Here is a 142,781-nt window from a genome sequence, read left to right as displayed (position 1 = left end):
TATCCAGACTTTTGTATCTGTTTTCACTGTCTAATAGATGACTTTATCCCCATTTGAACGTATATTTCTCCGTCATGGAAAGGCAGTTTTGCAATGGAAAAAATTTACCTATTTAAGGTAACATAGCGTAATCATATCTCTGGTCTGGTCCAAAATATACTGTTTCTTTTATTGGAATTATGAACCAACTATTGAAGTTCAGGACAAAAAAGAATGAAGGTAAAAAAAAATCAACGTACTTCTGGATACAAGTTTAAAATATTTCCGAAATCCTAAAAGAGAAGACTTTTCCCGGGAAAAAATTTTGCAAGGCCCAATTTGGTTGGAACAAATCCAACTTTCTCCAGTTTGTCTTGGAAGTAACAATTGAAAATCCTTACAAAAATTAAAACTTAAAACGTCAAGAATCATTACTTCACTCATTTTTCAAGATAAATCCATAAAACTAGCTTAAATAAATGGACTCGTAGTATTTTCTAGTATTTGCATAATCCAAAAACTAGCGCCTAAAAACACACAAAACAAATCCCCCGAAATATTCTCCTATGGGCAGGACAATCCATAAATAGTTTGCAGAAAATAAAAGACTAACTTCCAAGGCTCTTAATAGTCTTTCACAGGCCATGATATTGTAATTTTTTCAAACAATTATGGTTCTCTAAAAAACTCAAGCAACCTCAGCTTTCAGTAGAGCGCTAATTGTTAAGAATTCTAAAGATACTGGAAATATCACACGTTAATTTATTTGAGCTAGTTTTGTAGGTCATAGTTGGTGAAGCATGTTCGTTTTAACTTTCAACTTCGCTCTTTATTACTATAAGAAAGATTTTTGATTACTGGCTTAAAATTTCACACAGACAAAATTAGACCTTAGATATTAGTTTCTCTAGAGGCAGTGGCGCCATTTCGGAAATGCCTTTAGGCATCGTAATACCTTTGGGGTTCACATTTTAAAGCTTATTTAGAGACCAAAAAAAATATCAAAAATGGAACATTTACTGTATAAGTCAGAAACTTACGTACACTTACTTCAGCAATAGATATCTCCTTTGCTTCATTTTTTCAAAAGCGAGCTCCTTCACTCCAGCTTTCCCAGAGAATATAAGCAGCAAATACGAAAGCCGCTCGTTTTCCATCGTTGTCGGGAGTTAGTCCTTCACAAACGTCAACACAGAGAAAAAACTTTCATTTGAGCACGTTCTGAGCGGGAGTGTGAGGACTATCCTGACAACCTTTAAGAAGCTCAGGATAAGCTTATTTCAATCCTACGAGGCTTTCGAAGACATCTAAAGCATTTGCCGGTTTCTGTGGAAGCTGCGACAGAAATGCACGAGCAATTAAAGCTTGACACTTCAGTTGCATAGTGTCGATTCCTACCTGATCGAAGTATGTCATGCTCACAGGATGTAAATCCGAGTCAATAAAATCTTTGGATTTGGGGTTAAGGCAACGTGTGGCTTCTAGCACTGGCAGCTGGATAGAAAAATGCTCTTCAAACTCATTTAACACTCTGTCAAAAACCTCGTAGAACTCTCTCCGCATATTGTCTTCCGTTGTTGTGCTTTCGGAGTCAATGTTGTGCTTTCCAATTGTTGTTGTCGTCAAGTAGTCTCTTAGTCTTCCGTATTATTTTCTAGGCCCATTATCTTGATACAATCACCCCTAAAAAAAGAAACAAACACCCATGTGTGATCTTTCTTTTGACAAAAAATGCAGAATATATAGGAGGATGAACTTTCTACAATAGGCTTTTCTGATTTGCTAAATTTTATGGTTTTTGAGGGGACTTTTAGGTGGTGTTTCACCCCTATTTGAAAAATCAGGCCAGTTTTCTCAGGCTCGTAACTTTTGTTGGATAACACTAAACTCCATAAATTTCATGAATTTCGAATCAGCATAATATTTTGATTCTTTTGATGTATCTATCGATGTCAATATTCCGTTTTCTAGTTTCGGTTACTATTGAGCCGATTCACTCCTTACTTACAGTTCGTTACCACGAAATGTTTGGTTGTGTTTACTGAGCACAAGGGAGGGGGCAGTGGAAAAATAGAAAAACATAAATAAGTGAAATAAATTGTCATTGAAAATCAAATTTGAAAGTGTGTTTTCCTGTTCATTTTCAATTTATCTATGTTTAAAGAATATACAGGGCTGGGGATAACTAACCGAAGGCTAGAAGTAAATAAACGACCAAAATAAAAGAAAATTCAGGTAATTTTGAAGAAAATCCGACACGGGTCTTACTTAAATAGGAAAATTTGAATGCCAAAGACATCTAACTTCCAGTTAACTACTAGCAGCTATTGAGCCTTTGTCTTCTTTAGGATCCCTTCGTTACCATACCTACAATTTTTCAAAAGAATTACTTATATAGATCTAGAAAGAGAGCAATACAAACCTCCCCATAAATTGATGCTTATCAAATGAGGCGATAACTTTCCTTTTTTCAAGGGCATAAAACACCCCTCCCTCTTCCAAACAGAACCATTAGGATTGTATAAACTAGCATCTATTTTTCAACTGAACAATAGGGGAACATCATCCAACAACCATTTTCTTATTTACCCCCATCTGGCTACTTAGCGGTTTATAATTTGGCTTACAAGCTTACATCTCAATGCTAATAGGGGGGAAGCTTCTGTGATAGCAATCTTATGAATACGAGCTATGCTTTAAAATGTCGCTTTGTCCATAATCGCTGGGGAGGATTAGATCCACACGCGTTGGCAAAACGACCATTTGAAGAGTGCGATAAATCGGGTGTTTCGGTTTTTCTCTGATTATCGACCAGATGGAGATTTATAATCTGACAATTTCCAATTGTATATTAATGCCCGAGCAGCACTGTAAGTCCGATTCGCTTATGTCGATGCAATCAAATGTTAGTGAAACGAATAAATTTTTCGGAGTTTGTGAGGGCTTGGGATGAAAGAATTGGTATGAAATTAGTGCTAAGGAGACTCACTCACTTAGACTAGGGATAAATAGTGATGAAGAGGTATTAGGTAACAAGAAAATCGGTCAAGGGGATAGCTTTACCTACATTTGTGGCATCATGGTTGTAGCAATAGCAGCAACCTAGTAAAGAGCGAACCAGAACCCATAGTAAACACAAGTTTAAAAGCCGTTTTGAAAAAATATTGTCTCAGGGAAAAGATTCATTTGCAACTGATTCAGGAACTCTTGAATCGATTAATCTTACCAGTTCAAGCTTATTCCGAAAGTATATTTCTAACAATTTAAAAAAAAAACCTTGAGCCCCTCAAAATGGTGTCAAATTGAAATTAAAAGTGTGCTATTGGATTTGCCATGACCAAAATCTGGCCTAGGAGAATTACAGCCCCTCACCTTGAACAAGGAAAATCCCTTTTTTTTGTATGGGAAGCTCCGATGTATTCTATTTTTTTTTAGTGGGGTGATCGTATCGAATCAGTCTTCTTAAAAATATCCGAACAAACCTCTTTTGAAAGAAAATCGCCTGATATATTAACCTTTTTGGGTGACAAGAGAGTTCGCGCCACAGCAAATTGGTGTTTCGTGCCACCAAACCTCAAATCCAAGAGAATTGAAATTCTAAGTATGTAATCGCCTTATATAGGAGGTTCTTGGCACCCCATTTTGGCAACTCATAGCCAAGTATCGTTTTCTGCAATTTCTGTGACGAAACATCGATTTCTTCCCTTAAAAAAATCAGGTTGTTTTGGTCTCACTGCTCAAGTCAAATAAAAATCTTTTTGTTATGTGTGCTGCGTATGTTAAAAAAAACGACCTAAAATTAATTTTAGAAAGTAAAACTTTTTTACGGAGGTAAAGAGTGACATTGAAACTTAAAACAAACAAAAATTACTGCTTCGCCAATTTTATAAGATATGTCTACAAAACTAGTCCAAATAAATTGACTCGTGATATTTTTCAACAAATTGACTCGTGATGAGCTAAAATTAATTTTAGAAAGCAAAACTTTTTTTTTACTGAGGTAAAAAGTGATGTTGAAACTTAAAACGAACAAAATTACTGCTTCACCAGTTATATAAGATGTATCTACAAAGCTAGCCCAAACAAATTGACTGGTAATATTTTTCAACAAATTGTATGGTGACGAGCTAAAATTGATTTTAGAAAGCAAAACTTTTTTACGGAGGTAAAAAGTGAAGTTGAAACTTAAGATGAACGAAAATTAAATAACACAACAGGATGTTCTGCTTATGAGGTTTTTTTTTCGGGGAGGGCTCACAAATAAAACTTAAAAAAGCCATCAGAAGTTTGTCTATATTCATTTCTGTTACGTTTTTACGTTATAAAACTATTAAAATTCTTAAGTGCAAATTCCTAAAGACATTCCTCTAAAACTGTTTATTTACGTAACAAAAAAAAATATATTTTGTGCAAAAATTTAAGGGATCTCAAAAGTAAAACCTATTTTTTATCCTTAAAAAGATTAGGTTGTTTTGGTTTCAATGCTCAAGTCAAATAAAAACATTTTTGTTATGTGTGTTGTGTATGTTAAAAAAACACCTAAAATTAATTCTCAGAAAGTAAACCTTTTTTACGGAGGTAAAAAGTGATGTTGAAACTTAAAACCAACAAAAATTACAACTTAGTCAACTTTATAAGATACTAGCTGTTGGGGTGGCGCTTCGCGCCACCCCAACACCTAGTTGGTGGGGGCGCTTCGCGCCCCCCCCAAGCCCCCCGGCGCGCGTAAGTTGTTACGCGCCATAATAGTTACGCGCCATTGTAGTTGTGTCCCTATGTCCCACCTGTGAATATAGATATATATATATATATATATATATATATATATATATATATATATATATATATATATATATATATATATATATATATATATATATATATATATATATATATATATATATATATATATATATATATATATATATATATATATATGGTTTTAACTACGTAAAACTTGCGAATATACAACATTCTTTGCTGTCCCATTGTCTTTGCATATAAATAGATTGTCAGGTTTACCGACTCTTGAACATGCAACATATAATGGTCCATGGGAAAACAATCTGTATTCAGATCTATACCTCATGATTCTAATGATTGCCCTTGAGCTTTGTTGATGGTGATTGCTAATCGACCATTCCCTGTCCCGGTGTCCCGGTCGTCATTTATATCCCCCTGTTTCCCCCGGTGTCCCCGTTGTAGTTGTGTCCCTGTGTCCCGGTCGTCATTTATATTCCCTGTGTCCCGGTCGTCATTTGTATCCCGGTGTCCCGGTCTGTATATACATTCGTTTTTTAGTTTTGTTTTTCTCCTTTATTTTTTTCCTTTTTTTTTCTTTTTTAGTTTATTTAGATTTTTAGATTTTTTAGTTTTTTTATTAGTTTTTAGTTTTTTTTTCTTTTTAGTTTTTTTGTAGTTTTTACCTTCTTTTTAGTTTTGTTAGTTTTTTTTTACTTATGTCCTGGTCGTCATTTATACTCCCTGTGTCCCGGTGCTTTGTTGATTGCTAATCGAACATTCCTTTTGTCCTGGTCGCTTTCTCTTTGAGTGTCGTCATTTATTTTTTTCTTTTTTAGTTCTTTTAGTTTTTACCTTTTTTAGTTTTTTTTAGTTTTTTAGATGAAAATTTTTTTTAGTTTTTTCTTTTTTCTTTTTAGTTTTTTATTGGTTTTTACCTTTATTCTAGCTTATTTTTCAGTTTTTTCCTTTTTTTTATTTTTTTTTTATTTTTTATTTTTTTTAGTTTTTTACCTTTTTTTAGTTTTTTTAGTTTTTTTAGTTTTTTAGCTTTTTTACTTTTTTTTATTAGTTTTTAGTTTTTTTTGTAGTTTTTGCCTTTTTTTAGTTTTTTCAGTTTTTTTTTTAGTTTTTTATTGGTTTTTACCTTTATTTTAGCTTATTTTTCAGTTTTTTCCTTTTTTTTAGTTTTTTTTTTAGTTTTTAGTTTTTTTAGTTTTTTACCTTTTTTTAGTTTTTTTAGTTTTTTTAGTTTTTTAGCTTTTTTATTTTTTTTATTAGTTTTTAGTTTTTTTGTAGTTTTTGCCTTTTTTTAGTTTTTTTAGTTTTTTAGCTTTTTTATTAGTTTTTAGTTTTTTTTGTAGTTTTTGCCTTTTTTTAGTTTTTTTAGTTTTTTAGCTTTTTTATTTTTTTTATTAGTTTTTAGTTTTTTTTTGTAGTTTTTGCCTTTTTTTAGTTTTTTCAGTTTTGACGTCACCTGATCCAGTTTTTTCAAGTGACGTCACCTGATCCATCCACAGACAGACAGACAACTTATTTTTATATATATAGATATGTACAAAACTAGCTCAAATATGTTCTGAGACCATACTGGCTAAGCATGACGTATGAAAACAAAGAAAGGAAATAATAAATTGAAGGAGAAAAATCAAATAGGTGAAAACCGAGGATTTTATCAGCCAGTAGCAAAATATGAAAAACAAGCAAATAATTCGACAAGGACCTCCGCCAAGTCCTCCTTAGCGCTCGGAGTTCTTTTTGAAGAGGCAACTTTAATATCTACCGTAAATGGCCTATCGCAATCTTTTAAAAGGCAATTGAGATAAAAAAAAAAGATATAAATAGAAATTTGGCTATAAATAGAGACACGGGAGATATTTCCTTAAGCCCAAATTAAAATACTTTAATATTAAAAGACTCTATGAATATTTTCGCCCAGTCTAATTTAAGACAACCTGTCCGCATATCTAATGATTCCGAAATTGTAGACAGGCGAAATCTGTTGCAAGGCAAAGGATACTTATTCAATCTAATTGGTAACTTCTCTTTCATTGATTTCAAGTTGGTTTTTGTTGTTTGATTCAGTGTCTTTTTTCCTCTCGTACAGTTCACTTAAAAAGGTTAGATTTTGTTGTTGTTTCTTCTTTGTTTCTTTTTTCTTTTTCCTCTTTCTTATTTTTTTTTTTAGCACTGAGGACGACTTGGTGGAGGTCCTTGTCGAAATATTTGCTTGTTTTTCATATTTTGCAACTGGCTCATAAAATTCTCGTTTTTCACCTATTTCATTTTCCTCTTTTCATTTATTATTTTCTTTCTTTGATTTTATACCACTACCTCAAACAAATTGACTCGTAATATTTTTTTCACAAATTGACTCGTGACAAGCTAAAATTAATTTTTAGAAAGCAAAACTTTCTTCTACAGAGGTGGCAAGTGACGTTGAACTTAAAACGGACAAAAATTACTGCTTCATCAATTATATAAGATATATCTACAAAACTGACCCCAACAAATTGACTCGTGATATTTTTCAATAAACCGACAGGTAAAAAGTGATTCTGAAACTTGAAACGAACAAATAAAATTAATTTTAAAAAGCAAAACTTTATTACGTTGGAAAAAAGTGACGTTGAAACTAAAAACGAACAAAAATTACTGCTTCGTCGATTAGATAAGAAATATCGATAAGATATATCTACAAAACTAGCCCAAACAAATTGACTCGTGACAAGCTAAAATTAATTTTAGAAAGCAAAAGTTCTTTTACAGCGGTAAAAAGTGACGTTGAAACTTAAAAAAAATAAATAAAATAACTGCTTCGCCAATTATATAAGATATATCTACAAAACTAGCCCAAACAAAATGACTCGGGATATTTTTCAACAAATTGAATCTTGACAAGCTAAAATTGATTTTAGAAAGCAAAACTTTTTTTTAAGGTGGTAAAAAGTGACTCTAAAGCTTAAAACGAACAAAAATTAAACAGTACAACAGGATATTCTACTCGTGAGATTGTTTTTTGGGAGAGCTCAAAAATAAAAATTAACAAATTATTAATCAGAAACTTGTCTATATTCATTTCTATTACTTTGTTTTTAGTCGTACAAACATTTCATGAGGGGGGTTGTAAACCCCCTAACCCGTCCCCCCCTCCGATACGGCCTTAATAAAAATGTTTGACGCATCTAGGCAAAATACTTCAAAAACATTTGAAACCCTCACCCCCCAAAAACATACACAACAGGATGTTCTTCTTATGAAAAGAAAATACTGACAAGCTTGCACAAAACAAGGACTAATTTATGTGTCTCTAATAACTTTTAGTGTGCAATTATAATTGTCTACAAAATTCAAACAAGCTCAGTTTTCAGTGACCATCTTACCAGGATATACCAGTCGTGACACAGTGGAGTGATTCTCTGCTTGGCAATACGGAGTACCAGGGTTCGATCCCCACTGTAGCAAGTTTTAGAGACAAGCCGGCTAGTTGTCTCTGTAAAAAGTCCCAGCAACTGAAACGTCGATTCGACACCCTATTCGCCAACAATAGCTCTGGAGGATCCCTATCATCTTACAAAAGATGGTAATCTTTGAATTCCAGGTGTTAGGGCTCTATCCAGGTTGAAGATTAAGCGCTAGGGTTCTAAAATTCAACCCGGGTTCTAGAGTCAGAATTTAGGCATTATAACCACAGAAATCGGACAGTGAATTTCTGAGGGGACATACCTAGACTTGATTAAGTATTTTAAAATTGTTACTCATCCTTACTCCTTTATTTCTATCCGAGAATGCGGGATCTGAGTTCCAATTACCCACATCTACTAATTTTCTAAATCAACAATTAAATTTAGATGCGTTATCACTATTTCTACTTATCGGAAATTTGATATATTCAGTCAGATATCCTGCCGACCGAAATTGTGAGAAGAAATTTGTGCAGACAATAAAGTCAACATAGGACATATCTAGTACAATTACTACTGCTAACAAATTTTTGCAGAATCGAGCTGTTTAAGGCCAATACAGTGCAATGCTATGCTAGTTATGTGGGTATATTTTCCTCAAGGATTTCTTCTCTTTAAGGCAGTGGCAAAACTGTTGCGACGAAAACGCAGGTGGATCATAAACCCACAGAGATTTAATCTATAAGAGACTAAAAAGTACAATTAATTGATACGGAACAAAAAATTGGTTAAACAAAAAACAGGTTTAATATCTATAAAGCAGTGAACAAATATAAAATATATAAACTACGCTTTAACTAAAATAATAAAAATACGGAAAAAAAATTAAAAAAATTATAAATCGACAATTTAAGACTTTTTTAAGATATCATAATGAAAATACCGTGACGAATAAAACACCACAAAAAAATATCCCCTCCCGGTCAGCTCCCGGACCTAAAATATCACCTCAAATATCAGCTCCCGGACGTGGGGCCGAAATATTCGGAGTATTTTTATTTTTTTAGTTAAAGTGTAGTTTATAAATTTTATTTTCGTTCACTGACTTATAGAAATTAAACCCGTTCTTTCTTTAATCAATTTTCCGTAAATGGAAAAGCAGTTTGATCCAAGAAACTATTTAAATTAATTGATACCAAAGTTAACAGTTAAAAGTTAACAGTTATTTTTAACAAGTTTAAAAATAAGTTGCAAGTATTTCCATAACTGATACTCATTTTCCTCATTATGAAATTTCTAAATTACTTTATTTGCTTCGGGTATTGATAATTTTCGGCCTGAGTGTTATTATTTGACAACAATGAATAAATCATTTCCCTATGTCTATTAGCCTTTTCCCCATCAGCGCTTTTAAGCGAGAATTCTAGAAGCTAAATTGCCTTTCTCCTTTCTAATAAAGTGCCAATAAGAAAAATTTCCAGTTCATAAAACAGCTCTTTTATTCATAAGCCCTAGCCACTGAATAGCTTATTAAATCAATGAATAAAGTTTGTTTGCCTGGGTGTTAGCATCATTCTATTCAAGCACTGGGCTGTAATGCCAATCTGAATGATGGCGGATGATACGATTAGTCGAGTTCCTGGCGCAAGGCTTTCTAAACTTTGAAAGCAAATGAGGTGAAAATATAACAAAAAACAAATTTATCTACTCTTTAATAATTGGCTTTTGAATGATTGTTTGTGAAGTGATGAACAAGCAAAATGAATAGACTGAAACACCATTCACACCTTACTGAGTAATATAAGCACTTTATGACAAAAATGGGTGCGTTCCAAAAGGCAATTGTCACTAAGTAAAATAAATTGTTTGTATTTATTTACTACTACTACTAGCAGCTCATTGCAGCACCAAGCTGTCTAAGGGGAACAGCTACGCATGCCCCTCCTCAATCTCAATTTATTCCAAGCCTACCTCTTTTTCCTCCTGAGAAATTTTCATTTTCCTTGAATCTTTCCTTACGACATCCCGCAACCCCATTCGGGGACAACCTGATTTTTGTTTCGCCATAGAATGTTTCTCAATAAGGACGATCTTGGGCTTTAATACTTCATCCAGCTGACATGTTTAAGCCATTTCGATATTTCTCTTATTATAGCTCTAGAAGGCGGGATTGACCAACACTTTTTGTTCAGAATACTGTTTGAGATACAGTTAGTCAGTCGGGTACCCAAAACAATTAGTAGGCAATTTTCCTGGAAAACATCTAGTAAATCCTAGTCCGTTTTATGGAGCACCCGCACTTCAGAATTATACTTAGTCCCAGTCATCACCGTAGATTCCAATGTTCTAATGTTGATGCGTAGACTTATCATCCCACTCCTGGGCCTTGACTATTGTACTCTTCACTTCCAAGGTAAATGAATTTGTCCACTTTATCGATCCTCTCGTTACCCAAAATAACCTCTTCATCTTCACTTATTCATAGTCTTAGCTACTTAGTCTTCTTAACATTGATTTTCAAGCCCATTTTTGCACCCCGATTCATATAAATGGAAAAAGGACACAACCCTACTTAACTGCTGATTTAATGCTAGCCCAGTTATAAACCTCATTTCCTACAATAACCGAAACATTGGTGCTCTATTTTTTAATCATTTTAATGTGTTTATCCGGTATACCATTAGAGGATAAGACCTTTACTAAAGCTCTTCTATCGCCTGAATCGGACGGTTGTTGATAATATATAAAACTAGAGACTAAAGGGGCTTGGTAATTCAGGCATGGGGTTGCTAACTGGATACATTTTATGTCAAAAGGACAAAATCCCATGTACTGGGACATAATGACATATAAGGGCACATTAATCACACACTTTAGAAATTTGGGATATAGAAAGGACACATTTTGTAAATTTATGGAATAGAATGAAACATTTTGGATGTATAATTTGGTGAAAAATATCCATTTTCACCAAAGAGGTGTTTTTTCCTCATCATTTTTTTTCTTTTTTAGCATCCATGTATTGCCAGAGATTTCATAAGTAAAAGATTTACATTTTTATATGAGTTCTGTTTCGTGCCTTCATGCTTAGTCATTTTGTATGAACAGTCTTATGTTTTTTTTACAAGTACATTAGATGTTAACAGAAAGTGACATACAAAGCGTCTTTGGTCAGTAGTACAACTGGTAAAAAGTTACCTCTGGTTTTTGATATTTCAAGACTGACACGTTTCAGCTAAAAAAAAGCACATTTTTGGGTGCTCAGGGGACACATTCATCGACCAAAAAGTTGGCAACCCAGATTTTGTCAGCCTCAAGGTAGTGATTATCTCAAGGCAATGATAGATATTCATGTTAACATACTCTTATAAATTTTTCAAAACCAGCACCAGCAGAGGAGGCTAACTGGGCAAAGGATAAGATCCCAGAAGATAGTAGAGTCGCAATATGTTTTGTTTTTGTTTTGTCACAGGAACTGAACTTTTCAAACTTAATGAAATGACCCAGCTGTAAATTATTTATATTACAGAGAAGCGAATGAACCAGTTCAGGGGCAAATATTTCAAGGATGATATTGGGTATCATGTCAGGTCCTGAAGTGTAGTGATATCCAGCTAATTGAGCGTTATAAATATGTTTTTGCTAGACATGGATACACTGGTAATTGTCTTATCTAATTGCTGCAGAGAGAGGGGAGGGGCGACTCCAGCGTCATCAAGCTTAGAGACGTTTACAAACGATTTTAAAAACGCATCTTTCATTTCCTGACCAGAATGCTTTATCACACCTTCAACAAGAACTTATGGCATTGAGGTGGGTTTAGAGCAATGTAGAGCTTCCTTGTGACCAGTCTTACTTTAATAGACTCGTTTCCAGTTCTATTAGTTTGACTCTTTCTCTTAACTCTACTTTTTAAAACAGTAAGAAACTTTAGTGTAAAGATCAGGGCGTTGAGGAGGAAAAGCCCCTTTCATATACGGAGTAATTTCTGTTCGTTTTAAGTTTTAATGTTGCTCCTTACTTTAATTTAAAAAAACTTGTTTTTTTTTCTATTTAATTTCTGGCCATTTTTGAATTAATGCATGTTTTGATCTTGGCTCTCCTCATATAAATAATTAAAACAAAATTTTCATATTAATTAATTGCAATTATTGGAAGATTTTGAGAAAAAAGAAGTGAAGGAGGAGGCCTAGTTTCCCTCCAATTTTTTGATTACTTAAAAAGGCAAGTAGAACTTTTTTTTACAAAAGTTTTCATTGGCAAAAATTATGCGTAACTCACGAATTAACTAACGTAACGAACTTATATATTCGTATGTTTTATTGCGTATATGAGGGGGTCAACCCTCGTCGATACCTCGCTGTTTACGCTAAAGCTTAAATGTCCCAATTCCTTAAGAATAAACTCTGAATCAAAAAGGCCGTAGAATAAATAGTTGAAATTACTAAAAATACTTTTAGTGTGAAGAGTGAGGTATAACGAGGAGGTAAACCCCTCATATTTGTAATAATTTTTGTTCGTTTTAAGTTTTAATGCTGCTCCTTACTTTCAGTAGAAAAACTTTTCATATTTATTTTTTCATTGTTTTTTTTTCAAATGATGCTAGAAAATCCCGCACCCCCTTCATTGAAATTTACTTCCCCCATGAAAAGTTCCTCCATGGAAATATCCTCCCACGTAACCCCCCCTCAAATCTCCCCCCTAAAACAAAAACGTCCCCCCGAAAACGTCTGTACACTTCCCAGTAACCATTACTATATGTAAACACAGGTCAAAGTTTGTAACTTGCAGCCCCTCCCACGGGGACTGCGGAAGAGTAAGGCGTCCCTAAAGACATAGTTATTAGGTTTTTATGATGAATAAAATTGCTAAAATTGCGATCTGGTGACTTTTGGGAAAAATGAGCGTGGGAGGGGGCCTAGGTGCCCTCCAATTTTTTGGTCACTTAAAAAGGGCTCTAGAACTTTTCATTTCCATTAGAATGAGCCCTCTCGCGACAATATATGACCCCTCAGTCGATACGATCACCCCTGAGAAAAAAAACGCCAAAAAAAACAACAAAAAAACAAATAAACACGCATCCGTGATCTGTCTTGTGGCAAAAAAATGCGAAATTCCTCATTTTTGTAGACAGGAGCTTGAAAATTCTATAATAAGGTTCTATGATACACTGAATCTGATGATGTGATTTTCGTTAAGATTGTATGACTTTTAGGGGGTGTTTCCCCCTATTTTCTAAAATGGGGCAAATATTCTCAGGCTCGTAACTTTCGATGGGTATAACTGATTTTGATGAAACTTATATATTTAAAATCAGCATTAAAATGTGATCCTTTTGATGTAACTATTGGTATCAAAATTCTCTTTTTTTAGAGTTTCGGTTACTATTGAGCCGGGTCGCTCCTTACTACAGTTCGTCACCACGAACTGTTTGAAAATTTCATCGTTTGTTGAAAGGGATGCTGAAAAAAAGATACTGTTTGCATACTGCTACTAATGCTACTGCTGCTACTACGGCTATTGTTAAGCATAACTACTGAACCTTTCAACAATATTAAAAAAAAAGTTCATGTCTCAATACTTTGTTTGGATGTTTGTTATGGGAAATGCTGGGCATGAGGGTGGGTCTCTCAAATCACTTTAACTCTTAAAAAGGGCAATATAACTTCAAATATAAAGTCAAACGAGACCCATCTGAATTTAGTACAACCAACCATCCCATATGAACCATATATAACCCCGGGCCAAGACTAAAAACCCTCGGCCCAGGGTACTGGGGGAATTGTGTCTACCCTAGAGGCATTGTTTTCGCTGTTTGGACGATTTTGAACCAAATTGCTACCTCACAATTTTACAAAGATTCGCCAGGAAAAGAGGGGCTGTCGGTAGGGGAGATGTTAGCTACCCTCCATCACTCCATTGACTCTTAATACAGAACTAAAAATTCCAATTTTTAAGCAAATGACCCTCTTCTAAAGTTTATACAACCATCCCTTTCATAAAAAAAAAACTTAAAAAACCCTGGGCATAACTAACAACCCTTGCCCATAGGCCCTGGCATTTGTTTCAACCCAACAGCCCATTATATATAGACTGTTTTGAAAATAGTTGTTATCTCAAAATTGCCATTACATGCATTTCAAAACAATACGACGTGTGTATGTAGGGGGGAGGGGGGGGGCTAGCTGTCGTCCGATCACTTTGACTCTTGAAAAAATGCTATAAATTCTGATTACCAATCCAATGAGCCCCCTTCAAAGTTTATATGATCACGCTTTCTATGAAAACCTTAAATACTCCAGGGCATAACTTACAACCTTTGCCCTGAGGGCAGAGCGGATGTGTTATCCTCAAGAAGATAATTTTCCACATCATTCAAATACGTTGAACAAAATAGCTATTTAAAAATTTTGATTGCAAGTGTTATGAAAATTTGAGATATAAGGGTTCTAAACCTCTCAATTTCCAATCAAATGAGCCCTTTTCGAAGTTTCTACGACAGCACTTTCTATAAAAAAAACCTTATATGCCCACAGGGCATAAATTAAAACCTTTTTCCTTGAGTACTGTGAGGAGGGATATGTCATCCTCAAAGACATAATTTTCGGCCCTTTCAACTACGTTTAACAAAATGGCAGTCTCGAAATTTTGATTGGATGTGTTTGGGAAAAGATGGGCGTGGGAAGGGGACTAGTTGCTCTCCAGTCGCTTTCGACTATTGAAAAGGGCACTAGCCCTTTCAATTTCCAATCGAATGAGTCCTTTTTGAAATTTCTACAAGAACACTTTCTATAACAGCCTTATATGCCCTAAGGGTATAACTTATAACGCTTGTCCTGAGGTCTGTGGGGTAATTTCATCCTCAAAGGACATAATTTCCGGATCTTTCAATTATGTTGAATAAAATGGCTATTTCAAAATTTAGATTAAATGTATTTGGGGAAATGGTGGGCGTGGGAGGGGGACTAGTTGCCCTCCAATCACTTCTGACTATAAAAAAGGCACTAGTCCTCTAAGTTTCACATCGAGTGAACCCTTTTGAAGTTTCTACGACAACACCTTCTATAAAAACCTTATAGGCCCCTAGGGCATAACTTACAATCTTTGCCCTCAGGGCAGTGGGGGAAGAGGGGTTGTCATCCTCAAAGACGTAATTTCCGGAACTTTCAACCATGTTGAACAAAATGGCTATCTCAAAATTTTGATTGAATGGGTTTGGGGAGATGGTGGGTGTGGTAGGGGGATTATTCACCCTCAAATCACTCTTGACTATTAAAAAGGTGACTAGCCCCTTAAATTTCCAATCGAATGGTTCCTTTTTGAAGTTTTTATGATAATTCCCTCAATATGAAGTGATTGTCAAAAAACAAAAATAAAAAGATAGCGTCGCTTATGATATCCGTCCTAGCTAAACTGTGATTTTACGTACACGTTTTGATACGTCTTGAACTATTTTGAATCATTTTAATTTTACTGAAAAAGATTCTTTTAAATGTTTTCACTTTTATATCTTTAAGAAACCAAAAATTAATTAAGATTTACGGAATAAATATCAGCATATGCATATTAAACTAACAATAAACATTCATTTGAATTTTGTTCAGTGAAGTGCAAATTATGTTCTAGCGTTTAGAAAGCATAGAGGTTTTGAACCCTACTCTTGCTAATTTCTGTTCGTTTTGAGTTTGACCCAGTTATTTATTGTAGTTTCTGTTCGTTTTGGGTTTCAATTATTTATTGATGCTAATTTGTGGTAGCTCTATGCTTGCTAGATTATTTGATTATTTTTTGTTAATTTTTGGTTTAATGGAATTCTTAACTTTTTTTTAAAAACTTATTTTGTGAACAAGTTATTTCATTAATTGTCTTTAGGATTAAAAAAGAATCTGAAGAAATATATGAATAAATAAATCACAAGAAAAAAAAAGCAAAATAGGATGCCACGAACTAGTCCGGTAAGAGATCAAAAAAGCCCGGAAATATGATATAGAATTCGAATTAAACCAGTTAACAAAGGTGTCAGATAAAAATAAAGGGAAACGCGCATTAAGAAAATTAAAAAGCATTTATTTCGAAAACAATAACTTAAAAAAATTCAAAATCATTGTTTAAGCAAGTTCGAGTGACGTTAAAGCTAAAAAATCATGGGGCATTAAAAACTGCAATTACTTTAGGAATTTGAAATTTTCCTATTAAACTTTCTCATTCTCAGTTGAGGTGTTCTTTGAAGTCAACAGACAAAAATGGATAGGCTAGAATACTTCAAAAAACTATATTGGAAGGTTATAAGATAGGTCCAATCTCAACAGACATGATTAACAGCATACCTAGCAACATTTTTAGTAAAAATCTTCTCTTTTCAAACTAGATTATTTTTTTCGAATGCAAATGTACGGGATAAAGGGTGGATTTAGCTAGGTACAAATTTTAGAGGAAATTAACTATATATTTCCCCTCAATGTCGCTATGCATTAAACCAGAACTAATCAAACTTTAAAACAAATAGCAAAATATTTTGTTATAAAGTTTACCAGAATTGTAAATCTCATGATACTTCTGAGTTACTCAGCTGTTTCAAAACTAGTTCAACTTCAATTAAAAACCAGCATCACCTCATGGAATGGCCAAGTCTGATTCATTCCGTTACCAAACACTTTTAATCTGACCTTTACAGAGTGTACTGGCTATAGTGAAGTTTGTCCTACTAATAAGTACATTATTTTTAATGTTTATAATAACTGTACTATAATGTATGCTCTGCAGTAAGTTATGCTACCAGTAAGGGTATCAGTGTACAATTAGGCATATTAAAAAGGAATGATGTTACAAATAATGATTCTTACTTCATGATATGCGGGAAAGTTTTAGTCTATTACTCCTAAGGGTGTTTATGGGTTTTTGGGTCTGTAATGTAATATATGCTCTGTATTAAGTCATGCTACCAGCTAGGGAATTAGTGTACAATGACTGATAAATTTTTCGCAGTTCATATACGAATATAATAGTCCCTTGTACCGCAAATTCAAATTTAAGCACTTTTTGAACTAACTTAACCTTACCTACCCAAACCTAACCTAACTTTATTATAGATTAAATAAAAAAAAACAAGTTTTTTTAACGGGAAGCAAGGAGCGACATTAAAACTTAAAACAAATAGAAAGGGCTGCTTCCTCATCAACACCTCGCTCTTTACGCTAAAGTTTGACTCTTTCTCTTAATTCTACTTTTTAAAACAGTAAAAAACTTTAGAATAAAGAGCGGGGCGTTGATGAGGAAGCAGCCCTTTCATATACGAAGTAACTTCTGTTCGTTTTAAGATTTAATGTCGCTCCTTACTTCCCGCTAAAATAACTTGTTTTTTTATTTAATTTCTGAACGTTTTTGAATCAATGCATGTTTTGATTTTGGCTCTCCGCAGAGGAATAATTAAAACGAAATTTGCATTGTTTTTTTGGCTAAATGGCTTTCTCATAATTTTGATCAAATGATTTTGAGAAAAAGAGCGGGGGAGGAAGCCTAGTTGCCCTCCGATTGTTTCGTTACTTAAGGAGGCAGCTAGAACTTTTATTTTTTTACGAATCTTTTTATTAGTAAAAGATATACGTAACTTTTAAATTAGCTTACGTAAAGAACTTTTGTATTCTCATGTTTTTATTACATATATGAGAAGGTTCGCCCCCTCGTCAGTATTTTGCTCTTTACACCAAAGCTTAAATTTTGTCCCAATTCATTAAGAATGACCCCTGAATCACAAAAGCCGTAGAATAAATAGTTGAAATTACTAAACATACTTTAGCGTAAAGAGTGAGGTATTAGGAGGAGGTGAGCCCCTCATATCGGTAATAATTTCTGTTTGTTTTAAGTTTTAATGCTGCTCCTTACTTCCCGCTGAAAAATTTTTTTCATGTTTATTTTTTCATTGTTTTTTTTTTTTAAATAATGCTAGTAAATCTTGGGCTCCCTTCATGGAAATTTTCTTCCCCCATGACAAATTCCTCGATGAAAAGTTTCCGCAGCATATACCCCTCTTTTCAACTCCTCCCCCAACCAAAAAGTCCTCCTGAAAACACCTGTACACTTCCCAATAACCATTACTATATGTAAGCACTGGTCAAAGTTTGTAACTTGTTGCCCCTCCCACGGGGACTGTGGGGGAGTAAGTCGTCCCCAAAGACATAGTTATAAGGTTTTTCGACTACGCTGAATAAAATGGCTATCTCAGAATTTTGATCCGTTGACTTTGGGAAAATAATTAGCATTGGAGGGGGCCTAGGTGCCCTCCAATTGTTTTGGTCACTTAAAAAGGGCACTAGAACTATTCATTTCTGTTAGAATGAGCCCTCTCGCAACACCCCTGGGAAAAAAACAAAAAAAAAACAAAACAAACAAACAAATAAACACGCATCCGTGATCTGCCTTCTGGCAAAAAATATGAAATTCCACATTTTTGTAGATAGAAGCTTGAAACTTGGTGTTTTCCCTATTTTCTAAAATAACGCAAATTTTCTCAGGCTCGTAACTTTTGATGGGTAAGACTAAACTTGATAAAACTTATATATTTAACGCAGCATTAAAATTTGATTCTTTTGACGTAGCTATTGGTAACAAAATTCCATTTTTTAGAGTTTTGGTTACTATTGAGCCGGGTGGCTCCTTACTACAGTTTGTTACCACGAACTGCTTGATATATATTTTAAGCGATTTCAAAGCCTGGGAGAAATAAAAACTCAAGACAATGCCCAGGTTAAATTGATTACCTGGCTGTGGCTTATTCCCTTCCCCCTCACCTGAAAGTTAAATTCTACTCGTAAAAAGCTACAAAAATACAAATAAACTAATGTTGATGCATTTTGTTAAGTTTCTTTTTGTGAGCCCGCTTGAACAAAACGCCAAAAACAATTCATCTGGAGTGACGAGTGTTATCGTGTTTCAACGCCCCTCCCCCATCCCCTCACTCAAAAGTTCAGTTTTACTCATAAAATAAAATGCATCCACAATGCATGTAAATAAATTTTGATACGTTTTTATTAACATACCCATCTAAGTACCCATCTAAATACCCATCTTTTTATTAACATACCAATATAAGTTATTTTTTTAACATACCCATCTAAAAATCATAGCCTCTCCCCCAAAAATAATCCAAGATATAGCCATACAAAAACTAAACTGTCCACAATACCTATTGTTTTCATTGACATACAGTTTAGATTCTGTAAAACGAAAGAGAAACGAAAGAAACCACCATTTATCTGTAAAAATTGATTCGTCCTGGGACGTCATTTTTTTTTTTGTTGCATCGTGGTTAATGTTATAACAAATTAAAACTAAATTCATTTCATATTTTCTTTTTAATTAAAAATATAATAATTGAAAGCAAAAATTCCAATAGCAATCAAGACCAGATCAAAAAAAAATTTCAAGTCAAAATAACAGCTTTATGTTAATATTCTTCTTTTAGTTTTATTTCTTTTAAAGATATAGAGCAGTGGTGCCCAAATTACCTTTAGGAAATGAATAGTTAAATTTTTTGAAGAAATCCATTTTGTGATGTTTCTTATTTCATTTTATGATGAAGTTTTGCAAGAACATATTTATTCGGCTCTTTTATGTATTTTAAAGAAATATGTTGGGAATAAAGAATTATTAATGGAACTTCAGTGCATATCCGTCTGATGGAACTAGATTGATATTAGAAAATGTAATTGTAACAAATTCAAGAATTTTCGCTACTCTACTTACTTTTTAATTTTATAATAATAAACGACAAATTACTTAAGTATGTATTGTTTTCAGTAAAGCGTGTATAACAATCGCCGTATGATTTGAGTGAAAGGGGGAAAATTTCTTACTTCATATATCTAGTAATTTCTGTTTGTTATGAGTTTAAGATTAGAATATCAATTTTATTTTGGGGTACATTCCAAGTTCATTATGGGTTATATCCGTTTCTTTTAACTGTTTGATCTCTTATGCTGTTTTAACTCTTATACTAACTGTTTAAAAAAGTTATAATTGGGGTACAAGACAGACAACTTCGTTCAATTATTGAATTATTTCTGTTTGTTTTGAGTTTGAGTTGAATATTAGCTTTATTTTTTGTAACTTATAAGTTCATTATTGGTTTCATTTTTATTAAGCTGTTTCTTTTAACTTTTAGTTGATTGATTATTATAGTGTCATTTTTTTTACTCTGCTGAAGACATATTTACGCTCTTTATTTTTGTTAAGAAAAACTTTTTTATTTACTTAATTCTTTAAGAGCGACTTTTGAGACACAAAGACCGTTGAGTTTGAACGAGAAGCATATTTTGAAGAAATCTAAGAGTTTAGCGTAAAGAGCGAGGGTTGAGAAAGGGGCAGCCCCCATCCTCATATACAGAATGATTTTTCTTCGTTTTAAGTTTTAATGCTGTCCCTTACTTTCATATAAAAAAATTGTTTTTTTTTGTAATTATGTGAAGGAATTCATGTTTTGACTATGAATCGGGCTTAGATAAGTTTCTCCGGTATCTATATTATTCTCGGTATATTTTTAGAAATTGTTCTACTATCACTACTGCTACTGTTACTACTATAACTACCACTACTACTACTGATGCTAAGACAAAATGAAAGATGTGCATAATACTATAAATACTACTACGACTGGTACTATTACTACTGCGACTAGAGTTACTACTACAACTGCTACTACTACTTACTACTACTGCTATGGCTATTTTTACTACAACTACTATTAGGACGGCTTCAACTAGTACTTCTGAAGCTAAGGGTATTACGGAAAAACCTTCCGAAAATGTTGAAGAGGATAGTAAACTATGCTAAATCGATGAATGAACCGCATAACTCATGAACCGCTTAGAATATTCATTTGAAACTTTCATTGCAAGTTGAGGGGGATATTGAACGAACCCAAAGGTACTGCATAATGCAACTGCAAAGACTAAGGATATTAGTAAGGAATTTGAAAGAAATGCTGAGGGGAATCTTGAATGAAATTTAAACACGCTATTTGTGTGCAGGCTGTCAAAAGGCTGTTTCAGCAGTATTTTAAAAACGGCTTAGATTATTAGGTTAAAACTTTCAGGACATGTTAAGGGGTGTGTTGTAGTAATAACATGCCTTTTATGCATTCTAATACTACCACTAACAGTAGTACTGCTACTGCTGTTATTACTAATATTATTAAGACTAATTGTATCAATTTTTAACTTTCAGGGACTGTTGAGGGTAATGTTGGGCTAAGCCAAAACACATTGTGCATATGAAGGTTATTAACAGCACGTATCAGCGGTATCTCCGAAACGACTTAAAGCATTATGTTGAAATTATCAGGGCATGAGGAGGGGCTGTTGAAGTAGACATAAAAGGTATAATGTTATTACCATTATATTGCTTGCGACTAATGCTACTACTGCTATTCCAAATTCTGCTCCTATTACCCTTACTAATACTTCTGCTACTCTCACGAAAGGGATTTTGGGTGAAGTGGGCAATGGAAGAAATATAGTGGGCAATTAAAGTTATTTTTTAGCAAATAGTTTAAAGTATGGCTAAATAATTTCTTAAAATTTGCAACTAGAAAAATTTCTGTGATCGCTGAGAGCTCATACATACTATGGTGAAGGGCGTATACAAGATTTTTGTTCAGAGGGGGTGGGAGGGAGGTTACACAAAAGAAAATGAAAAATGTGTTTATCATCATCATTGTCATTTTATTTATAAGTCATCACAAAAAAACTGGGCAGAAAGCCCAGAAAAAGACAATACAAATAAAAAAAAACAAAAAGAGAGAACAGAAATAAAAACATACTTTGATAACTACAAACAAGGGACAAACAGAAATGACCAAAGATGGGAAGACTTCTAGCTTTTGGTAGACAAATCGCAAATACACTTCTCAATAACCCCAGCTAGATTTACCAATTGATACTTTCTTTGCAGAAAAGAGTTACTTGTCCAAGTTGCAAATTACATTAAACACTTTGCAAATTTAAAGTAAAGGAGATGAATTTGCTTTCTTTTGCCACAATTAAGGAGAGACTAAACAGGTGCAAGGGCAAGTAAGTGAGGAACTGTTAGGCTATCATATAAGTGAGAACGATGAACTCTACTTAGATACGAAACAGTTGATGCCAGGGAGGCATACGCAGCCCGGATCTTACTGGCATAGTTTTTAATTGCCAGGTTTACAGTTTCTTTCAGGTCTGCTCCAATAGGCATGCCCAGGTAAGTAAGGCTGCTAGCAAAAGGAACCCCAGAGCCGAAAAGACGTATTGAATTTCTATTCCATTTATAGTTGAATGGTAGAACAACTGTTTTATCAGTATTAAAGCTCAAACCAATGTGTTCGTACTCTTCTTGGAGAAACTCAAAGGATGAAGAGCATCCTTGAAAAGTGTAGGAAAGGTTTAGCAGGTCATCCGTAAACGTAACTAACGAAAGATCAACTCCTTTCAAGATAAATGTACAGTTCAACTTTTCCTGGGCACCGCTAACACAATTATTAAACAAAACTGGAGAAGTCAATAAATTCTTGGCGTTCAGCTTTTAGAATCAGAAATAGTTGACTACCATCTTTAATTCTAGCCTTCAGACTTCTATACATGTATCTTAAACAAGTAATTACCGCAAGGTTAGTACCTTTCAAAAGGGCCTCAAGCAACACCAGAGAAAATATACACGAGTCAAAAGCTCTTGCAACATCAAGTGCACATAAAACCAAGGAATCACCTCTTTCTCCAATATCCTTCAGCACTTTTATAAGCAGAAAGAGAGCATGCTCTCTACCTAATCCATGATGGTACCCAAACTGACGAGGAGGGGCGGAACAATTTTCTTCAATATCTCTTGTCAAAAAAGACTCACATAGCTTAAAAGTAGTACATGAGATGGTAATTGGGGTGATAAGAACTGCACAGAGAAGCGTCTTTTTTTGCCCTTTTTAAGGATGGGAGTTGTTTGTCCGATATAAAATTGCAAAGGGACTACACCACAAACAATCATCATCTGAAACAGTAGTGCCAAATGTTGTTACACCACTACTACTACTACTACTACTAATAACAAGGGCATTAGTTAAACTTTTTGTAATCGTTAAAGGCAGTGTTGAATTGGATCGAGACACTATGGGAGCACTGGTTAACAATTTTACATGTTGAGAGAATTGTCCAAGGTAATGGGTCTGGGGACATTTTCAGCGTGAAGGGAATCGTCTGGATTGATTTTATTGTCCCAAAATGTGTACATTTTCCATAAGCGCATTGCAGGGTGATGTCTCACTTTTTATTAGAAATTAATTAAAATTAATTCCACGAGACAAGTTTTTCAACAAAGGTAAAGAACTACGTTAAACCAAAACTGAGTAGAAATAAAGTCAAACAATTTTTCAAGCATAAAACTAACAAAAATTGACATCAATAAACAAATGAAGCCCAAAAAGAACAGAAATTATAATAAATAACCGAGTCAAACTCAAAACTAGTAGGGACTAGGCTGAGTAGGGACAATACCCTCGTGCCTTCTAGGAAACAGTGCATTAACTATTGAGCCGAGTCACTCCTTACTTACAGTTCGTCACCATGAACTGTTTTTGTTTTATTCACGAACTGCTATTTCACAAGCGATATCTGATAAAACGATACCGGGTAAATGATAAGCGTTCCAAAATCCTTGCATATACTCATTTCTCATGTTTGAATAGCCGTCTGATGCCTTTATTTTGTTACCCTTCCACCGTTACTTTCAAAGGGCACCTTTTAATTTAGTATTTGTTTTTAGTTTTCCCTGAGGACTTTTATTTGTGTTATTTACTCATTTTTACAGTGAAAACAGTTGAGCGGAGGCCTGAACTAAAATCTCGGCATTCTGTTTTGTTCTTCACTGGCTAAAATAATCTTCGCTTTTCTTTTCTTTACAATTTTGTCTTCAGTTTGTCTCCTCCTGTGAGAATGCTCACTGCTTGGTAATAGACTGTAATTAAATTCAGGGGTGTTGTTGTTGGGGGGGGGGGCAGTTGCTCCCAAATAATTTGGAGAAAAAATTATCATATAACCCATGTCCCTTGACTATCCGGATATGGACCCCTTTTGCCCCCTCCCAATAAAAAAAATGCTCGATATTCCCCCCTAATTAACTTGCTGAGTAACATTTATGTTCTCTAAAAGATGATCTAGTCAGAAAAAACTAGTACTGTGCCTTAAAGCCCCTAACTATGTTGGATCTAGAATCAAAAATTGCCATGTATCTTTTAAAAATTTGTTTGCCAAAATTACCAAAATTCCAGATAATATGGGTAATCAAATGGTTTGCAAGGGAACTGTTCCCTTTCAAAGGATATAGATCAGGGGCGTAATTTCGTCAGAATTATGGGGGGGGGGCGCAAATTTGGAGCTGACTTTCTCAAGTCAAGTGAAAATGACCAAGGAAAAAGTGAAAATAAGCCATTTAGTACCATAAAGGCTAAGATATACAAAAGAAAACTGATCTGTTTCTATGGAGACTAGAATAAAGTAGGCCTATCTACTTTTGACAAGAACTTTAAAGATGCTAGATGCCTGTTGGGGGCGGGGGGCAAAGACGAGTCTGAGAATCAAAATATCGTTGCAAAAATGACGTAATTTCAGGCTGCGCTAATTTGAATTTACTAACACTACAATATATTCCAATAATGCAGCTGAACTCCATTGGAAGTCAAAATTACTCAAACAAAGCAACAAAGTAATTGAGGCAGGGTTGTATTTAAGAAAAACAAATATAATTTATATACAATAAAACTAGTTTTGGCTGTACCGAGTCAATACGTCGGAAAATAGGCCATATTTTTATTTCGTCTCTGATGTACTTGAAACTTTCTAAGCATGTAGACAGGGTCGTTCTTAGGGTTGATGGTACCCAGGGTAAAATTAATTACACCCCTCTCGGCTCAAAGATAAAAAATAACCAGAAGTTCCAGTAGCACCCCCCGCCGCGGCACCCCCAGCCACCACGCTCTGGGAAGCTTGCCTTGGTCATCCCCTTTTGAACGGCCCTGAATGTAGAAAGGTTCTTGAAAACCTCAATGAAGGCATTTTGAAGTTTGCTTTTATTCATAAGTGACATATAAAACTGAGCAACCAACAGTATTTTCTCATGGCCAAGCTTTGTTTTTCTCCGATCGGCATGACATTATCATTGTAAGTCGACTGGACAAAAAATATTTTAATGAGGAAAACAAATATCCGAAGACAAATTTGATTGTGTCAGTTCGTAGCGCTACTTTATGAATTTATTTATTTTTTGTTGCTGATGTGTTTGAAAGTTTCAGGACATCTAAACAGGGCCATAGGAGCCTCTACTAAAATAATAAATTAAGGGAACGGATCTGTTCTTTTTGATTGTAGGCGTTCATTTTCTTTTTTCAACAACAAAATGGAACTCTTTTATGAGTGATTTTGACTTTTATGAGTGAATTTTTATATATTTATATTTATTATATTTTAGATAAAAATATTTATATTTTTATACATATTAAATGTGTTTTAGAAATATTGCTATACAAAATTATTATTGACCTAGAATTTTGACTGAAAAGACTGCCTCCTGTTTAAATTTCAATCCATCAGTTAAAGTCTTAAGTAGAAAAAAATTCCTACAATTGACCATTAATAGAACTGTATCCACAAAAAAGCGGACAGATCTCAAATAAAAAGGCTTTCCTGGCAATATCTAAATCTATAACGCGCATAACCTAATAATTGTAACTTAAAATGAACATTAAATCCTACGAGTGAATAAATGAAACCCCAAACGAAAGGAAATTAAAATGAGTAATCAAGCATGAGGATAACAGACACTGCAATGGATGAATCACTAAATAAAAAAAAGTATTTTAAATTTGAAAAATAAAATAATAATCATGTCCAACTCAAAACGAACAAAAGGTTCTACAAACAAATAAAACAAACTAAAACGAATGAAAACGAATAAAAACGAAATGTGTTAAGTTTCTCTTTTATAATAGTAACATTAAAAACCTTAGCACTTTTTAAATAAGCATCCTACTTTCATTAGTTTTTTCTTCTATAACCTTGATTTTCTCTTTTTATGTGTTTATTTTTAGAAAAAAATACAGAATATACACAATATAGGCTTGTTCACTTAAAAATTACTCATTTTAATTCACCTAAAAGTAAATTACATTCTATCCATTTGTAGGGCTTGAAAGGGGAGGGGGGGTGTAAACCCACTCTTATTTGTAAACCTTGCTAATTTTTGTCATGGCTTTCACTGTTTTTGACAAATACGACACTTCTCGAAGTACAAATTACATTCAGTAAAGCGCAAATCAAATTCTGGCCTAGGGAGGGTTTAGGGGGGACACTAACCCCAATCTTATTTATTTTAGTTTTTGTTCCTTATAAGTTTGATTATATTATATGTTTTCGGTATTTTCGAAGACCACACTGCCCTTCCGGTGATGATAAGCAACAGTTCAAATAGGGATAGGCTAATTCATTTAATTAGATAATAAAAAAATACATGATATTTCGATCACATATACTATGACCGTCATTAGCAGATTCAGCAGTATATCTGCTGATGATGTTCAGTATATGTGTGATCGAAATACCCAGTATTTTTGATTATTTTTTAATCATTATCTGTTTAATTTCTGTTAGTTTTTACGTTCATTCCTTGCAATCATTTCGCCTTGAAACATTTGGTATCTTCTGCCAAGGCTTTGCCAAACAATATGTTTTTATTATCAATATGTTTTTACCACAATATGTTTTTATTATCAATACGTTTTAATCATCTCTCATCATGGAGTCAAGTAAGGCCTCTCAAACCTGTTCCGTGTCTAATTACAAAATCATCTAAGCAAAGAAGTTAATTGTTGACAAGAAAGTTCGAGCATTCTAGTTAAACTACAGAAGTTGACACAAAAATTACTGAATAGCGTGTATCAGCCATGTTTCTGTCAAAATGGGACATTTTTCTTCTTCACTTGTATCTTAACAACGCACGCAATCGTAGACGGGGTGTAGAAAAGCTATTTCCGGTACTTGATATGCGTAATGATATACCCTGTGATTCCACATGGAATATCCGATGAGCATACGCCCTATTATATCACTGTCTTTTAACCAAATCTTGGACTTAATCGGAAACCGGAAAAACATCCCGGAAATACGTAAATCCTGGCTAGTTACGGAAGAGTTGATCACATTATATTAAGCTTCTTCATTATTGTAAAAAATGCACTGTTATCCATTTATGGTGACTGGCCACAAAAAGCATACCATTTCATAACACGGTCATACGACATCTTTAGGGAAGTTGAATCAACATCTGGAGCAGAATTTCTCTTAAATTCAAATATGCCAACTATTTATGTACGTTTGTGGTTACAGTCAAAACAATTTGGGATAAAGCAAGAACTGGCACTAGTGGCGTATAAAAATCACAAACGCCATCTAGCTTTAGGTGTATTTTGTGTGAAAAAAAAGGACTTGAAAGCACACTCCAGGGCAGAATTTTGAATCTAGAGAAGTTTCACTTCCTAACTCAGCCACTTTCCAAAATCATAAAAAGATTGTAATCTATTATTTTGTGCAGACTGGGGTATATAGACTGAATTTTTATTTAAAGTCATTCTTGAAGACAAATACATTATGGTTAATTATTATTTATAAGAAAATTCCAGTGTTGCGCCCATGAAAAAGATTATTACTTAGACTATAAAATTCTCTGAAATTTTCTATTTCTCAAATGAAGCCATTAGGCACTGCAGTTAAAGTGGCCCTGCTGTCTTATACTTTATCTTTCCATGTTAAATCACCAAAGATGGGTTTTCCGATCGTTGAATACATCGGTTTCCTGATCGATTCCCCCACTCTTTGAATACAATCATAGGAGGACAGTCTACCTGTATTTAGGAGTTGTCCTTGGACGTGTAAAGTAAAAGGAGCAGGATACAGTACATACGGTCTCAAGTCCGTATCCAAGATCTTTGTTCGGTGTTGTTTTTTCTTTTTTTTGGGGGGGGACAAATAAACTTTAAAAAACGCGTCAAAAATTTGTTGTTACGTATTTTTGTTACGTTTTTATGAGTCAGGCAAACATTTTGGGGAGGGGATTCAGACCCCCAACCCCTCCTGGATACGGCCCTGTTAGTCCTACATGTGTCTATTCCGTGACTTATTCCATTTTATTATTTCATGCTTAAGCTTTCATGCTTATTGTTTCATTCATTTCATTTTACAATTTCACGCTCGAGCTTTCATGCTATAGGACATGTTCAACGGATGAAGGATGACATATTGCCATAGATTGTCCTTTTTCGCCAACCCTCTAGGGTCAAACTGAAAACAGGTTTCCCCTGAAGTGGGTGGGAGAAGGTGGAGGCAGCTGAAATTTCTTTGGAGGGTGCAAAGAAAGGGGCTTTAAACAGAGTAAGATGGGAAGGGGCGTGCGTAGGTGTATTAGCCTCAGGTGGTTTGGTTCTGCAGTGAGTTTTTAGTAATAGTAATAGATATAATGGTAGTAAGCTTTCATCGACGTGGGGATCGTTTCTTATGCCACTTGGTATAAAAAAATACCTAATTTTTTCTCTGAAAAATTAGAAAAAATTAGGTATTTTTAACTTACGAACGGGTGATCGGATCTCAATGAAATTTGATTTTTAGAAGGATATCGTGTCTTAGAGCTCTTATTTCAAATCCCGACCGGATCTGGTGACATTGGGGGGGGGGGAGTTGGGAGGGGGAAACCTAAAACTTGGAAAACACTTAGAGTGGAGGGATCGGGATGAAACTTGGTGGGAAAAATAAACACAAGTCCTAGATAGATGATTGACATAAACGGAACGGCTCCGCTCTCTTTGGGGTAGTTGGGGGAGGGGTTAATTCTTAAAAATTAAGAAAAATGAGGTATTTGTAACTTGCGAACGGGTGATAGGATCTTAATGAAATTTGATATTTAGAAGGATATCGTGTCTCAAACTCTTATTTTAAATCCTGACCGGATCTGGTGACATTGGGGGAAGTTTGGAGTGGGTGAACCTAAAATCATGGAAAACGCTTAGATTGGAGGGATCGGGATGAAACTTGGCTGGAAAAATAAGCAGAAGTCTTACATACATGATTTACATACTTGGAACGGATCCACTCTATTGGGGGGGGGGGGGGTTAATTGTGAAAAATAAGAAAAAATGACGTATTTTTAACTTACGAAGGAGTGATCGGATCTTCATGAAACTTCATATTTAAAAGGACGTCGTAACTCAGATCTCTTATTTTAAATCTCAACCGAATCAAGCGTAATTGGGGGGGGGGGAGCAGTTGGGGGGACCGGAAATCTTAGAAAATATTTAAAGCGGTGAGATCAGGATGAAACTTGATGGGAAGAATAAAAACCTGTCCAAGACACGTGACTGACATAACCGAACCGGATCTGCTCTCTTTGGTTGAGTTGGGGGGGGGGGGGTAATTTTGAAAATTGATGTATTTGTAACTTACGAAAGGGTGACCAGATCTTAATAAAATTTGATATTTAGAAGGATCTTGTGCTTTAAAGTTCTAATTTTAAATTCCGACCAGATCCTGTGACATTGGGGGGAGTTGGAGGGGGAAATCGGAATTCTTGGAAAACGTGAAAATTGGGGTATTTTTATCTTACGAATAGATGATCGGATCTTAATGAAATTTGATTTTAAGAAGGAATTCATGTCTCAGAGCTCTTATTTCAAATCCTGACCAGATCTTTTGACATTGGGGGTAGTTGGAGGGGGAAATCTTGGAAAAACACTCGGAGTGGAGGAATCGGGATGAAGCTTGGTGGATAGAATAAACAAATGTCCTTGATACGTGATTGACAGAATCGTACTGGATTCGCTCACTTTGGGGGAGTTCGGGGGAGGGGTTCAGTGATTTGGTGAGTTTGGTGCTTCTGGACGTGCTAGGACGATGAAAATTGGTAGGTGTGTCAGGGAGCTGCACAATTTGACTTGATAAACCTGTTTTCCCAGATTCGACCATCTGGGGGGCTAAAGGGAGAGGAAAAATTAGAAAAAATTAGGTATTTATAACTTACGAGTGGGTGATCGGATCTTATGGAATTTTGATATTTAGAAGGACATCGTGACTCAGAGCTCTTATTTTAAATCATGACCGACATTAAGCCTCTTATCTTCCTTTTAAATCAATCTATTGACTCTTAGAATTTTGTTAGAGCTCATACCATATGATCTCTTGGCTCTTAGCTCTTCTCGCCTCGTCACAAGTGCCATATGAGCTCTTAGCTGTTGTTATAAAGAGGAATGGGCAACATCTATCAATATTCTTAGGAGCTTCTCCTTGTCATATTGTGAACTTTAAACGTAAAAAGCGGAGGATTAGGGGTTGGTAGAACCACTTACATTCAGGATAAGACTGGATATACGGTATTAAAAAAAAACTACTCCATCAATACCCCCTTTTTTACACTACGGTTAGGTATTTGTACTTTAAAATGAATGCCCTAACGCAATAGCAACTTTATAAAAAGTTTAATTGTTTAACTTTGTTTACTGTTTAGCACGGTGTTTTAAGTAACTTATTTGACTATGTTTAGCTATCAACATTTAAGTTGACACATGTGGTACGGTTGTGCAGTCAGTCAGTATAAGCTAGAAATAAATAGATATTGCTAGAAGTAATATCTAACGTATCTGTTTCACATTTTATCCCAGGAGACTATATTTTGAATTGTCCGTCTTTTTCTGCTTCTATGTCAAGCATTCCATTTTGAAATCCACATCACAGTTTTCGCCCATTACAAGAAGGCGAAGAAAAACCAACGAAGCAGAGATTCAACTTTCTAAAGCTCTTCCCGACGGATCTTTTTTCCCGTAATTGAACTGGCTTTTAGGAAACAGTCATCTTTTAAGAGTAGTCCATTTCTAAAGAAAAAGAAAATGGCTCTTGTTGGATAACTTGATAACATTCTACTTTCAAAAAGTGGAAATAAAGCTGACAAGATTTGAAATGACTTTCGAAACAAGACTATGTTTGGCTTTCAAAACAAGACTACTATTATGCCAGTATTTAATCGAGTACCACATTTCTATTTATACAAGACGTTTAGTATAAGGTAGTATAAATATTTTCACTGAGTTTAGTGAGTTTACAGAACACTTAAACAAAAATTGCTTACCCCGGATGGGAAGTAGCTCCATAAGTTGTTCACAATATAGTCATAGCAGGACAAAAGTAGTCTCAGCGTCCTTGTGTCCTAGCGTAGGAACTAATGTTGATCAATTATTTCAATTTGTAAGAATCTTTTTTATTGCTTTAGCAAATCTTTCAAGTAAGTATTACGGTAAAATTAAAGGCAAACATTTGTACTTTGTTGCCTAAACTTGAACAGTTTCACCACGCTTCTTTAATAAGGGACCACCCTTTCTCAGGGAGGCCAAATGGGTGGAGCGGCGGTGAAACTGTACTCCTTATATTTGTAAGTTTTTGGTATTTTCACATAAAACAGTAAAAAGACCTGCCACCGAGACAGCATTCACGAGGGGAGGAGGGTGTGTGTGCCAGGTTTACCCCCCCCCCAATTTTTTTCCAACTCGTAAAAAGTACCAAATGCATATAAGCAAATTTGATGCATTTTATAAAGTTATCTTGCCCTCCCCCCCCAAAATATACGCACCCTTCAACAAAAATACTGGATATGCACTTGGCCCCACCCATATATTTCCAAAAACATGCCTCGAAAAACGAGAAAAATCCTTGACCCCCTCCTATGTTCTTGTGAATTGGCATCCCTGAATCTCCTTTGCCTAAATAAGACAGAGAATATTATCAATAGAATATTTCGCGTATGGGCACAGGATCAGAATGAACACATGTGGGAACCGATTGGATTTTTTTGTGGGGCCCTCTATATATTAAATATTTAAATAAAATATAGTTGCACAGTGAATGAATGAATGTTCTTTATTGTCTATCTATAAACAAAAAAAAAGAAAACGATGGAGTACAATAACGGAAGGAGAAAAGAAAAGAAAGCAACATGTCAAAAAGATATATAAAATTACCAGTAAAAGCACAACTAAAATAGTGCGCCCTTCCACGGGTGAGAAGTGACGGGCGATTAAATTGAGAAACCCCAATTAAATTCAATAAATTTGACATTAGCTTTTACGGGTAACAGTTTTATATATTATATAGCATATATTATATAATAATAAATAGGTTAATAAATCTCATCCAGGAGGGGCGTAGCTCCAACATTTTTACTGAGAGGGAAAGAGGGGTCCTTATCCGAACAGTCAAGGGGCAAGGGCTATATAATATTATTTCATTTATTTGGGGGGCCACTGACCCCCTTTCCCCTTTACACCCCTTCCTGAAACGACGCTCCTGTCATCCAGCAATGCAAACTTACAAAAAATATATGTTTAATTTGAATAACTCATAATTTATCCCTTATCGTCAAAAACACCATGCTCTAAATTTTAAATTTTTTTTCATTTTGAAAAAAAGATTTTTTTCATTTTTTCAAATTTTAATTTCATTTTTTTCGTTTTTCATTTTTTTTATCATTTATCATTTTTTTTTCATTTTAATGCAGGTCCCTTTCAACTGCAGAGACTGATTGATCCCAATCGCTCCAATTGCCCTTTATCTTGCCGTGTATGGGCAATCAAGATAATTTTAAAAAGGTTGATATGAGAATTGTCAATAGCTACTTTTATACCCTTGCTCGTAAGAACAGAGCTTACAATATTTGAATCTACTTTGTTATTTAATATTTTTATAGTACATTTGTTACCCAAATGCTTTAAATACAAACCGTAACCCTATCCCTGCGGCCAAAAGACAAATGGCAATATCTGAGCCCAGGGGATTTATTTTTTTAAGTGAGTATCATATAGTAAAAATATATATTTGCTTCTTTTTCAGCGTACCCTCCCATTCAACACAATTTTTATCCTTATAAGCTCAGAAAAACAAATCAAAATTTATTTTGACCATAATAAGGAATATCTTAACAACTTACACCCCCCCCCGTAAAAATAAGATTTATTCATACCCTTTCCCCTGAACATCAAACTTTACAGTATCACTTGCAAGGTTATATCCGTGATTGTATTGGAGGAGCGAGGGGAAGGTTTTTTTCTTTGGGACTTACAAAAAAAACATTAAATTTAGTTTAAATGTATTTTTGCTACTTTTTTACGGGTTGGACGAAAATTTCGGGTGAGGGGGTCAAAGCTGGAAGCCCCCACCTGGATAGGGCCATGATCATTTAAGTAATATTTATTCGCTCACATGCACATTCGAGTAATTCTTTATCAAGTTACTATGAAACGCGTTTTCTTCAAATTTGCTAAGTTTCTGTTGCTAGTTCCTCCGTGGACCCGTAACTTCCTATTTGATGAAAAAATATAGCTTGTCTGACCCGTGTGCAAAGTTAGCTGAGCTGAATGTACACATGTGCAATAAGCAAACCGGCCATGAATGTCAAAATGTTGTTTTTTGACGTGGAATTATTTTTGTTTGTATTTTAGAATGTAATTATGATATGTTGTTTCTTTCTTCTTTTTTTTCCTTTTTTTTGATGTACTCCATCACTTCATTATTTTGTATGATGGGTTATAAATAAATACATGCATACATACATACATTAACGGATATGTTATATCCTTCTCAAATTCCCTTTTGAGAGAGATATCACTCCCAGATCAAAGAAAGTGATTAAATACAAAATGTAATCGATTATTTCAACCTAACCGTGCTAATATTTAGCAAGGCCGTATAAAGTATTTTTTTTTGGGGGGGGGGGGCTGTTTTACATATAGATTTTTTTTTGATGGGAGGTACACAAAAAAACAAGAAAAATTATATCCATTTTTATTACGCTTTTACGGGTCAGACAAACATTTCGGGGCGGGGGGGGGGGGGTAAAACTCCCTAACCCCTCTCCTGGATACGGCCTTCTTATTTAGGTTACCACGAACTTTATGCACTTCACTGAATTGAAAGTGTTTAAAACCCTCAGTTGGCATCTAAGAACATTGTCTTAATGGTAAAGGCATGACCGAATGGTGGCGACAACTGCTTAAACTCTACTTAGTAAGTAAATAGCTTTGTTTTGATGAAGACACTGAGATAAAGTGAAAAGAAAACTTTTTAAAATCCTAAACTGGCAGCTAAATAGCTCCATTTGTGATAATAAAGCAAAAGACAGACGAAGACTAAACTACTTGAAACATTCTTCCAGCGATCACGCAGTGCTTTCATTATTTCTAAAAATTCGGGGATAACCCGGATGTGTTTGAATGAAAATTGGGGTCTCCGAAATTTCCGATAATTAACGTCAACAGAAATTAACGATTTGTATTTCACGTTAACGTTCATGTATTGGCAAACTTAAATCTTCAGGGAGATTTCAGAGAGCCCAATTTTCTTTTGTGGAATTTTGGGAAACTGCTAGAAATTTAGTGATAATTGAAAACTGTTCCCAAGTAATTCCCAAGTTTGAAGGAAGAAAAAGTAAGAAACTTATATGACAAAAGGTAAGTTTTTCGCAATGATAAAAACAGCAATAAATAATACAAATAAAATAATCAAAATAAAAAAAAATAAGTACTTATGTCTTATACCCACCACACTCAGGTTCTCATTATTAAATGGTTATATTCCTTATTATGTCAAATGTTATATCATTACATCATTGTTACATCGGTTATATCAAATGATTATATTAACTTGAGACCATTATTAAAGGGTTTCTGACTGAACCTAACCAAAGTACCAACTAAAATATTTAATTAAAATATAACTACATTTTATTTTATCTCTCTCACGCTAAGCTGATTATCACCGAGTACATACCGAAATCCAAAAAGAAACCGGTTCTACATAGACCAAGAACTTGAATGAGGTGGCTATAAGAGATAAATACCAAAAATTAAAATGTTTAAAACTCTTATTTGTATCAAGATATAAGTGACAATTCCTCAAGGAACATGTAATTATTTTTCTGACTAAATCTAAGCTTCATTACTCAGTTAGCTCATAACCCCTGAAAAATAAACGTTACGGTATCATTTGATTGACTTGAGCAGTAATTATTCGCTCCTTGTGTCACGGAAACCTTCAATACTTACAAATAAAAAGTAGCTCTTTAACGGATATACGATATCATTGCAAAAGAGATATTATAGCAGAGAGTTCAGTTTAATTTAGTGTCCAAAGTCACGCAAACACAAAGCGTCGGAAATAACAGGAAAAGATTATCGAATTGCCTGTTCAGGGTGCGTTTCTAAAATGGAGTGGGATTTCCGATTTATTGTTGGGGGAGGAGTGTAATAAAAAAAGTTTATATGAACAGGAAATAGAAATAAAATGGCTAAACCTCACGTAATAGCAGTTAAGCAGTAAAATCAAATCTAAATTATTCACAGTGAGGGAAAGGGAATTTAGATTACGAATGCAGAGTAAAATTAAACGAGATTTCCAAACGATAATACCTGAAAAGGATATCTCAAATCTTTTTTTAATTACAAAATTTTATATTTGATTTTCCTATGGATAAAGTTTTGCAATACAGTAAGAATCTTGGATGAGATCATCAAAATCATAAGAATATATGAATATTAACATAGAATACTCTCTGTTAGAAGACATTTTATACGCTTCTTCAAAAAGATTTATTTTCAGAATTTCAACAATTACAATTACTTAGCCAATGTTCATTAAAGAGCAATGAGAAGAGAGGGACATATTTGGTATTGAGTGGTCTTTTCACTCTAAATCATTAAAAGGTACAAAGTATTGCTTTTGTATTTTGATTTGGTTTTGAATTTTAATATATTTTGCTTAATAAAACACATTTACATCACCTAACCGTAAGTCCTTTCTTCGTGGTTGTTGAGGGTGTATTACTCAAGTTGAAGAGGCATAATGCATAATTTAAAACCGCTTTATTTTCTGTTTTGCACTTCTTTCACTTTTTAAAGTTGCACTACCACCCTCCTGCTACCCTATGTAGTAATATATCTCTTATTTCTCAGTAAAAAACCAATATTATATATCAACGACCTCTTAGACGAATCCTTGACAGCTTCAGCATCCTCCAGGGATTTATCTTCTTTCCACTCTTGTCAAACCTATTATAAAAGGCTAATCTTTTCCTTATACCCTCCAAGTATGAGCCAAAATTTTTTTGACCCTAATTGTCTTACTAGCATATAATGATGCGCACAAGGTCATCATTTTGTGCGCACTGAAATCTCTTTATTTTCTGTTTTGTGCTTCCTTCACCTTTTATAGTTGCAAGGCCTGCTTCCTGTTACCCTATGTAGTAATACATCTCTTATTTCTCAGCAATCGACTTATCAATTCAACACTTCCAACTTGATTTCTTATACTCTATCAAAGCGGTCTGACTTCAGTCCTCTGATAGCTTGCAACATGATGCGGAACACGCTCCAAAAGTTTGCTCGGAGCTTCTACTCATTTGAAATCTTCCAAAAGTATGTTAGAAAATGTCCAGTTAATAGTTAAGTCTTCCCCTGTTTTCCTTGGAGTTCATATCTCTGGATTGGGTTCAATGTTTAATTGAGTTGGTTGAATCGTGCGCTACTCCCCTGCCCAGCTTGTGATTTGGGGTATTTTTAAGGTGGTCAACCGGATTATGGATACTGTTTATGTTTTTTTTTGTATTTTCTCCCCTATTCCTTTGTAATTACAGAGTGGGGGCAGAATTTCGTCAAAATCCTGGCGGGGGGTTGGAAGTTAGAGCCAATTTTCCCAAGTCTACTGAAAGTTATCAAGTGAAAAGTAAAGAATGAGCCTTATAATACACTACAGGCACGCTAAACAGGTACACTAAAGAAAACTGATCTGTTCCAGTGGATGCTACAATTATGTCGGCCTATCTTAGCTTTGACAAGATTTTTGAGGACGCTAAATTTCAGATGGAAGGCAAAATGGGGCCTGGGGGTAATTGTCCCCTTGCACTGTAGCAAATTATGTCTATGCTATGGACCCTTGGTGAGAAGATTATGTTGCAGTTTATTTTGTTGTATGTTTATTGATAAATAAAAGAACTCAGATCTCTAATTTGTCAATAATTTCAGAACTTTCATTCGTCAACCTTACGGGCAACGATTAGCCACTTCTGTCAATTATTATTTTTCTTTGGTTAAAAAACATGCAAATTTTTTCCACGGTCTTGTTTGAGGTTTTTTCTTTTGTTGCGTTTTGTCTACTCAGAACTCAACCGAAAAAGGGTCGTCCCAGGTGGGGGTCAGCCATTGCTGTCTTATACGCTACTAGGCATCGGAGGTTTTAGGTTTAAGTAGCATGTCGACGCGAGGTGCGCGTAGACTTACATTTCTGATTTTTGCGAGCCTTTGAAGTATTGAGTAGGGTTTATCTCGCAAGCCAACGTCACAAGTGTAGGGCCTTCAGAGAAGCGTTGGGGGTATCGAACTTGACTGGTTGTTCATTGTCAAAAGTTTGTTTACGGAAAAAGTGTGTCCTATATGATAAATGTCCTTGTCTTGTTTCTTTTTTCTTTTTTTTGTATGTGCTTGTATTTTTGTTGTGTTTTTTTTTTGTATGTGATTTATAAGTATTTTATTTTTGTTTTGTTGGCTCATTACAAGCTAAGCTTCTTGGGCTTCGTAATTACTTTACATTTTGTAATTGTTTTTTTTTAGTATTAATAAATTGATTGATTGATTGGTAACTGATTTCAGTTTGGTAAAAAAAGGAGGTTTGAAAAGAATAATGTCATAAAAAAGGATTTAGAAGCAGAAGAATGGAAAATAAACTTATATAATGTTGAAAACCGACCGTTAGAAAATTTTCAAACTGAAGTGTCTCATAGTCTCATTCAGAAGGAAATTGTGGTCAAGATTTATAACTGATCTTAGTAAGATCTGATGCAATCAATATGTATTTACTACCACAAAATTCCCTTCTCACAAGTAATATGATTTCTTAAATGTCTTTGAAGGGTTTCTTTAAGTGAGGGTAGATTTCAATGGGTTGGATAACAGAAGCTGTGATTTTCTTTGATTATGATTATTACTTGTGAAATGATACGTTTCACAGGGGTCTGGCATTGTGGTATCGGTTTTATAATCTCCTACTAATATTTAACAAAAATTTGAAAGCTTTTTATATTCCTGGGAAGCCCTTCAGTCTACTAAACTAGGTGAATGACAAACAGTACTTATGAAATTGTGTTACAAGGTCGTATCCGGGATTTTTGTTCGGGGAGAGGGTCTTTTTTTTCAGGGGGGAACTTAAGAAAACATCTGAAATTTTCTTATGTGTATTTTTGTTACGTCTTTACAACTCGAACAAACATTTTGGGAGGGATTGAAACCCCTTAACCCCCCTCTTGGATACGGCGTTGTATAGAAATTTCCTTCAATATACTAGAAGTTCTTTTGGAATCTAGGAAAGATATTCCGAGAAACTATGCCTGTGCACCCTCTTGGGAACCCAAAATTCACCCTCCTCCTACCCTGGAATACTAAAAAATGTATTATTTTATACAATGTGATCAGAAAATTACTCTTAACAGAAGAATAAATTCCAACCCTTGGCCGCTTTCCTTCAAAAGATATTTTTTGGACAGCTTGGCCACTCCTCCTGAGAAATTTCTTCAGTGTCTACGATACAATATACTGAAGTGAGTAGACTCAGTGTCTATGATGCGACACGATGCTATGATGAGTCTCTATGACGAATCAGTGCACATGATGCTATGGTACGATTCTTCAGTGTCTATGATGCAATGTGCTCAAGTGAGTAGACTCTCCTTTTAAGTTTACAGGCATATATGCTGGTTGAAAGGGGTGTCTTCAGACTTGTACAACTCCTTGAAATTGCAAGATTATTATGATTGAGCCTATAATTTCTTAGTTTGTCCCAACAACTCGCTAGCTCTTGATATTTTTTTCAAAGCATAGTTGGAAATATCCCCCGACCTTCGAAACAAAATCTTCTGTACGTGCCTGATTAACCCTACCAAAATATTGGGGCTTGACAGTGATGTTTTTTTGAGTGATTTTATTTCATTTATTTTTTTTTTTACAGGAGTCGAAGACGGTTGACTAGAATCTTTATGACTTTTATATTGCCCGACAAATTCGTATGCCAATCTCAGCTGAGTTGTTGGAAGCCAAGATTGGGTCTCGGTGACATGATTGTTCACAACCCCTTTTTTACCTTATGAGCAAAAATACGGTTGTTTCAGTTATAAAGTATCAATGCAAATAAACTTGACAGATCATAGCGGTGGTTCTGTTTCAAGGGGTTACCGGGGTTTACCGGGGTCAAGGGGTTTAGGGGTTACTAACGTCTCAAGGTATACACGGTGATTTTTGTCCAACTATACATCCGTGTCTTCTTACTTTCAGTTAAGATACTTAAAATTTATGGAAGAAAGGTAGTAACCATTCTATCTATAAAATTGATAGATTCTACTCTTTCACATTTTTTTTTTTACAGTTTCTCTGGTTTATTGGTCTACCATTAGTTTTAGTTTTTTGGTCTACCATGTTGAATTGCTCCTAAAGTTTACATTCCCCGTGTAAGCTTTCGGTGAGCTATTTTTCTACGTCTTTAATATTTTTCTACGTTAGACGAAGAAATAGTTATAACTCAATAGCTGTGATTTATATTACATTCATCTACTGAATTAGCTTCTTTTTTTTTATTCCACTTTGCGATTTTATAGGTTGGAAAAAGGGTCAAAATTTGGTTGAAGACGGTTGAAAAAAAACAAACAATTTTTTAAACTTAAAGAGGTTTAGACAATTTCTGAAGAAAATGTTTAAGTAATATCATGACGCGTGGCTTGGAGAATGGATGGATGGATTTGAACCTTAAACTTTTTTTTTGGGGGGGGGGCTGCTTAAACCAAAATATATATTCCCAGGGAACAAATTTATTGTAATTATTAATTAACGAGCGTTTTGCAATAACAGTCTTTCTTCTTGAACTTTGAAGTTCTATTGAATAAACAAATTGCACTAAACACTAATTTTAGCTTTAATGCTAAAAACACTAAGGAGTAAACACTAATGCTAAAAACTTAAAGGAGTGGAACTCAATACGTTTCTTTTATCATATTTATATCGCATTTTATCGCATTTATATCGCAAAAGAAAAAACAATTCTCATATCTCAGAGTGGGACAAAAAACAAAGAATAAAAAAAAGCAACTGGAGTGAATCACCAAATAATTTATAATCTGTTCAAATAACCCGAAGCAGTAGGCCGAAAGAAATAAATATATATATGTATGTATATATATATATATATATATATATATATATATATATATATATATATATATATATATATATATATATATATATATATATATATATATATATACATGAGAGCCAGAATTAAGGTAGGATAAGCTTGTTCTGGTGTTACTTGGTTGTTCTACATTTGCTTGTTTTTTCATAGGCATATATTTTGGGGGTGATATCTCACGCGGGAATACCATAGGGAATTTATGGTAGGCACGCCACTTGCCTGGGTAGAGAATTTAAAGTGCCGAAACCCTACAGGCAAGTGTGTATTCTCCTGATGAGCCCTTGTGTTAGGTTGTTGCCTCTGAATTATTTGTCTTTGCTGTTTTTATTGTTTGGTAAATGACGACTTATACCTATTGACGACACGACTGCCTGTCCATGGATTACTCTTTATGGTCGATTGTGTATGTTTATGCTGTTTGACCTATGTGATTGTATGGATGAGTAGGGTTAAGGCCTCATTCAAGTGCTGGTCTATATTAATCACTAATGTAGGAAAACAGTCTCCCTTTTCTCCTTCTGTCTTCCTTTTTTCTTTTTTTTTTTTTTTTTTTTAATGTGTTTGTGCTGTTGCATTGGTGATTTCTCTTTTCATATATATATATATATATATATATATATATATATATATATATATATATATATATATATATATATATATATATATATATATATATATATATATATATATATATATATATATATTTAATTTGTTTTTATTTGTATATAATAGTTCATTTGCGTATTCACATAACTTGTACTTATTCGCAAAAAAAAAGTATCAGTAGGTATTTCCTTTTTTACAAAAATCATATTCATGACCTTTAGCAAATTATTTTTAACGCCACAACCCCTATATTTCAAAAACCTATTTAATTCACTATCAGAACCTGAGAACTTACATAAAACGAACATAGAAATAGAGAAAATAGAGGACATATCAGTACTATCCATGCAAAAAAATGACTTGCCTTGACGTTCAAGGAGGGGAGGGCTGTAACTTTCCTGCATGGGATTTTCGAGAATTGAAATATCAATGATGCAACTTGGTAATGACCAAGTGACATATAGCGATCGCAAATTCTGTCGGTCTGTCGGCCTGTCTGTTGGTCTGTCCCGGTTTTGCTAGTTTAGGCACTTCCAGATAAGCTAGGACAATGAAGTTTGGCAGGCGTGTCAGGGACCAGACCAAATTAAATTAAAATTAGTCGTTTCCCCGATTCAACCATCTGGGAGGGAGTGAGGGACGGTTAATTAGGAAAAAATAGAAAAAATAAGGTATTTTTAACTTACAAACAGGCGATCAGATCTTAATGAAATTTTATATTTAGAAGGATATCATGTCTCAGAGCTCTTATTTTAAATTCCGACCGGATCTGCTGACATTGAGGGAGTTGGAGGAGTAAACCTAAAATCTAGGAGAACGCTTTGAGTGGAGGGATCGGGATGAAACTAGTTGGGAAAAATAAGCACAAATCCTAGATGCGTAATTGACATAACCAGAACGGATCCGCTCTCTTTGGGAGAGGGGGGATGGTTAATTCTGAAAAATTAGAAAAAAGAAGGTATTTTTAACATACGAAGGAGTGATCGGATCTTTATGAAATTTAATATTTAGAAGGACCTTATAAATCAGATCTCCGACCGGATCTAGTGTCATTGGGTGATCTGGGAGGGGGAACTGGATATCTTGGAAAACGCTTAGAGTGGAGAAATCAGGATGAAACTTGGCGGGAAGAATAAGCACAAGTCCAAGATACGTGACTGACATAACCAGACCGGATCCGCTCTCTTTGGGGGAGTTCGTGGGGAGGGGTTGGTAATTTTGAAAAGTTAGAAAAAATGAGGTATTTGTAACTTACAGACGGGTGATCATATCTTAATGAAATTTGATATTTAAAGGATCTTGTGCTTCAGAGCTCTTATTTTATATCTCGACCAGATCTGGTCACATTGGGGCAGGGGGGTTGGAGGGGGAAACCGGAAATCTTGGACAGGAAAACGTGAGGGGGAAAACGCGAAAATTGAGATATTCTTATCTTACGAATGGGTGATCAGATCTTAATGAAACCTGATATATAGAAAGATCTTATGTCTCAAATGCTCCATTTTCAGTTCGAATCGGGTCCGGGGACATTGGGGGTTGGAGGGGGGAAACAGAAATCTTGGAAACCGGAAATATTGGAAAACGCTTAGAGTGGGGATATCGGGATGAAACTTGATCGGGAAGACATGTCATGGACCTACAAAAATTGACTTGATAACAGTCGTTTCCCCGATTCGACCATCTGGGGAGCTGGAGGGAGAGGAAAATTAAAAAGGTGAGGCATTTTTAACTTACGAATAGTGATCGGATCTTAATGGAATTTGATATTTAGAAGGTACTAGTGTCTCAGAGCACTTATTTTAAATCCTGACCGTATCCGGTGATATTTGGGGATTTGAAGGGGGAAAAGGAAAATCTTGGAAAACACTTAGAGTGGAGATATCGGGGTGGAGATTGATCGGGAAGACCTGTCATGGACCTACAAAAATTGACTTGATAACAGTCGTATCCCCGATTCGACCATCTGGGGGGCTGGAGGGAGAGGAAAATTAAAAAAGTGAGGTAAAATTAGCGGTGATATTGGGGAAGTTGGAGGGAGAAAAGAGAAAAGATGAAACTTGGTGGGAAGAACAAGCACAATTCCTAGATACGTGATTGAAATAACCGGACTGAATTCACTTTCTTTGGGGGAGTTGGGGGTGTTAATTCCGAAAAATTAGAAAAATTGAGGTGTTTTTAACTTAAGAACGGGAAACCAGATCTTAATGAAATTTGATATTTAGAAAGATCTCATGTCTCAGAGCTCTAATTTTAAATTCCGACCTGATTTTATGAGATTGGTGGGAGTTGGAGGGGGAAACCGGAAATCTTGGAAAACGATTAGAGTGGAGAGATCGGGATTAAACGTTGTGGGTAAAATAAGCAAATGTCGTAAATAGGTGATTGATGTAACCGGAATGGGTCTGCTCTCTTTAGGGGAGTTAGGGGGGTCCAGTACTTTGGTGAGTTCGGTGCTTCTGGACGTGCTAGGACGATGAAAATTGGTAGGCGTTTCAGGGACCTGAACAGATTGACTTGATAAGGTCGTTTTCCCCGATTCGACCATCTGGGGGGCTGAAGGGAGAGGAAAAATCAGAAGAAATGAGGAATTTATAACTTACGAGTGGGTAATCGGATCTTAATTAATTTTAATTTTTAGAAGAGCCTCGTGTTTCAGAGCTCTTGTTTTAAATCCCGACCGGCATTAAGCCTCTGATTTTCCTTTTAAATCAATCTATTGATTCTTAGAATTTTACTAGAGCTCATACCATATGAGCTATTGTCTTTTGGCTCTTCCGACCTCGTCACAAGTGCCATATGAGCTCTTAACTCTTGTTTCTTCTAATGTGTACAAAATGCCAAAAATTTGTTTATTAAATTTATTAAATGAGTTCATGCCATATGAGCTCTTGGCTCTTCCGAACTCGTCACAAGTCCCATATGAGCTCTTAGCTCTTGTTTTTTTGGTCCGACACCATTTCTGAGGGTTTAAGGGCTATTTTTCGGAATTCCTATAAAGTTAGTAAAACAGTTCAAAACAGTGATGATATCTTTTTATTGATTAAATAAAAAAAACTAGTTTTTTTAACTGAAAGTAAGGAGCGACATTAAAACTTAAAACGAACAGAAATTACTCCGTATATGAAATGGGTTGTCCCCTCCGCAGCCCCTCGCTCTTTACGCTAAAGTTTGACTCTTTGCCACAATTCTACTTTTTAAAACAATTACAAACTTTAGCGTAAAGAGCGTGGGACTGCGGAGGGGACAACCCATTTCATATACGGAGTAATTTCTGTTCGTTTTAAGCTTTAATGTCGCTCCTTACTTTCAGTTAAAAAATCTAGTTTTTTTTATTTAATTTCTGAACGTTTTTGAGTTAATGCATGTTTTATTTTGGCTCTCCGCACATAAATTTGTTGAAATGAAATTAGTATATTAATTTTTTTTTGGCTAAATGGCTTTCTCTTAGTTTTGATCAGACAATTTTGAGAAATAAGAGGTGGGGAAGGAGGCCTAGCTTCCCTCCAATTTTTCGGTTACTTAAAAAGGCTACTAGAACTTTTAATATTCAACGAACGTTTTTATTAGTAAAAAATATACGTAACTTAAGAATTAACTTACGTAACAAGCTTTTATATTCTTATATTTTTATTATGTGTACGAGGGGGTTTGTACCCTCGTTAATACCTCGCTCTTTACACTAAATCGTAAGTTTTGTCCCAATTCTTTAAGAATGACCCCTGAATCAAAAAGGCCGTAGAATAAATAGTTGAAATCACTAAAAATATTCTAGCATAAAGAGCGAGGTATTTATCTCCTCCTAAATACCTTGCTCTTTATGCTAAAGTATTTTTAGAACCCCTCATATGCGTAATAATCTCTGTTCGTTTTAAATTTCAATGCTATTCCTTACTTTCATTTGAAAAAACGTTTTCATGTTTATTTTTTCATTGTTTTTTTTTTATAGTAATGCCTGTTGACTTTTGGAAAAAAATGAGCATGGGAGGGGGCCTATATGCCCTCCAATTTTTTTGGTCACTTAAAAAGGGCACTAGAACTTTTCATTTCCGTTAGAATGAGCCCTCTCGCGACATTCTAGGACCACTTGGTCGATAAGATGACCCCTGGGAAAAAAAACAACAAAAAAACAAACAAATAAACACGCACCCGTGATTTGTCTTCTGGCAAAAAATACAAAATTCCACATTTTTTAGATAGGAGCTTGAAATTTTTGCTAGAGTTCTCTGATATACCGAATGCGATGGTGTGATTTTCGTTAAGATTCTATGACTTTTATGGGATGTTTCCCCCTTTTTTCCAAAATAGGGCAAATTTTCTCAGGCTCGTAACTTTTGATGACAAAGACTAAATTAATTGAAACTTATATATTTAGAATCAGCGTAAAAAATCCGTTTTTTAGAGTTTCGTTTACTATTGACCCGGGTCGCCCCTTACTACAGTTCCTTACCACGAACTGTTTAAAAAGAAAATAATTCGGTATTTTGGGGCTTCTGACATTATTACTCCTTTGCGGAAGTTAAGCTCAAAATTGAAAAAGGATTATATTTTTTCTCTGGGCCCCTTCCACATCTTAGTTTGTTTATTTTCCCGTTAGTTTTCACCTGTTTTCGCTTTATAGTTGTGTTATCTCTTAGCAGTTCTTTCGTTATTTGAGTTATGGTTGTGGTATATATGTTTTATCGCTCGTATAGTTGTGTTATTTTCAAATTATACTCCATAATAGAGAGGCTCCGAACACCCAGCATTGTATATTAAGCTCTTAATTTGACGTTTTTTTCTAACGTGACCAGATTCGTCCTGCGCCCTTTTCATTGAATTTTTTTCCCCCATGACATATTTCTCCAAGGAAAGATCCTCCCACATAGCCCCCTCTCTCAACCCTATCCCCAAAACCAAAAAATCCCCCTGAAAACGTCTGTACACTTCCCAATAAGCATTATTATATGTAAACACTGGTTGAAGTTTGTAACTTGCAACCCCTCCCCCAGGGACTGTGGGGGAGTAAGTCATCCCCAAAAACATAGTTATTATGATTTTCGACTATGCTAAACAAAATGGCTATCTCAAAATTTTGATCCGTTGACTTTGGGAAAAAAATGAGCGTGGGAGGGGGCCTAGATGCCCTCCAATTTTTTGGTCACTCAAAAAGGGCACTAGAACTTTTCATTTCCGTTAGAATAAGCCCTCTTGCGACATTCTAGGACAACTGGGTCGATACGATCACCCCTGGGAAAAAGAAAAAAAAAAAACAAAAAAACAAATAAACACGCATCCGTGATCTGCCTTCTGGCAAAAAATACAAAATTCCACATTTTTGTAGATAGGAGCTTGAAACTTCTACAGTAGGGTTCTCTGATAGGCCTACGGTGAATCTGATGGTGTGATTTTCGTAAAGATTCTATGACTTATAGGGGGCGTTTCCCCCTATTTTCTAAAATAACGCAAATTTTCTCAGGCTCGTAACTTTTGATGGGTAAGACTAAACTTGATGAAACTTATATATTTAAAATCAGCATTAAAATGCGATTCTTTTGATGTATGTATTGGCATCAAAATTCTATCTTTTAGAGTTTTGGTTACTATTGAGCCGGGTCGCTCCTTACAGTTCGTTACCACGAACTGTTTGACAGTGAATAGATATAAAATTATTTAACTGGATATTTCGAACACATATATAGTATGCATCATCATTTTATGTATAAAGTTCATATCTTTTCCTATAAAGTTGTTTTTGCAATGAACTTTCATCATTGAGATTAATCCGAATAATAGGGATTATTCCTGGATAAGCTTTAAATGGCAATTTTTTTCTCATTTAGTAGTTTTTTCTCAAAAAGCGTTTGGGAGATTCTGCTTATCATAAGCTGTGGTTCGTTCTTTACTGTGTTGCACCGAAAAGGGCAGCCGTGATATCATCGTGCCAGATTAAATCAAATCTGCATCAAACGTTGTTACGTTTTTCAGGTCAGGCAAAAATTTTGGGGGGTGTTGAGCCTTATACCCCCTCCCTCAATACGGCCTTGCATGTGATTAATTTTCAAAAGTCCTATTCTACATAACTTAATAATCAACAAACTCAGTCTTCTTGCAAATTTGCCCAAAGATTATTTTGGTTTCCATCAAAATTTACTTTCCTAGCTCAAACAATACGCTAGCAATCTATTTGCTTATTTTTAATTAAATAAAAAACAAGTTCTTTAAATGAAAGTAAGGAGCGACATTAAAACTTAACGAACAGAAATTACTCCGTATATGAAAGGGGCTGTTCCCTCCTCAACTCCCCGCTCTTTACGCTAAAGCTTGACTCTTTCTGTCAACTTTACTTTTCAAAACAGTGAAAAACTTTAGCGTTAATTTCTTTTCGTTTTAAGTTTTTAATGCTGCACCTTACTTTCTGTTGAAAAAACTTTTTCATATTTATTTTTTCATTGTTTTGTATTTAAATAATGCTAAGAAATCCTGCGCCCCCTTTATGGAAATTATCTTCCCTTATGAAACTTTCCTCCATGGAAACATCCTCCCATGTAATCCCCTCCCCTCAACCCTCCTCCCCAACGAAAAAGTCCCCCTAATAACGTCTGTACACTTACCAATAAGAATTACTATATGTAAACACTGGTCAAAGTTTGTAACTTGTAGCCCCTCCCCCGGGGACTGTGAAGAAGTAAGTCGCCCCCACATAGTTATTAGGGTTTTCGACCATGTTGAAAAAAATAGCGATCTCAAAATTTTGACCCTTTGACTGTGGGGAAAAAAGAGCGTGGCAGGTGGCCTAGGTGCCCTCCAATTTTTCGTCACTTAAAAAGGGCACCAGAACTTTTAATTTCTGTTAGAATGATCCCTCTTGGGACATTCTAGGACTACTAGGTCGATACGATCACCCATGGGGAAAAATAACAAATAAACACGCACCCGTGATCGGTCTTCTAACAAAAAATACGAAATTCCACATTTTTGTGGATAGGAGCTTGAGATTATTACAGTGGGGTTCTCTGACACGCTGAATGCAATGGACTTTTATGATATGACTTTTAGGGGGTGTTTTCTCTTATTTTCCAAAATAAAACAAATTATCTAAGGCTCGTAACTTTTGATGGGTAAGACTAAATTAGAGTTTCGTTTACTATTGAGTCGGGTCGCTCCTTACTACAGTTCCATGCCGAGAACTACTTGACCACAGTCGCTGTTTTGACATATCATATTTGTTTCTTTTTTTTCTGAGGACGACACTGTGAAGTAAAAATATTATCTTAAATAATCTCATCTTTCAGATATGTCATATCTTTTCATGACTCGCTATGACCTTTTGCTTTAGTCGGGTCCACCCGGACACGATACTGATTTTAAAAAACAGACAGAGAAAAAAGCTTTCCTAAGAAAAGTAAAAAGCCATGCTAAAACTTGAGGTGAGCAGAAGTAAAATCCTATAATAATTCAAAAGATCAGAAATTACCATTAAAAATAATAGAAGCCCGAAACGAACAAATATTAAAATAAATTGTTTAATCGAAAACAAAAATAACTGATACTGATACTGATACACATAAACCTTAAAACACAAATTAACTCCAATAAATGCTCAAGTCGAACTTACAACGGACGGAAATCACTACAAACAGGAGTTAGGATAAGGCTCCCCCCCCCTACATAAACTTTCTAATGTTTATTGTGTCATTTTATATTTTATTAAAAAATTATATTTGTTTTGAACAATGGGGTTTAATTTTCCAACATATCAAAGAAAATAAAAATGAATCACTGTTATAATTAATACTACTACTAATAATAACTCACTGCAGCACCAAGTCGCCTGAGGCCAACACAGCTACGCCCGCTCCTCCTCCGACCTAATCTATTCAAGGCCTCACTCTTTACACCCTCCCAGGAAGTTCCCATTTCCTTTAAATCTTTATTTATGACATCCTCCCAACCTAGACGAGTACGACCTTCTTTCCGTGTAGCCCCAGACGGTTGGCCAAAAAGAACAATCTTACCTTTCTTTTATTATAGCCCTTGAAAGTGGGATTGAAGCACATTTTTCGTACAACCTACTGTTTGAAATACGGTCAGTCAGCCGGATACCCAGAACAATCCGTAGGCAATTTCTCTGGAAAACATCTAGCAAATCTTCATCCACTTTTCGGAGCGCCCATATTTCTGATCCATGTTTGACCACTATCATCACTGTACCTTCCAATATTCTAATCTTGGTGTGCAGACTTATCTTTCTATTCTTCCAAACTTCTTTAACCGTGAAAAGATACCCTAAGCCTTGGCTATTCTACTTTTAACATCTTCACTACTCCCACCATCTTTACTAATAATGAAACCAAGGTAAGTGAAGCTGCCCACTAGATCAATCTTTTCGTTATCCAACGTGGTCTTTTCATCTTCACTTATTTCTAGCCTTAGTGACTTAGTCTTCTTGACACTAACTTTCAAGCCTATTCTAGCACTCTGAACTCGCAAAACCTCTAAAAATTCATTCATTTTGCTCACTTTCATCTAATATGCTTAAATCATCAGTATAATCTAAGTCCAGGAGCGTTCCCCCCCCCATTTCATTCCGTAGTCTCCAATTGCCTTTCCTGTGCTCCTTAAGAAGAAGTCCTTCAAAACGATCCATATAAAGGGGGATAGAATCATCCTTTCAATTCCTGGGAGTCTCTGTAATTCAAGATTCAAGATCTTATTGAACAGAATCTTTCTATGTTTTGATGTTATAATTATAATAAAAGATTGAATTATATTTATTTTTTAGTAAAGTGCAAATTACGCAATAACCAATTACCCAATATTTTAGTATCCTTAAATGTCCCGGGGATATTGAAGACACACCATTTTAACAACCTGGACGCGCATAGTGTATCTGGATTTAGTTCATTATTCCTTTTATTATTTCACGGAAGTTCCAACTCTATACACTTATCTATTCCTATGATATAGCAGCGTGGCATATTGATAACCTGAATCTACAGACTCTCTTTATATGCAGTTCAACATCATCCTCAATATTCTCCAGAAACTTCAGCTTCTTACCATTAGCCGTTCTTGAGACATTGTAGATACGTCTTTATGACAATCTGGATGTATACAGTATCTTTTGATTTAGTTGATTTCTCCATCACAATTTTCTGAAAATTTCAACTTATATGGTGGTAGCAAGAGCAGCAGCAGCCGCAGCAGCAGTAGTAGTAGTAGTAGTAGTAGTAGTAGTAGTAGTAGTAGTAGTAGTAGTAGTAGTAGTAGCAGTAGTAGTAGTAGTACTGGTGGTGGTACTAATGGTGGTTTTTATCGAATGAAACCTGAATTCTTCCATTGATTCTACTTTATTGATATTAGTCAATAAAACTAAGCAATAAAATCAATAAAGCAAAAATGAGAAAAAATGAATGGGACTGTTTTGAAAAAAAAAAAATTCAGTTTAGTTTTATTGATTCTATCCTGTCTTAAGTTTTTTTCTTCTTATATATCTCTGTGTGGCTGAGGAAGGCCCTTGGACATGGGCCGAAATATTCATTCTAATTTGTTTCTCACTGTCTTGAGAAATTCGATATTGTTCTTTTTGTTTTTCGCCCGATCATGGTATGCTTTATACACCAGTTTTATCAACAAAACTTTATTTGCTTTTATTGATAAAACATTTCAAAATTCACAGATCCAGGAGCCCATTTAGACCTTGTAATTTTTTCCTAAAACTTCCCGATCAAAATACAAATGTAAAATATAGGGGGGGGGGGGGGACAAAACTCCAGAAATTAATTTGCCCTCCACCCCATCGGCTCGCTTGCCAACAAGAGAGATGAACAGAAATTGCTCAGGCCTTTGCTAAAAAGGGATTTTGGTTGGACTTTGTTTTTAAGAAATCAACGCCTGTCTTCGTCTTTACCTTAATTATAGTACATTTTTTTTATATTTACCGGTTTAGCTTATTTGTCTTCATTTGATTTCCCTGACAATACCCAGTGCTACCAAAAATATAAAAATTTTATATTAATATTGTTTACTCGCTAATTACCACACTTTGGCAGTGGATAGTACGGGTTCAGCGAAAAGAGGGGCCAAGGGATGATCTGTTCACTGGCGAACAAAAAGGTATTGAAAATGTTTCAAAAGATGAAAATAAGATACACCTCATTTAAATCACGTAAAAAATAAAACATTACTTATCTGTTAGCCAGTACACACTCAAAAAATTTGATCTATAAAATCTGACAATCACGGTTTATTGCTGTCTGTATACAGAGACAATTAGCTTAGGCTTAGTGAAAAACTGCATATAGCAATATTTTAATAAACATTTAGTTGGTATTTTTTGTTAGGTGAGGTTAAACTGGTTACATTTTGCATGTAGCCCGTTATAATTACCCCCCTCCCCCCTAATGTATAAATACACAGCCCAGATTACATATATCCTATCTACCTCCCAAGCTTCTCAGCTGTTTCAACCTCGTACCCGTAGATCCAAATTGTCGAGTGTGTAGGGGTCGCTTGATAGACAGGTAACAGGCCTAGTCTTATACAACTTTGAAACTGTTAACCCAAACAAGTACACAACCTACAATAAACTGTTGTGATGAAGCTGTAGAAAAGTTAAAGGATTATATGCTGCAGAAACGTTCCATATCAGAAACGCCAACAAATTGGGATGAAGGGGGGGGGAGTAGTCTGACTTTGTCTTGGGCTGAAGCAGCTTAGACCGGCCTCAGATTTCAACATTTGTTAAAATACCAGTTTCAGCATGGCCTTGTGGCCTAATGGATAAGGCGTCGGACTTCGGATCCGAAGATTGCAGGTTCGAGTCCTGCCAGGGTCGTTTTGTTCTTTCAATTGATTATAATGAAATATTTCTTAAGTGATTAGATTTTATATAAGGTGTCGAAAGTGTATGTAGATACTGAAAGTTAAATGTAACATTAAAACATAATAGGAATTTTAGCTATCTAGTTCAAAGAAAAGTTAATCAACAAAAAAATTGTATACAAAGTTGTATAATAATTATTACTTTTAATTTATAATATGCTAAATATATATATTCTCTTATTTTTATGCAATAGGATTTAATAAGAAAATGTTTCCAATTAGCATAATGGCTTGCCTGTGAGGTTTGATGGTAGACTCCTCCTGGGCTCTGAAGGAGTGGTAAGCAACGGTTCACTGATTTGTTGTTCCTTTAAGATAAGGCAAGAGTTATACGATCATCCCTCAAGGAGCAGTGGCTTCTGGCTCACGATCGGAAACTATAAAAACTGAAAATATAATTATATAGCCGAATATAATAATGAAATATATAAATAAAAAACAATATATAATAAACATAATAAAATATAATAAAAAAATAAAAAATATATGAATAAAATATAATAAAATAAAATATAATATAACAACAAAATAAAAATACCAAGAAAGAACTTCACTCGAGCCAGAGCAATGGAATGGTTCTTTTTTATAACTTAGGCACAATTTTTTTTTATCAAAGCTGAACTTATAATACTAAACCTATAAAGTTCCACAAAGAACAACCTTAGAAAAAATTCAGAGAAAAACTTAAGAAGTGAAAAATATAAAATGTAAGACTTAACCTTTTATAATTTAGCTAATTAAACTTTGATTGTACAAACTCAGCCAATGTGATACTTATAGTGAAAAGCTTATTAAAATAAAAAGTGTTTCTTACCCCTTGGATATGTTTAAATACCTGAACAACATAATTTTCATTTTGGTTATCTCATAAATATGAAGTTTAATGAGCAGCACCACATTTTTGGTAGTGATACCCGCTTGAGCCGTAAAAATAAATAAGCAAAACTTACAAGTTGAATTTGACAAACTTCTCATCGATAATTTATCAAGATTTAAGGGAGATTTTGAACCTAAAAGATTTGCCCTATATTGTCCATAAGATTTGTGTGGTCAAACTATTTAGAATTATGTTGGTGGCCTTGATATAACTTGTAGAACTTCGATAATAAATAAAATAAACGAGACAAAAATCAAACCGACACTGAATTTCCCAGACATCTTAGAACAAGAGCTAAGAGCTCATATAACACTTGTGACGAGATCGGAAGAGCCAAGAGCTCATATGGTATGAGCTCTAGCAAAATTCTAAGAATCAATAGATTGATTTAAAAGGAAAATCAGATTAATGCCGGTCGGGATTTAAAATAAGAGCTCTGAGTCACGAGGTCCTTCTAAATATCAAAATTCATTAAGATCCGATCACCCACTCGTAAGTTAAAAATACCTCAATTTTTCTAATTTTTCCTCTCCCTTCTGCCCCCCAGATGGTCGAGTAGGAGAAAACGACTTTATCAAGTCAATTTGTGCAGCTCCCTGACACGGCTACCAATTTTCATCGTCCTAGCACGTCCAGAAGCACCAAACTCGCCAAAGCACTGAACCCCACCACCTAACCAAGAGAGCGGATCCAGTCCAGCTACGTCAATCACGTATCTACGACATTTATAAGCGTTTTCCAAAATTTGTGGTTTCCCCTTCCAACTCCCCCCAATGTCAAAAGATCTGGTCGGTATTTGAAATAAGAGCTCTGAGACATAAGTTCCTTCTAAATATCAAATTTCATTGATCCGGTCACCCGTTCTTAAATTAAAAATACAAAATTTTTTCTGATTTTTCCAAATTAACGATCCCCAGGTCCCTCAAAGAGAACGGATCCGTACCAATTATGTCAATCTCGTATCTATAACTTTTGCTTATTCTTCCCATCAAGTTTCATCCCGATCTCTCCACTCTAAGGGTTTTCCAAGATTTCCGGTTTCCAAGATCTCTGTTTCCCCCCTCCGACCCTCTATGTCCCCGGATCCAATTTGAATTCAAAATGGAGCATCTGAGACATAAGATTCTTTTATATATCAAGTTTCATTAAGATCCGATCACCATTCGCAAGATACCTCGATTTTCACGTTTTCCAAGAATTCTGGTTTCCCCCTCCAACTCCCTTCAATGTCACCGGATCTGGTCGGGATTTAAAAAGGGAGTTCTAAAGCGCAAGATCCTTCTAGATATCAAATTTTATTAAGATTAGATCGCCCGTAGGTAAGTTACAAATATCTCATTTTTTCTAATTTTTCGAATTACTCCCCCCCCCAACTCCACCAAAGAGAGTGGATCCGGTCCTGTTATGTCAGTCACTTATCTTGGACTTGTGCTTATTCTTTCCACCAAGTTTCATCCTGATCTCTCCGCTTTAAGCGTTTTCCAAGATTTCCGGTCCCCCCTCCAAATGACACTGGATCCGGTAAGGATTTAAAATAAGAGATGTGAGTTTCGAGGTCTCTCTAAATACGAAATTTCATTAAGATACGATCACTCTTTTGTAAGTCAAAAATACCTCATTTTTAAATTTTCTTAGAATTAACCCTCCCCCGTCCCAACTCCCCCAAAGAGAGCAGATCTGTTCCGGTTATGCCAATCCCGTATTTAGGACTTGTGCTTATTTTTCCCACAAAGTTTCATCCCGTTCCCTCCACTCTAAGCGTTTTCAAAGATTTTAAGGTTCCGCCCTCTCCCAACTTCCCCTTGACCGGATCCGGTCGGGATTTAGAATGAGAGCTTGGAGACACAATATCCTTCTAACTATCAAATTTCATTAAGATCCGATCACTCCTTCGTAAGTTAAAAATACCTCTTTTTTCTAATTTTTCAGAATAAACCCTCCCCCAACTCCCCCAAAGAGAGTGGATCCGGCCTGGTTATTTCAATCACGTTTCTAGGACTTGTGCTTATTTTTCCCATTAAGTTTCATCCCGATTCCTCAACTCGAAGTGTTTTCCGAGATTTTAGGTTCCCCCTTAATTCCTCCAATATCACCGGATCCAGTCGGGATTTAAAATAAGAGCTCTGAGACGCGATATTCTCCCAAACCTCGAATTTCATTAAGATCCAGTCACTCTGTCGTAAGTTAAAAATACTTCATTTTTTTTAATTTTCAGATTTAGCCCCCTCCCCAACTCCACCCAAACAGAGCAGATCCGTTTCAGTTATATCAATCACATATCTAGGACTTCTACTTATTTTTCCCACCAGGTTTCATCACGATTCCTCCATTCTAAGCGTTTTCCAAGATTTTAGGATCCCCCCAACTCCCCCCATTTTCACCGGATCTGGTCTGGATTTAAAATAAGAGCTCTGAGACACGATATCCTTCCAAACATCAAATTTCACTAAGATACCATCACCCATTCGTAAGTTGAAAATACTTCATTTTTCTATTTTTTTCCGAATTAACCGACCCCCCAATCAACCCCCCTCCCAGATTGTCAAATCACAAAACGACTATTTCTAATTTAATCTTGTCCGGTCCCTGATACGCTTACTAAATTTCATCGTCCTAGCTTACCCGGAAGTGCTTAAAGTAGCAAAACTGGGACAGACAGACCGACAGACCGACAGAATTCACTATCGCTATATGTCACTTGGTTAATACCAAGTGCCATAAAAACCATTTCATTTCTTTGAATTCGGACCTGATATAGAAGTATTCAGTTTTGATGTGACTTACCTCATCGGGAAGTGTGATTTTTTTCTATTAATTGGAGCAGAATTTTCTAATTTAAGTTCAGGGAAGTTCAGTCCCAAAGAATATTTTAGCCTACCTGCTCAAAATCAGTCCAAAGGAATAATCATTTGGTTGATTTGGCCGCTTTAGAAATTCCTGTGCAGTCACCCGCCTTTATTGAAAGATTTGCCGAGAAAAGGTAATTATATTTCAGTGTCTGTATCAATAGTAGCTTCCTACTTTTTCGATTTTCTGCTTGAGAATTAAAATATTGGATTTTAAGTAATTTTTGGACAAGATTTGTTTATTTAGTTAACATTTTCAATCAATTGATCACATCCTTTACCATTTCCTGGAAAATCCGAATTAATATACTCAGACATTACTGAGTTACAGCCTTTTGACAATCCCCTCAACATTTTCTGAAAGCCTCACCTGGATACTCTTCGTCTTTTTGGAAAGAAAAGGTCAACCTTGCATACCTTTCTCAATAACATTTTATATATGTAAACAATGAACGATGTTTTTTTTTCTTTTTTTTTTTTTTTTTGATTGCAGTACTGAACACACAAAAATGCAATAGACAATAATGCAAAAGCCGAAAAAATTTTTGCAAATCCTACCTTTTTCTAAAATTTGCTAACTTTAACAGAAAGTCCTCCTCATTATAGATTTATTGATCACTCAGTACTTAGGAGGAATGTAATACAAATGGTTCAGCTACGCACGCTCCTCGCCATCCCAATCTATTCAAAGCCTTCCTCTTTACACCCTTACAGGAAGTTCCTATCTCCTTTAAATCTCTCTTTATAACCGTCTCCCACCCCAGACGAGGATGACCTGCTTTCCGTTTAGGCCTAGACGGTTGGCGGAAAAGGACAATCTTCGGCAATATGTCATCCTTCATCCACAGAACGGGCCCTAGTCATCTCAGCCTTTCTTTCATTATAGCCCTAGAAAGCGAGATTGAACCAAATTTTTCGTACGGCCCAAAGTTTGAAATACGATCAGTCAGCCGGGTATCCAGAACTATCCGTAGGCAATTTCTCTGGAAAACATCTAGCAAATCTTCATCCACTTTTCGGAATGCCCATGGTTCAGAACCATATTTGACCACTGTCATCACTTTACTTTCTAATATTCTAATCATGGTTTGCAGACTAATCTTCCTATTCATCCAAACTTTTCATTGACTGTGAAAAAACACCCCGAGCCTTGGCTAATCTACTTTTAACATCTTCATTGCTCGCACCGTCTTACTGATAATGCTACCAAAGTAAGTGAAGCTGCCCACCTGATCAATCTTTTCGTTACTCACCGTCACCTTTTCATCTTCACAAGTTCCTCGCCGTAGTAACTAGGTCTTCTTAACATTAATTTTCAAACCTATTCTAGCACCCTGAACTCGCAAAACCTCTAAAAGTTCATTCATTTTGCTCACACTTTCATCTAGGATGCTTAAATCATCAGCATAGTCTAAATCCAGGAAAGTTTTCCCTCCCCATTTGATCCCGTTGTCTCCCATTGCCTGTCCTATGGTGCTTAAGACAAAGCCCATCAAGTTGATGCATATAAAGGGGGATAGAACACAACCTTGCTTAACTCCTGATTTAATACAAAACCAGCTGCTAACCTCATTTCCTACCTTAACCGCAGCAGTATTATTCTTGTACATAGCACTAATCACTTTAATGTATTTGTTTAGTATACCATATAAGGTTAAGACCTGTTTTAAAGCTCTTCTATCAACAGAATCGAACGCTTGCTCATAATCTATAAAACTGAGAACCAAAGGTGTTTGACAACTAAGGCACTTCTCTATTCTTGACCTAAGAGGAAAAATTTGGTCGACACATCTTCTTCCTTTTCTAAAACCACACTGCATTCCTCAGTCTAATACTAGCTAATTTGCTACCTACATAGACCAGACTAATGCCTCAATAATTACGACACTCACTCTTATCACCTTTCTTATGCAGTGGTCTAATTAAGGTTTTCCTAAAATCGCTAGGTACTTCCTTTATTCCAAAAATCATATTCATATTCTTCAGTAACTTATTTCTAACCTCAGAGCCAATACTTTTTATCAAAATAATATAGAAATTCTAAATAATACAGAAATAGTATTGCAATATGCGAGTGGGTAAACACCCACCTCGCATTGCATCTAACAAGAAGTCGAAACAATGGTTGTCAATCAATCAGTTTAGATACCCAGACCAAAATAACCGATTTTGCTTGCATTACACACCTTAGGCCTTTGCTTTTGGCATGATACAAAATGCGCAATGAGCTCCCCAAAACAAATGCTGTTTGTAACAGTGTTGCCAACGCTTAGAAATAAACTGCAAATGCTTTTGAGTAAAATTCTGCCCCAAGAGATTAATTTGTATCATCTGAACAGCAGGTTAAAATCTGCAAATGTGTCGAGTTGTACTAGGACCCCTAAACTGTACCAAAAACGGTAAAATTGTACCGTGTTGGCAACGCTGGTCTGTAGTATATCATATAAGCGTCAACCCTGGAAACAAGTCTCCCACTAGAGCTTTACAAGTTTAAATTTCTGTTTCAAATGATAATGTTATAAACATGCAAATACGAAAAGGTGTTTGTCAGTTTGATGTTTTCCACTTTCAAGTATTTGAAATCTGAATTGCTCAAAAGTTAGTCCCACATGGGAATTGGTCTGGTCCCAGCATTATCAGTAAAAGCTAAAGCGTGAAATGATAGAGCGAATTTGCATAAGTATAATTATGATTTGGCGTTGAATTTCATTCCATCACACACATAAATTCTTACCTAGTTTTGGTTTGATAATGTTTCTTGTTATACGAGTTTGATTTAATGGTCGTATTGTAGCCGGAGTAGGGAATGCCCTAAGAATCAGAATTCAAACTTTGGTCGCCCTGTGGATAGGGCTATCCTAATCCTGAAATTTACCTGAGGGAAAACTTAAAAAGTCCATTTGGATTGACTTGCTGGACATTGAAATCAACTGCACATTGTTTTCTTTATATTGTCAGGACTCGATTTTTGGACTCAAATCACTGCAGCATTATTTGGTGAAGCAAAGGGTTTGATTTTTGAGGGTCATAGGTAATCCACCTTGGTCCTATTGAGACTAGAAAACAGATTAGAGCTTCCAAGAAAAGAAGATCTTTCAGGCCTTCGAGGCGGAGAATGGTGAATAAGTTTTAAGAATTAACCTAAACATGGGAAGAAGATGTTTATGACTGTTTATCAAAAAGTCGTGGCAACGAACTGCATGCAAGGAGCGATTCGGACCAATAGGAACCGAAACTCTAAAAAACAGAATTTTAATAGCAATATATGTATCAAAAGAATTAACTTTCAATGTTTTTTCCGAATATGTAAAATTCATTAAGTTTAATGTTTGACATCAAAATTTACTAGCCTAGGGAACTTTACCTTATTTTTCGAAAAGGGGGAGACATCCCCGAAGAGTCATGGAATCTTATTAAAAATTGCACCATCAGATTCAGTGTATCAGAGAACCGTGTTCTAGAGGTTTCAAGCTCTAATCTGCAAAAATATGGAATTTAGTATTTTTAGGCCAGAAGAAAGATCACGGATGCCTGTTTATTTGTCGTTGTTTTTTGTTCTTCCCAGAGGTGATCGTATCAAACCAATGTGCCCTTCTTAAATGGCCAAAAAGATTGATGGGTAACTAGTACTCCTCCCATGCTTCTGTTTCCCCTCTAAGTTGGCCGAAAATTTTTAAATAGCTATTCTGTTCAGCATAGTTGAAAGGTCCAATAGCTATGACTTTTGGGATGACATGGTCTCCCACAGCCCTGGGGGAAGGGCTGCAAGTTAGGAAATTTCCTGTTACTCAAATATATTATTTTTTATACATTTTCCGGAAGAGAGAATTTTGTGGGAGGGGATTCAACGGGTAGAATTTTCTGTTGGGACGAAAGTTGCTGGGGATGAGCTTTCAATGAGAAATTTTAAACAAGGATGCTTTGCCAAAATTCTTATACAAAATTTGTTTCATCTGTCTATTTTCTTTTAGGCGACATAATTGTACATGTGGAGATTTTCTGGGGGAATCGTTGGCGGGAAAATTTCAGTGTGGTAGGAATCCTCTAAGGGATTTATCCATGGAGGGGGATTTTCCACGAGAGAAATTCTCCATGGTGAATTATCGTCAGGAGAAATTCTTCATGGGGAAGTCTTCCGTGGGAGTAACTTTCCATTTGAGGAGTAAGGCTCGAGAAAAATTTCAACATAGGAGGGATTCCCAGTATGAACATTAAAACGACCAGATAGTAAACAAAAAACAAGCATTTTTTGAATGACAGTAGGCTAAGGCGAATTTCTCAGGTGGAATCATCCGCAAGAAATTTTCTGGTGGGAATTCGGAGCGTGGATAGAATTGTCCAGGGGTAATTTTCCTGGGGAAACATTTTAAGCGGTAAAACTTTCCGTGGAGAAATTTTTCTTTGGTGGGAAAATTTCCATGGAGGGGGAGGTGGGCTTGTACTTTTACGAAATATTCCCTACCTAATATTCTTCATATATATTTCTCTGACGCTCAATCCTAATGATATATACAAAGGTAAGATTAAAATTTAATACTTTAGAAACAAATTTGGGCTATATAATTGCATATTAGTGAGGGGGAGGCAAAGTATAGCTGGTATGTTTCTCTGACGCTTAATCCTAATGAAATATCAAAAATTATTATGAAAATATAATACTTAATTAGCCAAATTGTGGAAACTACAGAGGTACTTTACGCCACCCCCTAATGTGCAAATATATTGCTCAAAATTTGTTTGTCATAAAACTTGTTTGTTTTTCTATTCATCAAAAAGTTCATGTTAACGAACTGTAAGTAAAGAGCGACCCGGCTCAATAATAACTGAAACTCTAAAAAACAAAAGTTTGGTACCAGTAGATATATCAAAAGAATTGATTTTTTTTGTTGATTTTAAATATGTAAGTTTCATTTATTTTAGTCTTACTCATCAAAGGTTACAAGCCTGATAAACAAACAAATACAAAGTAGAAACAATAGAGAAAATCTTTTCAAGACAGTGGAAATCAGTTCTGTGAATATTTCGGCCCTATGTCCAAGGGCCGTCTTCAGCACAATACGAGAACAAGAGAGAAAATATGTATATATAAATAAACTTACATTAAATTGTGAGAATTAAAACTAAAGCCATATTTTCAGAATAAGCCATATTTTTATTAAAAATAAGCCATATTTTCTGGCATAACTTGAAAAACTATCAGATTTTAAATTAAAAAAACAAGTTTTTTCAAATGAAAGTACGGAGCAGTCTTAATACTTAAGACGAATAGAAATTATTACGTATATGAGGGGAGTTGCTCCTTCTAAACTCCTCGCTCTTTACGCTAAAGTTTGAATTCTGCCTCAATTCTTTAAGAGCGACTGCCAAAACAATGTTTGTTTAATTACAACTATAAGAAGCTTTTTTTTAATTTTTTTTTTAACTTTAGCGTAAAGCACTAGTTTTCTGTAATCCTACAAACATAGGGAACACATAATTATTTTTTTTTATGTGTACTAGCTTTGTTGATATACGATAGATAGACTGTGAAGCAATAATTTTTGTTCGTTTTAAGCTTCAACTTCGCTCTTTACTTCCCTCAATTTTTTTTTTAATCAATAAGAGAATAGAACGAGATTTTAATATTAAAGACACTTGCTAGATTTTATACTGATATCATCTTAAAGTTTAAGGAAATTGCCAAGGGGCTATTTATTTTGAAAAAAATTAAGTACACCAAGTTACACTTCTACAATATTTTCTTGTGTCAGTTTTCTAAAACGGCCTCAGCCGCGTTTGATCTAGCCTTTGTCTACATGATAAACAGTTTTATCGTCTTATTTGACTCTCTGTCGACTTCAGAACTTACACACCAATATCAAACAGTTCGTGGTAACGAACTGTAGTAAGGAGCGAATAGTAACCGAAACTCTAAAAAATGTAACTTTGATACCAATAGTTACATCAAAAGAATGGCATTTTAATGCTTATTTTAAATACATAAGTTTCATCAACATTAGTCTTTACATTACATTAGTCTTAACATTAGTATTAACCCATCAAAAGTTACGTTTCATCAAGTTTAGTCTTACCCATCAAAAGTTACGAGCCTGAGAAAATTTGCCTCATTTTATAAACTAGGGGGAAATACTCCCTAAAATTCATACGATCTTAACAAAAATCAAACCATCAGATTCAGCGTATCAGAGAACCGTACTGTAGAAGTTTCAAGCCCCTATCTACAAAAGTTTGGAATTTCGCATTTTTTGCCAAAAGGCAAGTCACGTATGCGTGTTTATTTTTTTTTTTTTTATTTTTTTTTTGTTTTTTTCCCCATGTGTGATTGCATCGACTCAGTGGTCCTAGAATGTCAGGAAAGGGCTCATTCTAACGGATCTAAAAGTTCTAGTGCCCTCTTTAAGTGATCAAAAAAATTGGAGGGCACCTCCCACGCTCATGTTTTCCCCAAAGTCACCGGATCAAAATTCTGAGATAGCTATTTTATTCACCATAGCCGAAAATCCTAATAACTATGTCTTTGGGGACGACTTACTCCCCCTGCAGTCCCCGTGGGAGGGGCTGCAAGTTACAAACTTTGACCTGTGTTTACATGTAGTAGTGGTTACTAGGAAGTGTACAGACGTTTTCACGGGGATTTTTTTTTGGTTTGGGGGGAGTTGAGGGGAGGAGGGTTACATAGGAGGATCTTTCCATGGAGGAACTTCTCATGGCGGAAGAGACTTTCAATGGAAGGGGTGCAGGATTTTCTAGCATTATTTATTAAACAATGAAAAAATAAATCTGAAAAGTTTTTTTTACTGAAAGTGAGAAGCAGCATTAAAACTTAAAACGAACAGAAATTATTACGCATATGAGGGGTTTACCTCCTCGTAATACCTCGCTCTTTACGCTAAAATATTTTTAGTAATTTCAACTTGGGATAAAATTTAAGTTTTAACGTAAAGAGCGAGGTATCGACGAGGGGTGAGCCCCCTCATGTACGCAATAAAAATATACGAATATAGAAGTTCGCTACGCAATTTAATTTGTAAGTTACGTATATCTTTTACTTATGAAAACGTTCGTAAAAAATTATAAGTCATAGTTGCCTTTTTATGTAATAAAAAAATTGACGGGCAACTAGGCTTCCTCCCTCGCTCCTTTTTTCTCAAAATCTTCCGATTAAAACTATGAAAAAGCCATTTAGCCCCAAAAAATTAATATGCAAATTTCGTTTTAATTATTTATGTGTTGAGAGCCAAGATCAAAACATACATTAATTCAAAAACGTCCAGAAATTAAACAAAAAAAGTTTTTTAAATGAAAGTAAGGAGTGACATTAAAACTTAAAACGAACAGAAATTACTCCGTATATGAAAGGAGCTTTTCCTCCTCAACGCCCCGCTCTTTACGCTAAAGCTTTTTACTGTTTTAAAATGTAGAGTTAAGAGAAAGAGTCAAACTTTAGCGTAAAGAGCGGGGCGTTGAGGAGGAAAAACTCCTTTCATATGCGGAGTAATTTCTGTTCGTTTTAAGTTTTAATGTCGCTCCTTACTTTCATTTAAAAAAACTTTTTTTTTTGTTTAATTAGTATCTAAGCTGCGGTCGACGTGGTGGGTGTCTGAATTGTAAATGTTGACATCAAGTCGACAGTTTGTTGTCTATTGACGGCAGAAAAAAGACCCGTAGCTTTGTCAATACAAAAATTATAAATTCAAACGGCAAGTTAAGGATGTCAGATGAATTGATGATGTTTTTTTTTTAATGATGATTAGTTTGCATCCAAGACTGGTAAAAGATATTATTAATAAATTTATTTAAATTCATGTTTTTAATATTTTCAAAATGGCACTATATACTGCAGTTTCCCTTTAAATTAGGCTCGTCAGCATCATTCTATGATGTTTCAACACACCACGTCCAAACGGTTACTAAGAAAAGGAGACGCATCACTGTTTATCATGCGAAAGAGGGATTTTCCTTGTTGGTCAAGATAGGGACTTTTGGGGGAATTTTCTAAATGAGGTTTTTGGCTATGGTGATTCTTATGATGTAGTTTTCATTTTTATCCGACGTCAAGTTCTGGGGTTTCAGGCTATTTCTTAAAATTCCCATAAATTTATTTACACAACGAACTTTTATCATTAATATTAATCGAAATAATAGCTACCATTCCAGAATCAGGTTCAAATGGCAATTCTTGCTCACTTGACACTTGTTTTTCTTCAAAATATGTCTCTAATTTTCTATTACTACAGGCTAGGGTTCGTCGTTTACGTTAGGGTTCGTTGCCCCTAAGGGGCAACCATGATGCCCCTAAGGGGCAACCATGATGAATTTACTGTGTATAAGAAGCCGCTTGGTTTGTCAGTAACACAGTGTTATATTTGATGTCACCTTCAAAATGCATTGCTATTCCCACTAAAAAAGTCACACGCTAATGAGCAAGACGTCTACAGGACTCTCGACTTTGTGATGCCGACTCGGGGTGGTGAATGCGGTTCACAGGTCTCATTTGCGTAACAACCAAGTATGAACACTTTGGAACAGTGTGTTTACGCAAGACCAATGCACATGCGTATGTATAATGGGTATCAAAAACTGTACCAGAGTTCGAACTAAAAGGTCGTAGAATTCTGATTTTATTTGACAAAGAGTGGTTTTCATTGGCTGTCAGTGATGTTTTGACTGAAGGTATAAAATACCACTTACTTCAGTGTAAAAGGCATCTGGATCATTTTGATGGACCTTGTCTTAAGGAGCACAGGAAAGACAATGAGAGACCACGTCTCTTGGATTTAGATAATGCTGATGATTTAAGCATCCTAGATGAAAGTGTTGAGCAAAATGAATGTACTTTTAGAGGTATTGCACTAAGGCTATAAATAAGTGAAGATGAAAAGGCCACGTTGGGTAACGAAAAGATTGATCTGGTGGGTAGCTTCACTTACCTTGGTTTTATTATTAGTAAAGATGATGGGAGCAGTGATTATGTTAAAAGTAGAATAGCCTAGGCTTAGGGTATCTTTTCACGGTTAAAAAAAAGTTTAAAAAAATAGGAAGATAAGTCTACACACCAAGATTAGAATATTGGAAGGTACAGTGATGACAGTGATCAAATATGGCTCTGAAACATGGGGGCTCCGAAAAGCGGATGAAGATTTGCTAGATATTTTCTAGAGAAATTGCCTAAGGATTGTTCTGGGTACCCGGCTGACTGACCGTATTTCAAACAGTAGGCTGTACAAAAAATGTGGTTCAATCCCGCTTTCTAGGGTTATAATGAAAGAGAGGGTGAGATGGCTTGGGACGTTCTGCAGAATGGAGGAGGAGTGTGTGTCGCTGTGTCGGCCTCAGGCGGCTTGGTGCTGCGGTGAGTTGTTAGTAGTAGTAAAAGGCCTCTGATTAGCTAAAATTGATGTCATTTGATAACCTTCGTCTAATCAAAGGCCATTTCATGATCCTTCTGATAAATAAGCATAGGCACTGGTCCAAGATAATGATACTTGTGTGTTCCATTTTAGAAACAACGGTGTCTCCTGTGTACCACGTTCTCCAACCTGTAACTCAAAGAAACTTGACAAGTATTTTTAGGGAGCTAAAAACCCGTTTGGTAATAATTCTTTAAATCAGATTTTATTCTCGCGTACACCAAAATATGGGTTTGATCAATTTCGGCGATGATGGTATTTTAGTATTTTTATAAGTTGGTATCCAATGAAGAATCTTGGATTGATGATGCTACACTGGTGTGTGGTCTGTTTTTTACCAGAATCGGTAGCGTACCGTAAAAGAGAGTAACATATTTGAAACCCATAATTTATAGAATATCTTTTATCATATGCTTTTAAGTGGTGAGCTATACTAAACAAGAATTAAACGAATATTTAATCATGGCACTCGGCAGCATTTTCTCTGTTTTTGTTAATTCCTTCAACAATCGCAACAGATTAGCATAATCAAAATCAAAAACCAAGCCGCGGCAAAACTGATTTAATTTAAACATTCTGGAGCAAAAAGATGATGAAAATACCGCTTTTACAACATAAATGCAATGTAATTTTCAAAGAAAACCCCTCTTGTTCTTATGAAACCTATTACTGTTTATAGCAGAAGATACAAGATTTAAACCGGCGCCTCCGGCTGGCGGCTTTAATCCAATTAAGAAAAACTTGCAGAATATTTTTGCGAATCTCTCAGTCCTTATTTATACCTGGGTGGTAATCAATTTTTTCTCATTAACTCATAAAATTAGATCATTAATCAAGTATATTAGGACATTTGCGTTCTTTACATGTGCATATTCGTGTTCTTTGTTGGCCTACATGGGTTATGTACCGTTGACGCCACTAGAGGGCACTTTTGTGGGTGAGCAGGGATGTAATTTACTATGGGGCAGGGGGACAACTACCCGTCCCAGACCTCGGTTTGCCCACCTCCAAGATCCCAGTTTCCCCAAGCTGAAATTTAGTTTCTTCTAAAACTTTGTCAAAACTAAGATAAAGCTCCATAATTCGAGCAACAACAGAAACAGATCAGTTTTTTAGTACATATCTACCTTTGTAGTACTGTAAGTTATCTTTATATAGTACTATAAAGTACCTTTTGTAGTACTTTTAAAGTACTAAATAGTACCTTTATGGTACCAAAGGGCGTATTTTGCTTAGTTTTTACTGTCATTTTCACTTGATTCGGGAAAATTGGCTTCAACTTTGCCCCCCCCCCCCCAGCATTTTGACGAAATTAAGCCCCTAGGGTGGTGGGAGGGTTTAAAGAAACTGGTAAATTACAAGAAGTTACAACGAAAATGAAAAAAAATAAGATTTTTGGCAGGCATGGGTCCAAACACCCAAACACTGTCTGCGGTACAAGACTCGTGTAAACCAACATTTTCGTTTATGCTTTTGGTTTTTTATATAAACAATATTGTTTGGAATAGAAAGAGTGTATATAAGCTTAACCTTCACAGAAGGTTAATTTTCAAAACGTTTGCAGTGTGATCTGCTGTACGATTCCCCCACACATTCCCCCACATGGAAAATTGAGCAGCCCCAAAGAAAGTACAAATTGGATTCCTTGAAACATAAAAGGACCAAATATCAAAAGAGGTTCTAGGGCAGTAGCTGACTAGTCTTCAATCATTTTCGACTTTTAAAAATGACTAGACTCTCTATTTCTGGTCGAGCGAGCATCTTCCAAAGTTTCTACGACCACGAGAGGGGGCTGAGTAAGGGGTAGTCCCCCTTCTCTACGAAACAAATTTTGCTCGTTTTGGGATTTAATGTTATCCTTTTTTTTCATAATAAAGGAGTAGACCAGAAATATTCTCAGACCTCACTCTTTCAAATGTATTTTTTTATTTAGAGGGAAGGGGAGGCTGAAGAAGCTCCGTTTCTTTCCGTCATGGTTGCCCTTGATCTCGGCTACTACAGTACAGGTTTTGAGTGTTACAAAAACGAACCAGGATTAAACTGAAGTCCCACGTACGGATACATGATTTTATTTTTTCGCCCTACTGTAGAGGTTTCAAGCTCTTATCTACAAAAATGTGGAATTTTATAGTTTTTGGCAAAGAGAAATGATGGATGCATGTTCATTTTTCCCATGGATAAAATAAAAAATTACAAACGTTTGTCGATAAGAGCTTGAAACCTCTAGAGTTGGGTTCTCTGATCGTTTAGTAGTTGGGGACGAAGGCAGGTACTTCAAATGATGCATTCTAATGCCAGGACATCCTATCTCTCATTGAGCCTTCAGATAAATGCAGAATTAGTTCTAAGGAAGGGGGGGGGAGGAGATTTAGAATTGATATATAATCCCTTTTAATTTCTTGTCTATGCCTTTATTATGAAAGTAAAGAATAAATGCAAAATAGGACCTTTTCACCGAAAGTTCCTCCCAAGCAAAATATTTTCAAAACCTAATGGAGGAATATCTGGAGGGGAGCATACCCCTCCAATTGAGACCACTGGTTGAGTGTTAAAATCATTGTTTTCTCAAGTACAAGCTAATAGACTCTTTGGTGCTCCATAAACTTTAAGCAATACTCACTGTTTCAAATGTATTTTTTTTATTCAGAGGGAAGGGGAGGTTGAAGAAGCTCCGCTTCTTTCCATCATGGTTGACCTTGGCCTCGGCTACTACTCTGCAGGTTTTGAGTGTTACAAAAACAAACCATGAATAAAATGAAGTCCCACGTACGGATACATGATTTTCTTTTTCGTGTAGGGGGGGAGGGGATAATAATAAATTTTGGTAATTTTGATAAGAAGCACCCAGAGACTCAAGAAGAGCTTTTGAATTTATCGGATGAGGGAGGGGGTAAGTCCCTGCTAGGTAGGATAGGCCTCTTCTTTCCTATTTTAATTCCGTCAGTATTCATAATATTGGACAAAAATCGCATTAAAAATGTTACTTGTGCTTTGGATGACCCGTCCCCTTTAGAATATTCACATTGTAGTGGGCATATACCCGGTCGAGGGCCTCTATGTCCAACAGCCCGAAACACCAAAATTTACATTTTGAATACTACTGCTACTACTAACATCTCACCGCAGCACCAAGCCGCCTGAGGCAACACATCTGCGCAAGCTCATTCTCCATCCCAATCTATTCAAAGCCTCCCCTTTTACACCTCCGAAGAAGTTCCTATTTCCTTTAAATCTTTCTTTATGACACCCTCCCACTCAACACGAGGACAACCTGCTTTCCCTTTAGCCCTAGACTGTTGGCGGAAAAGGACAATCTTTGCCAATCCGTCATCCTTCATTCGCAGAATGTGCCCTAACCATCTCAACCTTTCTTTCATTATTGCCCTTAGATTGAACAACTCTTTCCATACAGCCTAAAGTTGGAAATACGATCAGTCAGCCGGGTATCTAATACAATCCGTAGGCAATTTCTCTGGAAAACATCTAGTAAATCTTCATCAGCTTTTCGGAGTGCCCATGCTTCTGAGTAATATTCGACCACTGTCATCACTGCACCTTCCAATATTATAATCTTGACTTGCAGACTTATCTTTCAATTCTTCCATCTTCATTGCTCCCACCGTCTTTACTAAGAATTAAATAAAAAAAAAACAAGTTTTTTTAACTGAAAGTAAGGAGCGACATTAAAACTTAAAAAGAACAGAAATTACTTCGTATAAGAAAGGGGCTTCTTCCTCACCAACGCCTCACTTTTTACGCTAAAGTTTGACTCTTTCTCTCAACTCTTCTTTTTAAAACAGTAAAAAACTTTAGCGTAAAGAGCGGGGCGTTGGTGAGGAAGAATCCCCTTTCTTATACGAAGTAATTTCTGTTCGTTTTAAGTTTTAATGTCGCTTCTTACTTTCAGTTAAAAAAAACTTGTTTTTTTTATATTTAATTTCCGAACGTTTTTGAATCAATGCATGTTTTGGTTTTGGCACTCCGCAGAGGAATAATTAAAACGAAAGTTGCATATTTTTTTATTTTTGGCTAAATGGCTTTCTTATAATTTTGATCGAATGATTTTGAGAAAAAAGAGCGGGGGAGGAAGCCTAGTTGCCCTCCGATTTTTGGTTAATTAAAAAGGCAACTAGAACTTTTGAAAGTACTAAAAATACTTTAGCGTAAAGAGCGGGGTATTAGGAGGAGGTGAGCCCCTCATATGGGTAATAATTTCTGTTCGTTATAAGTTTTAATGCTGCTCCTTACTTCCAGCTGAAAAAAACTTTTTCATATTTATTTTTTCATTTTTTTTAAATAATGTTAGTAAATCCTGCGCTCCCTTCCTGGAAATTTTCTTCCAACATGACAAATTCCTCGATGGAAAGTTCCCCCAGCCTATCCCCCTCTTCTCAATCCCTCCCCCAACCAAAAAATCCTCCTGAAAACGCCTGCACACTTCCCAATAACCATTACTATATGTAAGCACTGGTAAAAGTTTGTAACTTGTAGCCCCTCCTACTGGGACTGTGGGGGAGTAAGTCGTCCCCAAAGACATAGTTATAAGGTTTTTCGACTACGCTGAATAAAATGACTATCTCAGAATTTTGATCTGTTGACTTTGGGAAAATAATTAGCGTGGGAGGGGGCATAGGTGTCCTCCAATTTTTTTGGTACCTTAAAAAGGGCACTAGAACTTTTCATTTCCGTTAGAATGAGCCCTATCGCAACACTCTAGGACAACTGGGTCGATACGATCACCCCTGGGAAAAAAAAAAAAAAAAAACACTCATCCGTGATCTGCCTTCTGGCAAAAAATACAAAATTTCACATTTTTGTAGATAGAAGCTTGAAACTTCTACAGTATTGTTCTCTAAGACGCTGAATCCGATGGTGTGATTTTCGTTAAGATTCTATGACTTTTAGGGGGTGTTTCCCCCTATTTTCTAAAATAACACAAATTTTCTCAGGCTCTCAACTTTTGATGGGTAAAATTAAACTTGGTGAAACTTATATATTTAAATTCAGCATTAAAATGCAATTCTTTTGATGTAGCTATTGGTATCAAAATTCTACTTTTTGAGTTTTGGTTACTATTGAGCCGGGTCGCTCCTTACTACAGTTCGTTACCACGAACTGTTTGATAGTACCAAGGTAAGTTAAGCTGCCAACTTGATCAATCTTTTCGTTACTCAATGTCACCTTTTTGTTTTCACTTATTGCTAGCCTTAGTAACTTGTCTTCTTGACGTTAATTTTTAAACCTATTCTAGCACCCTGAACTCGAAAAACCTTTAAAATTTCTTTCATTTTGCTCTCGCTTTCATCTAGGATGCTTAAATTATCAGCATGGTCTAAGTCCAGGACAGTTTTTCCTCCCCATTTGATTCCATGGTCTCCCAGAGCCTTTCCTATGCTCCTTAAGACAAAGTCGATCCAAATGATCCATATAAAGGGGCATAGAGCACAACCCTGCTTAACTCCTGATTTAATACAAAACCAGTTACTAACCTCATTTCCTACCTTAACCGCAGCAGTGTTGTTCTCGTACATAGCAGTAATCCCTAAAATGTATTTGTCTGGTATACCATATAAGGATAAGACCTTTGTTAAAGCTCTTCTACCAACAGAATCGAGTGATTTCTCGTAATCTATAAAACTTAGGACCAAAGGTGTTTGACCACTAAAGCCCTTTTCGATTATTAACCTAAGTGGGAAAATTTGGTCGACACGTCTTCTACCTTTGCTAAACCGCACTGTTCTTCTCTTAAAACTTTGTCTATAGCATCTCTCAGTCTAAAAAGTATCATATTAATAAGTAATTTGCTACCTACAGAGACCAGAGTAGTGCCTCAATAATTACAACACTCACTCCTATCATCTTTCTTATACAGTGGTTTAATTAAGGTTTTCCTAAAGTCATTAGGAACTTCCACTTTTTCAAACTTCATAATCTTCAGTAACTTGTTTCTAACCTAGGAGCCACCATATTTAAGAAACTCATTTACAACACTATCAGCACCTGGAGCCTTGTTATTTTTTAATCCTTTTAGTACTGTCGCTAATTCTTCCTCACAAAAGAAATCTTCCTTCACATCCAAGGTATAATAATCTCTTTTATTTTCCTCTATATCTTTTCGTGCAGCTAAATCTCAGTTTAGCACATTCTGAAAATGTTCCACCCCTCTCTCTTTAACTCTTCTCTATCATTAATTGTAGCCCCGTTCCTAGATTTAACTGGGATAAGTCCGGATTGACTACTCCCTCTCAATTTATTAGGATGCCAGTACAACATTTTACTATTATATCGTCTAGCTTCATCTTCCGGATCCCTGGCAATTTTATCCATGGCCTCCATTTCGCCCCTCTATAGTTTATATTTTAATGCTTTCTCCACTTTCTTTGCGTTCCTTTTGTTTGCATATGATTCTACGTCTTCTTTGAGTGCTCTCTAACTATCACTCAGATAAATCTAAAATATTTTCACTATTTTTCCTAGCTGCAGCCTTTACTTCAAAACTTGTTTGTTTAAAATTATTCCAACCATCTTCCACATTGTCAAATTTTAAACTCTCAAGTTTAGTACTCAACTATTCCTGGAAAATTTCTCTCAAATTCTCATCCTGGAGTCTACCAACGTCATAACTTCCCGGGAGGTAGTTACCCTTTCAATATTTTACCTAAGCTAGGATACCATCTATCCCTATATCTACCAACTTGGGCGTAGAAATCTTCAAGTTAAAACACCTTACTTCGACATGGGAACCTGTCTATTGGCTTCTGTAACTATAAGTAAAATTCGTTTGAGTCACTATTATCTCCGTCAGTCGGTTCATCAGTGGCATATACTGCCACATCTGAAACCCTGAACTTTTTAGTCATAAAATGAGTAGTTAGTATTCTATTTTTAATACCTTTCCGGCCTAAACAAGATTTAGCAGCTTCCTCATTCATCATGAGCCACACACCCTATCTATGCACACCATCCTTCCTACCTGAGTAAACAAATTCAATATTACCTAATTTCATGAGTTTCTGAAATTCATAATAAGTCCAGTTCGAATCGTCTGAATTCGTCAGTTAAAATGTCAATATGATAGTCAAAATGTCATTTTTTAACCTCGTAACATTCCAAGTTTTAATTTTCATGTTCTTTTGATCAGTGAAATTATTTTTGCCTCAGGATAAGCAATGATCCTGGGTACCAGTGCAGGATAGGGTCAACCCATCTTCTCAAGTCTACACCGAAACGCTTAAGCCAGCCTAGAGCCTGGGCCCATCTTGGTCACAACATGGTTTTCAGCACTTGGCGATGCTCTTCTATCAACAAGAGTCAAAATCCTGCACAGACAGTCCCAAGCCTATTACCTCCGATTCATTATATATTCATGCCTACAAATATTATCCTGCTACGGGAAGGCAGCCCATAGCAGACGAATTAGCTAGGAAGAGGTTTTTCATACCTAAAACGCCTGTCAAAACAGACCAAGCCCAGAAGAATTGTCCTTTAATCATAATCCCTTGCTAATGCTGTGTCGTTTACATGGCTATAATTTCCTTAAGGGGTGCCCCTCCTCAAGTGGGAATACAGTTGACCGCATGGTCCCCAGTCTTGTAAGCACCCCAGAAGGGTGGAGGCAGCCCTTTGCAGAGGCCCTTGTCCCTAGATCTGGATCTTACGCCCTGCCGTAGTTGTCCTCCTTAGAGGATTCTCCCATGATGGTGTTCTGCGTCACCATGCAATTTAACCCATTACTGGGAGAAGGTATATAACTCATGGGATGTGTTGGCACGCCGGTGGGCCCTGTTGAGTGTACATTTGAGGGGCATTCTTCCTCCTCCACCTGTATTTATGGCCCTGGGTGAGGGTGTCCCAGTTTCTAACATGGACTCTCAGGGATAAGGTCCCCCCTTGGTCGGTGCCTCCTGTGGAGGTACCCTACATATCTGTAGGGCATTCCCCTATTGCCACCTGGAAACATGCTGAGTGGCCTTGGGGAGGCCCCTAAAGAGCAGTAGACTCATGCAGCTTCTTCTTTTTTGTGATTTTGAATGTCTTTCATAAATATGCGTTTTAAGATCATGCTCGTGGAAAGCCAACTTTCTGATGAAAAACTTTCCCGGATAAATGCCTCCTCAGCTGAAAAGTGTTAGTGCCCCCACTACCAGCTATAAGTGCGCTAGCCATGATGCTTGATCTTCATGATTTCACTCCTGCTACTAGCTATAATGGTACTACATCAGTGCCTATTTTGTCGTATGGCTCTCCTACTGACTATATATATATATATATATATATATATATATATATATATATATATATATATATATATATATATATATATATATATATATATATATATATATATATATATATATATATATATATATATATATATATATATATATATATATATCTGTGATAGTATGTATGCCTACTCAATTATAGCACCTCTATTACCAGTTATAGATGCACTTTGATACACTGAACTGTTTAATGGTACACCGCCATGAGCTGTTGATGTGCTAATCTATGCGCCTGTTCTGTAGAAAAGCAACACCACCACTAGCAATAGGACTGCTAAATGCTCTGTGAAATAGTGCCCTTACTACAATTGCCTTAGGACAGGGTTGTCACCCGGTGAAAAAATCGCTAGATTCTTGAAAAAAAAAAAATCAGCTCAAAAATCACTAGAATTGTAATACCCTTTATCATTATAATTAATAATTGTTTTTTTTCTTTATCATGTTCTTTACAGGCGCACTTACAGGAATGGGGCAAAATTACCCCACCAGTTGTGAAAAAAATACTCTTAGATTGATGTTTCGTTTTTATTTCCAGCGAAAATTCCCCTTGAAAGCTTAACAAATGCATTTTTGCATCTTCACGCAGAGAATAGAACAAATCCTTGCTTCATCCCTTTATTTTCCCGAACTGGTACCCTTGGCTTATACCCCAAACACTAAAATTGGTTACCGGCGATCTAATCGAAATATTGGCTTTTTCTTTTTAATTTTTTTCCCTAGTCGATCCAAAGCCTCTGTTTTTTCCCAAAAATATGGAAACTATTTTTTTTTACTCTAGTAGAGCTAGTGTAATTACCGGGACACTAGCGACAATTTTGAAAATAACCTTTATATTTTCATGGAAAAAATGTTTCCCACTCTTCACAAATTTCAATAAGCATTGTTCTTATTACTTCTTTAATAAAAATTAAATATATTTTTAATTGAAAGTAAGGAGCGACATTAAAACTTAAAACGAACAGAAATTACTCCGTGTATGAAAGGGGCTGTTCCCTTCTCAACGCCCTGCTCTTTACGCAAAAGTTTGACTCTTTCTCTCAATTCTACTTATTAAACAGTAAGAAAATTTTTTGGTGACTTAAAAAGGGCACTAGAAGTTTTGATTTCAATTAGAATGAGCCCTCTTGCGATATTCTAGGACCACTTGGTCGATACGATGACCCCTGAAAAAAAAAAAAAAAAAAAAAAAAAAAAAAAAAAAAAAAAAACACACGCACCCGTGATCGATCTTCTGGCAAAAAATACGAAGTTCTACATTTTTGTAGATAGGAGCATGAAACTTTTACAGTAGGGTTCTCTGATATGCTGAATGCGATGGTGTGATTTTCGTTAAGATTGTGTGACTTTTAGGGGGTGTTTCTCCCTATTTTCCAAAACAAGGCAAATTTTCTCAGGCTCGTAACTTTTGGTGACAAAGATTAAATTTGATGAAACTTATATATTTAAAATCAGCATGAAAACCCAATTCTTTTTATGTATTTTTTAGTATCAAAATTCCGTTTTAAGAGTTTCGTTTACTATTGAGCCGGGTCGCACCTTACTACAGTTTGTTACCACGAACTGTTTGAAAAAGAGGTAATTGTTAATTATACAACACACCCAAGAATTAAAGCTACGTTAATCCTAATGAAATATGCCAAAATATCATGAAAATATAATACTTTAGTTTATCTATTAATATAATTGGGCTATATATTTGCACATTAGAGGGTTGCGGAGGTAAAATAGCCTAACTTAACTTTATCCCCCCCCCCTAATGTGCAAATATATGGCTCAGGCTATACAAGTCCAATGCATTCTGTCACCTTTTATTTGTTTTTGTGGCTATAAAACTGGTTTTCATAAATCGTAAATCATCCTTATTATCCTTACTATACTTTGGTCCCCAGACCTATCAGGGGCTGCTTGGGTCATACTAAATCTAAAGGTATAATTTTGGAACGTTTCAACTGTGCTAAAGAAAACGACTATCTAAAACTTTTAATAGAACAATTTTGGGGGAAACGAGGGACGTGAGAGGGGCTCGTATCGAGTGATATGTCACTCGATACAATCGAGCTCGATCGTACCGTTGGCTCGATACGATCACCAACGTTTTTTGCCCCTTGAGAAAAATAACAATTTAAAACATATCTACGATTTTTCTTCTGGCAAAGAATACAAAATTCAATATTTTTGCAGATAGGGGCTTCAAACTTCTACAGAAGGGTTTTCTGATATGACAAACCTAATATTTTGATTATAATTAAAATTCTTTGACTTCTATTGGGTGTTTCCTCCCTCTTTCAAAAATAAGGCAAATTTTAACAGTTCCTTAGCCTTTTATGGGTAAAACTAAGCTTAATGAATCTTATATGTTTGGGATCAACATTTAAGCCGATGATATATCGATTGATATCAAAATTCTTTTTCTAGAGTTTCGGTTACTATTGAGCCTCTTAGCTCCATTCTTACAGTTCGTTACCACAAACTGTTTGACATGTTAGCATATAAATGAAAAACCTTAAAGAACAGAACTTTGTCTACGCTTATTAGGTGGTTTAATTACAAATAAGAGAATTTGGAGAATTATCGGAGTTTCGAATAAGATATTAGAAGTAAATATTAAAATCATTAGTCAATTCCCAGTGTATCCCCCCCTTACTCCCGACCGACTTCAATAATCAAACTGCAATTGATTTAATCGATCTAGTTATATTACAAACCTATTGTAAAAAGCACTAAGTCCTTCTTTTTTTCATTTTGAAAATTCTATAGAATGTATAACTACTTTCTTATTTTTCAGTAACCCTATTTCTGTTCTATTTCCAGATGTAGAGGTTGTATTCATATCCACTTACTCCACTTTTAAAGGTATTAACAGAAGAAAATTTGATTTAGAACTGATAGATAACAGAGAAAAAACCATAAATATGAAGACGAAAAATTCGACTTGAGCAAACGATGTGAAATAAGAAGTATAGACCATGTTTACAATTTTGCGATTAACTAGGTTCGTAAGTTTCAAGGGTGGTATATTTCAAACACCAAAAACAAGAAGAACAATAGGGAATTTCTTAAGACAGTGGGAAACAAATTAGAATGAATATTTCGGCGCTATGTCCAAGGGCCGTCCTCAGCAATGCAAATAAGAAAAAACAACAAAACAACTTACGGGAGGATAAAATCAATAAAACTAAAATGAACAATTTTTCAAAACAGTCCCAGCATCCTTACCTTAGCGAAGTTCAACCAGGACTGAAAAATAAACTGTTATGAAACGAGGCAATTCAATGAAACGAAAGAAAATGATTTGAAAACAGGTTTTTAATGCCAGCCTAGCTTTTTTCGCTGCTGATCTTATAGGTCTGTTTGTGACAGGTTCTGTGTTAATATCTATTTGTTTTTTAAAATATTTTGTAAGGTCATTTTAATTAAATTTGTGTATGAAGCATTCAGTGAATATTCTCCTAAATCCATATTTAAGGAAATATTATTATTAATCTTAAGTCTGATTTCAATAGCTTCTCGAACTACTTGCTTTATGCCTAGATCATTGCTAATAATGGCGGAATCATCAAAAAGTATTTTGTGGCTAGGATTTTTGAAAACATGGCTACTTAAAGCAGAATTAAAAGAAACAGAAGTAATATTATTGGAATTCAGAGCTTTGGTGATATCATCTTTATGTTGTTGTAGGCGTTTCTCGAAATTCTGGTGGGTTCTCTCTACATAGATTTTGCCACAGTGGCATGATGTTTGATAGACACCTCTTTGGCGAGTAACTGGAGTCTTATCTTTACCAGAATTTAGGAGGTTTATGATTTTCAAATTATTGGTAAATACAACATGCAGATTATTTTGTGTGCATACTTTTTTAAGATTTTTAGTGATTTTTTGGGATATATGAGAAATAAATTATGTTTTGGGGCTTATCGGGATTTTCGCATGGTAAATTATCGTTGATTTTATGGGAGTGTCTTTTCACTCTACGGTTAATTGTATTATTAATAAATAAAAAAGAGGATACCCATTTCCAAAAAGTATGTCCCTGATAAAGTCTAGTTCAGCTGTGATGTAGGAATCAGAACAAATATTCAGGGCACGATCTTCGTCGTTATTTAGGTGGTATTTTTGCATAAATGCTAATCTGGAACATATTGGAAACTGTTGTAAATCACTATTTTGCGATTTTTTATTATTAATTAGCTTCTTATATGATTTATTCGAATGAATCATGAATCTATGCGCTATATCGTGAAAAATCACTAGATTCGGTAAAAAACCATTGGTTTTAGAACAAAGATCCCTAGCTAAAAGAAAATCACTAGGCAACATAAAAACAATCACTAGAAGTAGTAATAAATCGCTAGGGGTGGCAACCCTACCTTAAGGGTGCCACAGTTCATGCCGTAGGTGAATAAAAAAAGTGGACGTCATTCAGGAGCTATATCACCCGCTAATTGGACTACTACCATCTACAAAGCAGTTTTCATTCTACTTTTTATCAGCCGTCAAAATTACATGAAACACAATTTAAGCGAGAAGCCGCACCCAACTTCTGACCAAAACTTCTTTGTTATTGATATGAGCATTAATTAGTGATATTAGTCAAATATTGACGTTCAAATTAAACCTTGATTACTAGTTGATCGCGGACACGAAACACCACAGGCTTAATATCTAAGCTAATTATTTTGACGCTAATCTAGATTCATGATATAAATAGGATGGATTGGTCGTTCCTGAACCGAACAAAAACTCGGGGTTCAATTTCTGGAGGAGTTTGAATACAATTCACGGGGGGAGGCATAAATTTGTTAAAAGTACTTTTGACATGAAGTAAATGGCCTATTTTCAAAATATGGTTTTTCACACTTTTGGGGAATAGGGTTCAGACCAAGAAATCACAATAGATAGTCCTATTCATTAATCCCGTGTTTATCCAGGGAAATTATGATAAAGTGCTCAAATATAATGGCAATAATTGTTTTTAAAAAGTAATTAAATCGCATACAAGAAACTTGCACTAACCTTATACTAACGTCGAATAAAATAGTACCGAAAAATAAAGATGATAAACAAACTCGGGGGCATCATGAAATGGGAGTATTTTATTGATTTGAAATAAGAAAATTACCAGAGGGAACCACATACTTTAGTGTCGTTGATGCTCCAGGAGATAGAAGTAGGCCGTCACTCACGCTTGAATAAGCATTCTGTTTTACCTGAAAATATTATATATAAAACTTAAGGTTTAAGCTTGTGCAATTTGAAGTTACGTCAAAATTCTCACAATTGGACAAATCACTTCCAACAAAGGATATCTCCACATGAACGATTTGCGTGTTTGCCGGTAATGGAATCAATTGAAGTAGATTTAACAAACTGAAGCGTATCAGAATCTATCTCGGAAATCAAATATGGTTTTCATGTAATCATCACATTGAAAAATGGAAAGGAGAAAAAAAACTGCGTTACACCTCACACTTTACCTTTTGATGGCATAATCAGAAGCTATAGTACATTTAGGACGCACAGGTGCCACTCTAACAAGAGTCCAAACAATTTTACGATCGGTAGTGTTACTAGGGGGTTAATGGGGGACAACTGTTTCAGGGTGCAGCTTCTGAGGGGACCCCAAACCAAGTTTTTTCCTTTTTTATGCCAATGCTATGCTCTACTTATGTTGTGGCATTGGTGGCGGGAGGAGGGGGACAAAAATCACATTGTCCGTTGATGCTGAAAATCCTAACTACGCCTTTGTTTGAGATTATTCTTGTAATTTCCTATAATTTGTCTAAGGTTCATTCCCAATAAGATTTTGCTCGTACCAAAATTTATGTAGCCCTAATTTTGGGAATCAGTTGAAATCAAACCCATTCACAAAAGAGAGTTAGACAGTACCCTGAACTGGATTGAGACGATCTCGACATAGCTCAGGCCGAGCAGAACAAATATTTTTCGTAGAGTTTTCTGATTGGCTAACGCCTGAACTTTATCCAGAGAGAGAAAAACTCAAAACTAAAAATGGAAAATCGGAATTAAAAAAAGGGGGAGGAGCTACTCGAGCTTTTCAGAGCTCAAGAAAATCTGTACAAGAGAAACAAGGAGTAAAGGACTATACGAGATCTAAAAGGCAAATATATGGAATGATTACTGTATTCACTGTTTAAATCATTCATTGTAAATGGTAAAATGTGACCACTAGCATCAGTTAATACCGGATTTCAGAGTGGACTGAATTTCGGTATAAAATTCTAATTGCGAATGAATATTTACTTAATTTGTCATTTGTTGACAAATTTTAACCCTCTTGGAATTACCCCAAAGTCAAATTCCAAAAAGTTATCCCACGAAACTACCTAAATTATGTTTATAGTTTTTGTTAAAATCAACTGGTCAAGCCTTTGTGATTCTGAAAAAACCTAGCTCCCTGTCAAGGATGTTTTCTGGCAACAATGGAACAAATTCATAAACATAGAGTTTTAGAATACTATTAGAATTAAACAAAAATAAAGCTTCCCAAATTAATCAAAATTAACTTGAAATTAGTTAGTATTTAATTAGAATTGTTAGTGTTGAAAAAATAAAGCTTCTCAAAATATGAACAAAAATAATTTATCCTACTTTTTAGACAATTTCTGGTTCCTTTTAAAATCGATCCCTTCCCGACACAGTATCCAGTTACTTATATTAGCAAAATATTTAAATGTTTTTACGGTTTTTATTAGAATCAACTAGTCTAGCTGTTTGAATTTTAAAATTCTGAAAACTTAGTGATCCTGTCAACGTTTTCATTAGCAACAATGGAATAAATTCATAAATGCTAGCAGTATTATAATTCTTACAACTTTCCAAAAGTAAGTAATGCAAGCCACTGCTATAAAAAAAAATGCGGCCACGTTCGCAATGAGCAGGTCCATGGTGAACATTGCCACTGCCAATGTCTAAAAAGAGTGCAAGTCAAAAATTTTGCGCGTGCGTGGCTACGGCTATGTGCGTCTTCTGTTCTTCCGCAGTTCCTGAGGTAAAAAAAAGAATGCATTTTGCACGAAAGTGTTTAGGTTGGCAACCCTGTTCCTTAGGTTAAATACATTTCTGACGAAATTGCCAACTATTGTCATATAAAGCGAACAAAAAATTATACCCAGAACGACTGACTTTCAATCTTCCACATCTCCATTTTACGCAGAAGTGTGCAAGTTGGCAATTCTGCCAGAAATCCCCGTCCGTGTTCACTCCCTTGCATAATTTTTAATGCAAAGGATTTTACATGGCTTTTAGCTCAAAGTTTTGAGTGTTTTAAGGGGGTGTTCTGCGTGCCTGAAATGTCATCTACATTTTTTTAGAAAGCTTTCGTAAATTTAAGTGCCTATTTCGCTAACTCAAAAAACTTAAAATTTGGAGATAAAAAAAAAACAAAGACTGAAAAAAGACAAAAGTGTCAAAAATAATTAATAGGAAAAATAACGTGCATTTCTCCTAATCTAGAATTCTCGTGGACAGTTTTACCAGTAATTAGTTGTAACAGATAGGGACTAACATGACACAGGCACACACACTAGATGTTATTTCAATTAGTGTGTTGTTTTATGGAGGAAGTGGAATAAGGGATAAAAATATAAGAAGGAAGGTGAACTGTAAAAAAAAGAAAAATTCAGGAAAAGTGGAGGTAGTACCGATACTTTGAATTTTGTGTTTTACCAGCAAAGACTAGTCATGGACACGTGGCTAGTCCACCATACCATCGTATTGAAAAAGTGTGCTAATCCGATTGATTCATCTACTGCTTCAACAGTTATATAATGTCGGAAGAGGGCTTATTTGAACGTTATATGAAAATTCTTCAGTGCCAATTTCAAGGAACCACAGAGATTGCCTCCCAATGCAGTGCCATGTTCTGCGATATTGTGTCACAAAACAATGATTTTGGCGAATAGATTCTAAATGCTACTGAGCAAAAATTGTAGAATTGCCGATTAACATAAAAATTTCTGGAAGCAATCAGTATAATGCCCTAATTTCACTGTCTGCATTGTCCTGTGGTGGTACATTTGTCGTAGTATGTATACACAGAATGAAACAGTCATGATATACTTATATAGAAAAATTATATTAAAGTTTCTGAAATGACCATTACTTCATGTGAATGAGCGGATTCATTTGAGGGCATATCGATTTGTGTACAAAAGCATATGGTTACATGCAAACCTTTAGACGGTTGTCTGAAGCCTCAATAGTGTATCTTCAGACAATTACATAAAAAAACTAGTTTTTTTAACTGAAAGTAAGGAGCGACATTAAAACTTCAAACGAACAGAAATTACTCCGTATATGAAATGGGTTGTCCACTCCGCAATTCCTCGCTCTTTACGATAAAGCTTTTAATTGTTTTAAAAAGCAGAATTGTGGCAAAGAGTCAAACTTTAGCGTACAGCGAGGGATTGCGGAGGGGACAACCCATTTCATGTACGGAGTAATTTCTGTTCGTTTTAAGTTTTAATGTCGCTCCTTACATTCAGTTAAAAAAACTAGTTTTTTATGTAATTTCTGAACGTTTTTGAATTAATACATATTTGATTTTGGCTCTCTACACATAAATTATTAAAATGAAATTTGCATATTAATTCCTTTTTTGGCTAAATGGCTTTCTCTTAGTTTTGATCAGACGATTTTGAGAAATAAGGGATGGTGACTAGTTGCCTTCCAATTTTTCGGTTACATAAAAAGGCAACTATAAATTTTATTTTTAACGAATTTTTTTATCAGTAAAAAATATACGTAACTTAAGAATTAACTTACGTAACAAACTTTTATATTCTTTAATTTGTATTATGTATATGAGGGGTTTGTATCCTCGTTAATACCTCGTTCTTTACACTAAATAGTAAGTTTTGTCCCAATCCTTTAAGAATGACCCCTGAATCAGAAAGGCCGTAAAATAAATAGTTGAAATTACTAAAAATACTATAGCATAAAGAGCGAGGTATTTATCTCCTCCTAAATACCTCGCTCTTTATGCTAAAGTATTTTTAGAACCCCTCACATACGTAATAATCTCTGTTCGTTTTAAGTTTCAATGCTACTCTTTACTTTCAATTGAAAAAACTTTTCCATGTTTATTATTTCATTGCTTTTTTATAGTAATTTTAGAAAATCATGCGCCCTTTTCATTGAATTTTCATGACATATTTCTCCAAGGAAAGATCCTCCCACATAGCCCCCTCCTCTCAACCCCACCCCCAAAACCAAAAAAAATCCCCTGAAAACGACAGTACATTTCCCAATAACCATTATTATATGTAAACACTGGTCGAAGTTTGTAACTTCCAGCCCCTCCCCCAGGGACTGTGGGGGAGTAATTCATTCCCAAAGACATAGTTATTATGGTTTTTGACTATGTGGAACAAAATGGCCATCTCAAAATTTTGATCCGTTGAATTTGGAGAAAAAATGAGCGTGGGAGGGGGCCTTGGTGCCCTCCAATTTTTTTGGTCACTTAAAAATGGCACTAGAACTTTTCATTTTCGTGGTCGATACGATGACCCCTGGGGAAAAGAAAAAAAACAAAAACAAATAAACACGCACCCGTGATTTGTCTTCTGGCAAAAAAATACGAAATTCCACATTTTTGTAGATAGGAGCTTGGAAATTTTGCTATAGGGTTCTCTGATACACCGAATGTGATGGTGTGATTTTCGATAAGATTCTGTGACTTTTAGGGGGTGTTTTCCCCTACTTTATAAAATAAGGAAAAATTTTTCAGGCTTGTAACTTTTGATGACAAAGACTAACTTTGATGAAACTTATATATTTAAAATCAGCATGAAAATCTGATTCTTTTGACGTATATTTTAGCATCAAAATTCCGTTTTCTAGAGTTGGCCCGGGTCGCTCCTTACTAAAGTTCGTTACCAAGAACTGTTTGATTATTTCGAAATTTCTGTGCAAGTTCCTGCAGTTTAATAAAGAGGGGGAAGGCGACAAACTAGCCCAGTTATCTTCTTGCATTGTACTAGCCAGTACAATATGGAAGCTGAGGGGCTGACATATTTTAAGTATAAATTGAACATTAAATTAGCATCCGAGCACATAGGTGAGACATCTTTAACAGAAAGATGTTCCTAAAGCCATAAAGCCATAACAGAAATATGTTCCTAAAGCCACATAGGTGGGGCTTCCCTAACAGAAAGATGTCCCTAAAGCATCCTAGGATAAAATTCAACATTAAATTAACGTACTTACGCGCACATAGGTGAGGTATCCCTTAAAGAAAGATGTTCCTAAAACCTAAAGCCATAACAGAGTAATGTTCCTAAAGCCTCATAGAAATTGTTTGGATTATGGTGTTTAAATACATTTTTAAATTCTAAGGAGATGTTAGTTCTTTTCGGTGGTGATTATTATTCTTATAGCATTTTTTTCATGAGATTAGTTGAGATTACTTGAGCTAACATAAATAGTGGGGGGCAGAGGGTGGCAACGACCTCCAAGTTAAAATAACCCTAAATACGATCATAACAAAAGCAAAAATAGAAATCTTTGTCAAATGAAAGTAAAGAGCGATGTTACAAATTAAAATGGACAGGAATTAGATGAGTGTAAGAGAAGAGCTGTGCCAAACACTCAAACCCTCTTCTCTCTTTCTAAAGCTTTCATTATGTTGAACGCTTTAGTCATATTACTCTTAAAAAGTTTAAGATGCACTCTAGTGTAAAAGGTGAGGGAAGAGTCTAGGGGAGTAACAGCTTCCCCTATACTAAGGCTTACCAATGTCATGTTTAAACATGGACACCGTTCCCTAAATTTTCTTGAAAATTTTTCTTTTTAATTTTATCAATATCAAGAAATCGCTGATCTCATTCCTAAAACGCGAGGATATTCTTTTTAAGGAAGATGCTGGGCACATGTTAGCTTGTTGTACAACCAAGTATAAAGGGGCAGGATTTCAATCCCGTGAACCTTATTGATATACCAACAGTTTTAATGTTTTCTTAATAATTTACTACCTTTCCATACAATTCGTCTATTTTTGTTTTCTTACACATTTTGGCTCCCTCTTCAAAGCAGCAAGCCCCCGCGAAATAAATTTGTTATAAATGCCTGTGAGTGGATGACTGGTGTACGATTAGCAATAGATACTGGTAGGTGATCGGTTAGCACAGTTTGGAAGCAAGTAGTTACATTGTTTTGGTAGGACAAAAACCATAATTCATGGGAAGGGTCTTTCTGCTTCACTTTTCGAGGAAGATGAGTTGGTAGATAAGCTCTAAAATTGTTATATTAATTGATCCATATTCATAGAGACTCGTCGTTTTTAAACTATTTCTTCGGTAAACTTATAAATTGAAATGTTAAAATCTGAAGACGGGAAGAATAGTAAAATAAAATATCAGATTTATTGCATTTACTTGATGGTAAAACGGTGATTCCAAACCTAAAAAAGTCTAAAATAAAGGAATGAATTTTACAGTCCCTACCGGTGTTGCTGATCATCGTTTCATGGCCCTTCGACTAGGAAGTACAATAGGGGCTGGGGCCAGCAATCCTCTGCTTTAGCACACCCTTCTTGTTTACCTTCCCCAGGTTTCTCCAGGTACCCATTTATAGTTGCGTCAACCCTCGCTGAGTTTACAAAGTCACCCCACCGACCCTCGTTAAGACCAAATAATTAGCGACACCAGGACTTGAACCTCTGTCCTCTCAGACACAAGTTAAGCGCACTAACGACTCAGTTAGGACGGCTCTAAATTATAGCTCTAAAAATCTTCAAGTCCCCTAACAATTAAGGAGCATAGATTCCCCCCTCTTTAGTGTAGTTTTAGTCCATTGATATATTTATTTTTATAGAAGTAAAATAGCTTAATCTGATAAAATGCCAATTAATGTCAAGTGGAAGGGGAGATTTTAAGAAGCTTGTACTGCGAAAACTGAAGAAAAAAGGCACATCTTAACTATTGTTTTTACCTACTACTAATTTGTCTAAAATGGCAAAAAAATGTTGTTAAGCTAATACAGATGTGACCAACTATAATTTTACTGTGAATCATGGCTCCGTAAGACAAGAATGCATCTTCTTCTACAGAGTCATGGCCATTACTGTCATTATACGCTTACTATCATGAACTAATCCAATCACATATTTTGAACGCTTTCCACGCAATATTCACTAGATAAATAAGTTCCAATTATATTCCATATTTAGGGGTGCCAATTCACGAAAATTTTGAGAAAGTAGGAGCAAAATACATTTTACAATATCTAAGAGGGATGAATTTCTCGTTTTTTCAAGTGTCCCTATGAAAATAACGAAGAATGAATCTTAATTATTTTCCAGATGTTATAAACCTAAAAGGGCGGGGGGAGGGGTACTCCTAGATTCTTGCTATCATGACGTCATTATTATGACGATATTTTTTTTATCAATTAAACTTGGCGAGAAGTAAGACATTGCGGCATACTTATGATACATTAGCAATCCAGGCCTGATTCTTTCTCCACTAAAAATGGGGTATCCCTCATTCTTCCAAATTTTTGAATATGGAATATTTTGTACATGCACTCTATACTTTTGTAATTCAGATGTCTACAGAATACGCTATCTGACTTAAAGACAAATGGATGGGCAGTCTCATAATTCAAATTACTAGGAGGACTGATGAAGTTGGACCAAATATGGCATAAGAACCCCAGTTGGGATTTCGAGAATCCATCGTCAAACAGACCTCTCTAAGGGTAGGGAAGCATTCATCTCATCCACATTCATCGCAGAAGTTTTTATTGGATCTCAGTTTAGGGCGCTGAGCACTGATTCAATAGGTTGAATTGGGTATTTTAACGCCACCGCGGTTTTCTGCCAACCAGGTAAACTTGCATCATCAAGAGGATTAGTTGGGTCAGAATAGACAGGTTAGGTTATTCTATGTCTATATCTATGTTTTCGTCCATATCTGTGTCTATGTCTATTTCTAAGGCTATGTCTGTTCTTATGTCCGTGTCTATGTCTATATCTATTCTGACCTACCTGAATTACAAGGTGGCGGAAAACATATGGTGGCAGAAAACCGCGGTGGCGTTGAAACACTGTTACAAATAGGTCATGTATCACTCGCTGCCAGAAGCAAGTACCAATTCAGGTTTTACATCCCGTTTAATTTTCTGATTAAGATGTGTCTTCACCGTAAACGGACTTCATAAAATTGTGCTTTCGTAGCCTCATAAAATCGTGCAGGGCCATTGTCCCTAACTTTACGACATTTTCTATATTGACTACCTATGTTAAACCAAAACTCTTTTTTAACAGCAAAGAACTGAAAAAGCAGCGCTCAGATTATCCATTTTTATCATTGCTTCGTGGAGTGCGTAAAATCATTCCTGGAATTGTCGAATTTCACAGCAAACACCATATATGAAACAGATCTTGCAAATTCCTCACATTAAAGCACGGCTTGTGTTGCATAGCCACAGTGACGCATACACTGTAATACTTCAAGGGAATTGGGTACTGAAGGTTTGGCGATTTTTTTTTTTTTTTTTTTTTGGGTACAATTTCAGTCTCAAACTTGTGAATATACAATACCACTGCGAAGAAATTGCATGAAAACCAGGATTAGTCATTGCATGTATTATGGCACCCCTCAGGACTGTACCCAGTTTTTTGTTCGGGGGGGGGGTTCATTTTTCCGGGGGACGGGGGTTACAGAAAATTTTTATAAAACACAGCAAAAATTTGTTTACACATGTACAGCTTTTGTTCGAGCCGGACAATTGTTTTTTTTTTTTTTGGGGGGGGGGGGGTTCAAGCTGGTTAATACACCTGGATATGGCCCTGACACCACTGCATAACATTCTGCGTGTAGTGGAATGGGATGGAAGCAAATTGGTCTATAGTTAACCTCTAGTCTAGTCTGAATCTTAATATTGCAAAACACAAATCTATAATTATATAATCAATACATAATGAATTTATATTTATTACCACTTCCTTCATTAAAGATTTAAATGAGTGCCCTAAATTGATCATGTGAAAAAAGATTCAATTTAGGGAGCTTAACTATAACCGCAAACTGAGAAATAACTGTCTAAATTAGTAAGCATTTCTAGTTTGATCTAAACCGTTGCTAATATTTTGTGTGAATGCTTTATATCCATCAGTCAAACGTTACCTGTGGGAATATTCTCATACAAGCTAACCGAACCTATGAAGAATTTTATGCTCACTTAAACAATTTCGAATTTCATAATATCAACCTGATTGCTAGTGACTGATTTTAAAGTAATTGCAATACTTCAAAATCCATCTCACTGTGTCTCCAAATCAAGTTCTAAGAAGTTGAGCGAAACCCTTTAGTAAAGTTTTTCCCAGTGTTGTCAATTCAAGAAATCTTAGAAGGGGTGGGGGTACTCAAAGTTTTTTTCTGAAATCTAGAAGGGGGCAAATCTGCTAATATTTTCCATTTTTCCTATAAAAAAACAAAAACAGTTGTTTTTCGCTAAAGTAACTCCGGAAAAGGTATTTATCAAAATCTAGAAAGGTAAATTCCCGATAATTTATGAGAGGTGGTCAAAATGTATTTGTTAAAATCTAGGGGGTATTTTTTTTTTTTTATTTTATTGAAAATATTGAAAACGGCATTTTCAATGAAAATAGCCCCAAAAAGATATTTAACAAAAATTGGAGGGGGTTAAAATGTAGAGAGGGCACATACCCCCTCCTCCAATCGATAATGCTGGTTTCATCAAAGAAAAAATATTTCCATCTCTAATTCCATAGTGAGACGTGCACAATAATTCATTTTGGAGGAGAGGTGGGGGCTCATAAAGATCCAAAAAATAGGCAAATTGTTTGAGAATTGAAGGATTTTGTGAATAATATGTGCTCCCCCGCCCGAATTTTTTTCTGATTAATAAAAATGAAACAAAAATGAATATAAGAAATTTAAGTATTTTTTGTACCCCCCCTGAAAAAATCTCTTGTAACCCCTTCTCCCACCACCCGAAATAAAATCCTGGATAATGCCCTGCATTCAAGTTTAACTGAAAAAAGTGCTCAGACTCATAGCCAAAGGCAAACATGAAGGCAATACAGGCAAGCAAGAATTCATTTGTGCTTGGGCAAAGCCGTTAAAGGGGGGAATGGGAGCAATGGCGCCGTGGCTGGGGGTCTCCTACTTTGATCATTTTTCTTTCACTTGGTTTCGGCTTCGTTTGCTTATGTTTGAATCGAGAGGGAGTGCTCCAATTAATTTGCCCTCGGCACCACCAGCCCTAGGAACGGCTTTGTGTGTATATGGAGGGGGAAGGGACTGAAATTAACGTTAATCATAGGCGAATTATAAAAAAAAACGAGAATAAAAAAGTAAGTTAATGCTCGGAAATTGTCCTTTAATGACTTAGGACCTATATCCTTCTGAAGCTTTTCACTTCTGTCAATGTTTGTGGTTGTTTTTGTGGCCAAATAAAATAGTATAAGAATTTTAACTCTCTATAAGAGAGACTTCTTCATATTTCTGTAAAACCTCAAGTGAACACCGCTTCACTGGCATCATTTTTTGGGGAGAGGACAGGGAAACTGGTGCCCCCTAAATTTAAAATTTAGGGGATATTTACGTTGAAAATATTATTTTTAGAATTTTAATTGAAAAAGACAAACTTGCCCCCTTCCCTCATAGATATTTCAAGAGCTTTTACTTCAATGTTTCAGGCTACATTATCCACAAAATAGTTGCATCCCTAATTTTTGCTTTTAATCTTTCTGAGAACATTCTCTCTTTTATTTATAGGAGTTAAGAGGTAACTTTAGTTTTGTCTCCCTTTTTAAACAGCCCAGTTTTATCCTCTTATAGCTGAAAAACTCCAAGTTCAAAACAACATTCATCACAATTAATTGCAAGACCCTTTTGTCAACTAAATACAATAAGGAACTCCAGCGTCGTTCATTTCTTTCCTTAAAAGCCTTTTGAGTACATAAAAAAGCCGTTTTGGACGTGTCGGTTATTCCAATTGGGGAACTCAGTCAAATTTAAATGTTATCAACTGAGCATGATTCCTCCACTTGACTTACTAATGACGCAATTCTATCGATTACTACTTCTCGTCCAATAGTAGCTTAAAGGAGGCGGAGTTTTAAGGACTTACTAACGCCTATTTCAGTAAATTGTTCACAAACTTATCAAAACGGTTTAGCTCCTGTATCCTCCATTGATATCAAGCTACATCAATTTAGTAACTGTGTGAAAGCAGAACACGTCATATCGCTTTGATTTTAAGAAGGTTGTGTTCGTTTGGAAGAAGGTACTTAGCAATCTGGATGTTTATCCGAAAATGACAATAAATAACATGAACAGTGCAGCAAGCAGCCCAAAACGTGCAGTGTCATCCGCAAGCAGTGAAGCTGCAGCAAACGAACCTGACTGCACAGGCAGTAGTAACGCATCTAAGTCAAAATTTATGATTACTGATATTTTAGGGAATAGTGAAAGACGGAATGAGGTCCCTGTAAGTCTGTTAGCCCAAGGACATTTGCTCCACCATTCTCTGCAACTCCCGTTTGCTGGTCACCCAGGACTGTTCCTTCCATATGGAAGACCATTGCTGTTTCCCAACGTTGAGCAAAGCTCTGATACAACCCCGAAAGACTTAACTTTAAGAAAAGATGAAAGTGAACTCAGTGACTTTGAAAATGAACAAAATGATGATTCTGATCATGATAAGAATGATGCTAGTGATGATGAAGACTCCATTATTTGTAAGTTTTTTTAAATATTTTAGACTTCAAAATAATTTATCGGCACTGACATATCTTTTTGGCGAGACAATTTTTTTAAGAGATAAATTATATTGCACTGGTTACAAATAACAAAGGAACTTTCAGATTTCTTTTAAAAAGCTGGGCTAAAACAAATCATAAGAAGGATGCTAATGTCATGAAGTAATCAATTATTTCTAAGTTTGCTAATAGTTTCGGCTTACTGATCATCAGCTGGCTTATAGTTTTGATAAATGCCAAGAATTTGTATACCAGTCGATACAAAATCAAATAATATATCCACCTTTTGGGACTGACTAGAATCTTGAGGTTAAAAATTTCCTTTTTTCAAACAATTTTACAGTCAATGTGGTTTATTTGAATATTATGCAATTTTCAAAAGCTTGAATCTTTGGCAATGTTTTTCAGCCACAAAAATGGATTTGAATATTTTTGCTGAAGTTTTAAATTTTCTATCGATTGGTATAAATGATTTTGTCAAATAAAACTCCTTCTTTTGTGAGATATCTATATCTGTCTATATATCTATTTATTTATATATAGGATATCTATCTATATATAAAACATTTTATTCAGTAGAAACCTAATCCCCAAAAACTAATACTGCCATTCATATTATGGTAGGCGTCGAAAACATCAAATTGCACAACAAGCCCCTGTAGAGGGGGCTGTATCTGAGCGGGGCACAGAGTCGAAAACCTGAAAATTTATCATTGATTTTTGATTTTATTACCATGCAAGGTGCTAGTTTTAAGCTATTAATACCCTCTCCGTGCTATTTCCCCATATTGCATTGACGCCAATAGCAAATCTATTATTTTATCTTCTAATATAGAATGGAATTCCTTGTCGGACACAAATGCCATAGTCTTCAACTTTACCCCTTCTTAGGACAAAAGATTATCGTATATCCTAATGAGATGAAGTCTTTTTGATTATACCACGAAACAAATGCATGGGTCAAGAGAACGACCCCCCAGATTTTTAAAACTTTATAGAAAGTTCTGAGTACATACCTGTACATAAAACAAACAATAGTCCACTGGGCATGCGTATTCGTTTCTCAGGTCTTATGGGAGGGGTCGGAGTCTAGCGTCAAGACCTTTGGAATCCAGTCATCAGCCGACGGACCTTATCTGAACCCGTGTAATATACGAACATAGCCCAAGTACCAAGTTTGAGATAACAGAAATGAAATATTAATTAATACTTTCAACTTAACTTTCGGTAAATTCTATTTTTACACTGTTGATATGTAATTACTGCTCAAGATTTGCCCTTTTCTTAGATCACGGCCCATGCAACCTAACAGGCTACTTTTCTTCACCGGACCAAGAAGAAACTTTGGTATGAATGAATATTGTGTCCATTAGGGATCAGGGGCCGTTTTTGCCCCTTCCTCAAGGTTTTGACGAAAACCTATATTGGTATTTTCATTGAAGAACTACAACAAATCCCCCCTCAGAATTTGAAAGACACTCGTCCTATATTTACGTGAATCCAATTGCAAAATATACCTATAGGAAAACTAACCAAAAGATGTTCTCACAAACGTGTATTTGCTTCTGCCTAAGCGAATATAGGCTTCCGTGTAAAAAAGTCGTGTCTCAAAACTTATGTTTCTTTTTACTAGCCACGTATTTGAAACAGTTCGTGGTAACGAACTGTAGTAAGGAGCGACCCGGCTCAATAGTAACTGAAACTCAAAAAAGGGAATTTCGATATCAATAGTTGCATCAAAATATACAAGTTAAAATATATAAGTTTCATCAAGTTTAGTCTTACCTATCAAAAGTTACGAGAAAATTTTGTGAAAATTTGCCTTATTTTAGAAAATAGGGGGAAACACCCACTAAAAGTGAAAGAATCTTAATGAAAATCACACAATCGGTTTCAGCGTATCAGAGAACTCCACTGTAGAAGTTTCAAGCTCCTATCTACAAGAGTGTGGAATTTTGTATTTTATGCCAGAAGAAAGATCACGGATGTTTGTTTATTTGTTTGTTTCCCCAGGGGTGATCATATCAACCCAGTGGTCCTAGAATGTAGCAAGAGGGCTCATTCTAACGTAAATTAAAAGTTCTAGTACCCTTTTCGAGTGACCAAAAAGTCGGAGGGAACCTTGGCCCCCTCCCACGCTCATTTTCCCCCAAAGTCACCGGATCAAAATTTTGAGAGCCATTCTGTTCAGCGTAATCGGAAACTTTTTAACTATTTCTTAGGGGACGACTTAATCCCCCACAGTCCCCGGGGGAGGGGCTGCAAGTTACAAACTATGACCATTGTATGCGTATAGTAATGGTTACTATGAAGTGTACAGACGTTTTCAGGGGACTTTTTCGCGTTGGGGTGGGGTTGGGTCGGAGGGAGGGGGTTACATGGGAGGATATTTCCATGGAGGAGTTTATCATGTGGGAAGAGAATTTCCTTGAAGGGGGCGCAGGATTTTCTAGCATTATAAAAAAAAACAATGAGAAAATAAATATTTTTTTTCAACTGGAAGTAATGAGCAGCATTGAAACTTAAAACGAACATAAAATATTACGTATATAAGGGGGGTTCGTCTCCTCTGCAATACCTTGCTCTTTGTGCTAAAGTATTCTTAGTAATTTCAACTATTTATTCTACGGCCTTTGTGATTCAGGGGTCATTCCTAAGGACTTGGGACAAAATTCAAGCTTTAGGGTAAAGAGTGAGGTATTGAAGAGGGGGCAAAACTCCTCATATACGTAATAAAAATGCACAAATATAGAAGTTTGGTACGTAAGTTAATTCGTAAGGTACGTATGTTTATTACTAACGAAAACGTTCGTAAAAAAATAGTTTAGTTGCACTTTTAAGTAACTAAAAATTGGTGGGTAACTAGGCCTCCTCCCCCATCCCATTTTTTTTTATCAAAATCGTCCAATCAAAACTATGAGAAAGCAATTTAGCAAAAAAAAAAAAAATGCAAATTTCGTTTTAATTATTCATGTGCGGTGAGCCAAAATCAAAACATGCATTAATTCAAAAACGCTCAGGAATTAGATAAAAAAAAAGCAAGTTTTTTTTAACTACAAGTAAGGAGCGACATTAAACGAACAGAAATTATTCCGTATATGAGAGGGGCTGTCCCCTCCTAAATGCCTCGCTCTTTACGCTAGAGTTTTTTATTATTTTAAAAAGTAGAGTTGTAGCAAAGAGTCAAACTTTAGCGTAAAGAGCGAGGCGTTGAGGAGGGGACAACCCTTTTCATATATGGAATAATTTCTGTTCCCTTTAAGTTTTAATGTAGCTCCTTACTTTCAGTTAAAAAAAAATCATTTTTTTATTTAATCTCACAAATAACCAATCGGGAGTTATATCTTATCTCTTCATAAATTACATTTCCATGTCAGTTTAGAATTATAGCTCATCGTCAAGTTACTAATCGTCATTGTTACTTACAGAAAAAAGTTTACTTATAAATCTTAATATTGTCTAATAAAAATCGCCTTTTTGTCTTGTGATTGAGTAGTTGTGACGTTGGTTTTAAGAAGAAAAGTCGCTACTTTAATTTATTTACTAAGTAATATATACGACAGAAAATTGTATATATATTTTTTTTAATCTGTTAAGGTATCTGTTCCACTAGGTATTCCCGCTCTCCAAAAAAAGCAGTGTAGAACAAAACTACCTAAACATTCCAAAGTATTTACCTATATCGGTCCTTAAGACGTGCCAATGTACTTAGCACCTTAACCCCTAATTTACAATTATATGGCCTGACTTATATATGCTAAATGATTAGATATGTTAAATCTTCTTATTGATTAAAAGGCAAAAAGAAAAGAGTGACGTTCATTGAGTATTTATAATTCGGGCTAAATATGTGTCCATTACGAGGCAGGGGGGGGGAGGTTGAAATTTACTGGTACGCTTTAACGACTAATATAAATAAGTATTTTAGAATCTCTTAAAGTAGTTTTTACAATTTTATATTGTTTCCTTCTGGAGAGTGGAAACAAATACCATTTACACTTTTGTCTTTCATGGTCCTACGTATTTTAAACTAGCCATTGTGTTTTTTAATTATTATACTATATAATAAACCCTATTCATCTTTTTGGAAATCTACAGCTTTACGCAAAGTTAAGACAGAAATTTGATAGATCATGAGCGGTTTTTTTGTGCTGCTTAAACGATTATTGATGGGGTTTTGCACTCAATCAGACACATACGCAGGTTTTTTACTTTCTGGGGATTGTAAACCTGTCAAATAGAAAAAAAATGGACAAATTATACAAAAACTGATTATTGTAAAAATTGGCAAAAAAAAGAATCTTAAGACAAATCCGTACATAGGATCTTGATGGCGTAGGGGAAAATCACCCTTTGGATGAGCTCAACAGAATGAATGAAACCATTTTATGGTAAGTCAAACTGACTTACCATGACAAAAAGAAAAATATCAGCGAAAAAGACAAGAAACGGATAATAACGTGAATATTTGGCCTATATTAATTAAAAAATCTTCAGCACAGATGAGAAGTGAAACGAACAAAAACAAGAAACGATGGAACAAAAAAGAGGAAATTACAGACAAGAGGTAAAACTGAAAAAAAACTCCAAAAGGGATTAGTAAGATTAATTAAGTACCAGAAAATATAACAAATCCAATGCATGATTGTTCAAGCCTGCCAAGTGGTAGATAAAAATTCAAATATAACTAACATATTTTCACCGTTAGATAGTCTAAATTCCAATTTTGTTTTTCAATTTTCTATATAGAAAAGCATTATTTAACCTGTAAGGCTCTCCATGTATACAGCCTTGTTTGTTTGTTTTTTTTTTTGGGCGGGGGGTGAATTCAGAAACCTCATCTACAACCAACGGCATTTGATATGCATATAAAGTCGAAGAATTAAAATGGCAGAAAAATTGCAAAAAACAATTTTTATTTGGGTTCAAAAATAGAACAAAAATAGCGTTAATGGCCTTTAAAAAAACGAAATTCATTGTAAATTTTAATTGTACCTTTCCTTCGGGTTTTAATTAAAGGAAAACAGTGTAATGGCCCTTAAGTAAATAAACAGTCACTAATTAGTTCAAAACGGAATAGTATGCTATCTAATAGAATGTGTACATTTTCCCATGCTGACAGGTGTGCCTCAAACTATTTTAATGATGTCGTTTTCACTTAGCGAAATTAGCTTAAAACACAGTAATCAGTCATGGCTGTCTTGATTTAAATAATTTATGTTGAAATATAGCTACCATTATCTGCCAACATTTGTCTATGTTTTTTTTTAAAGTATACTTTTTAATTTTAGTTTTCTTTTTTTATTGATATTGCACAAACTTTTCTTTCTCAATTTTGTGAAATTTTTTTGCCGGACAGGAAACTTCATCTTTTAATGAGGGTAGGTGTCAGTGTGTAAGTGAAGACGATGTTGCAATTAAACAAAAAAGGCCCTAACTACGGGTCTCAAAATCTCTAAAAGGAAATTATCTACTGTTGGTATGCATGTAGGAAAGCGCGATTTAATGATCCCCACTCCTCAGTAGCAACTTTAAACTATTAAACAAGGATCCCCTGAAATTACAATTCCATCAATCCGAAAAGGAAAAATTCCTGGTTCCTTCCGCAAAATGACATTTAGTGCGTAGGTTCACAATCCATTTAAATAGTGATTTTACCTTAAAATGATATCGATACAGTGAAATCTCAATGCACGAAGGTAAAGTTTGGAGTACCACAAGGATTAGTTCTTCGATAGCTATTACTGCTTGCGTAATTACGGTAGCCAGTAACGGTTATTTTGATTAAAACAAGTTAAGCTGAAATATGACTACTATCCCCTGCTGATATGTTTCTTATTTATTTGTTAAAACATAGCTATCAATTTCAACTTTTGGTAATTGTTCAAATTTTCTGTCGAAACTTTATGAAAGTTTCTTTTTTTTCCAGACAGAATATTGCTTCGGTTTTCGGTTTCGGTTTTTCAGTTTGTTCATTTTTAAAAGAAAAATTCTACGAAAGAGAACTTGAATTTTAAAACCAAAAAAATTTGTCCAATGAATTGCTAGCTAGGAAGAAAAGATTGGAGGATTTTTTCAGGATAAGGTGGATAAAACGAGAAAAAACTGTATTTTTGTAGTCACAGTCTTTCGAAGATTTTCATTTCTGTTACCCCTATCTCGGAATTGTAGGATTTACAATTCAGTGATTTCCTCGGTAATTACCAGCATTTTTACACATAATTTTGAATTTTTACTGCTCTGAGATATAGACGAAAGGATGCGTTACTGTTTATGCAACCTACGTGACAATTGCTAATGACGAAACCTATGAAGAAAGAAATTTCTAATCAAAACCGATGATCTTGAAAATTTGACATTTGACATTATTTTTTTATTTAGTCCCTTTAATTGTGCTTATCAGTCAAAAATTGGATCAATCAATCTATATTAATGGTAACCAAGGGCAAAATAGATAATTATGCTTGGGAAGGGAATTAGTTTCTTCTACTCCTCACGCATACTGTATTATAATTCTGGTGGTACTTGATTACACCACTTTCCTTAATTTTGATCCCCAATTTTATTATAAAAAATAATACAACCATATATTTTGGCAAATACATTTTTCATTGCCCCTAATATCCTTGACTTGACGCCACTGATGGTGCTCCGAGGTATAAGCCTGGTGGCATAGAGTGGGCAACTTCTTTGTGAAGTTGGAAGAATGTACTAGGCATGCCCTCTTTACCCGACATTAAGGGGCTTCAAGACTTGTTTGGTCCATATGGTGGGGTTTTCTGCCATCTGCTTTGCAAGTTAAAACCACTGGTTAGTCCATCTTTGACCAATTTTTCTGACCCCCAAGATAGGTTCAAGCGTGATTTGGCCAGGTTACAACAGTTTTTCTGCTGTCTTCCTTAGCGTCTCTTTCATGAACAGTTAGAAAAATGTAGGCTTGGTCAATAAAATGTCTCTTAAAGACTCAGAGAAGGTTTTTTATTATCAAGCTATACTTGATATGGGTACTTGTATACATAATAGGACATACCCGAAAACATGCCAGTTTTATTTGTCTGTATTAAGAGACAATTAGCTTACGCTCAATGGAAAACAAGTGACGGGTTACAGAATACATTGGACTAAAGTATTTGGACAGCGCGAAGGTAGAAAACATTTCTTTCTTCATAATATACAGAAAAGTTGTAGCTAACCCATTTTTCATGCAGACCCGCTATATTTTACCCCAACCCCTAATGGGCAAATATATAGCCCAAATTTGTTTCTAAAGGATTATTTACTCGTCAAATTTTGGTATATTTCGTTATTATTAACCTAAAGTCACTCCTCAAGTGTGTACCATTATGTACACAAGTACTATGCACTATTTGACTGCAAAAAGAAAAAAAAGTCATAAGCTACGAAATAGTATGCTATTCAACAGCAGTTTGAGAAATGCTAAGTCGTTAACTTCCTTTATCAAAGTTCTCAAGCAATTAAATTACAGAAGTTCTTACGCTATTAAGCAATGTTTACATAAAGTTTACATAAGCAGAAATATATTTACCATTCCTTTTAGTATCTATTTTAAAATCATTGAAAATATCCTCCTTCTCATGAGCTAATAACCATTCTAATATTTGCTTTAAGAAAAAGATGATTTGTTTAAAACAATTGCCACCAATTGTTATAGACGGTAAACAGTATCAGAACCCACATTAAACGAATTAGCAACCCAATGCGGCAATTCTCACAAAACCGCTAATGGTTTGAGCTAAGTGTTGTCATCATAAATTTGTTGATCATAAAAATTATTATATCTTTCACTTCCGTTAAAACAATACTTTAACACTGTTGTATCATACCTGACAGGTGTGGACTCAACTTAAGTTGTCAGCAACTTTTTCTCTTTTTGCGTGTCATAAAGCACTCTTTATGTTAGATTTGGTGCACCTGAGAGGTTTAATGATTTTTATTTACTTTTTGAATACATTATTATAAAATACTAGCTGTTGGGGTGGCGCTTCGCGCCACCCCAACACCTAGTTGGTGGGGGCGCTTCGCGCCCACCCCCCAAGCCCCCCCGCGCGCGTAAGTCGTTACGCGCCATATTAGTTACGCGCCATTGTAGTTGTGTCCCTATGTCCCACCTGTGAATATAGATAAATATATATATATATATATATATATATATATATATATATATATATATATATATATATATATATATATGTTTTTAACTACGTAAAACTTGCGAATATACAACATTCTTTGCTGTCCCATTGTCTGTGCATATAAATAGATTGTCAGGTTTACCGACTCTTAAACATGCAACATATAATGGTCCATGGGAAAACAATCCGTATTCAGATCTATACCTCATGATTCTAATGATTACCCTTGAGCTTTGCTGATGGTGATTGCTAATCGACCATTCCCTGAGTCGCCATCGTCATTTATATATCCCCCTGTGCACCCCGGCGTCCCCTTTGTAGTTATGTCCCGGTCGTCATTTATATTCCCTGTGTCCCGGTCGTCATTTGTGTCCCGGTGTTCCAGTCTGTGATTTCTCTTTGAGTGTCCCGGGCGTCATTTATATTCCTTGTGTCCCGGTCGTCATTTATATCCCCCTGTGCCCCCCGGCGTCCCCATTGTAGTTGTGTCCCTGTGTCCCGGTCGTCATTTATATTCCCTGTGTCCCGGTCGTCATTTGTATCCCGGTGTCCCGGTCTGTATATACATTCGCTTTTTAGTTTTGTTTTTCTCCTTTATTTTTTTCCTTTTTTCTTTTTTTTCTTTTTTAGTTTATTTAGATTTTTAGATTTTTTAGTTTTTTATTAGTTTTTAGTTTTTTTGTAGTTTTTACCATTTTTTTAGTTTTTTTAGTTTTTTTTTTTTACTTATGTCCTGGTCGTCATTTATACTCCCTGTGTCCCGGTCGTCATTTGTGTCTCGGTGCTTTGTTGATTGCTAATTTATATTATATTTATATTTATATTTTTTATATTTATTAATATTTTTTTAGTTTTCTTTTTCTCTTATTTTTCAGTTTTTTCCTTTTTTTTAGTTTTTTCTTTTTTAGTTTTTAGTTTTTTTTTTTTTTACCTTTTTTTAGTTTTTTTAGTTTTTTTAGTTTTTTAGCTTTTTTAGTTTTTTTATTAGTTTTTAGTTTTTTTTTAGTTTTTGCCTTTTTTTAGTTTTTTCAGTTTTTTTTAGTTTTTAGTTTTTTACCTTTTTTTTAGTTTTTTAGCTTTTTTAGTTTTTTTCTTTTTAGTTTTTTTGTAGTTTTTACCTTTTTTAGTTTTTTTTCTTCTTTTGTATTAGTGTGAAATAATTCAGACGTCATATGCGGACAAACACGACGTCACTCGACAGACAGACAGACAGACATAACCCACAAACAACTTATTTTTATATATATTTATTCATATTTTTTTAGTTTTCTTTTTCTCTTTTATTTTTCAGTTTTTTCCTTTTTTTTAGTTTTTTTCTTTTTTAGTTTTTAGTTTTTTTTAGTTTTTTACCTTTTTTTAGTTTTTTTTAGTTTTTTTAGTTTTTTAGCTTTTTTAGTTTTTTTATTAGTTTTTATTTTTTTTGTAGTTTTTGCCTTTTTTTATTTTTTTCAGTTTTTTTTTAGTTATTAGATTTTTACCTTTTTTTAGTTTTTTTTTAGTTTTTTAGCTTTTTTAGTTTTTTTTTCTTTTTAGTTTTTTTTGTAGTTTTTACCTTTTTTAGTTTTTTTCTTCTTTTGTATTAGTGTGAAATAATTCAGACGTCATATGCGGACAAACATGACGTCACCTGATCCACAGATCCACAGATCCACACACAGACAACTTATTTTTATATATATTATACCTCATGATTCTAATGATTGCCCTTGAGCTTTGTTGATGGTGATTGCTAATCGACCATTCCCTGAGTCGCCATCGTCATTTATATATCCCCCTGTGCACCCCGGCGTCCCCTTTGTAGTTATGTCCCTGTGTCCCGGTCGTCATTTATATTCCCTGTGTCCCGGTCGTCATTTGTGTCCCGGTGTTCCAGTCTGTGATTTCTCTTTGAGTGTCCCGGGCGTCATTTATATTCCTTGTGTCCCGGTGTCCCGGTCGTCATTTATATCCCCCTGTGCCCCCCGGCGTCCCCATTGTAGTTGTGTCCCTGTGTCCCGGTGGTCATTTATATTCCCTGTGTCCCGGTCGTCATTTGTATCCCGGTGTCCCGGTCAGTATATACATTCGTTTTTTAGTTTTGTTTTTCTCCTTTATTTTTTTCCTTTTTTCTTTTTTTTCTTTTTTAGTTTATTTAGATTTTTAGATTTTTTAGTTTTTTTATTAGTTTTTAGTTTTTTTGTAGTTTTTACCATTTTTTTAGTTTTTTTAGTTTTTTTTTTTACTTATGTCCTGGTCGTCATTTATACTCCCTGTGTCCCGGTCGTCATTTGTGTCTCGGTGCTTTGTTGATTGCTAATTTATATTATATTTATATTTATATTTTTTATATTTATTAATATTTTTTTAGTTTTCTTTTTCTCTTATTTTTCAGTTTTTTCCTTTTTTTTAGTTTTTTCTTTTTTAGTTTTTAGTTTTTTTTTTGTTTTTTACCTTTTTTTAGTTTTTTTAGTTTTTTTAGTTTTTTAGCTTTTTTAGTTTTTTTATTAGTTTTTAGTTTTTTTTTAGTTTTTGCCTTTTTTTAGTTTTTTCAGTTTTTTTTAGTTTTTAGTTTTTTACCTTTTTTTAGTTTTTTTTTAGTTTTTTAGCTTTTTTAGTTTTTTTTTTTTAGTTTTTTTTGTAGTTTTTACCTTTTTTAGTTTTTTTTCTTCTTTTGTATTAGTGTGAAATAATTCAGACGTCATATGCGGACAAACACGACGTCACTCGACAGACAGACAGACAGACATAACCCACAAACAACTTATTTATATATATATTTATTCATATTTTTTTAGTTTTCTTTTTCTCTTTTATTTTTCAGTTTTTTCCTTTTTTTTAGTTTTTTTCTTTTTAGTTTTTAGTTTTTTTTAGTTTTTTACCTTTTTTTAGTTTTTTTTATTTTTTTTAGTTTTTTAGCTTTTTTAGTTTTTTTATTAGTTTTTATTTTTTTTGTAGTTTTTGCCTTTTTTTATTTTTTTCAGTTTTTTTTTAGTTATTAGATTTTTACCTTTTTTTAGTTTTTTTTAGTTTTTTAGCTTTTTTAGTTTTTTTTTCTTTTTAGTTTTTTTTGTAGTTTTTACCTTTTTTAGTTTTTTTCTTCTTTTGTATTAGTGTGAAATAATTCAGACGTCATATGCGAACAAACATGACGTCACCTGATCCACAGATCCACAGATCCACACACAGACAACTTATTTTTATATATATAGAAGAAAGATTTTAACGCCATCTAATTACAATTAAATCTTTTAAAAACATTCCAATTTCAGACATTTAGTTTAAAACACCTTTCTATAAATTCTTCAACGCATTTGAGATTTACGTTAATCTTTAGGAAGTAGTATATTTTCATTGTACGTAAAATTTGAAAATAATTGCTGGTTTCCTATAATTTTATAGCGGACTTGTATTCTTCAGAAGATGTCAAAATTGCTTTCAGTAATATTTAATTTAATGAAAATCTAATATTAGTTGGCATTTTCCAAGTTTTCCCTAATTGAGTTTCACAACGATTTTTGATTCTTCTTGAAAACGACGGTCAAAGTGTATATATGTGTAAAGGTCTACTATAATGACCTGGGGTTTAAGAATGATCTTAGATCCAATGCTGTATTATATCTATCACAATCAATGATGATAGACATAATACAGGAAGATCTGCGAAGATCTTCACAACACAAAAACACAAAATACTCCCACCAAAAACCCCAAAAAACATCTTTATATCGAAAATAATATATATATATATATATATATATATATATATATATATATATATATATATATATATATATATATATATATATATATATATATTTCGTGTGCTATACTCCCCCCCCGAAAAATCCTGGACACTGCCTTGCCCAATACCAGTGACAAATTTGACGCGACCATTTTATAGTTCCTAAAAATGTTTTTTTCTACATTCCTTAAATACTTTCTTGATTCATCGACAGGGATCAAATATTTTCAATTTCCTCTCAACGGGTTGTAATTATTGATAAGTCCATTGATACCTTTTAGTCCAGTAAATCTTAATCCTACCATCTGTTGATAACACAATTCCCAGTTCATTAGTGAGATATACAGCTGCAACACATTTCAAAAAGATAGCGACAAATAATACTGTGACCAAGACCGTGTGTATGGGAGGGATTAGGGGGGGGGGGCTGAACACATAAAACATATTAAAAACATTTAACCACAAAAATACATCCTTTATATTTTTGCTGTTCTTTTGTCAATCTGCAATGCCCGAGATCGCTGGGCTATCATCAATGAAAGATGAAAGTTGAGAAAAACTGATACAAATAACTATATTAAATAAGCAGACATAAATGAATACAAGAACATAGCTATTTACAGTCCTTATACTCTTTAAATAAAATTGCCTATTACCAATATATGTGCAGGAGACGTTGATTTAAGGATCCCTAGTAGCAGCTCATCATTTCCACCATTAAACAGATCTCCCCTAAGATTTGCCATGTCATTGAACCTAAAAAGAAAATGTCCCAACCCATCCCTCAATATACCCTATAGCGAGCAAATTCGTAATCTATTTGGAAAATCAATATCCTTCATTTTTGTTAAAAGTGGTAAACAATTAGTTTGCACCTTTATCCAAGTTCTAATATATTTAATTGGTAAATTTAACTTGAAATATTATTCTTCACCAAATATCTCTTTTTAATACTTCTGTAGGGAAAAAAAATTAGTCAAAGGACTTGTGCAAGTACCCCAATGTTGGATCTCCTGGTCTTCTAGCAGGAGTGAATCTCCAGTATTTTTATTGGGGGGGGCAATAAGGGTCCGTATCTGGATACTCAAGGGGCATGAGATATATAATATTTTTATATATAATAACTTGGAGGGACTGCCCCGCCCCCCAAAGCAATACCCCTGTCTTTTAGCTTAGTGCTTAAATCTCTACGAACAAATCCAGCAAACACAAGGATTAAAATAGACCTTTCAGGAGTATTAAAAGAATTTGAATTTTATACTAGCTGATTTGAATTTTATACTTGAATTTTATTATAATGATTAGAAACGAAAAACGAGTTGAATTTATGGTCTCTTAAAATTTGGAATCCAGATTAGTATGTGTTGTAACTTTGGAAAACCAGCCTGCTAGAACAATATTTTAACAAATATCATTGAATTTATTACGAACAATTTTTGCATCACTCTTTTTTAGCTTAAGTCAACGAGTTAAGGGACCAATTACACAAACCCATTAATTGCTTAACTTTCTTTTATCGTAAAGCGCCGTCTTTTTAAACACTTTTAAATCGCTTCGCTTAACATGAGTCGTGTAAGTAGTTATTATGGCTAATTATTACTGTTGCATCTGAATGAACACCCCATCTGGTGGCCGGTACAGGTTATCAAGTCCAAGCTTTAAGTTAAACAACAAAACCACAAAAAGGGGTAACAATTAGTCTGAGCGAAATTTTCAATAGTCGCTTCCTTTATACTATAATAAATATGTCCGGTTGTTGAGTATTTATGATCCTGGAGCTGAGTAATAAATACCTGGAGTCGATTACAATTCCCTGGAGTCTTCCATCCCAATTTTGCGACAAGTCAGTGGTTTTGGCTTCTGAACCGACTTTAAGACTATTTATTTTGATAACTAAGTTATTAGTTTTAGGAAAATAAGAAGGATCTTAATGCAGTGTCACAAACATTATTACCACTCACTAAGAAAACTATCCATAAATCAATATTGATTACAAAAACTTTCAAGCTTTCAATTGAATTATCATATAGTTTGACCTTATTTCTTTTGAAGGATTCACCATTACTTTTAACCGTTATGTCCTTTTACTATGACATTCAAAACTGTAACTGATAATAATTTCAAATTTTAAATCCACGTGTTTTGATTTTAAATATGAAAAACTGTTAACTCTATGCACCGAGCTATTGAAATTTGGATGTAAGTTTACCAACTCAAAACATAATTCTTTATAGAACCAATCTTGCATGTAAGCATGGAGGGAGGAGAATTTGGGATTTATCTGGTTTTAATTATAGGGTATATGATTCATTTATTTCAATAGTTTTGCAATGTACAACTGTCCTCTGTGAAGACCTAATATCTACACAAAAACTCGATTTTGAGTTTGAGATGGACCTCTCCTAACCTCGACGCTTCAAGTCTAAGAGTGGAGTCGGAAACTTTTTATCTGACATGCTTTTTAAGATGCGAACCCGTGTCGCAAAGAGGTAAAAACATAGTTTCACCGGTTTTCAACAGCTAAAACGTAATACAGACATAAAAGAATTAGCAAAATCTAGTAAATAGCCTACGTGAAGCAGAAAGAAAGACAGGGAAAAATGTATTGGTGGAACTTCATCTCAGCAATTTCTCCAGTTCCAAAAATGAAGCAAATTACTATTCTGCGACATCGTCGAAAACCTAAAAACGCACATACTAGATTACACTAGAAGACTACCACCTAGTGCTGTTACGTGGCTTCCACGCGCAGTATATTTCTCGCTTAATCAGGGTTGCCACCTATAGCACGAAAGTGCTATTTTTAGTACTATTTCATCATGTATAGCACGTGCTTTTTCTCTTATATCACTAAATTAAAAATATAGACATATAAAATGCAATTACATGATGTCTCTCACATCAAAATATATGGTAGAACATTTTTTGTGCATTACAATAATCTATATATATTTGAATATGAGATATGCGTGTGGACGCACATTTTCCCATTCAGCGCTTTGATCAGATCTGGATATATATTTTTTTTCCTGTAAATTAAAAAAAATAATCTAGAAACTGATATAAGTACACTTAAAAGGACCATGCACGTGTCACGGCTTAGCACTTTAGGAACTGACCATCGTGGCAACCCATAGCGTTATCCCAGATAGACGAGCATTTCTGGGTCGATTGATATTTTGATTTTGTGACATGAAACTGCGGGGAATAACTGGGAAAGGGAGATTTGATGAAGGGGTGATGATGGTTGGTTTTAAAGTGATATCAGGAGGCCCTTAAACTTAGAGATGTGGCACTAAAGCACCTAATAATTCATAATAAAGATGACTTGTTGCTTATAACTCGACAAACAAATAGTAATCGGGGTATTCATAGTATTCAACCCGCAGCAAAAAGTGTATGCTCGTCCAGTATCCAGTAAACTTAAAAATTGATATATAAGCTTTTAATCAAATATTCAACTGACAAAATGATACAGTTGCTCTCGGTCTTTTAATGGTTCTTGTCCCGTTATGGACCGTCGATGGTGGCACCTGTCTAAAGGAGGCATAGACAAAAGAAAAAAAATACCAGTAATAAGTGGAAATTAAAATACTTATTAGCTGGATGAAATCATAGGAATGTATGTAGGAATTTTTGTCGGGGGGGGGGGGTACAAAAAATAATATATTTGGTAATTTGAATAAGAAGTACTCAGAAATCCAAGAAAATTCAGTATTTCGTGGAGGGGGCAAGGCCATCTCCTTATGGGCGTCCCTTGCCTACCAAATCTCGAAAATTTGACAAAATATGAGAAGATAACGAAGAAATTTGTGAAGACAGTTAGTAAGACAGTGAATACAACCTAAGCGAATATTTTGCCTGTATAATCAACAGCCGCTATCAGTGAAATGTTATAATATGAAACAAAGAAAAAAACTTACTCAAAGACAACGATAAGAAATCGAAACTAAAAAGCACTTAAAATAAATGTGACAATCATATTTGGATACTGTTTCCGTCACTATTCAAATATTTTCATTCAATTAGTTTATTTAAAATAGAAGTTAAACAAATGACGCCGAAATTTATAGAAAGATGAGTATGTTTTTTTTAGTATACTTATCAACATTTTACCAATTCAGCCCATGTTAGCATTTACCAATTTATCAAGGTGAACCTCGACCAAAATGAGCTACTGATCCATTCTCTTATATCGGTAAATTATAATGAACTTAGGAAAACTGGGTATAAAACTTATTAAGAACCCTATAATTTGTTTTACTTCGTTTCAAATGGTTATCAAAACATAGCATATATTTGAGGGACAAATAAATGATTCTTAACCTACAATAAAAGTGTCCAGTGCTTAGTATTTACGATCAACAGCTCAAGTACACTTGTTTAACCTACTATTGGCTCGTTCCGATATCTTTAAACCCTTGCGGTTTTGGACAAAATGCAGTTTATTATAGTTAAATAAATTATTGAAACCTACTTAGCCAAGATAGTTTTATAATAGGAGTAAATCCTTTGAATTACCCTTTTCCATTAAGGTTTCCGGTGCTTTTCCGAGTTTTAGAGGTGTACGATAGTGCGGGAATTTAAATTATTATCACTACCAAAGGGAAACAGACGGATTAATGTCCTACAATTCCGTATTTAGAATGTTTCGCACAAGACTTTATAAAAATGGTTTAGTTCATATTTTTTTTTATTTATCTAAAAAGTTTCTCTTTATGTTTTAAAGGCTAAATATTGAACACTTAAAGGCAGCCTTAGAATAATGTTAAAGATCATTTTAATGCTCTAATAAGCGTCATTTGAAACTCCAGTATATGATCTAATAAGCGTTATTTCCTAATGCTATAACCAAGTAATGCTCTGATAAGCGTTATTTGAAATATCAGTATAGATTGGAATTACATTTTAATTGAAGGGTTTTATAATTATGAGTTCGATTTGATTTAAATGTTGAGTGGCATTGCAGAAATTCTCATTAATTACTTTGAAGTTTTTATTTAATCTTTGGGCTTTTAATCTTTAATACTTTTTTCTCTTTAGTGTGTTTTATTCTTTGGTTATTTGTTTTTTTTTTTTTGCATTCAGATTCTATGCATTCAAAATAATACTGCTTAATTACAATTAATTATTTTTTTTTAATTTGCCTACCGAAAGTGACGCTTAAGGCGTATTCGATGCAGTTTTGCATGCCCTTAATTTTTTGACTAACAACAACTAACAACAATTGAATTTAGACAAATTCAATATTCTTGATCAATTTAGAATTTCAAATCCTTATTTAAAAAGCCCGTTATTTTCTGCAATACGTTAATTTTTATTAAATTTTTCTATTTCCATTTCTAGACAAAGTAACAGGGGCTATTTTGTTTTTATTTCTAACTAGGGCTTGATAATATTTTAGAAAAAAACACTGAAGCCAAAGTAACTAAGAAACTAGCAACACTAAGGCCCTATTAGAGCCAACTAGAATCATTTGCCCAAATAGGATTAAATACAACAAATTTAAAATAATGTCAAAATAACTCTTGCCTTATTTTTCACAAAAGATTTATTTTATAGGGATTCATGATTCCGTCAATATTTATAGGGCTTTATGTTTCACCCATTCTTTTGTCTGTTTTGGAAGATGTCTGTTTTATTTCAATATCCCCCCATTATCTCTATTTTTTAGAGATAATTTATTTTAAGAAATGGCAAATGACCACATCCATGATTATTTTTGGGGGGCGAAGAAATAAAAAAGATACAAAAATTTTTGACATGTATTTTGGTTACTTTTTTACGAGTCCAAAAATTTTTTTGAGGGGAGGGGGGTTTGCACCAATTAACCCACTCTTACATACGACCCTGATGCTGCTGAACAGACAGATTAGTAGAAATTTATTTTGAAAGTGGATCAGCACTTTGAGAGGAGGAGGAAGATTTGAAAGAGAACATAAAATAAGTACCCTGGTAGAAAAAAACAAGAAATTATAGCGAAAATCAGGATGTTTCCGTCGAGGTTCACTAGCATCTAACCCCTATCATCTGGGGCAACTAGCATAAAGGCTTTAATATCCTAAACAATATATATATATATATATATATATATATATATATATATATATATATATATATATATATATATATATATTGCACTCTTTTGAGTTTAAGTGGATTGTATTTTGACTGTTTTACCAGCTTTATCGAGTTTTGAAGTCAGACCAAATAATAAACATCATTTTGTTCTTGTAGCTTAGGTCCCCTGGCTTTTTTGTTAGGTCTTTATATATCTGACCCACTTTAAAATAGACAATGTACCAAAGTTTTATGTTTCACTTGCTTAATCAAAAGGATGTTTCTGTAACCATTTTTGTTTGTATCAATATATCTTTTAACTTGAAGTATCCTAAACCTGCAAGAGGTATGCTTTCTTGAGAATTAGTTAAGATTTCAACATAATTTGTTTGTTTTCCTGGATGAACTGAGGATTTGAGTAGGCGTCCCTATTGTGTTCCATCCACTATGTATGATCTACTTCAGCTAACTTGTGCCACTTCAGCACAAGTGTCACCATAACACTTCAGCTAACTTGTGCCACTTCAGCACAAGTGTCACCATAACACTTCAGCTAACTTGTGCCACTTCAGCACAAGTGTCACCATAACACTTCAGCTAACTTGTGCCACTTCAGCACAAGTGTCACCATAACACTTCAGCTAACTTGTGCCACTTCAGCACAAGTGTCACCATAACACTTCAGCTAACTTGTGCCACTTCAGCACAAGTGTCACCATAACACTTCACCTAACTTGTGCCACTTCAGCACAAGTGTCACCATAACACTTCAGCTAACTTGTGCCACTTCAGCACAAGTGTCACCATAACACTTCAGCTAACTTGTGCCACTTCAGCACAAGTGTCACCATAACACTTCAGCTAACTTGTGCCACTTCAGCACAAGTGTCACCATAACACTTCAGCTAACTTGTGCCACTTCAGCACAAGTGTCACCATAACACTTCAGCTAACTTGTGCCACTTCAGCACAAGTGTCACCATAACACTTCAGCTAACTTGTGCTTCTATATGTCTTTGATAGGCTACTCTAAAATGTTATTGTGATTGTTACTGTAAACTGTTACTGTAAATGTGTTGTAACTGTTTCATTCTAAGTCTTTAAATTTGAATCCAAGTCTTAAAAGTTTCAGGTTGCTGAAAATATTCTATGGGACTGTTCGAAAACAGGAAAATACATTGAAAAATGGTTGCAATCATCTTACGGGCTATTGTCTTCTGCTTATGATAGTACCGATTTTGTTCTAAAAGCTATATCCTTCATAGAGTATACTTGTGAAAAAGAGCTTGACATTTTCTAAGATTGCTAAGTTATTAGAGGAAATAGAGCAAAATCCTAGCAAACATTTTGTAGCATCTTCAAGAAGCTACGGCCTGATATTAAAAGCGGTATCTTTCCGCCAATTAATACTTCTTTTTAAATATAAATTTTCAATTTTAACATGGGATTTTCGAGTTCCATCAGTTCAATTAATAACGGCCTTAATTTTTCAGCTAAATCTGGAGACGAAAGATCTGAAAATCCACGTGATAGTGAATCAAGCTCTCAAAAAAACTCAAGCTCTTTGCAGAAGAAATCTAGAAAAGCACGAACAGCATTCACAGATCACCAGTTGGGAACCCTGGAAAAAAGCTTTGAAAGACAGAAATATTTAAGTGTTCAAGATAGATTAGAGCTGGCAGCAAAACTAAACTTAACTGATACTCAGGTCAAAACCTGGTACCAAAACCGGAGGTAAGAGCAAGTTTTTTTTTTAGTTTAGCCCGTATTTTTGACAAGGGGGTATTGCTGTGTTGTACGGATCACACTTGGATAATTTTTTACCATGTAGACACTTTGAGAAGTCATATACACGACGTGGTGGTTGCCATACAAGGAAAAAGAGGACCTCACATGTTTTGAGGTCTCAGAACCCTGTTTGTCAACTTTTTTTCAGGTCTCAGAACCCTACTTTGGTGCTATAATGTTAGGTCTAAGACTTATCTTCGTGTTTTTCCATGCATTTATTTAATCACAAAAAAATTATCCTGATAAAAAAAAAACCATTTAACAGCGTAAAAAAAAACTTCTAGTGGTTGGAGTACCGAATCTAAAGTCCCATTAAAAAGCAGAAGAGAAAAGTTGAACAAAACAAATTTTTGGTACTATAAAATACATTCAAAAATCTGTCTGATAGTAATTTCTGGGTCGTTTGTTTTTCCTTATAGGGCGACCAAGGGCATATTCAAGGTTTCGTTTCGGGGGGTGGGTATTTTTACGGGAAGAGAGGGTTTATAAAAAACTACAAAACGTATACAAAAGTTTTTTGAAATGCATTTTCCCTAGTTTTCAGATCTCAGACAAAGATTTGAGGGGGGGGGGGTCAAACTCGGTACCCTCCTGAATATGGTCTTGAGGGCTACTCTATAAGAAGGAGTAATTTGTTTCAGTGTCATAAGCTGATGGTGGGAGTCGATCTCAATTCTCATCTTGGGCTCTGCAATGCTATCAATGAAGTGGGTAGTTATAATTCCTTGATAGGGAGGAGGTCCTAGAAAATTGATTTGTTTACAGAATTATAAATACTTTCAGGAATACAAAATTTCTTTATTTAGCAAAACTGGAGTGACACTATGTACGCCACGGAGGCAGGACTTTAAAGGAGAACTGGATATTTTGGTGGAAGGGTTACGGGTTAATACTTCTAATAAACCCTAAAATCAGCAAATTACATGGGAAATGGTACAACCAATATTTTGGGGGAGGGAGGCATCTATTCTCTGTATTTTGGGTAAACTTCGGATTCTGTCATTTAGTTAGTTACTTCAAATCGTTAACTTTGTTTTGAACCGAGTCTTTCTAATGTTAACGCTCATTTTTCATGATTTATATGAACTACACATCTTAGATTCTTAGAGGCCATTAGATGGCTCCATTTTTGGTTTTCCCGCATCAAATAAGAAATCTATTTTCTTACTTAAGAAATTTACTTAAGTATTTTGCGATGGAAGTGTCTTAATTTTTAGTAGATGGGCTGCTCAAACGACTGCTGTGGCAACTGTAAGGGCAGTATAGTACGCAACATAAATTTTACCGAATAGTCAAAAGAGGCTTTAAATTCTTCTGAATCGTTCAAGTGTTATTGACGAACAGCAGTTTGCAAAAAGAAGATTATAATTGAAATTTCAAGATGAAGCAAACCCATTTGATCTGTAAAAACTACTAAATTTCAGCCATTTCTGCAGATAAGATAAGGAAATTTTGAAACACAAAACCCCTAAATGTATTATGAACCAATTAGATATAGGAGCAGGGATGGAATCAGTTGATTGAAAGTAAAGTGTTCCATAGCGGGACTTATAAATATCTCAAACTTACAAAACGTGTTTTGAATTACAACAGCTAGGTTGCGAAACTACTCGTATTTATCCTTCTTTTTTACAGCTTTGGTTTAATGTTACTTTTTCATACGATTTTTCAAGTCGCTAAATTACAAAACCTTTTCAACCATTAAAAAGAGTGTTTAGTAATCTGTCTTGTGGAAAAACCATTGGTTTTTAAAGTACAATATTAGACTATTTAAAAGCTGCAGTCTGTATAGTGTGTAATTATGTTGGATACAGTTCAATAATTTTTGTGGAGAATTTACACTAATATTTTTTTGCGGTAAAATAATAATAACTCACATGTGAAAAAAGTTAAAATAAACGATTTTCTACTTGATTGACTTTACTTGGTCAATCTTTGTTTTCCTTTCAGTGATGAAGGTCAACCACATTGTATGCAAAGGCTGTCGTCAAAAATCAAAGCAAACTAATTACAAAAAGCATTAATTTTACAGGGTAAACAATCACTTTCCAGACGAATTCTTTAAAGATATCTTTAAAGAGTACTTTAAAGATAATTGGTTGAACCAGATCAATGAAACTTTCAAATATCTTCGTTTGAACTGTTTCTGAAAGTCACATCCACCTTGCTCAACTACTTTCCCTAAAAAGCAAAAAGGCTGTGTCCTGGAAGCGATTGTTTCTAGCTCCTGCAGACGCTATTACTGTAATTCTCCTTCTAGTTGCTCAATCAGACAGAAAAAGAAGATAAATACAGTATTTTCAAATACCAATTTCAAAAGAGACTTCTGCCAGCCTCTCAGATGTCAACAATCGATTTAACAAGCACAACGAATCTTATCTACTAAATTTGCTTCAAGAATCTTAGGTAGTAAATATTGAGTTGCGGGTACTTGACGACGAGTAAATGTCCAAGGTTTCTAAATCGTGACATGAGCCGAACCAACGTGGGGCAAAATCTTTGTAAGTCAGATCTGAGGTGGAAACATGACATGTTTTTCTGTATAAGGAAACATAAAACTTTCCCCAAATACATCAAAAGCAGCTTATCCAAAATGTTTCCAAGTACAGAGATGTGTTCTCAAGGGTGTGTGTTGACACTAAAGAAACTTGGAGTCCCCAATTGGTATTTTCGCCTCTCTAACCTTATAATTAAGGACAAGTTTGACCTTCTGGGGCGTGTACGTGCCCTAAAAATATCCCCTTGAGTTTCTCCTGGCTTCCCATCAGTAAATTAGGTACACGTGCTCCAAATTTCTTGAAACACTGTCCAATCAATCTGTAGAAAGGATAAATTTGCTCCAATTTTTTTTTTCATCTTGATCATTTCATTTTCTTTTATTTTCAGAACAAAATGGAAAAGACAGACCGCAGTTGGACTGGAGCTGTTAGCAGAGGCTGGCAGCTTTGCAAGTTTACAAAGAATGTATGGTGGGCCAAGTCCTTACGCATGGCCATATCCAACAGCAAGTCTTGCAGCTGTTGCAGCAGCCACGGGACAAGGTCCACCACCAATGAATCCGGCAACTATGGATTTGTACTACAGACAAGCTGCTGCAGCTGCAGCGTTACAAAAGCCTCTACCTTATAGATTATACCCTTCTAATCCACTAGGTCTTGGTGCTTTACCACCCATAAGCAATTCATCAAATGTGGCATTTGGTGGACTTGGACCTTCCGCCAGTGCCGGACTGAGCAGCCTAGCAGCAACTGCATCTTTGCAGTCTTTATATAGGACAGAAAGTTCTTGAGCTTTATGTGTGTTGATTTTATGTGACAATCAATTGCTAAGTGTTGGTACTGATGTGACAATGGACTCGAAGGTACGAAGGCAAACAGTTTAGAGCTAGATTATTTATAAGTAATTTGCAAAACGGGAGGGGAATTTCACAAGACTTTCCATGGAACGCTTAATATATGTTTGTTTCGTTGAACGAACATTAGGGAAAAGATTGAGAACGGGGGACGATCGAGTGACGCGTCTTCTGATATAATCTTAATTTTTAGTATACAGGTACCGGTTTACAGCATAGATTGTTGCCGTGTGTGACCATAATTTGGTTTACAATTTCCAGTGTGGCTGTCATTGTGACCATATTTTGGTCACATATGTCATATATGTCATGTGACCATAATTTGGTTTGGTTTCCAGTGTGGCTGTCATTGTGATGCTTTATAGCAGAATGTTTTTGATCCTGTTTAAAACAAAATGAGGTGGATATAGGGCAAGAGTAAGATAAAAGAACATATAAACGCAATATTAGAAACCCTGGAATGAAGAGTATAGGAACTGAAATGAGAGGAAACATACAGCCCGTCTCCGAGGAAAAGAAACTTATTTTAAAAAGGTTTAATATTGTTACCCAGTAAAAATCGTACTTACATAGACAATTTTTTTGAGAATGCATGATATCATAGTAAAAATAATAAGTTTCAGAAAGGGGCATGGCTAGCCGGAAGCTCCTTCTCCACCTGAATGTTCCTGTTCTACATTCGGAAATATTGTGTTGTCAACAGCTTTATTTCTGAAAAAAGGCTATCACATGCCCAGGTAAACCGAATAAACAATTTAGAGCCAATAATTACTGCAAAAGAAATAAAAAAAAGATATATTAGAGCTGGTCAGGAAAAAAAAATCAAAATACCAGAAAAAAAGTCAGAAAGAACTAAAACTAGCGGAAAGGAAACGTAATAATTCAAATAAAAAGAAAATCAAATCCGAGTTCGAATAAATCGGAATTGTTCGGAATTTGTGTGGTTCTCCTGGGTAACAATGCTTTGCTGTAGGCTCTATTTGCATCAAGTTCCTATTAAACCTAAGGTTTTGATGAAATCAAAAGTTTCTTCTCTTATCAGTTTCTGACCCTCATTGAACTGGTTGCGTTATTCTTATCATCAGGGACTGGATTTACCAACAATCCATTTTGGAGCCTACTGCTTTCTGAAGGCCCACTTTGGTTAATCTATTGTGGTAAAGTTTTTATTATAAATATTATACTTGTTGACAGCGTATTGTACTTAATGCTGAATGTATATAAATAAAAATATAATCAAATAAAGTTACGACAAAAATAATACATGCAAAGTACAAAGCCTACATATTCTCATTTTTATCAAATTATTTTCAATCAAGCAATCATATTATACTATTCACCCGAGGAGCCAAATTAGGCCAAGCTTCAAGCATGGCCAGACAAAGGTCAGGTCACCCATAAATGTGGTTAGATGAGGTTATAAGGAAGGATTTAAACGAAACTTGAACTTTATTGGGTGGGAATAAAAAGTGTAACTTCGGGTAGGATGAGGTGGACAAAGAGTATTTGCAGCTATGGTGACCTCAAAACAGCACCAGTAGCAGCACCAGATAGCTTCTCTTATCTGGTTTCGGCAATCTAAATAACCAGAAATCTGGTTTCTGGTTAAAACAGCAATCAGTTTTTCTTAGCAGCACCAGATAACTTCTGTTATCTAGTTTTGGCAATCTAAATAACCAGAAATCTGGTTTCTGGTTAAAACAGCAATCAGTTTTTATAAGCAGCACCAGATAACTTCTGTTATCTGGTTTCGGCAATCTAAATAACCAGAAATCTGGTTTCTGGTTAAAACAGCAATCAGTTTTTCGTAGCAGCACCAGTAGTAGAAGCTTCAAAACTTCATTGGATCTGAGAGCAGCTTCTATTTGAAATTCTGGACTGCTGCTACTCAAAGTTAACTAAAAAGAAAAATGTGAAACTCATGGTAAATGTCTGCGATAGTCTTAACCAGCAGTGATTAGAATCTCTGGAAATGCGCCACCCGTAATGCAAAAATGTGTTAATCTTACTATCAGTACCATGATGTGATCTCTGTTATATATCTATAGCTCATTGAGAAATTGTTCTGTATATTATTCATTTGTAAATAGTTTGTATATTCATGTTTTGGTCGGAAAATACACGTGTTAAATCTTATAAATATATGTTTTACCAAGCTGTATTATGCAAGATCTTATAGGCTATTTTTTAATTAATGGTAATGGCTTCTCTTTAACTAATGCCTGGGTCATATGAGTCGAACGGAAAGATCGTGCCTGTCCAAAGTTGTCTTCAGGGGAAAGGCCTATGGTAGACACAGTTCAGGCAGACCTAGGAAGAGATGGCGTAAACAAACTTCAAGATCAACCTCTTATGTCGTCTGAAGCAAGCAGATATCACGTAGCTCCCATAGGAAGCTGATCCATGAACGTGCTAAGGAGGTGGCCCGAGCCTGATCCAAAGGGACGGCCAGAAATAAGTGATGAAGTCATTCTTTAATTTCTGTATCGTCAAAAATAAAAATTCTAAAGTACATTTTTGGAAACATAATGACATGTTAAGAAATTGAGAGGAAGAAGTGGATCTCGACAGGTCCCTGTTGCCGATAGGATGATAGTGGCAATTAGTGGCATGATGGCATAGTGGCAATTAGAGATAAAGAGAGTATTTGTCGAGTAATTTTGAGATGATGATAAATTTAAGAAGTTATTTAGAAAAAAAATGAGTAATTAGTTGATAGTCTACGATTGAAAGACTATCTATTTAATTAGGAAGAGTTAATGATAATTTTAAAAGTGATTGAAAAAAAGCAAGGCTTCCGACACTGATCACATAACTCAATTTTTGAAATATGGTGGTTATGAAGGCTAGGATAAGGTATTGCAAATCCTAAAAAATAATTTTAGTAAAGGGAAAGCGAATAGCCAATTTTGGGAATACTGTTGTTAACCCATATACAAAAGGAGAAATTAATGCAGAGGCTTGATCTTAGCTTTGGTTTATAGCATCTTGGTTATATTAGACTAGGAGGGGCTGCATTATAGACGGACTCATCAAACCTCAGGCCACAGAGGCCCATTGCCTTCAAAGAGATGCCATAGATAACGTCCAAGACAAACTTGGCGTTTTTACCGAGCTTTTCTTTTAACGTGCGTTTTTTTTCACCACGCGTTTCTTAGTGGTGCATAAGATAGTATTGCGACGTGCAGATTGGGTGGTAAGAAAAAACGCTTGGTAAAACAAACGTCGACGGTAGCAATGCAGCCGTCCATTGTCAAACAGTTCGTTGTAACGAACTGTAGTAAGAAGCGACCCGGCTCAATCATAACCGAAACTCTAAAACACGGAATTTTGATACCAATAGTTACATCAAAAGAACTGCATTTTAATTTTGATTTTAAATATATAAGTTTCATCAATTTTAGTCTGACCCATCAAAAGTTACGAGTCTGAAATAATTTGCCTTATTTTGGAAAATAGGGAGAAACACCCCTAAAAGTCACAAAATCTTAACACAAATCACATCATAAGATTCAGCGTATCAGAGAACCCTACTGTTGAAGTTTCAAGCTCCTATCTACAAAAATGTGGAATTTGTATTCTTTTCCAGAAGACTTTTTTTTGTTTTTTTTTCACGGGGGTGATCGTATCGACTCAGTGGTCCTAGAATGTCGTGAGAGGGCTCATTCTAATATAATCTAATATAATAATTGTATAAAAAAATTTCGATGCACTTTTTAAAGTTTTTTAACTCCCCCCGGAAAAAATTCTTTTGTAAGCCCCCTCCCCCGAAAAACTCCTGAATGCAGCCCTACCTGCTTAACAGGCAACTGCTTCGAAAACCCAACTTAATAAGCTCTTGTTGCACGGTTTATAATTTATTTATGATCTATTATGGTCGACTGATGTTGCGACGGTAGAATGTTTACCGCCCAGCAGAAAAAAACACTCGGTAAAAAACGTCATCGTTTCTGGGTCCAAGATTAAGAGAAAACCAGAGAGAGGATGCTGAATTTTACGTTCAGATTAATAATCGAGAAGTGTTTGAACCATCATACCCTACGAGCAGGTACTTAATTCATCTGATAGAAAAGTTTCAGTGACGGTATTGTTCGGTATGAAGGCTTTTGTGAGGTTATGACTTGTCTCTGGTTATACGAATTATTTTGATGGACCCTGTCGAAAAAGGCCAAGCAAGTGGCAGACCAAGATATCGAAAGAGAATGTAAATACATTTCGAAAATGATTTACGATAGAAAAAGAATGAGATTTAGGAGATCTTCAACTTTCAAAGTGTGAAAATAGATCCGAAAACAAATCATAAGGTATGCATTGCTAAAACTAGGGAGGAGGAGATGGTATTAGATGACGCTAAAAATGAAATACTTTTCTTACCTCCAAGTAGCGTGATGGCATAAATGGTTGATAAAGTGAAAATGTAAATGTAGAATTGCCATTGCAGGAGGTTTTGGATTTTTAATACGTAAATGAAAAGACTTAGAACTGAGGTCAAGACACACGAAGTAAAATTTAGCGTATCAATGTACTTTAAATTAAAAAAAATTCAAGTCCATATGCATAAAATGTGGATTTCTTTTGTAGAAGGATAGTTGTCGATGCATGGTTATTTGTTTGTTTTTCTATTGTTTCCGGAGGCACAAAAGTGATCCACCAATCGTCCAAAAATACCAGGAAAGGTTTTATTAGAACAGAAAATTGGCATTTCTACTGCCCTAATAATTATTTTATCCTAAAATAATTTTAGCCTGGTAAAGGCTAAAAAAGCAATCAAGTAAAAATTCAGAGATAACAGATCATAAAAATATACATTCGGCTTCTAGGTTTAAGAGGCCATAATGCCTCGCCATGGTATTTTTTGTCCACAAACATACTACAAATCCGTAGAGAATAAACGGTTAATATACAATTATTATCAAACTTTATTTAACTATGTTTATTTATTGTGTGCTATTTAAACGACACAACATTCACATGAAATTCTGATTAATGGATAATTCTTCTAGGCTTGGTCTGTTTTGACGGGTATTTTCAGGCTGAAAAACCTCTTCCTAGCTCATTTATCTACTGTGGGCTGCCTCCCTGTAGTAGTGTAATATTTGCAGCTAAAAATATATAATAAGTCGGAGGTAATAGGCTTGGGACTGTCTCTGCAGGATTTTGATTTTTGTTGATAGAAGAGCATCGCCAAGTGCTGAAAACCATGTTGTGACGAAGATGGGCCCAGGATTTCACAATGCTACCATTCATACTGAAGGCTCCAAGGTCTTCTTGCTGTCCGGTTCTAAGCCGACTTAAGCCCTTCGGTATAGACTTAAGAAGATGTGTTGATCTCCATCCTGCTCTGGTATCCGGGATCATTGCTTTTACTGAGGCCAAAATAATTTCAATGATTTAAAGAACATGAAAATTGGAACTTGGAGTGTTACGACGTTAAAAAAGGACTATCGTACCGACATTTTGACTGAAGAATTCAGACGATTACGAAAAAAAAATAATTGAAGAAAAACGGGTTTAATTTCTTATAAAGCAGTGACAACAAAATAAAATAAAAACTACACTTTAGCTAACCAAAAAATGTAAATACTCCGAATATTTCGGCCCCACGTCCGGGAGCCTTTCTCAACGGAAAAAAAAACAACAAAAAAGGAGAAAATTACAACAATTTAAGACTATTTTTAAGAGATTATAAAAATGCCACGACAACTAAACCAACATAAAAAATATAAACAATCAAATATGTAAGAAACAAAAACTCACATTTTAAAACAAACACTCCTGCAACTGACTGTAACTTTAGAAAAACTGAAGTAATTGTTTATATTGGCACTTTCCTCTGCCACAATCGATGTATAAATGGGAATCTATTAAAAATGAAAAATATAAATACTTGCAACAATACGAAAAGAGGTCACCCAACCCCAAATCCAACCAAAATCTTACAGATTAATGAGACACAATTATGAATTATAAATTGAATGGATTTTTTCGTTTGCTATTTTAGCTGCCGTCCGTTGACTTCTTACAGCATTGACCATGCTTTGACCTCCGTTCGCAAGGTTATTACTTGCTTCAGGACAATTATGCAACTCAATACTCATTGAAGTTTTTGACTGGTCTTTAATTAAACTATTATAAATTGAATTTATTTTAAATTCCCCTTCATCTCTATTGATACTAATACTCCCATAGATAATCTTTTTTATTTCTATAATTTCTCTGAAACTTTGTAAAAGTCCTACAGACTTATCAACAATTTTTGTCTGATCAAATAAAATACTATGATGAAGAAAATTAAACACGTGATGCGCTATAGCGGATTCAAAAGTATCAGGTTTTTTATTCTGTCTTAGCGAGCAATCTATCGCATTTTTGTGTTGCTGTAGCCTATTTTTTAAATTCTGCTGTGTTCTACCTACATAAAATTTACCACAAGAGCATGGAATTTTGTATACCCCCTGTTGTATATTTCTTGGAACTTTATCTTTTCCGTTATTTAGCCATGAGCTTATATTTTGTCCTGATTTAAAAGCTGTTTTTATATTATGGTTTTTTAATTCTTTCCTTAATTTGTGTGACAACCTTGGGATATAAGGCAAAGTTTTGTAATTTGGTTTTTGATTTGATCCATTTTCTTTTAATTTTACAGGTTCCAGTAACTTTTTTTTCCTTTTTTCAATTATTTGAGAAATTATATTTTCGGGGTATCCATCTCCTACTAGAATATCCTTAATAAAAATTAATTCACTTCTAATATATTCTGGTAAAGCTAAATTTAACACTCTATCCACTAAAGAAATAACTACCCCCCTTTTTACTTGGATCGGGTGATTTGATGTGAAAGACAAATAGCGGTTGTTATTAGTTGGTTTATGATAAATTGAAAACACTAGTTTGTTATTCTTTCTATGGATCCAAATATCCAGAAACGGTAATTTTTTTTCTGTTTCATTTTCAATTGTAAAAACTAATTCCCCTCCCAAATTATTTAAATGTTCCAGAAAACCTTCAATTTGTGATTCCCCATAATTCCAAATAACTAATACATCATCCATATATCTGCCCCAAAATTTAGGTTTCAAAAAATATGTATCAATAGCTAAATTTTCTACATACTCCACATAAATATTAGCTAACAGTGGACTTAAGGGTCCTCCCATTGCTAATCCTCTAACTTGATGGTAAAAATTATCTCTAAATTTGAAATAATTAGTATACCTGCTAGTTATTTTAATTAGATTTAATATAGTTTTAATCTCGATACTTGCAGACAATTCTTCCATTTCACTTTTATGCACATCAAGTTTTTTTGATAAAACAAAAACAGATTTATCGAAAGGTATATACGTATGCATTGACTTTATATCACAACTAAAAAGTCTAGAATCACTTGATATTTCAATATTTTTAAGTTTATTTTTTAAAAATACTGAGTTTTTTATATAAGACTTTTGGAGATATAATAAAGGTTTATGCGTCTTTGCTACCCATTTTTCAATTTTTTCTGTTGGTGAGTTCCTTGTTGACACTATAGGTCTTAGAGGAATGTCTGTTTTATGTATTTTTGGCAAACCATATATTCTTGGGCAAACTGATCCCCTTGGAAAGAACTTATAGCACATCTGTGGTGTGATATTTTGATTATTTTTAAGGTCTTCTAAGTCCTTTCTCTTTTCCGCTTTTTGGTTCTAAAGTCATCTAAAGTGATTCAGCTACATATGCAAAATTAAAATTATGGTTTTTGCGGCAGCTGACGTGCAAAAAAAATTTAATGTATGCCAAATGCAATGGGAATTTGACAACGCATTTATTAAGGTTACGAAAAGCCAGACTAATTAGGCAATTAATTATACTTTGGCTTAACTTAATAGAACTTCCAAGTAAAAATCAAAAAGAAAAAGACTTCCGTTAGAATGCAAACTTGGGGACCAGGCAAACTTGGGGACGACTTGTCTGGGTTTCGCAAAAAGCAAAAAAAAATTAAATGCAAAAGAAATATCCAAGAAAAGGCCCAATTTAGGTTTATTTAAAAAATATTACATGCCCAAACAAATATAAAATATTTGACAACTTGCCAGGGTTTCGCAAAAAGCAAAAAAACTTTAAATACAAAATAAATATCCGAGAAAAGACCCAATTTATGTCTGTTTAAAAAATACTACATTTCCAAACAAACCGAAAATATTCGGCGACATAGCAGGGTTTCGCAAAAAGAAAACTAAAATCATTAATTCTTTTCAACAGAAGGAAGGGAGAGTATTAAAACTAATAGGAATTTTTTTGTATATGAAAGGGCTGTCCCCACTTCAACGCCTCAAACTTTACGCTAAAGTTTGACTCTTTCTTGCAACTCTACTTTTTCAAACAATAAAAAACTATAGCGGAAAGAGCGAAGCGTTGAGGAGGGGACAGCCCCTTTTATATACATGACAATTTCTGTTCGTTTTAAATTGTGATGTCGCTCCTTACTTTCAGTTAAAAAACTTGTTTTTTAAAACTAATTCTGAAAGTTTTTGAATTAATGCAGGTTTTTATTTTGGCGTGCCGTAGGCTATATGAATAATTAAAGTGGAATTTGCATATTAATTTTAGTTGTTTTTGCTAAACGGCTTTCTCAAACTTTGATCGGCCTATTTAGAGAAAAAAGAGGAAGGGGGTGGGACCGAAAGATCTTCCAATTTTTTAGTTGCTTAAAATTGTACTAGAACTTTTAATTTTATTTACCAACGTTTTTATTTAGTAATAAATATTCGTAAATTATGAATTAACTAACGTAACAAACTTCTATATTCGTATATTTTTATTACGTACATGAGGGGGTTCATCCCCTCGTCAGCACATCGCCCTTTGCGCTAAAGCTGGGATTTTGTTCCAATTCCTTAAGAATGACCCCTGAATCATAAAGCGAGATATTGACGAGGGGACGAACCCCTTCATATACGTAATAGTTTTTGTTTGTTTTAATTTTAATGTTGCTCCTTATTTTGAGTCGAAAAAACTTACTATCAAATAAACTTATAAACAATAAACTTGATCAAACTTATATATTTGATATAAGTATAAAATTTTTATTCTTTTTATGTATCTATTGGTACCGAAATTCCGTTTTTTAGAGTTTCGGTTACTATTGAGCCGGGTCGCTCCTCACTTAGCGTTCGATGCCACGAGCTGTTTTATTTTATTTATTATTAATTATACGAGGTTCTTCCTCTCGTCAATACCTCGCTCTTTACGCTAAAGTTCAAATTGTGTTCCGATTCCTTAAGAATGACCCCTGAATCACAAAGATCGTTGAATTAGAATAAATTTGAAAGTACTAAAAATTATAAGTGTAAAGAGCGAGATATTGACGAGGGAGCGTTCCTTTTCATATAAGTATTAATTTCTGTTCGTTTTAAGTTTTAATGTTGCTTCTTACTTTCAGTTGAAAAAGACTGTTTTTATTTCATTTCTGATCTTTTTTAAATAATGATGAGAAATCCAGCACCTCCTTCATGGAAAATTAATCTTCTCAATGAAAAATTCCTCCATGGAGAGATCCTCCCACCTAAATCCCTCCCCATCCCCCTTACAAAAAAATCCACCTGAAATCGTCTGTATATTTCCCAATAACCAATGCTTTATATAAACAAGGGGTAAAGTTCATAACTTGCAGCCTTTCCCCCAGGGACTGTGGGGGATTATGTCAACAACAAATGACATAGCAATTAAAATTTTTGACTATGCTGAACAAAATTGCTATCTCAAAATTTTGATACGGTGACTTTGAAAAAAATGAGCGTGGGAGGGGGCCTAGTTGCATTCCAATTTTTTGGTCTCTCAAAAACAGCAGTAAAACCTGCTAATTTCCATTCAAATGAGCCCTTTCACGATATTCTCAGACAACTGGGTCGATACAATTACCCCTGGAAAAATAACAACAACAAAAAACAAGTAAACAAGCATCAGTGATTTTTCTCTGAGACCTCTAAAGTAGGGTTCTCTGATACGCTAAATTTGATGGTGTGATTTTCATTAATATTCTTTTGATGGTTAAGACTAAAATTGATGAAACTTATGTAATCAAAATCAGCATACAAATCAACTTCTTTTGATGTATCTATTGGTATCGAAATTCTGCAATTTAAAACTTCGCTTACTTTTGACCTGGGTCGCTCCTTACTTACAGTTCGCTACCATGAACTGTTTGACTATTTGAAGTATGCAATAAGAGAATACATTCATATGCTCACGTAAAAAAAGAGGTTTTGAGGGTATCATTCCCTGTAAAAATACTTGATTTAAAGAAATTACCTCAAGAACTGTTAAATTGTAGAACCAAAGTTATGTCTGGATATTTTATGCCCCACTCCCCTGAGAAATATTTTAAGGGGTACTTTTTTGGATGATTGAACTATTTTTACGAAAATTTAAAACATAGGTTGAAAAGGTTGGGGGGGGGATTTAGTCTCCCTCAATTTTGAGAGAGGTATAGATCACAGAGTTATTATAGAGGTATCATAGAGATCATAGAGGTATATATTACAGAGTCATCATAGAGATCAAAAAGCTGTAAGAAAGCGGCAAACTGTATATTAAATAACAGTTCTTGCTGATCGGAACCAAAACCCTTTAAAAACAAAGCTTTTTTAAAACTTAAAAACAACATTTTGCATAAACATGCAAAATTAATTTTTTAAAATTTTCTCACCATTGGTATGTGAAAACTTGCATAATTTTGGAAAAATTGGTTAAAAACTTTCTAAACAGGGAGTAATCTTGATGAAAATTGTTAAATAAATTTCATTTTATATAAAGCTACTATATACAAAAATAAGGCATTTCTGAATACAATTAAATAAAAAAAAACTATTAGTTTTTTATTAAGTTTTTAGTTTTTAGTTTTAGTTAATTAGTTCTTTTTTTATTTAATTTCTGAACGTTTTTGAATTACTGCATATTTGGTTTTGGCTCTCCGCACATAAATTATTAAAACGAAATTTGTATATTAATTCTTTTTTTGGCTAAATGGCTTTCTCTTAGTTTTGATCAGACGATTTTGAGAAATAAAGGGTGGAGAATGAGGCCTAGTTGCCCTTCAATTTTTCGGTTGCTTAAAAAGGCAAGTAGAACTTTTAATTTTTAACGAGCGTTTTTATTAGTAAAAAATATACATAACTTATAAATTAGCAACTTACGTAACAAACTTTCATAATCTTATATTTTTATTATGTATACAAGGGGGTTTGTATCCTCGTTAATACCTCGCTCTTTACACTAAATCTTAGCTTATGTCCCAATTCTTTAAGAATGACCCATGAATCACAAAGACCGTAGAATAAATAGTTGAAATTACTAAAAATACTTTAGCAAAAAGAGCGAGGTATTTATCTCCTCCTAAATACCTCGCTCTTTATGCTAAAGTATTTTTAGAACCCCTCATATGCGTAATAATCTCTGTTCGTTTTAAGTTTCAATGCTACTCCTTCCTTTCATTTGAAAAAAAGTTTTCATGTTTATTTTTCATTGTTTTCTTATTTTCATTATTTTCATTGTTTTTCATTGTATGCTAGAAAATCATGCGCCCTTTTCCTTGAATTTTTCTTCCCCCATGACAGATTCCTCCTAGGAAAGATCCTCCAACATAGCCCCCTCCCCTCAGCCCCACCTCCCCCAAACAAAATAAAATCCCCCTGGAAACGTCTGTACACTTCCCAATAACCATTACTATATGTAAACACTGGTCAAAGTTTGTAACTTGCAGCCCCTCCCCCAGGGATAGTGGGAGAGTAAATCATCCCCAAATACATAGTTATTATGGTTTTCGACTATGCTGAACAAAATGGCTATCTCAAAATTTGGATCCGTTGACATTGGGAAAAAAGAGCGTGGGAGGGGGCCTAGATGCCCTCCAACTTTTTTGGTCACTTAAAAAGGGCACTTGAACTTTTCATTTCCGTTAGAATGAGCCCTCTCGCGACATTCTAGGACGATTTGGTCGATACGATGACCCCTGGGAAAAAGAAAAAAAAAAGAAAAAAAAAAACCAACAAACAAATAAACACGCACCCGTGATTTGTCTTCTGGCAAAAAATACAAAATTCCACATTTTTGTAGATAGGAGCTTGAAACTTCTACAGTAGGGTTCTCTGATACGCTGAATCTGATGGTGTGATTTTCGTTAAGATTCTATGACTTTTAGGGGGTGTTTTTCCCCATTTTCTTAAATAAGGCAAATTTTCTCAGGCTCGTAACTTTTGATGGGTAGGACTAAACTTGATGAAACTAATATATTTAAAATCAGCATTAAAATGCAATTCTTTTGATGTAGCTATTGATATCAAAACTCAATTTTTTTGAGTTTTGGTTACTATTGAGCCGGGTCGCTCCTTAATACAGTTCGTTACCACGAACTGTTTGACAATAATGCTCAAGGCTAAATCAATAGTAAATATATTTAATAAAGATTAACTGCAAAGAATAACTATAGAAAAAAAGATAAGAAGCCAAACTAACAATAATTAATTAAGTTATAAGTGATAATAAAAATCAAAGATTCAATACAATAATGCATAAATTCTTTTCTTAAGACATTCTTCTGTAAAAGTTAACTTCAAAATAAAGATTGGCCTGTGGCCTGTGGCCCTTTACCCATTTAGCATAACTCAGGGTACGGTACTAAAAAGAGCAAAAAGCTATACAAAAATAACAGTTTTATTCAAATGAAAGCAAAGAGCGACATTAAATCTTAAAACGATCATAAATTATTCCTTAAATGAGTGGGTTTTGCCCCCTTTGAACCTTCTACTATTTACGCTACAATTTGAGTTTTGTTCCCAATTATTTAAGAACGTCTGTACGAACTCTGAGGAGCTAGAATGAATAAAAAATATTTTTCCCAATACCTCAAGAATCTATGATTTTATTAATGTACATTTGGCCTTAAAGAATAAAACTTTCCTTTCAAATGCTTTAAACGATAACTGGTGAACAAAACACATTATTACCATCAACTTCATTTGTTGTACATGAATAATTGCTGTTTAACTCTATTTAAACTTTAGCGTAAATAGAGTGGAGTTAAGAAGGTTGCAGCATCTCTTATGTAGGGAACAATTTTCGCTCGTTTTTACCCTTAATGCCAGAAGAAAGATCACGGATGTATGTCTATTTGTTTTCCCCCAGGGGTGATATCGCATAGACCCAGTGGTCCTAGAATATTCATTCGAATGGAAATTAAAAGTTATAGAACACAATTTAAGTGACCAAAAGGATTTGAGGGCAACTAGCCCCACTCCCCCGCTCTTTTTCTACAAAATCACCTGATAAAAATTCTGAGATAGCCGTTTTGCTCATCATAGATAAAAGGCTCATAAATATGCTTTTGAAGATAACATGACCTCCCACAGCCCCTGGGCAACAGTCTTTCAGTTATAAATTTGCCCATTGCTTACGTATAGTATTTGCTACAAGGAAAGTATACATACATATTTTGGGTGGAGGGGGGACAAGTCCTCTGATGAGAGATATTCCACGGGGAGACTTTTTATGGGAAGGGAAGTTTCCATGGGGTTGAACTTTTCAGGGGAAATTTTTACATTGGGGAATTCGCCAGAATTCCTATACAAAATTGTTTGATATGTCTTGCTTTTCCTTTGCCGATTCAGTTTCACGAGTGGAGATATTAAGGCTAATTGTTCGAGGTAATTTTTCACCGGAATTGAACTGTCCAGAGGATATTGCCTTGGGGAAGTTGGATATTTCCGTGGAGGTGAAGCCATGATTTCTCGCAATATTTAAAAAACTGATCAGTTATTAAATAAAAAAAATATGTTTCAATTTAAAGTAAGGAACAACGTTAAAACTTAAGACAAACGGAAATTAGGCTACTACGTATATGAGGGGTGTTGCCTCCTCCTCAACATCTAAATCTGCATGCTAAAGTCTAAATTTTGTACCAGTTCTCTAAGAACGACTCCTGAAACGCAATGATCGCTTAATTAGAACAATAAAAAGCTTTTTAAAGTACTAAAAGACTTTAGAATGAAGAGTGAGGTGGTAAGGAGGGGCAACCCTCTTGTATGCATCATAATTTCCGTTTGTCTTGAGTTTTAAGAAATTAAATAAAAAGTAATTTTTTTTTGTTCAATTGAAAGTAAGGAGTAACAATAAAACTTAAGCGAAACAGAAATTATTCCGTTTGCAAAAGGGCACTGCCCACCCCTCAATCCCTCACTTTTCACCCTAACTCGCTTTTCCCTCCCCAGCCATTGTATTTCAGAAGTTCTCAAAGAATTTGGAAAAAAGTTGAAATTTAGTGGAACGAGTAAAGTATTGAGGAGTGGGCACCACCCCTTACAAACAAAATAATTTCTATTCATTTTAATGTTGCTCCTTGCTTTCAGTTGAAAAAAACTTGTTTTTTATTTAATTTGTGATCGTTTTTCATATAATGCCAGGAATCACCTCCACCTTCCATGAACACAATCCTCAATGGAAATTCACTCCAATGTACCCACCCCCCATAATATTCCCCCGGACAATTCCATCCAGGCTAAAAATTTCTCCTGAATAATTTCCTGCGGACGATTTCGTCTGGAAAATTTTTCTCAGTCCGCTTTCATTTGAAAAACAAACAACTTTTTTCTATCTCTGATCCTTTTCCAAATCATACCGGAAATCTCTTCTCCCTCGAAAAATTTCCCAGAAGCTATCTTCCCCCACCCTCCTACCATTGAAAAGTCCCCCTGCAAAAAATTCTTCTCCCGTGGAGAATTTCTCCCCCAGAAAGTCCCTTCATGGAGAAATTTCTCCAACAGAAATTCTACCTCTGGAAAAAAAATTTCCCAGACAATTGCAACCACTAAAATATCCCTGGACAAATCCCCCGGAAAATTTCCGCATGTAAAGCCGAGTCGCCAAAGAGAAAGTAAGACAAAAAAAAGATTTCGTATAGGAAATTCCTCCATGTAAAATTTCCAATAGAAAAATCACCCCCAAATACTTCCCTCCCCACGGAAAATTCTCCCTGAGGAAAACGAAAAAAACTTCAAATCCGTGATCAAGTCCTTTATTCTGACAAAAAAACAAAATTTCACATTTTTGTAGATGGGAGCTTGAAATCCCCAAAACTCTTATCAAAATTACGTTTGTTATAGTTTCGGTTACTATTTGGCCAAGTCACTCCTTCAAACAGTCTATGCTTACTTATATTTAAAAATTGTTTTATTCAGTAAATCCAACCACACATCATTGATTTATAATGATACGAAAAGCATATTTTTTTTTAATTATTGTTTTTTATTGGAGTTAAACAATGGAGAGCTCAAATGGCCAATTTTGTGTTCTAAAAATAAATAAATATGAAGATCAAAAACAACACGACTTGTACCTACATAAAATACTGTCACACTATGCACTCGTCAATCTACGAACAATATTGAGGTAACACTAGGGGAATTAAGGAAAAACAACAAGAATAAGAAAAGGAGACATTAAGTTATTTCCTACAACTCGTTTGGATTGTCACTCGATAATGAAGATATAAAATATACCTTATACCTGCTATGGACGGACACCAAAGGACAAAGAGGGGCTTTGATGTATTCATGGTGATATCAGGGATGGGTGGGTATGTGAGGTTGGAGGAAATACAAAAATCCCGAAGAAAAGAAAAGCTGTAAAGACTCAACCCTACGGCACATGACGACCCTCCTCCCAGTTAGAGTGGATTGTTTGAAGTTTTGCAGGATAAATTGGTAGAAGAGCGTGTGCTGACTGTATGTAATTCTTAAGGTATTTTTTTGTATTGTCTCTATTTATTTTTTTTGCTTTTGTGAGTGCATGCTACCAGGATGGTCGAACAAATGAAGTACAAAAAAATTGGAGGTGTTTTTCTATGGGAGAGATTTTTTTAAACTTAAAGAGGGAAAGGGAATGATCAGACTAGGGAGGGATTTTGTTAAAGTGCAGTTGACAGCTTATATTGTAACTTGTAACAGCTCCTAAAAGATTGGCTTACTAAACTAAATTAAAAACAATTTGCTTTCTGATTGTTATAACATCAATCATTACACGTCCCTTCTTATTTTATTTAAAACTTGAAAGTATCAGGGCCTTCAAAATAAAAGATGTTTCACCCTCTAGACCCATGTTTTGTCCATTCATACATGAAAACTACGAATTCCCATGGCTATTCCTTTTGGTTGTTACAAAAATAATAAGTTGTTAAAGAAGCAATGCCTTTTGTCAGTGACACGACGTCGGACCGGGAAAATAAATAAGGCTTTTATCCGTAACATTTGAGACACTACTTACTTACTTTCGGCGGGAACCAGACGATGAACTGTCCTGCCCAGTACAAACGGATTTCGGAATTACTTCCGACGATCAGTTCGATCTGTCAGCTGTAGCTTTCCTGGTGGTCTTCAGCCAGCCCCTCTTCCATCTCCAACCATGCCTCCAGAAGCTTCCCCATAGTTCAAATGTTTTATTTGAATTTTTAACCAAGATTCTTCTTTTGTCCTCTCCGCTGTCGTTTCCAAAAGGTTACTGGCTCACAACAATTCGAACATTAAAAACACATTAATTTAAAACACAAATACACCTGTAAATGAAATACCCAGCTTCTTAAGCTGCTTAGTGTCGTGTGTTTTATAGTTTGGTTTTTACTGATTTTTCTGCCTAAAAATTGCTAATACTAAAAATTGGATTTTTTAAATTTTTTATACACTCATATAAACACACACAGAAATCAAGTAAAATTGTGCTCTCTTTCTATGAGAAAGGTTTTACCGGCTTATAGACGGACATTAAAGTACCAAGGACAGTCCAAAGGGAATCTGATTATATGATTTGATTAAGTGGATGTTTACACAACTATATATATATATATATATATATATATATATATATATATATATATATATATATATATATATATTATATATATATATATATATATATATATATATATATATATATATATATATATATATATATATATATATATATATATATATATATATATATATATATATATATAACATATATATAGTTGTGTAAACATCCACTTAACCAAATCATACAATCAGATTCCCTTTGGACTGTCCTTGGTACTTTAATGTCCGTCTATAGGCCGGTAAAACCTTTCTCATAAGAAAGAGAGCACAATTTTATTTGATTAATTTCAACCCGAGCTACTATAATTGGTCGTTATGAAAATATAGCAGGCCTAGTAGTTATAAAATTTAACCGAAGGGCAGATGAAAAAAACGTGTGAAAGCTTTTGTTAAACAAAGCCCATTTACACTAAATGAGGGTTTCGTATTGTTAAATTCAAGGGTATGTTAACCCTCACCTATCCCGACTTGTTATTAACCTGTGTAAACGAATGTGTATACAAACCGCTCCAAAATTCCAGGTTTCTGTCCACATCTATTGTGTTCACATTCAAACCAGGCTTGGTAGAACGCAGAAGTTATAGTAATTAAATTGTTTCTATTGAATTTTTGATTATATATGATTATTAAGGACTAACAAAAGGATACCTTTGCAATGCAATTGAACTACAATCCCTTTTGTTTCTTTGCGGCTTTTGTTAAAAAATGAATATACAGAGACGTCCTGTTGGGAGGAGTAGAACCCCTTTCTAATCTCTAAGAGAGAATATATACTATCCTAATATGGAAGCTTATTGTTTGATTCAAGATTTCATTTGATTAGCTAGTTTATATTAGCATTTTTCTTGCCCAGTAGTCGAGCTCGTCTCTCCATTTGGGCAAGTTGAAGATTTTGATGAATATGAAGTTTTGAATAAATGAATCTGAAATTTAAAATAATTGAAGTCAAACACAAGAGACTGCCATCGTTGAGAGTTCAATCACCACTGAGCCACATCGACCTCCTTTACTACTGAGCTGCACCGACCTCCTTTACTACTGAGCTGCACCGGTCCCCAACAAATTTTTCATAACAAATTTCAATTTTAATGTAACTTTGACACCTATACAATAAATCGAATAGAACAAATGGAAAATTAGCAAATTAGCATTACCCCCCCCCCCCCTCTTCTCCCAGAAATTTTTTTCTGAATAAAAAGCAAATAACAACATTAAACACAAATAAATTTTCTAAGCGTTTTGTAAATCTTTTACTGTAAAACCCCGTGGAAAATATCACCCCACCCCCTGAAAAAATCCTCGCACTAGCTATTAGGATTTCTCATTGGATGGTTTGTAGACTAAAATAGAACTACCAAGAAATTTAAAATTGTATTCTTGTATTTTTTTTTTCTGACTTGAACCTCAGCCTTCCAATGGTTATACCTCCTTTCTTTTCAGAACTTCTACTGTGTTCAAAGGCGCCAATTTATGAAAACGTAGAAGGTAAAGCTACTAAAAAAAAATACGAAAAAAATTATTTCTAAGAATCTACGGGGGTATTTTTTCATTCTTTTAATAAAAATACCTAAAATGTTTTTAAAAGCTAAAGGGACAATTGCTCCCCAGGCTCAGCACTCCTAATTTTCTCCATGAGTGTGCCCACCGTTTACCCTCAAAACTCTTGAAGCCTACATAGAATAGTGTAGTTAGGTAATCGTAGAATCAAACTTATTACCAATTCGTGATTATTGGAACCTGACAAAATTGTTCAATAAAAATATTCTATCTCGTATTATCAGAGACTAAAAAAATGTGAATTTTCTTACAAAATGGAATGAAACTATTAAGCCATCCAAAGCCCTCCTTTGAATTTTAGGAACTGACCGTAATTGATTGAAAAAGATATTTCTAAATAAGGGAGACAATTCTTACCATTAGAATTTTGTGTCTGATTGTCGATTTTCAACAATCAGGAAAGTTGTGAGAATACAAATAATATTGAGTCCCGTCAACGACTGTAAAGGTGAAATTCTGAAGAAAAGACTTTAGAAGCGGAATCAATAATTTCTTCAGATATGATACGTAGTTTTTTTACTCGAAAAAACCATTTACCAGGGTTGAAACACACTGAACCTGAAACAAACTGAATTCGCAAGCTGAAACACTGAAAAAAAACATATTTACTGAAAATGAAAAAATAAACATATAGGTGAGTAAATAATTCAAAACAATTGTAATTTAGCGGCTTCCATAAAAAGAAAAGAGTATTAGCAATCATCGGTGGCTGCTTTAAGGCATTTTAAGCCCTACATATGTAAATGCATTCAATAATCAAACAACTCGCGGTAATGAATTAAAAGTGGGGAGCGACTTGGCCCAATAGTAACCAAAACTCTAAAACGAATTTTTTTTTATATCACTAGATACATCAAAGGAATCGGGTTATAATACTGATTCCAAATATATATAAAAAATTTCAAACGTAATGTTACCCATCAAAAGCTACGAATAACTCTGCCTTATTTTCAAAAAAGGAGAAAACGCCACCAAAAAGTCAAGGGACCTAATGAAAATTACATTATTAGATTCAGTATATCAGAGAACACTATTTTTGAGGTTAAAGCTCCTAGCTTCAAACATGCTGAATTTTTTCACCAGAAGAAAGAAAAAGGATTCATTCTTCTTTTTTTCTTTTTTCCACAAGGGCTTCGTATCGATACAATGATCCAAGAATATCGGGAGGGGGTTCATTAAAATGAAAATTGCCAATTTTTTCAATATATATGGAAGATCCAATAGGGTTGACATGACCCCTTGCAGCCCCTAAAGAATTATAGGGTTGACATTACCCCTCGCAGCCCCTGGAGAAAGGGCGATAAGTTATGCAATTTGCCCATTGTTTACATACAGTCCCGTTATTGGTAAATATATGGACATTTTTGTGAAAGTTTTTTTTTGTGGGTGTATAGAATTTTAGAAATTAACGATCAGAAACTGAATAATAAAAAAAAAAACAATATTTCAAATGAAAGTAAGAAGAATCTTCCGGGGGAATTTTCCGCAGGAAACTTTCCTGGGGGATTCATTGGAGGGGCATTGTTCGGGGGATGTTACGTGAGACCTTAAGGAGGGGGGAGGGCTGACAAATTTCCTAACACTATTTGAAAAAAGACCTGAAACTAAACACAAAAACAAATTTTTTCAACTGGAGGTAAGGAACAACGATGAAACTTAACACGGACAAAATTAATTTTGTATATAAGGAGGACTGCCATCCCTCTTTACGCCAAAGTTTGACTTTATGCCCTCATTCATTAAGAACGACTCCTGAAACACAAAGAATGCTCTTTTAGATACTGTATATTTGGCAAGAAGGAGGGGGGTTTAAATAGCAAAACTTGCGTGTTTTCCTCAAATAAAAAATAAATAGGATGGATTTTTTTCTAACGTTTTTCTTTGTTTTCCATTTCCAAGAAAAACTGACCAGGTACATTATTAGATTTGGAACCTCCGGGATCTTGCTCCCCTGAAATAACAACATTTTACCATTTTTTAGTATTTTTTTTTACTCTGAGCCCTACACTTATGGTTACAGGAAGGGGAATAAAAACTAGAATATCTACAGAACCTATCAAAGATGAAAAAAGTATCAAAACCACATTAGTTTCGTCCTTTTAGTACTTTACATCTTATAGGTTATCTTCACACAGAAATAACTAATTGAAATTTATTGCACATCTGTGTTTGAAACTTTTAACTAATCAGTTAATATTCTATACGTGCTCTGTTTTATATAAACGTTCAATTCTAGACACATTTAAGGAGGGCTATTAATTGGAGTTCTCTTAATGATCGTTTCTAATCGCTACCATGATTTTGTGAACAAATTGGCATTAGATTAATTAAAAATTCGGAGTTTGTTACAATCAATTTAATACTGTCTACGAGAGAAGAGTTGTTAAAGCTGCTAAGTTTCATAACAAGTGCCAACGTAGAATATTAATTTAAAACTTTAAAGGATAAGAAAGGAGTCTTGTAATACGAAATGTTTTGGGGTTATTAAAGTTAATTTTTAATTTGGTAATCTTGTGCAACCAGTCCCCTTAGAAACTACTTACCATAAGTACAAAAAGAGTAATACCATTCGATTCTCCGTCAAGAGTGTTATTTTGAAGGGGAAGGTACCACCAGCAAATTTAGAAGGACACTTTTCTTGTACTTCCATGGAAAAAGTCCTATTGCCCTTCCTAGGTTTCGTAAAATGCCACTTCTCGTATCATCATTAAAAAAAGGAAAACAAATCCTTGCCCCCTAAAATTTCCTGAATTGGCACCCTTAGCTCTTAGCTCTTCTTGCCTCGTCACAAGTGCCATATGAGCTCTTAGCTCTTGTTTTTACGATCTTGTTTCTGACGATTTTGGTCTTTATTTGATTTTTTTTAGGATGATTAGAAGATGAAATACTAACGAAGAGCTCTAAACTGACAGGACTAGCCATAATAAACATTCACCAAAATACTGAAGTAGACATCGACCGTGTAATAAATAGATATGGCGGTTGTGGAAATACAGAAATAGACTTTTCTTATAAAATTGTGAATTCCGTAACTGAAGCAAAATGTAAAGAACTTTAAAAATTGGAAAGATACGCTACGTTGTTATGAAAAGTAAAATTTTTTATTAGTAAATCTTTGAGATTTCGTCAAAGTTGACACTGTTTATTAAAAAAATATTTTTGAAAAGAAACAGTTATTAGTTAATGCTTTATTGACTATACTTAAAACCCTAGTTTTAAATTTCTTCTGTGCATTTCTATCTCGTCGGCCTGTTTTTCTTGATACACCCCCAAAAGAACTAGTATTTAATGTTTAATATGTGTTTTACGAATATACAAGTTATATCTTTACCTTCAATTCCTACTCTTCATTACTATCATAGTTACTAAGCGATGCCATAAAGTTAAGCAGCATGCTAAATGGTTTGACCTATACAAATTGTCACAAAGAGTGCACGGCCCCTAAGGATTGTTCAAGATCAATCTTTTTTTGACAATAAAAAGCTCACCTCACTCCTTAAAGCGGTCAGAAGTTCAAAGGCAAAAAATTATGCAGAAAATATTAAATATTATATTTTTTTTATAGATGATGAACAGCTTTTTTTTTATGGCGGGACAGTTTTCATAACTTACTATTTTTGAATCAATATTTTTACACCATTTCAATTTTAACAGATTTATTAGAACTTTAACCCTATACAGATTTTAGATTAAATTTACGACCATTTCGACTATCTACCTACGACACATAATTGTCGAAGTTCCCTTTAAATTGCAAGTATTTTTTTGTTCACAAGTTTATTGAAGTAACCTACTATGTGCTCCCCTCCTAAAGAAAATCCTGGATCCACCCCTGATTGGGTTTAATCCTGTAAACAAAAGTCAGGCAAATAATTTCTTAGACGACACTACTTTTCTATTTATAGAATTTAAGAGAGAATAAACGGGTGTAATTAAATAAAACAGTGGAACAATAAAAACTTTAAATAATAAAAATCTAAATATATTGACTCCACGTCCAGGAGCCTTTATCAAAGGAATAAAAGAAGTCAAATTTAAACTAAATTCAACTAAACAAATAAAGAAAAGGACAAAAAAAAACAAATAAAACTCAGGGTTATAAGATGCGAGTTTTATTTATTTATTTTATTTTTGGTTTTCTTTTTATTTACATGTTGTGTTTAATTTAGTTTAACTTCAATTTCTTTTTTTTCCCGCTGATGAAGACTCCCGGAGGTGTCCCGGAGCTTCTCGTCCTTGCTAGTGTCTATTTTCATGATTAAAGAGAAGTTATTCATACAATGAATATTTATATAGCAAACATAAAAAAGTGCTTATTCGTAAAAACAATCAGAAAATTTAATAAAAAAATCAATCATACAAATTTTAATGTTTAGAAAATTATACAAAAAATGGTAATTTGTTTATATTCAAAATAAAGCCCTACTTAGAAGGTTTTCATCTGTATACGAGGATGGCTAAGTGAATCTACTGGGGGGCTGGCACGTACGCGGGGGGCCTCCAGGTCCAGGCCCCTCCCCCTCTAAATCTCACAATTTTCTTATTTTCCCATAATTTTGTGACACTTCTCAAAGAATAAGGTGTTTGAAGGATTCGGGCCCCGATCCTCGAAAAAAAATCTTGCGTACGTGCCTGACTTGGGTGGTAAAGCTTACAACTAATGAAAATGTGGCAATAATATTTATTTGAAACATATCTTTGTTGTTCAGACTCTTAAGATTGATGTTAACCAATTCACAAATTTATCCCACATAGAGTTTAGTAGTAAAAATGTTATTAAGATATTTAATAGCTTTTCATTATTTTTAATGGCTGAAAATTTCATACAAAAGAGCCAATCAGGCTTTGCTTTCTTTTAACTTGCTTAAAATTTTCTTTTTGGGAGAACCCACACAAATTGTCAGTAAAAAAACCGGTGGAGCTGAAGCTTCCCTTTTAACATGGAAGTATAGGACAATAATCTTTTTTTTTCTTTTGTTATCCTCTTTAGCCTTAAGATTATCGATTCTGCTTGTCTCCGTAAATAGGTAGTTAAGTCAAATATAACAGTATTTTAGGCTTCTACCTTAAAATTGGCTTTATTTGAACCATATTTTCCAATTATTAATTTCCTCTCATTTTGGTGTTTCTGTTCTGATTCTGCTTGTTATCTTGTGCGTTCCTGCGAACATGCCACGTGTGTTGCTTTTGTTTTCTTCTGCAAATCTTCAAATGAATAATCCCCGGGCCGCTATTGATAAATAATCCCCATGAGGATGCATTAGACCATGTGTGGTGAATCTGTTTGTTTTTTTTCAAGCGGTCCCCTTGCCCTCTCTAAAATGTCGGTCACCCTAAACTAAATTCCCAGGAAATGGGTGATACAGGGCCGTACCCGTGGGGAAACGGGTCAGTGATTTACCCCCCCCCCGAAAATCTTATTCCAACCCGTAAAAGCCTAACAAATATGTATACAAACAAAATTTAGACGTGTTTTTTTAAGTATACTTATAAACCCCCAAACAAAAACTCCCTCCCCCTCTCGAAAAAAAAACACACTGGATACGTTCTGGGGTTGATGATATATTTGAATTCACTAATTTAAAAAAAAAAGAGAATAATAATCTGATGCCATATTTGGAATAACCATCACAAAAATAGGCAGGCTTAAGTTTCCAGATCCACGGGCCTAATATTCCATTTAGAATGTTCTAGTAACGTTTCGGTCTAATGCAATGTAGGGTTCAGAGTAGACAACATATATTAATACAGCCTTGACCCATTTGTTCACTGAAACGGGCAATACGTCTCAACAACTACAATCGATTTATCCCTCTCCAAACTTTCTTAGATCTTAAACTATTGGATGTACCATGATCAACTCTGCTATACTAATCAATTACACATGAGGGTCAACTGAAATTAATATCCTGAATATAAACAAAACACTTACAATCAAAAGCGTACACAAGTGTTATTTTACGGATGGGGTACTACCTTATAAGGGAGGAGGCTATTTAAAATAAGATGGCGGTATGCTACTAGCAATATTATGTGGCAGCACCAATTCCTGAATTTTTTGTTTCGAGAGGTTATTTTTTTTCGAGGCGCAGGGGTTACACAAAAACTTAAAAACGCATAAATAATTTGTTTATGTGCATTTTTATTCCGTTTTTACGAGTAGGATGAACATTCCAGGGTAGGGGGGATAAAACCCCTAACCCCCTGGATACGACCTTGCTATGTGGAAAATACCAAAAACAAGAAGAACAATAGGGAATTTCACAAAACAGTGGAAAACAAATTAGAATGAATATTTCGGCCCTAAGTCCAAGGGCCGTCCTCAGCAATACAAATATATAATAAAAAACAACTTAAAAGAGGATAAAATCAATAAAACTAAAATGAACAGTTTTTCATTGTGTCTATGTATACAAATATTAATGTAGCAGAATCCGAGAAATTATTAGAAAATAGAATAAATGAAAATTATTACTTAATAGAAGTTTCAGCAACAGGATTAGACTGCGACGTTTTAATGACCTTGGTTAAACTTTGCAACAAGTATTTCCAATTCCGTAATTCTTTCTACCAACAAATAAATGGCTTCCCATGGGTGCGCCTCTCTCTGGGTTACTAGCGAATATTTATGTAGAGTATATTGAAAATTGGGCATTAAATTCATATTTTTTGAAACATATCTTTTGGGGACATTACATGGATAACGTAATTTCACTTTGGAACTAACGGGGAAAATACGGGGAAAATACTAACGGGGAAAACCCCTAAGGAAACTTAGGGGTTTTTTAGATAACCTTAATACATATGATAGGAATTTACAGTTTACCTTAGAAATTGAAATTGCAAATAAGATCTCATTCCAGATGTTCTAATTATTCGTAACTTAGATGAACTCAATTTTACTATTTACAGAAAACCAACACAAAACAATACATATTTACATTTTGATTCAAACCACCCCCCACAAGTTAAAAGAGGTGTTGTAATATCTCTCGTTGATCGTGCCCTAAACATTTGTTCTAATTCCTACATCACAGCTGAACTAGACTTTATCAGTGACATACTTTTTGGAAATGGGTATCCTCTTTTATTTATTAATAATACAATTAACCGTAGAGTGGAAAGACACTCCCGTAAAATCAACGATAATTCATAATGTGAGAATCCCGATAAGCCCAAAACATAATTTACCTCTCATATATCCCAAAAATCATATATCCCTAGAAATCTTAAAAAAGTATGCACACAAAAGAATCTGTATGTTGTATTTACCAATAACTTGAAAATCGTAAATCTCCTAAATTAAGAGTTTGTTTAGAACCATTTTCACCATAACTTGGTAATTCAAACCGTAACTACTTCAATTACTTAATTAATTTGCCTTAATTTATCGAGACTATTGGTTGATTGCGACATGTTTTATTTTTTTAACGATTCACAAAATTATATTTTTGGGCTTAAAAAGGAAACACAATGTTTCCCATCAAATTTTAACTAATGCGGTGATTAGGCAACGATGGCTTCCGCTTGTTAATATGAACCACACAATCCGTAACTGTTCCTAAAAAAAGAAGGGTATTAAATCAAGTCTATTAACTCAGGGGTGGACTGCTTACTACCATTTAACTACCCATCTAAGGGTATAAAATCACAAAAAGTTTCCTCGCTGGTCAACCTAATTAACAATTTCTTTAAACTATATGTGAATCAAACAAAAAAGAAACCTTCCACGTACTATCCTTAATTAGCTAAGTTTATAACTATTCACCAAAAATATTATGTTGCCAGGTTTATTAGCCAAAATAGTTACCGCGTAATTTAGCCTTTTGTACCCATGCTAAGTTATATATCAGGTGTAATTAGTAAACCTAAGTTTATGGTTATGATTGCAAATTCATACTGAATCACAAACACGGGCAAGTTACTCATAAACAGTTAATTGTGCGCTAATTGGTAATTAATAGGAAAAACATGTTTGAATGTGAACAAGGGTGGAGGGAGGGGATCCCAGTTCTAAGGTTCCCAATCAAGGTGTTTAATGCTAAGACCAAAAATTGCTATCCATTCCAAAGACGTGAAAATGGAGACGGGTTTAGTTTAGGTTAAATTAGTTTAAACTCAAGATTGTCCTAGTTTAAAAATTACTATAGAATATCTTAAACCTCTCTCGAATAGCTGGTATTTGCCAAGCATTAGCTCAGACCCTGTTTCTAGGCTGAGACCCACATGTGCCTCCAGAGGCACCCAGGGCATCAATAAGGACCCAACAATCTTCTCGTTGGTTTTTGATGCCTGTATATCCTCCACAGAGGCTGGATTGACGTGTGCAGATTATCTAGATTGTTTTGGTCCATCAGTCGCAGGTTGTTTCTGATTCTGTCTCTGCAACCTCTGATTACCAGTGAAGCGTTGGGAAACTCATCCTAAAAGTCATAGAATCTTAATGAAAACTCACCATCAGATTCAGTGTATCAGAGAACACTACTGCAAAGGTTTCAAGCTCCTATTTGCCAAAGTATGGAATTTTGTATTTTTTGCCAGAAGAAAGATGACGGATCCGTGTTGATTTGTTTGTTTTTTTTTTTGTTTTTTTTAGTCTGTTGGTTCTTATATTAAAATCAAATTGCCATCGAGCCATTGGCTAATTGGAGACAAAACTGAGACACATAGTCTGAGTGAGAGGCGTAAGTCTTTTTCAGGATTGTATAAAAAATGATGTCATTTTCATTTGTTGTTAAATATTGTCTATCATCGATCCATCCATCCTAGAGTAGGATGAATATGATACATAACCATAGAACTAAGGGATGATCGAGACTTTTGGCTTGACTCATGACGAACAATGTTGACTAGAAACAAAAAAAGGGGCGGACTGAATTTGCTTGGACTCACAAGCAAACAAGTGACCTAAGCCTAATAAGCTTGCTCACTTAGAGTCTCATGACAGACAAAAACACATTTTTCTTTGTTCTGTTTCTTTAAACTTTCATTCCAGGGATGATCGCAACGACCCAGTGGTTCTAGAATATCGGGAGAAGTTCCATTCGAACAGAAATTAAAAGTTGTAGTGCTCTTTTTAAGTGACCAAAAAATTGGAGGGCAACTAGGCCCCTCCCCTCCCTCTCCCTTGTTTTCTCAGAATCGACCGATCAAAGTTTTGAGATAGCTATTTTGTTCAGCATAGTTGAAAGGCCGAATAACTATCCCTTTGGAGATATCATGATCCCCCACAGCCCCTGGGGAAAGGTCATTAAATTAAAAACTTGTCCGTTGTTTACGTATAATATTTATTATTAGTAAGTACGCATACATTTTTCGGGGGGGATGAATTTTCTGCTGGTGGGATTTTCCACAGGGATTATTTTCTATGGGCAGGGAAGTTTCCAGGGAGTGAGTTTTTCAGGGGAAATCTTATACTGAGAGAATTAGCCAGAAATCCTTTACGAAATTCGTTTTATGTCTTGCTTGCTCTTTGCTGACTCAATTTTACGCGAGGATATGTTAAGGGTAATTGTCCGGGGTAATTTTTTAACAGGGCGGAATTCCCTAGAGAATAAATCCGTGGGGAGGAAGGATTTTTCCTTGGAGCTGTAGCCAGATTTCCCGGTATTATTTAAAAACGATCAGAGATTAAATAAAAAAAAGTTTTTTCAACTGAAAGTAAGGAGCAACATTAAAACTTAAAACGAACTGAAATTATTACGTATATGGGAAGGGCACTCTTCCTCAACACGGCGCTGTTTACACAAAAGTTTATTAGTACTTAAAAAAAAATCTTCTTATTGTTCTAATTAAAGGAGCATGGGAATTGGGACAGAGTTCAAACTATAGCATAAAGAGTGAGGTATTTAATAGCCAACAAAGATGCCAACGCGTTGTGCTTATTTGAAACTGTTGAGTTATCAGTATCTTATATTGCTGTGCTTACCACACACACACACACACACACACACACATATATATATATATATATATATATATATATATATATATATATATATATATATATATATATATATATATATATATATATATATATATATATATATATATATATATATATATATATATATATATATATATACATATATATATATATAAATAAATAAATAAATAAATAAAATATATATATATATATATATATATATATATATATATATATATATATATATATATATATATATATATAAATATATATATATATATTTATATATATATATATATATATATATATATATATATATATATATATATATATATATATATATATATATATATATATATATATATATATATATATATATATGTAAACAGTGAATACTATATATAATGTTAACTTATAGTTATTCTATTTTGAAAATTAGAAATACACTTGTTTCCGAGTCATGTTGTAAATATATTAGGAAATTACGGGAGATATAATAAAAGCTTGGAATTTTGGGAACAGGCAGTGAGGTCAAAAGAAGATGGGTGTTTTCCTTCTTTTTATATTTATACACTATTTATATCTAGATTTATTCACTGGAAATATGCACTATTGGACCTCCCCCAGAGTTTCGTAAATTGACGCCAATGGGAACAGGGCTACTAAGTATTTTAGGTTGCCCAACAGATTTCTACAATAAGAACCACATCAGAATATGCAAGTAGAGTTTAAGCTTTTTTTCTGCAGCGAACGTGCCTCCTGAGTAAGATTAAATTGACCTCGATCCTTCCAAAATATACGGAATTTTACTTCTAGTAGGGTCAACATACCATACTGAAGTGGGGGGGGGGCAAATGATTTTTAAAGAAGTAAAACATAGGGAACAGCGCACCTAGTAGTGTTAAAGAGGAAATTCACCAAATGAAGGGGGGCCAGAATTCATTAATGTAGTCACAAAAATTTAATCTATCGAGGGCATCCCCTCCCCCCCCCAAAAAAAAGGGCTCTCGTGACATCTGGAAACCATCGTTAAAGATTATTCTGATTTACGATAAACAAAGGCCTACATATTACTAATAGCCCAGAAGTTTCAAATGTGTGCGTAAAGTATTGACTGCTGAGCTCATACATGATTCAAATCATACACTTATATTTAGTGTTTATTAGTGATCTGTATAATGTATTAAATAGTATTATATAGTGTAGCTTATATTTAGTAACTTCAAACGTGAACATGTTAGCATCTTTTGGTATATTTACATGA

At 34.8% G+C, this 142,781-nt stretch overlaps 1 protein-coding gene, 1 long non-coding RNA gene and 1 other non-coding gene across 3 annotated transcripts; all 3 read left to right on the top strand.

Moving 5' to 3' along the window:
- The first annotated feature begins 21,350 nt into the window (after positions 1–21,350).
- Positions 21,351–39,412, top strand: LOC136036848 (uncharacterized). Its single transcript, XR_010619792.1, has 2 exons — positions 21,351–21,496; positions 39,215–39,412. It is a non-coding gene; the product is annotated as an uncharacterized LOC136036848 (long non-coding RNA).
- Positions 39,413–51,796: 12,384 nt separating this feature from the next.
- Positions 51,797–51,869, top strand: Trnar-ucg (transfer RNA arginine (anticodon UCG)). Its single transcript has one exon. It is a non-coding gene; the product is annotated as a tRNA-Arg (tRNA).
- Positions 51,870–89,539: 37,670 nt separating this feature from the next.
- Positions 89,540–113,971, top strand: LOC136036991 (homeobox protein B-H1-like). Its single transcript, XM_065719391.1, has 3 exons — positions 89,540–90,063; positions 109,512–109,752; positions 112,693–113,971. Exons 1-3 carry the CDS (start codon positions 89,640–89,642, stop codon positions 113,093–113,095), a joined length of 1,068 nt encoding a protein of 355 aa, XP_065575463.1. The 5' UTR covers positions 89,540–89,639; the 3' UTR covers positions 113,096–113,971.
- Positions 113,972–142,781: the final 28,810 nt, after the last annotated feature.

This window comes from Artemia franciscana, chromosome 16, assembly GCF_032884065.1.
Source record: "Artemia franciscana chromosome 16, ASM3288406v1, whole genome shotgun sequence".
Lineage (NCBI taxonomy): Eukaryota > Metazoa > Arthropoda > Branchiopoda > Anostraca > Artemiidae > Artemia > Artemia franciscana.
This window is presented reverse-complemented; position numbering and strand designations above follow the sequence as displayed.

Coding starts and splice junctions, on each gene's coding strand:
- LOC136036991 (XM_065719391.1), top strand. CDS start 89,640: ATGACAATAAATAACATGAACAGTGCAGCAAGCAGCCCAAAACGTGCA. Junction 90,064..109,511: donor TGATGAAGACTCCATTATTT/GTAAGTTTTTTT, acceptor TTAATTTTTCAG/CTAAATCTGGAGACGAAAGA. Junction 109,753..112,692: donor ACCTGGTACCAAAACCGGAG/GTAAGAGCAAGT, acceptor TTTTATTTTCAG/AACAAAATGGAAAAGACAGA.